At 45.0% G+C, this 144,179-nt stretch overlaps 1 non-coding gene and 1 pseudogene across 1 annotated transcript; one reads left to right on the top strand and one right to left on the bottom strand.

Annotated features, from left to right (window-relative positions):
- Nucleotides 1-10,001: 10,001 nt before the first annotated feature.
- Trnap-cgg (transfer RNA proline (anticodon CGG)) lies at nucleotides 10,002-10,076 on the bottom strand. Its single transcript has one exon. It is a non-coding gene; the product is annotated as a tRNA-Pro (tRNA).
- Nucleotides 10,077-32,097: 22,021 nt separating this feature from the next.
- Nucleotides 32,098-141,815, top strand: LOC119462355 (glutamate receptor ionotropic, kainate 2-like; annotated as a pseudogene).
- The last annotated feature ends 2,364 nt before the right edge of the window (nucleotides 141,816-144,179 follow it).

Raw genomic sequence — 144,179 nt, 5'->3', positions numbered from 1 at the left:
CCCAGCATCCTACCATTCTCCAGAAGGCTTCTAATCTCTATCTTTCTGGTCTGCTTCACGAAAATCGTCCACGTCTGTGTCCTGCATGCTTGAAGCAATATTCTGTGCCAAAGCAGTAAATGCATTCATAGAAATGTAATTGTACCAATTTTCCCCCGACACTGACTTGCATGGGCACTTTTAGTAATAATGGGTTGCTCTACACAGAACATACTGTCAAGCTGTATATAATAAACAATCTTATACTGCTGCTGGGCAGAAATGAGTGTCATTTTATGACTATTCGTGCTTTTTCCACTTTCAACTGCTGACATTTAATTTCATGTATTGTTAAACGTTGCCATTTTCCAACAAGCCCGTTAGAGCTTTTGAAGCTTTAGAAAAGAAAATCTGGAAGTATTAAATATATAGGAATCACGGCAGGGTTGAAAAGTTATTACCTCATACCCTCGTAATATGGAGGGGATACCCAACACTGATTATAAAAGTTTAGATCGATTCCTTCCAATCATTTAGAAAACGGTTTCTTGCATTTATACGCAAAGCGCCTTCTTAAGGTGCGAGGCTACACACTGTGACAATTTTTCCTGTCCGAACTGCCTACAATAACTGTAGACGCGACCTTTTAGTTAGTTTATACGTGTAACACGAGTGGGCGAATTTCATTTTATTTCACGAAAACGCGCCACTTATATGGAGTGAACGGGCGAGGTGAAGTCAACTTCCTGTACGATCTGACCTGCGTGACGTGACGCCGCCGTGTGGGGGCCTTCAGTCTTTTAGGTGGTGTTGGCCGGACGCTAAGCACGGTCACTAAAACGCCTCGTATCAGCGAGATCAGCATTGGCGTCGCTCGAATTATGCTGCTTTGTGCGCTCTCCCGGCGGAGCACAGTTCGAATTCAGTGCGTTTGGACAAAGCTACGACAATTATAGGTGTAAATGCATATCGTAGGGATCGTACTGAAGGACTGAACGAGCTTCACATAATGTCCGGGGTGCTTGCGGCATGCGGCTGACAGCTCAATAATTATTTCATTCATGTGTAACTTCCGTATTTGCCTTCACACAGCACACGTATCCGCAACTTCTCAGGCTTCGACTCTGCCTCAGTGATAGTTGTGGCTTCACGTGTTTTAATTATCTGCAAGAAAAGTGGAAAAAAATCACAGCATATCCACGGGGTGAATGATGATGAGTGGGCGAAGCTCCGGAGGGAATCATCGGATCTCCCGCTTAAGGGGACGCTAGCACAAACGCATTAGAAACGTGCAGTACTCTCTAGTAAGGGGGAGCGTCCACAGCGTCTTACGCAGCCATTTACACATGCCGGAACGTGCACCGCGTTTGCCGACGCCATCACATGACTGCTGAGAGAGTATACCCCCCGTATTCATAAACGCTCCTCGACTTGAACTGGCCACCCGGTGTCCCTGCACTGGATCCCCGCCCACGTAGGGATCCCGGGCAACGAGGCAGCCGACACCCTGGCGAAGGACGCCCACCACATCACTGTGCCCCTCAGTCGGGCCGTGACGGAGGGCGACTTCACAGGACTGAGGCTGCGGCGACACCTGGCGACCCACCACCCAGACAAACGGGTGGCACTGGGATGCCCCCCACGACCACTCCCCCAGCGAGGCCTGGCTCGCAGGGAGACCTCGCTTCTTCTCCGGCTCCGCATCGGCTGCAGCTGGATGGCAGCACGCAGCTACCGACTGGGACGAGCGACGTCCCCGGCCTGCAGCTCCTGCGGGGAGCCGGAGACGATCGAACATCTCCTGCTGGCCTGCCCGGCGTACCTCCAGCAGCGGGGCCCACTCCTGCAGGAGTTCCGCCGCCTGGGCCTCCCCTCTGGCAAGGAGGAAGATCTCCTCTTCCCCGGCCGACACCACCTTTCTGCACTTCGAGGCGTCGTGGAGTTCCTTGACTCGTCAGGGCTCTCCGCACGCCTCTAAGGACATTTCTACAAGCGGGAAGGCCTCACGGCGTCCCACCCCACCCCGGGCCTGACCGGCCTGGCACAACACCCCTGCAGACTCTGCAGCACACCAAGGCCTTCCATCTCGGCCTGATACGTGCCGCCTATGCCTGCCGGTTTTGCTTCGCCCAGCCATGGCGACTCCACTCTATCCCTTCTTTCGCTCCCACTTACCCCTCCCCGTTGGCACTGAGCCGTGCTCCCTCAAGGGCTGCAGAAGATAGCGCCAACCTTTCCCTTTCCCTCAAGAACCACTTATCATCATCATCACTTGAACTTGACTTGCCACCGCCTTGGGCAGCGCGTTCGAAACGCGTTGAAGGCAAGGCGTAGAGGCCACAGCGTCTTACACCAGCGTCTTACACGGGCCGTAACGCGCTAGCACAAACGCGTTAGAAACGCGCTAGAAACGCGGCCTTTCGTTAATGTTGGGTATTTATTGCCATCGTGGTGCGTGTGTCTATGTGCGCTTCGTGGCGTAGTGGTTAGCGCCGCGCGTTCGGAAGCGATGGGTCCCTGGTTCGATTCCGCACTACGGACACAACTTTCGGAATTTTTTGTTTCATAAAACGCCGGAAGCGTTCTCCGGAAGCCGGAAGCTGGCTTCCGGAACCGGAAGCGGAACCGGAAGTGGAAACGGAAGCGGAACCGGAAGTGGAACCGGAAGCGGAAGTCGGCTTCCGGTTATACTATACGTATACATATATATGTATATATGGGTATACATACATATACGGACACACAACGCCATCTATTGAGCAATTCATAAAACTAGACGTGGCTACCTACTACGACGGGGACGAACGGGTCCCGCTATAAGGAGCCTCGCCCCTAAAATGCTCATCGACAAAATGGTCCAGGCAATAAGAGACAACCTCTCCAGTTATATTAATTGAATGCTTAGAAGATGTATTCAAGCTAGTAGACTGGGGACGATCGAGGGCGATGATCAACGGCGAATATGTGAACAACCTTTAGCTTGCCGATGACATTGTCCTGTTCAGCAACGCTGGGGACACATTTCAGCAGTTGATTGAGGACCTTAACCGAGAAAGTGTGAGAGTAGGTTAATAAGGGTAATGTTGAATAACCTGCCAAGTAGACAAGAATCCATGATCGGCCGTCAGGCTCTAGAGCACGTAAAGAAGTAAGAATATGTTAGTCAATTACTCATAGGGAACCCTGATCAATAACCGAAAATTTACAGAGAAATGGAAATGGATCGAAGTCCATACGGCCGCCATTACGAAATCGTGACCGGGAGCTCGCCGCTGTCGTTGAAAAGAAAAGTGTAGAATAATTCCATTTTTACAGTACTAGCAAATTGGCCCCAAAGCTTCGAGGTTAAGAATGAAGTGAGAGAATAAGTTAAAGACCGCTAAAACAAGCGATGAAGACGAAAAACGTTATGCCTATATTCCTCTCTAAGAGAGACGAAGAGGGCACTGTGGATCAGTGAGCAAACGGGGGTATTGTTAGTTGAAATTAAGAAGAGAAATAGGGGCTGGGCAGCCCGCCTAATTTATAGGGCAGATAATCGGTGGTCCATTAGAAGTAGAGTGGGTGCTAATGGAAAGGAAGCGCAGTAGGGGACGACGGAAAATTATGTGGGGTAATAAAATAATAAAATTTGCAGGCATAACTTGAAGTAAGCTAGCGCAAGCCAGGTTAATTAGAGATCGCTGGGAGAGGCATTCGCCCTGCAGTGAACATAAAAGTACGCTGATGACGTTTTAGAACATATACAATTCGTGCAGAAATTTAAGGGACTGTTGCTCTTGAGCCGCATTTCGCTTCGTACTGCGAGGCCGCGTTCGCATGTTTACAGAAGGGAGTCGGGCGCCGCTTGCATACCACCCAAGTGGCACATACCATACCAACTTGGCATCGTAGTACATGTGCAGTGACTGGTCTGAACAAAGTGCGTCAGTGTCGCAAGATCGACGAGTTGAGGCGACTTGATGCGAAACCAGCGAGAATGTTGAACCGCTATGTTTTTCGAGTTCGGTGCTGTGCAGTATTGTGACGCGCATATCAGCGTGTGTTCTTATGAGGCCGTTACATTTATGGCAATGTTGGCGCTGAGCATCGTGGTGATGTTGACTGATTAGCCTTTACTTTTATGAGGGGCCACTTGGGCTACGAGAGACAGTGTAGTTAAACGCTCCAGGCCCTCACATCGCAAACCTATGATTTATTACTGGTCTCCAAAGTTGATTTGTACGCCCCATTGTGCATTTCGCCTCTGTCGAAATGCGGTAGCCTGAACCGGCAAGAACAAACTTGACCTGGAGCGAGGCCTCATTGTGTTTTATCAGCTGAGGAGAAGTTAAGAAGAAGCGATGAACCCTGATACGATGTCAAATGTTATAGGCAAGGAAGCTTGCAGGTGTGGATGTTACGTAGTGAAGTTTTCTGTCGTAATTTCAGTGTCGATAGCCACGTCTTCTTTCTGCATTTCATTTTTTAGGGCTACTCTCATAGCTCTCCATGTCCTCAACAGTGATCCTGTGCGAAGGGAGCGCGCATTTCGTCGTCGGTTGGCGCTTGAGGACGTCGTCGACCAGCTCCTTAGACGTTACGGGCTGTCGAGGCAGCTGATAATAAGTCTATGCGCGGGATTAGAACCACGCCTGCAACTATGTGCCATGCGATCACATACCATCCCGAAGAACTTACGGGTGCAGTGCCCCTTGCCTTGAGGGCATACGAACTATATATTATGTTCTTTTTTCAATTTCCGTAATTAGTATCGAAATAAATATATTTAGTAGCTTTGTAACAGGGTGGTGGTGGTGGTGGTGGTGATGTATAATGGCGGGGTGAGCCTGGCAGAACTGGCCGGCAATTGCTCCGACTGAGCGTCTCTTTCTGTGCCAAATATGTTACTATGAGCCCATCAGTCCTGTCTCTCACTGAAATGTGAGCAGAATACGTAATACTTTCACTGTGACACTTTTGACGGTGGTGCGGTGAACGGGTGAGAGCGGTTGAGCTTGTCGGCAATGTGGCAGACGCCGGAAAAAGGAAGCAGTCGAATAGGGGTGGGCATTGATTTGCCTTATGAATATAGACTCGACTTCATATGCATGATGCGCGATCACGCTATAAGTTCACCGCACTTCTTTCATTTCTTGTCTTTTATTCCGAGCTTTGATTCCTCCTTGCTTTCATACGACACCGTAAGTTAAATGCGCTGCCACTTCTGTCGCACCCTTATCTGAGCGTTAGAACTTTTTCGCTAATATAATGCGTACGAACAGAGCAGATTAGTGAATCCCGACCATGTGTACTAAATATAGCTAGTGTGCGCCCATTCTTCTTGTTCCAGTACGTCATCTTCTTAGCTCCGGAGGTTGTCCTAAATGTTATTTTTCTGGCTTGTACATGTAAGAACAATAACTGAGCGTACCAGCTTCAGCTTCATTGGTCTTCTTCGAGCGCCCGGCATGTTCTAATGCTGCTGGAAGAAGGCCATCACGAGCACTGAACAGGAAGACCACTCCAACGCTTTCCAGAGGGCCCGTGAGATAGCCGAGAGGCATGGCTTCGCGGCTCCAACATGGGATTAGCCAACAGCTAGCCAGCGGTCCTCTCTGGGGTTCCAATGGCTGGCTCCTCAGAACCTTAATAAAGTTCTTTGTCTGTCTGTTTGTCTGGATGGCACGAAAGTGTTATTTTAGTAGCAATGAGTGGCTATGTCCATATTGGTAATAGGAGGAATAAAAGTCTGAGTCTTTTCAGTTCACCACCAATAGGTGCTACTGCAAGGAATACGACTTGCAGCTATTTAACTTCTTGAAAGGAGATTGATTGCTCCTTCCCACCTACGAACGTTCGCTTCAAAAAAAAAAAAAGAAAAAAACTGCATCAAATCAGTCTAACGCTTGGGGCGCAATTTACTATTCCGCCTGCTATGGCGTCCCGGCTTCATATTACAGGCGAAACTAGCCTTTTGTCTGTGCGCACCTTTTCGGAGGCGCCCGGACAGCTGCGCTCGGGAAGATTCTAACCCTACGCCATCAGATGGAAGAGCCTTTCCACTGCTGTGGTTGGGTTGGTAGGATACACCGAGTATTTGATCAAACTGTCCCTGGAGAGTTTTGCGTTTGGGCTTCCCGAATGTGCAAATCCCGTGCTGCGGACGTGTGAGTGGTGGTCTGAGTGCTGTATACTGTACAGGTGCAGATAATTTTGCATTACGGTCTCAGAAGCTTTTTTTTTTTACTAAGACACCATTGTCCTACCCCTCTGCCCACACATCTGTGTCTGTCAAGATGTATGCTTAAGAGGAAGATTTATCTCGGGGCCAACTCCGACTACACTTTTCAAATGTGCGTAAATACAGAAATGCTTTCATGATAGAACAACTCTAGCGATCGGAATAAGGCTTTGTTTTGTAAGAAACCGAGGGGTCGCCGCGGAGCGCCCGACCAAGAGGACCAGCTCAGCAGACTTTTTAGAACGGACTAGCGCGTGCCGTGCTGGCGCCTCTAGCACGCGCTGCCCAACTTAATTCTCATCGCCATCCGCGGCCGGCCCCAAAGCGCCGGCCGAGAACGCCGACCTTAGCGTCCCCGCATAGCAGCGTCGGCTGGCGCTACAGGGCCCTCCGCCCAGACGGAACGGCGAAATGTGCGCGATTCACTGGGGTGGTCTGGCCTGCGAGTGCAGCAGCGGACGAGGTTTTGGTGGCGGCAGCTTGAGGAACGTGGCCCCGATGATCCCTGCATCTCGGAGGGCGCAGGGGCGACGCCATTGGCGCTCTAAGCTGCAGGTGCAGATGTTGCCTGGTCGGTCTGCATGGACGGTCGATCGCAAAACGGTGCGGGGAACACGGCAGCCACGATGGCATCGTACAAGTTTGGGCTGGTCAAGTGGTGAAGCCGGTGGTGGGGTGCGTCGGCGCCGACAGCAACATCGAATCCGACCCCCGCTGATGCTGCGACCGTGGTGACAAGCCCGCGACGACGGGACCCGGTTCGCTCTATCGAAGTTAGCGTGGTGCCAACGTGTGAATGTCAGTCGGACCCGTGAACATAGGTTCAGTGTTGAGGGCGGGCGCTTTCGAAGTGCGCGGTAGCAGCGTCCGGCCTGCCACCTGTGTAAAATCGGGTGGACGCAGCGACGAAAACCAGCGAAACAGCGGGGCTGCCGGCCGCGCTGGGCACGAGTTCTCCGACGCCGAGCACCGCAAGCCGAGGAGGCATCCTTGTGGCCAAACGTCAAAGCAGTGTCGTTCGGGCGTTGAAGCCGAGACACTGAACGTGTGGTGCGAGAGGGGGCAGGCGACAAGGGCTCCACGGGAAAGACGCTGGCGTAGCTGGGAAGTGCAGTGCACGTGATAACTGGCGAACCAGTCTCACCGCAGTGTTGCCGCAGGATTTCACTCGGAACAGGTGGACTGATATGCGTCTCGACAGCCGTCAAGGCACGGCTCGCTGCTGAGTCATCTCCACGGCTTGGACTGGGGACGTCATGTAACTCGGGTGGGGGTGGAGTGCATGCCGACTCTTTAGTATGCTCGGGCGTGGATGCAAGGTGGTCGTTGCTGAGGGCTAGCGGGCTCACCAGTTGTGTAGTTGATGGTGCGGGCAGTGTGGCGGAGAGGTTGTTCGTCGTCGGGGAATGAACGAGACGCGGGAGGCGCAGTTGTCTTGTTGTCTCCGCACAGTGGCTCCTGTGGTGTAGCTGCGGCGCAAGATTCGCGAGCCGTGGCGCAGCGTTCACCCGGCGCCGATGGTGAAGAGGACGACGTAGTTTGAGCCATTCCTTCATCAGCGTCAGCCGTTGAAGGAAACTGTGTCGTGCTGTGTAAGTGATCGGGAACTGGCACGCCAAAGTGTTGAAAGAAGGCGGTCTTGAGGCCCTCGTACATGTTCTGGTCTGATGACGGAAGGTCAAGACGAGAGAAGACGTCGGTGGGAATTTCTCGCTTGAGGAGTAGGTACCGCCAGAGCTGCGACGACACGCCATTTACGTATAGCTGTGCGTCTACCTGCGCGAACCACACGATAGGGCTGTGCGGACGGTAGGGCCACAGTTGCAAACGCCAAGGGTCGTCGAGCGTCGGTGGGCGCCACTCTTCTTCCAGCTGGTCCATGGCCGCGGGCAGGGCTCGGTAGCAGGCGATGCTGAATCGGTCCTTGTTGATACTCTGAGGATCACGTCCGAAGTCACCAATGTAAGAAACCGAGGGGTCGCCGCGGAGCGCCCGACCAAGAGGACCAGCTCAGCAGACTTTTTAGAACGGACTAGCGCGTGCCGTGCTGGCGCCTCTAGCACGCGCTGCCCAACTTTATTCTCATCGCCATCCGCGGCCGGCCCCAAAGCGCCGGCCGAGAACGCCGACCTAAGCGTCCCCGCATAGCAGCGTCGGCTGGCGCTACAGTTTCATTTGTAAAGTTTGTAAGTTATATTGTAAAATTTTTAACCAAAAATGAGTACAAGCGCGAAGTTTAGAAACGCGTAACTATGCGTTAGAATAATACCGTAGTTTTGTAAACTGAATTGCTTAAGAAATCTCAAATAAACAATTGTATTGAATAAATTTACTGTTCACCTGAAATTATTCCAATATTTACGAGGGTGTTGCTAAAGCTTTGCTCACAAATTATTGGTATATTTCAGAGCGGTGTACAACACAAATTTTATCTGCTTTAGGTGCATCATTAAGTGTACTTCACATAATTGTTACATCGTTTGTTTGTTTGTTTATTTATTTATCAGAGGAGCTGTTTAAGGTCGAGTTTGATCCCTACGGAGCGATGGTGTTCGCAGTTTCGAGCGACAGAGAGCGAGAGAAATGAAGAAATGAATAGAACAAAATAAACTTTGTTGGCGAGGCGGGATTCGAACCCGGGTACCCACGGTCTGACGACGAGCGTCATAATTACTAGGCTATACACCAACTTTTTTAACATGGTATTTACTACAATGAATAAAAGTATGTATGTGCAGGAACAATTTACAATAGTATGAGCACAAGGTCTCCATGATCACAGGTCAACGAGCAGTCCACATAAAGAAAACGTCACACAAAGCAACACCTTCCATCACAACAAAAACTTGAAAGGTGAAGTTAAACACCTGATCAAAAGTGAATACCAATCCGGCTTGCCTTCTTGTTCTAGTATGTCACCTTCTTTGTTTCGGAGGTGGTCCTAAATGTTATTTTTCTGCTTGTACATGTAATAACAATACCGTTTGCAGAACATGCATTTATGGGAACCATATGATTGCGTTGTACCGACGATTGCAACACAACTTGCTATGGGCGAGTGAAAGAGAAAATGAGAGCGAGAGAGAGAGAAAGAAAGAAAGAGAGGGAGGGAGGGAGGCGGGTGCTCACGGTCCGAAGGCGAGCGTCATACCCACTACGCTATACACCCACTCTTGCAGAGCTCCGCTGTTTCATCAGATTTGACAGGCGTGGAACTCGCTTCAGTTTTTTTGCCATCAGGACCTAGTTAATAAAGTTCTTTCTCTGTCTGTCTGTCTGTCTGTCTTACCGGGTTGTTAACATGTTACATCAGTGTTTCTTTTTTTAATGTGAACTATAAAGAATGTTCCTTCAACAATTGCGGCACAATTAAAAATGCACTTCTTACTAGATTTTAACATTGCCCTTATAAATACAGGAAATCTCATCAAAGTGAATGTATTGGTTACAGAGAAAGACGGCTTTTTTTGTTCCCATGTAATTAGATAAGAACTCCCGAGCTACACGTTCCGACTATCGCTGGTTGCCAGATTAGACTTTAAGAGTACACTCTAAAGACAGCGCAGGTGAAAACGGGAGTAACTACACGTTTCAAGTTCTAAACAAAGCGCTTAATTTCTCGAACGACTAAGTGCAGAAGTGTCCGCGCCTTGTGCAAATGTCGGAGGGTATGTGAGTATTAGAGCTACAGAAAATTGAACTTAAAGGGAATCTGAGACATCCACCCAAATGTAGCAATTTGCTACAATGGGAACCCAACCGGGTTCCTCGAAAGAAAGCCTCGAGTTGAAGAAAAATTTGTCCTGGTCCGGGACTCGAACCCGGGACCACCGCTTTTCCGGGGCAGCCGCTCTACCATCTGAGCTAACCAGGCGGCTAGCAGATGGCAGGGCGAAGTCGAATTTGCCGACAACTCGAAGCAAAGGCAAGTGTATGATGTAATAGTTCAGCGCAAATCCGCTAGGTGGAGATAAGTAATTAAAGGGAAACTGAGACAACCACCCAAATGTAGCAATTTGCTACAATGGAAACCCAACCGGTTTCCTCGAAAGAAAGCCTCGCAGTTGAAGAAAAATTCGTCCTGGTCCGGGACTCAAACCCGGGACCACCGCCTTTCCGGGGCAGCCGCTATACCATCTGAGCTAACCAGGCGGCTAGCAGATGGCAGGGCGAAGTCGAATTTGTCGACAATTCGAAGCAAAGGCAAGTGTATGACGTAATAGTTCAGCGGAAATGGGAGTAAAACTTCATGTTCGAGCCTATATTCCAAACCCGCGTCGTTGCTTCAAATGTCAGAGATTTGGTCACGCATCCCAGAGCTGCAGAGGGCAGCTTATTTGCGCAAAGTGCGGCACAACCGCTCACTCAGCTGACGACTGCAATAATGATGCGCTACATTGTGCGAACTGCGACGGCAGTCACCCTGCATACTCCAGAGCTTGTCCAGCCTGGAAGAAAGAAAAGCAAATCATTACAGTAAAAGTTAAGGAGAATATAACATTCTGTGAAGCTCGACAACGGATCTCATCATTATTCTCACTGAAAACATCGTTCGCCGAAGCGGTGCAACGGGGGGCGGCACCACAACGGCCTCTGGCGGCAGCCCGGACCACGCCTAGCGTGCCGAGGCCAACGCCACCCGCCCCTAAGGTGGGAGCAGCCAACGCTGCCCTGCCATCTCTCAAAGTCTCCACACCAGTGGCATCTACAAGCTCCAGCAGCAGCCAGGGCACCGCAGAGGCCACAGGGGTCCTGTCGACCTCCGGTCCGGTGGGGACGAAGACTTCGTCGCTCGAGACGAAGTCTACGCGACGCACACATCGCTCTCTGGAGCGGGTGTCCAGTGCCTCGCAAGAGGCTATGGACACCAGTCCAAGCCAAATGGCGCAGTTAGCATCGAAGGAGCGGCGAGGTTCTCTCGACCGCTCCAAAATAGACAAAACACCAATTACAGGGCCTAACAAAGGCCCTGTAAAGTAAAGTCACTCTCCTCCCTTTTGAGACACACAGCACTTTTTATTTTCCTCCAACATGAACACAATAATGCAGTGGAATGGTAGGGGACTAATCCACAACCTAGACAACATCCAAGAACTTATCAATAAATTTAATCCAAAGGTGCTGTGTGTTCAAGAAACCCACCTAAACTCCAGAAACACCAACTTCCTACGTCAGAATATTGTTTTCCGAAGAGATCGCGAGGATTCTGCCGCATCTTCTGGTGGTGTGGCCATCATACTCGACAGAAGTGTAGCCTGTCAGCAACTTCCACTCAATACGGCACTTGAGGCGGTAGCCGTTCGTGCTGTACTTCTGGGTAAACTCGTAACCATTTGCTCACTCTACATATCCCCATATTATCCTTTACACAAGCATGAATTTCAGTCATTTATAGATGAATTACCAGAACCTTACCTCGTTCTTGGCGATTTGAATGCACACAGCAGCTTGTGGGGCGACACGCGTATCGATGCGCGAGGACGCCTAATCCAACAATTTCTTTTCTCCTCTGGTGCGTGTCTCCTGAATAAGAAGGAACCCACCTACTGCAATCTCGCAAACAAAACTGTTTCTTCCATTGATCTCAGTGTAGCTTCCCCGTCTATATTTCCTGAACTTAAATGGGAAGTTATAAAAAATCCTTACGGGAGTGACCACTTCCCCATACTGCTGAGATCACCACTACAAAACGAACCTCCACCACAAGCTCCCCGGTGGAAGTTCGATACGGCAGATTGGGAGAAATTCAAAAGTCTTACAAGTGGTATCTCGTGGCCTGACATATCTTTGCTGGGAATTGATGCTGCGGTTGAGTATCTTGCATCTTTCATAATCAATGCCGCTACTGAATGTATACCAGAAATGAATGGTGCGACCTGCAAACGCCGTGTCCCATGGCGGAACGAGGAATGTCGGAACGCTCGTAGGAAACAGAACAAAGCGTGGGGGTTGCTACGCGACTCCCCAACTGCGGAAAATCTTGTCAATTTTAAGAAAATTAAATCGGAGGGCAGAAGAACGCGCCGACAGGCCAGGAGAGAAGGTTGGAAAAAGTTTTTATCAGGCATAAACTCATATACAGACGAGGGCAGAGTCTGGAAGAAAGTTAATAAGATAAAAGGGCTACAAACCTATTCACTCCCGTTGGTAAACACACAAGGCCACAGTCTGGAAGACCAAGCTAACTGCCTGGGAGCACATTTTGAACATGTGGCCAGCTCATCTCATTATTCCCAAACATTTAAAAGGCACAAGGCTACAATAGAAAAACAGAAACTAGAAAGAAAAGGTACCGGAAACGAGGCATACAACCAGCCATTCTGCATTGCTGAGCTGTATGCATCACTTAGTTGTTTCAATAAGTCTGCGCCAGGCTCTGACCGCATAGCTTATGAAATGCTGAAACACCTTCCTCACGAAACAAAGAAAACTCTCCTGTCCCTACACTATGCTTTATGGACCTCCGGCAAGATCCCCTCTGCCTGGAAAGAGGCCATTGTCGTTCCTATACTGAAGCAGGGCAAGGACCCATCGTCTGCTTCGAGTTACCGCCCTATAGCACTAACAAGCTGCCTCTGCAAACTGGTTGAAAAAATGATTAACCGCCGACTAATACATTTTCTCGAATCAAACAAATTGCTTGACCCGTACCAATGCGGGTTTCGAGAAGGTCGATCCACCGCCGACCATTTGATACGTATTGAGTTGAGACGCAAATTCGTGAAGCTTTCCTCCATAAACAGTTCTTTCTCTCTGTATTCCTTGACATAGAAAAAGCCTACGATACCACGTGGCGGTTTGGAATACTTAGAGACCAGTCGCACGTTGGTATACGTGGTAACATGTTAAATGTCATAGAAAGTTATTTATCTAATCGCACTTTCCGTGTTCGTGTGGGAAATGCTGTATCAAGACCTTTTGTGCAGGAAACTGGAGTGCCACAGGGTGGGGTGCTCAGTTGCACTCTCTTTATCGTAAAAATGAGTTCTTTGCGTCTGTATATCCCAAGAAACATGTTTTATTCTGTATACGTCGATGATGTACAGATAGGTTTCGCCTCGTGCAATCTCGCAGTCTGTGAGCGGCAGATTCAGCTTGGTCTGAACAAGGTGTCTAAGTGGGCAGACGAGAATGGATTTAGCCTTAACCCACAAAAGACCACCAGCGTCCTGTTCTCCGGAAAGAGGGGTCTGCACCCCGATCCTGAGATTGAGTTGCAGGGAGAACGCGTGCACGTAAAAACAGAACATAAATTTTTAGGTATGATTCTAGATACGAAGCTTACATTTGTGGCACACATACGGTATCTAAGAAACAAGTGTATGAAAACAATGAATATTAAGTGCGAATGCACTTCTTAAGCGACCCCGAAAACTCCGCCGGCATCCGCGCTCCTCCTCCTCTCCCCTAGCAACGGCGCGAGGAGCGGAGAGGAGCGTCTGTAGCAACGGCGCAGCGACGTCACGCCCCACGTGACTGCGCGCGCTCCACCCTCCGCTCCGTGGCTGCGCGCGCCCCGCGCCGGCTCCGCACCGCTCTCCGCGCCGTGACGTCACGACGCGTTGTGCAGCTGGCGCCTCCGCGCCGTGGCTGCGCGCGCCGCGCCGGCTCCTCGCACCCTCTCCGCGCCGTGACGTCACGGCGCCATGCAGCTGGTGTGCCTCTCCCCCCGTTAGGTTTGCACTCACCCTCGGCCGCCGCCTCTCCCCTCGCGCTGACAGCTCCCTCCTCGCCCGGTAACAGCCCCTCATGTGCGTACTCTCCCCACCGCTCACCCCCTCTCCAACCGCCTGGCGTGTTTCGCTCCGCCGTCACGTGTTGTGTGTGTGGCGCCGGCGCGTCAGTCGTGCTCTCTCGCTGCCGTCTCCTTCCCTCGGCTCTGCGGTTTAGTCGCGCGCGCCCCCTCATAGCATCACCCCGTGCTTCGCACTTCCTCATACTCCCCTTCGGGGAAATGCGGGTTTTTCTAAAAGTGTTGTCACGCACCGCTTGGGGTAGTGACACACAGTGTCTTTTAAATTTGTACAGGAGCCTCATACTCACAAGATTAGATTACGGCGCCATAGTGTACCATTCCGCTACGCCAAGCGCCTTAAGGATGCTGGATCCTGTACACCATCTAGGCATCCGCCTAGCCACTGGTGCCTTCAGGACAAGTCCTGTGCCAAGCCTGTATGTAGAGGCGGACATGTGGTCGCTTGGTATGCAACGTTCATCCTTAAGCCTCACCTATTTTCTGAAAGTAAATTCGAACCCGGAACATCCGTCCTTCTCAACCGTAAATGATATGACCAGTTCCACACTCTTTAATAACCGGCCGGCAGCAAGAGAACCCTTTTCACTACGTGTAAGAAAAGTTAGTGAAGAAATGGTCATCCCACTACTTGAAAATGCTCTGATGGTCCCAGCAAAGCCAGTGCCCGTGGCAGTGGCAACTCATAGAGTGGGATACTTCGTTTGTAGAGGTCACAAAAGATGCTCCAGAGGCACATATCCGGATGCATTTTCTAGAAATCCAGTTCAAGTACTCGTCCTGCACTCACTTTTACACCGACGCTTCCAAGTAACATGCAGGGGTATCTTGTGCAGTAGTCGGCCCATCGTTCTCCGAGTCCGATGTACTGCACCCGGAAACAAGCATTTTTACGGCTGAGGCCTATACACTTTTATCGGCTGTGAAGATTATAGGCAAATCAAAACTCAAAAGATCAATAATATTTACAGACTCCCTAAGCGTCGTAAAAGCCGTCATGACTCTACATAGACACAAAAACCCTGTACTTATTGAACTGTATTCTGCTCTGTGCAAGGCATACCTGTCTAACCAGCATATTATTATATGCTGGGTGCCTGGCCATAGAGGCATCGAAGGCAATGTTCTAGCTGATGAAATGGCCACATCAACTACATGGCGAGCGCTTAACCCTACCGCTTCAATTCCTGCCAGAGATCTCAAGCCCTATTTGAGAAAGAAACTTCGAAGCCACTGGCAGCGCTTGTGGGATGCCGAAACGAACAATAAGCTCCACTTAGTTAAGCCACAGATAGGTCCCTGGCATCCCGTTACGAAAGTACGAAGAACTAATGTCCTATTCTCTCGTCTGAGAATAGGACATACATACGGCACCCACAATTTTCTCTTAACGGGAAATGACCCGCCAACCTGTGGTAGATGTGGAGAGAGGCTTACCGTGCTCCACGTCCTCGTGGAGTGCAGGGAAGCCGAAAGAGAGAGAAAAAGGCACTTTCCTCTAGCGTACCGGTACCGTCTCCCTCTCCATCCCGCTACGTTTCTTGGCGACAAACCTCTCCTTGACAATAAGGCTGTCCTGGATTTTCTGAGCGATGTAGTATTGCATGTTATTTGCCCAAACGTATCGTAGCGCATCCTTTCTCCCGAGGATGTCGCCGCGATTGTAGTTTTGAATACTACGCGCCTCCAGACCCTTGCGTTTCAAAGGGTCTGTCAAGGCAGTAGTACATTTTGAAAGTTTTATCTGTGATAAATTTTCGTTCATCTTAATTATCTTATAATTTGTTCTTTCGTGTTCATAGTGCACCTCATTAGCCATAGCCATAATTTTACTACATATACATTTTACGCATTTTACAGCGATTGTTTTTAGGCCCTTTTACAGCCACGATACGTCTACCTTTCGCAATTCATTGCTCCATTGTCAACTCACGAACACTGGCCTGGCGCTCTTTGGCCATACCTGGCCCTTGGGCCATGAAACACCATACATCATCATCACTTCTACATCCTGTACTATGCTTCGATTGGCACAGAGTAGGAAATCTATTTCATTCCTTGTTTCTCCATTAAGGCTCTTCCAGGTCCACTTCCTGTTGCTGCGCTTCCTGAAGAAGGTATTCATTATTCGGAGCCTATTCCTTTCCGCGAAGTCTACTAACATCTCTCCTCTTGCATTCCTAGAATCGATGCCGTAGTTGCCAATTGCTTGCTCACCAACCTGCTTTTCCCCCACTTTGGCATTCAAGTCGCCCATGACTACAGTATACTGAGTTTGCACCTTTCTCATTGCTAATTCAACATCTTCATAAAACTGTTCTATTTATTCATCATCGTGACTGAGGTTGGGGCGCAGGCTTGTACTACCTTCATTTTGTACCTCCTATTCAGCCTTATTACGACGACTACTACCCTCTCATTAATGCTGTAGAATTCATCAATGATGCCCACTATGTTGTTATGGACTAGAAATTCTACCCCAGATTCTCTTTAATCTGGAAGACCTCTGTAGCAGAGGACGTGGCCGTTAGTCTGCACTATCTAAGCCTCACCATTTCTTCTATCCTTACTAAGGCCAATAATATCCCAGGCAATGCCTGATAATTCTTCAAATAGTCCTGCTAAGCTAGCCTCACTCGAGAGGGTGCGCGTGTTGAACGTTGCCAGGTTAAGTTTCCATTGGCGGCCTGTCTGGATCCAGAGATTCTTAGCACCCTCTGCCGCGTTGCAGGTCTGACCACCGCCTTGGTCAGGTGCTCCGCAGCCACTGGGAACTGAGGGCCATGGGTTAATTGTCGGAGTCATGAGGGAGGTAGTGGCGGAATACTCCACCAGGCCGGCCAATTCCTGTTCTGGTGAGGGAGTGACTTTGATGAAGCTTAGTGGGCCTTCCTACTTTGGTTGCACCTGTACTAGTATAGCCCCACTAGCTCTCGGCAATATATTTTTTTCTTGCCGGTCTCAGGTACCACTCCATGCCTGAAAATGTAGTGGACTGGAGTAGGATTCGAACTTACCACCTTCATATTTGAAGCCGGGTATTCTACCTCTGCTCGACGCCACCACTTACGCGATTTCTTACTTTCACTTAACTACGTGCCTACGTCTCCTTCCTGTCAATCGCGGACATGTGATAAGTAAAGCCCTTAAAGGTTGTCGGCCTTTTCTGAGTTACCTCCCACAAGTCTTGAGTGCCGACAGCAAAAATAATGTGCTTCGGTACAGAATGTCTGCGGATCGAGGTCGCTGAGTGAATTCATGAGGTTAACGCTGGTTCAGCTCCACAATTTGAGAATTTTAGCATAATTCACCAGTGTTTGATGTGATCCCGACAACAAATTTCCACTAAAGATGCACGTACTGCGCTTGGAAATGGGCTTGAGCTTCACACTGTGGAGCAGCGGGAGGCACTTAAATCTGGAATCCCAGTTCTCAAAGTAATTCTGCTGATGCGACCGAAAAGCGACATCTCCATAAGGAACTCATTAAAACATGTTTTCAATAAAGAAAACAGGGCTAAATATTTCCCCCTGAGTATTTATTTATTATTTATGCCATTCCTGTAACTATATACCCTCAGTAAATGGTAACACTGTAATGAAACAATTTTAATATCAGGAGCTGTCTTCAATAACACCAACAAATACGTCTGCATTCGTATTGCTCCACTCCACGCAGGCGGTTATATCTGCGCTGAGCGAATTCTCGAGTACCACGGTCCTATATAACGAATCTTGAATCCTGCATGCTTACCCTAGATTCTCTACGCTTTGCTTCTGCTGCTCTCGCTTATTTTTATTCATCTCACCTCTTTCCCTCGAGCACAGCTACAGACGAGAACTACATCTCGTTAACCTCACTGCATTGCTATGCGTCCTTTGTTTCTCTCTGTATCATAGATGAGCGCTCAATATCGGACATAGGGATCTCCGCTAAGTGTCCTTTATTTACCATTTTTTTCATTCACTGTTCTTATACGATATTAATGCCGTATCTTTAAAAAAAGATAAGCGTGGCAAAGGCGTCGAAAAGGAGCGTTCTTCCTACTCTTGGCATAGTAATTCTAGAACATTTTTTCTGCCAATATAGCGCACACACACACCAGCACATACAAACGCACGTGCGCCTGTACCCACGCACACCGAAAAACTAAAAAAGAAAACAGAGGCAAGGACCGACGGTGAGCTCGTTCATATTGCGAATGAAGAGAAGGAAACGCCCTATTACTATTCCGGAACCAGCGGATCCACAACCTCTCTTCGCCTGTAGAAAGGGGCTTCGATCAACACAAACATAAATGCAAAAAGAGATTGTGTCTTCGTCCTGGGCTCAAGAAAACAGGTTCATGTGCCCTTAGAAGTGCACCGAGTCGAGGGCGGGCGCAGCAGGGTGGTGGTTCTTCACGCCGCCGGTAAGGCCGCATGGGCTCGCTAACCCTGAGCGACAAAGCGGACAATGCAACTTCGTTGCTCGGCCGAGCATGTTGCGGCGAGAATGTAAAGGTTTATTTCTGTTCTGGGGGCATTGTATCTGGCCACGAGGCCTCGACCAGAGCTTCTTGGTGTGTGCCCATGTCATATATCCCGACCACGCTCATAGCGTTTTCCCTGGGCCTTGATACTCGCAACCACATTATACTTTTTTGTGTGTGGGTACTACGAAGAGGGTACGATAAAATAACGGATACAAAAACTTGACAGGCGAAAGTGTTGCCTTTGTGAAGAAGCAGAAAAAAAAACATGGACGAGTGCAGAAGGCCAAAGCTAGTGGCTCGCAAAAAGAAAGATACCTCCACGAAATGCGTAAGATATGTTCCCGTCATACCGGTTTTCTATTCCCGTCTGTACCGGTTTCTTGCGTCCTCGTTCTCTACTACTTGAAGTATACCAACAGTACAGTGCTTTCTTTATTTATGAAAGCACGTCCATCCCCGCTAGGGTCGGCACAAGTGTTGAAAGCCCGTCCCAATGCTATTGTAGCATTCGGAACCTCGAGTGTTTGCACGAATCTGTCACCTAATGATTTGTGTACCGGAAATATTGCATCGGATAGCTATATTAGGTCACCTGATGCGCTCTCCTATTGCTCTTTTCTTTTAAAGACATAACATTCTTCATGCATGATGTAGGAATAAGGCCAAAACAGAACTCAAAAATATAAGCAACCTCCTCCCGCACCCTACCCTATATGCAGTATCAAAACAGAAAGTTCCACAGAACAAAAGTAGACGAAACATTCACGCATGACTTTTGTATTTGAATATCAACTGTTGGTTATCAATCCATGGATATGTCTTTAAAAAATCAAATAGTTACTCAAGAAAATCATCAGGAGCCAACGAAAGAAGCGAAAGCTGGCCCTGTGCCGAAAAAGAGCCATTGACGCCTTCATTACGGCATGTACGTAAGTATAGAGTAACAGAAGAAAAAAAACGGACAGAAATAAAGCACCGGTGAAGTACTTACTTTCAACCCTGATACATAAACCGCAAGGCAAATATTAACTGAATTCAACTGGTGAACAGAGTACAGAAGGAAACTAACACGCCGAGTAGAAGCACACGCTGTCAAGCTGTGTGTCAATTGTGTTTTTATTCGAGGTTGCGATGGGCGCCCACTTCTTGCTTTGTTCCTTCTCTTCGTTGCTGCTTTACAGCTGTAACATGTACCAACCAGGCGAACTGAGCACTCTCACCATGGGACTGAAAGACACGACATGTGGTTGATAGTTCTTTTTTTTTTACCGTATGTAGAAGAAAAGATGAAGAATCGCAAAGGCCTCTAAATCGACGCAAGAAATAACACGCTGTAAGAGCGTGGCATCTCGTGCAGGCTTGACTTAATAAAAAAGAAACTACGATAACTTGTTAAGGCTTGCTTATACTTTATGTTTATCCAAAGCCCATCGCTACTTGCAATATTTGCGCTTACTTTTTGTGATCATTGATTAGTGACGACATGACGTTTTATTTTTCTTTAGAAAAACATTCGTAATGAACATATCGAAAATCACACCCAAATTTAGTTACAATCAAAGCAGCTATTTGGAATTCCTCAATATACCGAATGAATGCTCGTTATTTTTGTACTATACAGCAAAAGATTGTTGCAGCTTGCACGAGAACAACAAAAGTGCGGGTTTACACAGCGTGTCTTGTTCTACCATATTAGAAACGTGTTTGAAATGGCTTGAACACTGGACATTCAAAAGATTTCAGAATAATGGACCAAACCGTAGGTAACTCAAAGTCCATTGGGCATAATAGTCCTATTTAATAAACAGGTTTATCATAACGTTATCTAACGCCTGAACAGCCACTCTCTCCTTAAGTTCGTTAGGCCGTGCTTTTGAAATAATAATGAAATTAACTGCGTGACTTTAAATGCTTGACGCCTTCAAGACACTCCAACACACGTGGTGAGTCGTGAGTTTAGTAGGAACATGCGTGATACATCCGTGTTAGTACATGAAATGAGTGAGCGACCGCATACTTTGATCCGTTCAATTACGGCACTGGTATATTATTGCGAATGGCATTCTCTGCCTACTTCAGCCGTTTTTGGGCCTATCTATCTATCTATCTATCTATCTATCTATCTATCTATCTATCTATCTATCTATCTATCTATCTATCTATCTATCTATTTATCTATCTATCTATCTATCTATCTATCTATCTCTATCTATCTATCTACCTATCTATCTATCTATCTATCTATCTATCTATCTATCTATTTATCTATCGTCTTACGCCGACAAATCGGCCCAAATTGTCTACTTGCTTGAGTCACTAGGTACGTGTTTCTGGTCGTGATGCGGTCGTGGTCGTTGCATGGTAGTTATTACAGCTTTGTGATCTGACTCTTGTCATGCCTTCTTCCCGCCTTTATCGTCATACGGTCGTCACGCATTCCTTGTCAAAAAAGTGATCGTGACGACGTCGTGTTCATTCCATCATGGTCTTTCCAGCTTCGTGATCTTACTATCGGCATGCTGTAGTCGTCATGTCTTCCACTCCACCGTAGTGGTGCAAGTTGTCTAATTGCACCGGCGAGTAGGTACGCGCTCGTGGTCACGATGCCATCGTGGTTGCTGCAACGTATTCATTCCTACTTTATCATCCGACTGTCATGATGTTGTCGTCATCACGTCATCGTCATCGTTATGACACAGTCGTCGTTATGCCTTTGCCGACACGTTTCTCATTTTATCACTGATATTACTTCAGAAAGGGTATCCGATCGTCGTGATGTGGTCTTCATCATACAGCCTTCATCGTTCCATCGACGTCGGTATTTATTCGTCACTGCATCGTGCATACAACATACAGAACAGCATTCGTTTCAATAAAAAGCGAGAACAAAACAAGCATCTGAACTACACATTTGATGACTAGCCCGCGAGCAAAATCATAAGGGCGTTCTACGCCGCTTCTCGAAGCAGGTGTCCGTGGCGTAATTGTTTCAATATCGGGCCCCTTTACCAGAAGTCCTGTGTTCGAATCTTTTTGTCGAACATTTTTAGTAATGTTTTTTTTTTTTCGTTTATTACACAGTGCTTTGTTGAAAATGACAAGTTTACGAAGTCGCAAAGCCGTTTGAAGCCAGAAGGACGAAATTTAGGCAAATCCAACTACTTCCAATAATTCAATTGGTGTCTTAACAGCCCATATTTCAGCTCACGTAGACACTCCCGTTGCAGCACTGCTATAGGTAGGCCACGCAGAGTTACTGCTACCGAGGAACCAGAGCAACCACAAAGCGACCATCACTACCATTATTCTGAAGTAATAAAACATTTCATACACCCATCAGCACGTGTAGTGGTTTTGGAACAGCTACGCAGGTCATCCACTTTCGCAGGTCCAAGATGGCGAGTCAATTTGTTTTTCGCGTGGATGGTTTAAAAACTCGACGATCACTCCATTGAATTGTTTTGTTCTCGATCTTCCGGTGCTGTGTAACCCCATCCAACAATTTCGAGTTTGAATATTTTGGGAACTACGTTTATGGGGCATGTTGAACCTCAATCTACCTGAAAACCATCAGCTAACTTCAATAATTTTGTCCTGTTACTCCACCTTACCAGTCTTCTTTATTGCGATTACAATTAGTGGAATAATCCGGGCAAATTCCGCCGAACCGTTGCCGTCGTTGTGATGTTCCGCATTAAGTCCAAATGCGAAAAGTCCTATCGCACCACGCTGCTCCGTTCGCTGTAGGCACGGACAAAAAAGTTGAGAGGGCGAGCCGACAGTGATGGTGGCGTGATGGGCGCCGCCTTTCCGCTCGCGAAGTATTTTGCACGAAAGGGGGGAGGTATGGGCACGCTAAGAGGGAGGAAGGGTGACAGGTGAGCGGGCTAGCCCTGCCATTAGTTCGCGCGGCACGGCTGAACGCAGCCGCGTGCTCCCTAAGTTGGGGGAAATCTGTGGCGGTTGCAAAGGCTACAAGAGCTGAGATGGCTTGTGGCTTCGCGTGTGCTGTGTTTTCGCACGCCTAATGTTTGAGGTCACGTTATCTCAAGTTTCCGTGAGGCGTTGAAGCTAAATTTAGGGCAGCACGAAGCGTTCCCATCGCCACTGCTGCCGCTATTCATCACGCCATAATTCTGCTTTATGCTGACATTACGTGATATTTTTTCCGTGGTTGCCTGTGCGCGCATAACACCATGCTCTTTAATTGAGTTAGTGAGCAAGTGTTTACTGTAATTACTGTAATATTTATAGCTGATAAAACGTCTTACCTTTCTTCGTACAGATGTCTAATGATTTGCAATCGCAATCGATGCCTCGTGTTTTGGGCGAAACTGCGTCTTTTTTTCAAGGGACGTGACTACATTAGCACTACGTTGTTCTCTGAGAAAACAGGATTGTTAGCGACAGTGCCACTGACAGATTAGGTGAATAGTTACCACCAACACTATTCTTAAGTAGCCAAAAAGCGATGAACACAGGAGTTTGGCGATAAACCTTTAGAGATGGAAGATTGCAGGCATAGTAGTTTGCAAACCGTTTAAACAAACCCTACATTATTATCAGTATGAGCCCATTGCACTGTTGACTTGTGTAAATAATCGCGAAAGCTATGAGGATTTCAAACCTAACTATATAGGATTATTATCGGACTGTTTGTGAGCGAAAACTGTGGGGATGAGTAGGCACACATGTTGTTATTAAAAAAACAGAAAGCTGTTAAAGTGGTAAGTTGACGCAGTATGAACAAAAAAAAAGTTTACGAAGACTCTTCTCACTCATGCATTCCCTGAGCTATAGGTTCTGTGAGCAATAGCCCGAAAATTGCTCTAAGTACTTAAAATACGTGAAAAGCACCCGCCCGTACTTGAAAACCGCTAAGTCTGTAATCTCCGAAAAATTGCGGCCAGTTAGCTCGCAGCTGTCCGTTCTTGTTGATTTTTTGTGACTGTGCCACAACTCACGGTCATTGCCGATTCAGTGAAGCTGTTCGACTCCTGCAAGTGCCCAGGTGCACAGAGCGTTACTACCACGTATTTGAAATTTGCTACAGTCGTTCCCGAAGGGGTTGTTTTATATATCGTTCAACTATTTATTAATAAATAGGTTTTCTTGAGAGAAAATTTATTATTTGGTTCCACATGCACATTCACTTACGAAGCTCCAAGCATAAAAATACCGTGAGAGGTCGCCAGTCATCGGGCGCGCATCATGTACTGCATTTCTGGCATTGCGCGTTCGTGTTTTCTTAAATAGTAAAGACAGGATGAAGCACGTGTTGCACCTCCCACGGCCATGACAGATGCCAAAAAATTATTAGGTAAAGCGTGATAGAAAAAAAAACTTGTTCTAGATGTTTTAGAAAAATAAAACATGCTCGGTTAATGCAAAAATAACTACGGCGTTCTCGTCACAATAAAAGGTTGAAACTGCAACGCAGCCAACTGTGCCAAGCCTGAATAAACGTCAATCAGCTATCCCAAAACGTTTTAGGTTTCTGGCGCACCGGTCTATCAATTCACTGCCAGTTGTCACTGCCCGTTACCACTGTAGCAGACTCAATATAAATAATTTGCTTCGAAGGCATCAAAATATAAAAAAAAATTAATAAAATGCCGCTATGTGTGGAAACAAACTCTCAATGTTCTCTACTAAAATAAAGTTTAAATATAGAAGCGTAATATCTATGTGTGTGGGAGTAATCGCCTTTATAAATGGTCATTGAACAAGCGATGCTGTTAAGGATGCAGGGAAAGTTGGATTGTTCCTCGCAGCTAAAGTGCGTTGGTCTGACGCGCCTAAATTTTAAAGGCTGAGTGCGAGACCACGAACATAATGCTTCGTCTCAAATCACTATACTGGCAAATACAATGACAAACCAAAGTATCACCAGTGGAAAGTATTGATCTATCATGGTGCTTGGTTGTAAAAGTACTTGACAGCTTGACAGCTGCAGGTAACCTCGAGCTTCCTGTTTGCATAAACACTTTGAAGAAGAAGTATGCGATGAGATAATGAAAGAAATACCATCCGGGTCCAATTTTACGCAAAATTTTCTCAGTCGTTGCAGCCGATGAAAGACTAAATTGTGCACAAAGGAAGGAGGGAAGAAACGACCTGATAATAGAAAAACTATCCCGATAAGATCTTGAAGAACCTGAGCGACAAAGACTGAATAGGCCATCCCACGCTGCTATTTTCTGCGTATTTCACTTCGGTCGCGTTACAGTGACGTGGTTAATCATTAAATTCATATTCCCTCGGACCTTCATGGTGGGAATCCCATGTAAAGAATTCCGAGCTATCGCACTGGTATTCGAATACGAAGCTTACACATTCGGTGAAAAGCTTCCGAAGCTTTCATTACCATTGGCAAAGACGTCGCTGTTGACAACTTTATTTAATTATAGAGCAGGCCACTCGATATTGACTCCTACTCCCCAGACCTTTTCGCTGCAACAAATCACGAAGTTCAGAAAGCTTTATTGTCTGTCTCTTTTTACAACTCTAGAGAAAAATGTTTCAGCCTTTGATCCTCACGCCCCGCGTAAAAGAATTGGAAGTAAACGAGGGCACAGTTATTGGGTTCCTTTGTCTGTCGATGTATGTAGGGAGCCTCTGCCGCGGCGCGGCAACCAAGACTTCTACGACCTGCCCCCCCCCCCCCTCCCTCCCCCTCTATCCTTCCCTATAGGGGGCGTTTTCAACTGCCTCTTCAATGCAGACTGGTACCGACGGCCATTGGTTGCTTGAGGCGTGGCTCACGTATAGATGTTTCTTTTCTCCGCTAATTTATTGCCATTTTTTTTCTCGTTCCCCATAACTCCTCCGCGCTACCCTTTCTCCCTACAATCTTCCCTCACGGGGACTGCTCGTTAGCAAAACACTCTCCATTGTCTTCTCGCTTGTACAGGGCGTGCGGTTCGTTTAGCCGCCTCGAACAACCCTTCACCAGCGCACATGAAACAATGTTTTTGTTTCAATCTGACCTCGGCTCTTCGCCATTGTGTAGTTGGAGCCCCCACTTGCGTTGATCGTCAGTGTAATTAGACTACCAGCCTTCGGCCGAGTTTAGGCACTGGCGGCAAGGATTGACGAAATGGTGCTAGAATAGAACCGTGATTTGCAAATGACGACAAATAAAATAATGCCATCCTTCTGCCGTCCCTGGTTGTTGCAGAAAGAACAAAATGATACGACTCTACCAGCGGTGTGATTCGCTTCCTGATAAAAAGCCCGCCTTTCTTCTTATTTTTTTTTTGTAACATATATTATGCATGCACGTGATGTACTCTATGCAACTTACTCCCTGTGGGTTGTAACAACTTCAAGGAAGAATAGGCTTTTAAGTGAAAGCATATTATTTATGTAAGTTTTTCTGGGCAGAATTGTTTGAACCCGAAACAATTAGCACGAATAGAGAATAGGCACAACATAGCAATATTCATTGCTTTGCCAGGCAACTAATAGCTTCCGGAAAATACTTCATGCAAGCCCTAATTCAAAGACATTGTGTTTGTTTCACGTTGTTTCTGTTTCCCAACAATGGTGCTGACATAACCTGCAGAAGCTACTTTCTTAATAAAACTTATCAACTGAATAATTCAAACCGTATTTATCATAGCCAGGTGAAATATCATCAGGAACGATCGTTTAAGTGCATTCTGCTATATAAGAAATGTAGTGACGCCAGTCCACAAACGTCATAACGACTCTTGAAGTTCATTTGCCAATTAACAATGCATATCTATCTTGGCGTCACATTTTGTACCCATGGGCGTATAATAAGCGCTATAGCTCTTAAGTGCCACTACGTCTGGCTTGCTGCCTGTCCGGTCGTGATGCATCCGAACCGATCCCGTCTTGGAACTTCGAGAGTACTATGCGGGCCGGCGGGTGACATTCAACGTCCTCAGCACGAACTTCAAATTTCAAAACACGAGGAACGGCTGCATCAATTCCCGAGCAAAAACATGCGGCCGCTTGACCTTTAGGTATAGCGCTCAATGTGCGACCGTTGTGGCGATCCGGGCTAAACATTTCATTGGACCACGACTGCCTTCACTTTTGTCTTCAATTTCTCAAAAAGCGTTTCAAAATACTAGTTCGAGTTTGCCACACACAATGTACAAAATAGTTTTCACCACCTCGGCCAATGTTTACACGCACAGGTCACAAAACAACCTCTTTAAAACTAGCCACAGAATTGAGCACTTGACGGAGCGAATGTATTTTGATATAGGCTTCAGAATGTTTAAGACCCTCGGGCTGCCATCTGTATGCCATACAGTGAAAACATTTTTTTATAAACAAATTTTACTCTGAAATGCACAAGTAGGCTGCAGGCATGAGTTCGACACAGGCAGCGTTTTACTTAAATTTCGACACGCAGGGAACATGTATATCTCCAGTCAACTAAAGAACATACTTCTTTGATTGTCAATCAAACCTACAAAAACGCGCGATTGGAAGTTTGGTGAGGTCTCAAACACACTGCCGCAACACACCAGGGCAAAAAGAAGTGCATATTCTACGCAAAAGTATACTCGCAAATATGGCTAAATAAATATACAGGAGCAGCATCAAAGCCGGTCACAGCCCCAGGCAACAAACTGTGGTACGTGTGCCACATGCTGGCACTAAGTGGATCCATCAGTCGTGTGGTTTGGTGTCGAATTCCTGGTGCACCTGCAGTAACGGCCACTCCGGTATCAAACACAAAATACTTTATTGCTGGATGTCGTCATAGCTATGCGATCCCATTTAGATACCTGATAATATTGGGAAATTACGCGCCTAATTATTTAATGCTGAAGACGCGAAAGCCAAAACTTTAAACACTGCGTGAAAAACAAGTTCAGTCATGTCGAAATATAAGAGTCCCGTGTCATGTGCAGGCGGCTTGACAATAAGCTGGCTCTTTTTTTTAATGTCATTTTATAAACTGTTATAAATGAATTCGATAGCACGCACCATAATTATAGCAGCAGCACTCGCGCAATTCTTAGGGCCCATTCACACTTGCCACTAGGCGAGGTCGCGCGACCAAGTTAGTCGCGAAGCGACCAGTCGCAAGTAGTCGCAAATGATCGCTTTTCTCGAAATGCGACCGTTTAGGGCCAGTCGCTCACTGCTCGACTTTTCAGTCGCGCGACCGCAGTCGCAGAACAGTTGAACCAATCAGATGCGAAGGAACAGGACGTCCGAATAGGCTGACGCTTATTTTACGTGGCGATGACATTTCAAGCAGACGTGAACGGCATATCGTGAGACATTTCGGTTTAGCGACTCGTCGGTCGCATTTGTCAGTGTGAACATCGTTAGTCTTGAGTAGCTTTCTGGTCGCCAGTCGCAATCGGTCGCGCGACCTCGCCTAGTCGCAAGTGTGAATGGGCCCTAAGTCACCTGAGTAACGCGCACGACCCATTGCTCCATGCTTAGATGCACGATATGTTCAGATGCGAAGGAACAGGACGTCCGAATACGCTGACGCTTATTTACGAGGCGATGACATTTCAAGCAGACGTGAACGGCATATCGTGAGACATGTCGGTTTAGCGACTCGTCGGTCGCATTTGTCAGTGTGAACATCGTTAGTCTTGAGTAGATTTCTGGTCGCCAGTCGCAATCGGTCGCGCGACCTCGCCTAGTCGCAAGTGTGAATGGGCCCTAAGTCACCTGAGTAACGCGCACGACCCTTTGCTCCATGCTTAGATGCACGATGTGGCTGGTTGCGTGATCAAATTTATGAACAGTAACCCCGCTGCGGAGTCGCTTGATGGCCAAAGCTTAGGTGTGTGGCAATAGACTGCTGTCCTCCCGGGTGGTTTTGACACCACAATAATGCAATTCCCATAGGTATTATTACAAAAAGAAAAGAGCCAGGTAGGAAGGTCATAATGACGCTTAGGATCTTTTAATGTCTTCGTAAAGGGAAATTTTCAGTTAGAACGCCCGACGGCTCGGCAGCCACATAAAGGGGAAAATGAACATAGCGTGCAACACTTCCACATCAGTGAGACAATGCATACTACGTGAGTTGTACTAAATATACATTTTTACCTTTTACAAAATTTCGCCATGCGTTATTTCGCAGAAACGTTTCTCGAAGTTTTAACCTTTATTATTTAGCGTTTTATTCAATGCTATTGGTGTACGTACATACTATAAAAAAATAATGGTTTATTTTGAACTTTAGGTCCAGCATACAAACTTAAAAAGAAAAAAAAACTCAGTGCCATTCCACTCTGTGAAGGGGGATGACCAGAGGAACTGTATATAAGGTGATAAACTATATTGAATTAAATAAAGACACGTAGCACATGATTTGTCATTTTCTACAGCCATTATTAATTTGTCACTGAGGTGAGTATAGCTTAGTGGTCGCTATGGAAGAGGGCCATGGGTTATGTAACGATGCTTGAGCGGTGATGGGCGCGAAGGCGGCGGGAGGCGTTAGCAGACTCGCGGCGCCTTCGCGCCCATTCGCGCTTCTGCTCAAGCCGTCGTTCTCCGTAGGCATGCTGTCCTTCCTTCATCTGCCCAATACGCGGCCAACCCATTACACGGCCGGAAAGCAACTGAGATAACGTGCCTATGCAGTGCGTGACGTCACCAGCCAAAGAGACACACTCATTGGCTATTAAACGCAGCTGGGGCATACCGGCGATACGCTTGTGCTTTGTATCGAGGCTACGGCGTTCTTGGTCTACGCGCTCGGTCTACGCACGCAGCGACCCACTGGAAACTAGCGTACAACACCTCCGCTGTAAAACTGGCTGGCGTTATTTGGCGTTACGGTAATTATACAAAACGAACGATGTTCCGAAAACATCTACACACAAAGGAAGTGACATGGAGCATAATTTGTAAATATGCTACATCAAATGGGGGAGCAGCATTCATATTGCTTTCATGTAATCTTATTGTATCGCTAAATTACAATTTATATGTGGAAGGTATGTCGCTTCTTTCATTGCACACGTTTTCATCTTAAATTTTTTATTGATGTCATCTCAAAAATAAGAAAAAAAAGAAACAGTTGAAATGTAGGTAAATTAACTCTAAAAAGAGATGGAGGTGGTTATATTTACGGTGTTACGGGTTTTTTACTATGTTTAGGACTCACGAGTGCAAAATAAACTACTTGCGGTGGCGCACGTACTCATTTCCAATATGCCAGTGGACCTTGAAAAGAGTAATTGTTAATTGTGCAGACATAAGAAGAAAAGAAAGACCTCGTTGGATGGGGTCATCAGGAGGGGCACAGAGTGTGCCTTCTCGAGTGAACACAATACAGAGAAAAATATTGGTGGACGAAAAATTAGCAGTCGCGAAAACATGTAAACACTATACAAAGGAAAATGAAGCGGCTAGCAATTGTCTCAAGACAGGGACACCGCGCCCTCTCGCAGGAAATTGAATGGATGGGAGGGGAGAGGGGAGGAACAACGAAAAAAAAATTACACAGCACAATACGTCACATACAGATAAAGTATGAACACTGTGGACGGAAATTGTGTCCAACAGTTAACAGTTGTTCTAGTCCAGCGTTGTTAGCGTCAGCGGCAAAATAACAGCTAATAAGTTGATCGCTTTCGGAATGCAGTCAGCATAATCAATCTATATCACTGGGTTGTTGTGTGCAGTTGTTCATCATTATCACCGGCCTACTTATTTAAACTGTTGGACACAGTGGTTAAATACGTGCAACTGACATCTTGTGGGGCAGTCCGACTTGACTCGGGAAATCCGTTGATTCGGGAAAATTTGACAAGATGAGGCCAGAATAATGATTTGAAAGGCGCGGGCGCGATGAGAATTCCCACGAGCTTCGCCAAGAATCCTGTAGATGGCGCCACGGAAGCCACCACGGAAATCTTGCGCGGCGATTTGCACGTGGGAACGCGACAACATCGCCTGTGTTCGTTCCTCAGTCTCTGCCTCGTTCACTTTCTACAGAGGACCTGCGCCACCTCTCTCTCCCTGTCGGTCTCTTTCTCCCTATCTATCTCTCTATCTCTGGCGCTCAGCCGTGCTCCCTAAAGGGCTGCAGAAAATAGCGCCTCTACCTCTCCGGAATCTCTCTCTCACGAGGACGCCTTGTCTGGGAGCTACGCCCGCAAACTTCTCCTTCCTTGCTCCCCTTCTTTCCATATATCCCTCACTCCTCCCGAAAAAGGCGTTCTCTCCCTAACCCTCTCTGCCACTATAAGGGCCGCGGCGCTCAGTCGGCATGCGGCTGCATTTGCGGGACGTCGCTCTTGCTCTCGAGGGCGCGTAAATAGAGAACGGGAAGTTGGGAAAGCCATCTGCTCGGCGGCAGGGGGATTCTTGTACGGAGAAAAAACTTCGCTCCACGCGCTTTGTTTCATGCATCTTGGATTCGCTTTGAGTCATCGGCACACAATATTTGTACTAACCTGAGAGTCGGTATTACGTCGGCCGTCTGCTACGGCTTTGTATGGAACCTGGGCAACCAGAGATAATAGAAAACTGTCGGCCGTTTGACATCTTCGCGGGAGTGGTGACGTGTTGTGACAGTGGCCAGCGCTGATCGCCCATGAAGGAACATTGCCACGGAACTGTGTTGCACGTGATTGGACCGATGTGTGTGTTGCGCGTTCTGGCTAGCGAAAGTGACGTCGAATTTCGCTGGCGGTGCATTTCTTCCGGATCCGGTGTGCACTGATCTCCTGGGACTGCGTGTGGTCTTGTATACATTATCGAAGAGTGCCGTGACATCTCTAATAATGGCCCCCTGAAAACACAAGCTTTTTTAGGGTATCTGCAGACAATGAAGGAGTGAAAATAATTAATCATTCTAAAAATTCTTCTATCGCTCATTGTTTGCGTCAGGAACATCTGTATTGATAGTATAGCTTTGGTAGCTCTGGGTTTTGATATATTTACACCAAGAGGAAGCTTCGCAAGGAAGAATCGCATTCCAGACCTTCATTAGATAATTAAAGCTGCGATAATTTTCTAATATTTTCTTTCCAATTTTATCTAAAGGCGTAGCGGAGCCAGAGAAAAACGATGAAAAACAGCTTAAATCTTGCCGCAAGGTGAGATTTCCCGCAGCTTTTAGAATCGTGTCATATTTCTGCAATCTTCTCAAGTTTGACTGCTACGTCAAAAAATGAGAATGTAGTAAATACCGCTTTGGGGTTAAACTGCATATATCATCAGAAACTTTATGCTTTAAAGTACTGTGTGCAGCTTGGACTCATATAGCTCGAGACAATCGAGAAAGAACGAAATAAACGATTCCAGTTTGAAGCACTTCTCGATTGTCAGACTTGAAGCGCAGCGGGAAGCAATATCGCAAGACGTGAACGTGTACCTGCGCACGGGATTTCCAGGAAAGAAGTTCCCGTTGGCAAGTCTTGGTTTCAAATTTCCTCTCGTTTATGCTTTTCCGCACGCTTCCAAGACCGAGTAGGGACCTTGGCTATAGAGGAGCCGTTGAAAGAGGCCTTGGTCTGTTTCGCTCACAAATGCTAAGCTTGAACATGACGCCCTAGTCACGTCTTTCACCGCCTTATATCTGGGGATATTGGCTGAGGCGGCGATGAAAAGAGGTGCGTGACGTCGGAGGAACAGTTATTTGCACTGACAGTGGGACGAGGCATAGGTACGGCGTCGACTCTGCTTCATCGACGCAAAATGGGCTCGCGGGAACCCTCAACACCATCCGCCAATTGCAGTGAGCGACGGCACCACCTCACGGTTGTCGTCATAGCCATCGCTACAATCGTCGCCAAAGGACGGGGTGCCGGTGGCACGCTACCCAACGTCATTCGAATTGGTGAGTGCAACATTGTTCAATTATGAAATATTCTGTTCGTAACTCTACCCTCCGTTTGAATGCCTAGTTTTTTTTTTTAATTTTTTTTTCTGAGCTGGCAGCTGCGCTAACGAGAGCTCAAAGGGTAACTCGTTGCATTTTTTTGAAAACTCAGTGCACGTCCATTTAATTAGGTGACGCAAAATAAAGAGGTCTCCTTGGAGCTTGTGGGAGTAACTCTAGGCGGACAGCAAGAGAAGACACACGTAATCGTTGAAAGCAGAACGTTAGACGCAATGGTGATATTAGAAAAGCTACTGGTGTTGCACGATCCAGGCATGACGAAGGAAATTGACAGTGGCAGGCTTCCATGAATGGCCGTTCTCCTGAAGAATATCCAGTTAGATTAGTAAACACAATTAACATTTAACCTATTTCTGGTCTTTATTTTATGACCTGTGCAGCACTGCGGAAGGTTAGAGTGAAGACAACAATTCGTTGTACTTCACTGAGTAACGAATGGGAAGGAATGTTGAAGTGGATGAACACTCATAAGCTGGGTAAATTGGGAGAAGCTGGCTACGATGGCATGATATAAGTTTACCCACCCATCTTTTGCTTAATGGTTACCCTGAGGCATAGCTCTTGAAAGACCTGAGACGTCAACATCTTGAACGCGCTTTATTCCTGCAACAATTCGCGTAGGACTGCTGATTCTTGATCACATAATAATAGTCAAAGCGAATTATTAGTTTACGCAGGAAGGCGACATTGCAACGCAGTTCTTGGGTCCTCCTGATTTCGAAGGTAGCGCTATCGACCAGTAAACTGAAGTCATGGTCAGGATATCAAGCGAAACTTGACGTTCTCGCATTTCTTGTTTTTTTCTTTCTTGTTTGCCTGTGACAACTATACAGTGAACTAAGGCCGTAGTTGCAGCAGCGAAGCGCCACTACCAACATGAAAAAAAATTACGTTTCTCTCACTGCGCAGTCACCCTCAATAGTCGCATGTACGTAGATAAGAGTGATCTGAAAAATTCGCAATGCAAGCGGACCTTGTGCCTTGCCTGCTATATAGTCATCAACAGCAACCCGTACCGGAGGGTGCTCTGTGGCACCGATCACAGGGGGTCCTGTCTCTAAAATGGTTGAAGTAGTTCTGGACGCTCGAATGACTGTATGTGAGTGGACGAAACGTTGCTCTGATTATCGTGGTTATCGTCAAAACATACGTTTTAAACGAAAGTTCAAACCTCGGCATTTGCACTTTAAGATACAGTGTGAAATCAGGAGTGATCACCTAAGTACGAATGTAAATAGCCGTCATCAATTAACTACGAATGTTCATGCCGGAAGCACTTTTGTCGATGGGCGCCAAAGATGTCCTTGTCTTTACCTCATCTATACTGTATACGTTCTTCGTTACGCTTTAGCGAAGCTCTGTGCCTATGACCTGGATTATGCCTAATCTCTCTCTCTCTCTCTCTCTATATATATATATATATATATATATATATATATATATATATATATTGGAACTTTGTTGCTATATAGGTACATATTCTCGATATGTACAAATCATAAGAGACTGCTTGTGTGTCAGACTCACGTTTGTAGCTTTCTTGTGTATTTCTGAGTGAGTTTACCTATCAAACGACGTCTTAACCGTTTCGTAAAACTGATGCCAGCTAATGCGTCCTATATATCATAGGCTATTGCAACTTGTGTACCCTCCGTTAAAAGCGAGAAATATGCGGCCATTCTAAAGAGTGAAAACACATGTATATTAGGACCTATGTGTGAGAGTATTCAAGAAGCAATTTTGTTTTTACAGAGGTCCTAATCTGTACATTGTTAAAAAGCACCAAATTGCCCAATTCACCATCTTGACAGCTGTAAGTGGCTGTGGGGCAGCTACCACCTCCCTGATTGCCTGAAAGTTAGAATGAAAGTGTCTGGAATAACACCCGTGGTTTTATTACACCCTCACGGTCTCCGTTTAACTGCTGTTGCAGAGAGCTCATAACTTGACATTACCGTACCCGCGCATTGATCCAGGCCTGCTTTTCGAGACGGTGTGCTGCCGTATCAAGGTGGCCAACGTTAACGACGTGTTCGAACTACTTACTGTTCGTGGAACGGATGAGGCGATTACGGCTGTGAGCCTCTCTAAATATTTCTTCATCTGAACTGTATACGTTCCTCGTTACGCTTCAGCGAAGCTCTGTGCCTAAGACCTGGATTATGCCAAATCTTTTCGGCAGTCGAGATGCAATAAAGAAAATGTATTTGTGGGCCTGCGGCTGAGTTCAACTGACAGGCATTTGTTGTCTTTTTTTTTCTTGTTCATTGCCTTTACGACGTGGAGCAGCAGAGCGGTCTAATATGGAAGACGTAGTCCAACAGCTTGGATTACTATTGACCATCTGGGGAGTTTATTGTGCACCTAAATCTACACACAAAACTGATTTTGCCTTCTGCGCCCATCGGGCCACGATTGTAACAAATTTAACAGGCAACTCGCGCCCAAGCCGCCGTCGTAGCTTAGTGTCTATGCCGTGCTGCCGCTCAGTTCGAGGTCGCGGATTCGATCCCGTGCGCGACGTCCACATTTTGATGTAGGTGCTATGCAAAAACGCCCGCATACCGTGATTTGGGCGTGCATTATAGAACCTCAGATGGTCAACATTACTTCAGGGCCCTGCACTACGACATGCCTCATAATGATATCGTGGTTTTGGCACGTAAAACCGCAGAATTTAGTTAGGTTTAACCCCGCACCTCGTGGCCTAATTTCAGTACGAAACTATAAGTACATATTTTCTTTATTCGAATACGATGTACAGTGGAGAGAAAGGGAGAGAGAACACGTTAAAGCAAACACGGTTTTTCACTTAACCGGGTTTGCTTTAACGTGTTCTCTCTCCCTTTCTCTCCACTGTACATTGTATAATTTCTGCAGCCGCCACTGACAGCGAAACTCTCGGATCCACGCACATTCTATCAGTTTATATTGTGTGCCGCACTTTTTGATACTCGTTTTGTAGAATGTTAATCCTATTGACACGTGTACATGTTTATTTATCTTACATGTTTTAGGCCGTCACTACTACGTGACACTATTTATTGATCTTATCCACAGAGGAGTAAAAAAAGTACAGGATTTGTAGTAACCAAGCTGGCATGCCTTGTGCCATGAAGTAAACTTACTTCGTCCCTTTCAAGATCAACAGAAACTTCACTACATTGTTTTTACGGCCAACAATTCATAGTGGTAGGAACACTCAAGCCCTAGTTCAATGAGCCACTTGTGGCTTAAGCTTACTGCGAGCCGTAATGACGGCCTGCAATGTCTACACCAGTTGTTACGTTTTAAGACATATTTTAGCAGTAACTTTATGGCTGTAAACCAAATAGATTTGTTAGAAATCGTCCATTCATGAGCATCACAGGGAAGTGTCATAATAATAGCAAATAAGCTTTAGTTTATGAAATAGTAGCCGCCTACGGCCTTGTATGCACAAAGAAACAATGTTTCAAGGTTTCCACCTGGCCCGTTTTTCACCGACACAGCCGGTTTTTCACTCATGGCGCCAGCACCCTGTTCTACTCCATGTGGTACCTCATGTTATGGTTTTTATCAGCTCACCGAATGGGCACATTGTAAGCTGCATCGCAAGCGCATTCTCCGGTGTTCATACGTAACATACAACTCAATCGACGCAAGCGAATTCATTTCCAATTCCCTAAAGCTTTAATTGTTTAATAGTTCGTAGTTACTATTTAAGAATCTTTACAAATAAGGTTGCAACACTTAAGCATGAATATTTTTAATTGTTAGATAATGACTTGAAATCAAATTCAATCATTCAGTTTGTACTCGGCATGTCGCCCATTTATTTTGTTTTGTTCTTGTTCGAATTTGTGCCTACATGCAGTAACTTTCACAAAAAGCGCGCCCTCCCTTTTTCATATACGGTGCCTGTTTTTTTTTTTCGGGGCAAAAGTGTTAACTCTAAATGCATTTGCGCGCCAACTTAGACATCTTGCACACAGCAAACTCGAACACTCCGTAATTCCTAACCTGCCGCTTCAAACCTGATACGGGTTAGTGAGCGCTAATCGATACGGAACTGCTGCACGGCACACTGTGTGAAAGCACTGATCACTTCTTAGAGCTAGAGGAGCCGATGTTTGCTCCCAAGATCGATCCTTCCGCTTACCAGTGAGCGTTAGGTCAAGACTGCAGTGGACGCGTCGGACTTGGCAAGTGCATCGCAGTCAGCAATGGCGGTAATCGACTGACATCGTGAAATAATCAATAAACATGAGAGCATGTTCGAAAACGAGCACGACCCTAGTTGAGAACCAATCAATCAACAACTTATGCAATTGTTTATTATACGCGTGATGAAAACAAAGAAAAGGAAAGGAGATAGCGACCACAAAATACTTAGTTTTGGCTAATGTTTCGGTTCCCACACGGGAGCCTTGTTAACAAATGAGAATAAAAGCGACGATAACACAGGTGCTTGAGTATGCCGTATGACGTGTCAGAGGCGCCTAGTGTACAACGGTGGCAAATTTCATCGCTTCTATTAAGAGTGTCCGTCATAGTTTCAGTATGAAGCGACTCTGAATGAAGCCGCATGTTTCAATTCTTTTCTTTGGTAATCACAGGATTCCTCGCTGACTTATCCGTGTGATATTTCTGTTGCATATCTAGTTTCCTTTCAGTCATTTTTCTGTATAATGGTTTGCTATGGGCGTGTAAGAGCACTAAAAAAATCAGTGTGGTAGGTCTGTAGCAGCCACGTGAAGAATACAAATCGGATTTGTCATTTTCAGTCTATTGATGTTATTCACCATGCAGCGCATGAGGGTCTAATTCTAGTTGCCAAAAAATTTCTCCAATTGCTCTACAGTGCTCCGAACACCACTCTCGGCTCCTTTAAATGTCAAATGTGATATGAAAACAGAATCGACAGACCAAACAACTCTTTCTAAACCATTTCCTTTATGCGGAATAATGCCTTCAAAAAGTATATGCGACGAAGCCAAGTGTACACTTTGAGTCGCAGCTTGATTTATCGACCCGGCGGCTTCAATGCACGACACGCCTTTTTAGCATTTTTTGATGCCGACAAACATTTACCCTGTAGAAAAGAGAAGGCAATCCGGATGCTACAAGAAAAACTGTATGGCTCTGGAAAAGGACGCAAGAAGAAAGAGAATCTTAAAGAGCAACCTAAAAAAGAAGTTACCCCGAAAGAAACCCGGAGTGTAAAGGAACAATGTCGGGTTCCCAGTCTGCTAAACCAGGCAAAAAGCAAAAGTTGGCCGCTAGGGCTCCATTGCTTTACCCAGGTACTTTAAAATTCCCCGACCTGGTATACTTCGGTGCCATTTAGATGCTGGTTTTGAATTTGCGAGTTAGTTATATGCGCTGTAGCTTTAAATTCTTTTGTAGTTTTTCATATTTAAATCTGAATGTGTAAGCCCGTGTGAAGATTGCGGCCATACAAGATATTGTAATGCATGCGCATTGATGCTGTCCTTTTTCTCTGCCTGTCTTGACCGTATAAACATAAATAAATAATAACTTACACGAACACGTACAGAGAGAAATGAACCCATCTGTTGTGTTGTGTGAGTGCAGCGTTCTCACGAATAAAGAAGACTAAATGAGCACAAAAAGTCGTCACAGCGGTGCACATGGATTATTACTCGCAAGATTTGAAAGTCGAGGAGTTGGCGTGCAGGCAATAAATAAAGAGAGGTAGCCCGAAACTTCGAATTGTGGAAGCTATCCGGCAACGGAAAGTTGCTTACATGCAACACTTGCCTCCCATGACATCCTCTGAGCAGCGTATATGAACCGCGGTTCAGCCGAAACAACCGAATGGCCCAAGTAACAGCTGAGGAAAACCGCTGTGGTGGCGTAGGGGCTTTGGTGGGGCGGTGCTAAGCCCAAGGCTGTGGGATCAAAACCCTGGCCGTGGTAGCCGCATTTCGATAGAGGCGAAATGCAATAACACCCGTGTATTATGAATTGAATGCACGCTAAAGAACCCGAGCTGTTGAAAATTAAACAGCAGTCCAGCACTACGGCGAGTGTGACAATCATACAGTAGTTTTGGCACGTAAAACCCCAAAATCTTATTTTTTTAACAGCTGAGGAAGCTGAAACGTCCTTGTTGGTAAATTTGCGCGCCTAGAAGGAAGAAAGCTGGGTAGGCTTTTCTCACAAGCTCGCTAAAAAAAAACCGAAATGGTAGTTAGTTCAATACAGATAGAGCGTTGGTTCAATACAGATGTAGCTTTGCGTAGCATATGCGTATATTGTTTTCTTGTTTTTTTTTCTTCTCACGTAAGAGAAACAACATCTTCCGTATATGAAGGCACACACCATCACTCGAGAAATGATTGTTAGTAAGTAGGATGTACATCTTTGACACCGCATTGCGTAGACTTTTGTGTTCAATCTTCCTCTAAGTGATGCGTCATTCTTATGCCTCATAATGGAGATAAGAGCGCACGGAAATATTTCAGCTTCTCATACACATGTAAGAGATGGCGCATGCGTATATTTTGCATCCGCACGGCAGTAGAGAATGTTGGTGTTGCCTTAGCCATTTTTTTAACAATTCTCACAAAGCTGTCCTTTTTTTCTTCTTTGACCCTTGCCACAAGAAAAACCCAAAGACATGCACATTTTTTTAGCGGCGTTGGTTGTGAAGTTCTTAACCACCTGTCTTTTGCGCTGGTGTCGCTAATCCGCAGACAGGTAGCGAAATAACTGCTTCTGGAATACTCGTATTATGTTTCTGCAGCAATCAAATGGAGCAGTTTCGTAAGCTCTTTCGTTTTAGGTCGTCATACGCGTTTTTGTTAAATTTTACATCGGTGTACATACAAGCTGTTACATCAAAGCGTCACAGGCAATTTTAGCTGAAAGAGCTCAGATGAACACGGTTTATTTCGCATTGACTTCTCCAGCTCAAATTCACCTTCTCTTAGGTACTGCATAACGGTCCTTTTCTTTTTCTTTCATATAGCTAAAGAGTCAGCGGTGATTTTAATTTTTCTTCACCACATGTAATCTTGGATGTGCAGCAGGAACCGGGTTACAGCTATTTTTCACTAACCAATGCTACGGTCGATTGCCTACTGTTTCTTACTAGGAACAACAAAATGGATAAGTTTTCCGAACTAGGGAAATGGTCATATATTAATCTAACGAGCGTCTTGAGAGTGGAGAGAGGAGCAGGACATTTGTGGCTGTGGCGCTTCTTAAAAATGACACCCAGAGGCAGTTATGTTGTGCGAATGTACTAAAAGATGTCGAAACTTCTATAGGACTCGTCCCTGGCGAGCAGATACCATTTAAAGCTAATGCGGCCTTATAGATAACTACATCCCAGTGCTATTGAGTAAACTTGAAAAATGTTTAAATAAAAATGTTGGGTGTTCACGCGGGCGATTCCGCAATATGTTTGTATTTGATGAATTTTATTCGATCCACTGTATTTATCTAGTCTTATATATTACTTGCATGCGTTATTAGTGCGCCTTGTATGTAGTGCATGTATTTGCACATCTTGATATGCATAGTATATTGACACGTGTACTTGTTTATCTTTCACCGGTGACCGCTTTCCACCGGCTAACAAATGTCAAACGTTATCGCTCGGCGCAGAACGCGCCTGCATGTATCGGAAGCTTCTCGAACGTTATCGATGCTTCTATCGGTTGTCTGTTGTCAGCGGCGCTAACGTAATCTGATTGTATGAGCGACGCGAATTGTGTGTAGTACTTTCTGGAAGACCAGGGATTATTCTGGAACCTTCGATGATTCATCTATAAAAGCCCACGTGTTTCGCCACTGATCAGTTTTTTGTCGACGACAGACGGTTGTGCTCACCGCTCTTGTTGAAAAGTGAAATATTTTCTTTGCTGGGCACAGGATCGCCCAATAAAGAGTTTGATCTTTAACACTTTGGAATCTGCGTGCTTCCACGGCACGACCACGTGACAATATATAATAATGTATCGCTTATAGTGTAGGTATAGGTATTTATTGTTGTGACTGTGGCTTACATTATAGGTATAGGTTATAGGTGTATAGGTTATATAGGTATATGTAAATGAATCATGTATTGCCGTTTAATAATATTACCAATGCATTGACACTGCTGCCGATAATTGGCTCCCCTGGCCTCCGTAAAGCTGTATGCTTACAGTTTTTTTGCCATGGGAGCCTTCAACACAACGTTGTATGTGTGTTGTGAACAAATTGAATTGAATTAGATTGAATCACGTGCATTCAAATAAAATGGCAGCCTGGAATACCATTATATACGTCAGGCTTCGTGAATAAGGTGGAGTAAGCTGTGAAGGCAGAAGAATTAGGACCTAAGCAAAATGGCTAAGCGTTTTCCGGATATATACCGCAGAGATATGAAACATCAATGAAAATCAAGCGGACAGCACAATAAAGCCTTGCTGACTTTCATATGCGGTAATATCACGAATTGCTGCCCATCTTAGAGGAGGTTGTCCTTTTTTACATTAAAGTTATGAACTTCACCGAACAATGAAGGAGCTCACTGAACGCGGTAAATACCTATGCTTGCTGTCATCACCTCACATTCCTGACATGACGTAATATTCGTCAATTCACGAAATTGTATGCTGTAGGAACCGTCTGTCACACCGCATACACACTGGCTGTTTGGACAAATGCTGTAACCCATGAACACGCAGTGCACTTTTGAATGTACTGCACCATTCTTATTACTAAATAAGTTACAGAGGAAACACGCTGTATTCCTTAGTATGTCATTTCGCCATGAAGGGCCTTTTTTTGAGCTGGTATTTCTGAGCAGCATGGTGTGTTCGACCTATTCTTCGCCTATAAGTGGAGAATTCCGGAACCTAACAAGTACGGCTATGCACGAAGCTTATTTATTTTTGATCATGCTTAGTATTTGCTTCTCGAAGCTGATTTTTGAGTGTAAACTTTAGAAAAGAATGTCGCAAATGACGAATGCAATACCTTGCATGTGCCGTGTAACCTTATAGCGTCGCAAGAAAAGGAATTCAGGTGTACATTAAAAAGTGCGCTTGGCCTAAGTGCATGCTAAAGCGTTTGTTTGTTCTCAATCTACATATGATGATGTTTCTTTGTAGTCTGGCAATATTCTTCTTGCTGGTTCCAAACCTTTTACATACAGCAGCAGGCATAAATGACAATTAGCGATCACATCCACATTATTATTTCTGCCCTCGTTTACTTTCTTGCCACCGAAAACATTAAAAAGCAATTGCAATACAATGACATTCAATAAATAGCGAAGCCTGTCACAGCAAATTCAGATACACAAACGCAATGAGGATATTTCATGAAGCTTTTCTTTTGGAAATAACGATACTCTATGCATGATTATTAACAAATTGCAAACTGAGAGTAAACACAAAGCGTCAAGGCAATGCATATTTCTCGGTGAAAAGAGATGAGCTACGAATTAAACATAAGGCAACTGCACTCAGTAACCAGAGGTGGGCCGCATCTTGCTATTGTTCAGAAACATCTAACAAAACTGTCACCGACCGAATCATATCACAGGTTTACAATGCAGTTAACCGACTGGCATCACAAGGTAGGCCTCCAATATGTTTAGTGTTTCATTCACCATTGAACTGACTGTGGTGTAATTTACTCTTGTAGGCCAGCACCAATTGTAAACTACCACTCATTAATCTTTATCAATTAATGTATAAGCACCGCGTGAGTCAGAGAAAACTACTGCCACAAATACGCCATTAACTACTGAAACCACGTCACACATTATTTCCGTAGTTACACCTCTTAATCAAACAATATTTGCAACCAAATGTTAACTTTGTCAGCAAAATTCGAATAGAGCGTGTATGAAGTTTAATTTGACCCTTCGAAGTAAGCCTTTCTTTACAAACTATAGCATACCTTTGGGGACCTGCATCTGGTTTTACTCGCACGCAGGTCCAGCGTTTCAGCAATAACGGGGACGAATTACAGCAAATGATTGAGGACCTTAACCGAGAAAGTTTAAGAGTGGGGTTGAAGATTAATATGCAGAAGACAAAAATAATGTTCAATAGCCTCGCAAGAGAACAAGAATTCAGGGTCGCCAGTCAGGCTCTAGAGTCTGTAAAGGAGTACGTTATCTAGGTCAATTACTCACAGCGCACCCTGATTATGAGAAAGAAATTTACAGGAGAATAAAATTGGGTTGGAGTGCATACGGCAGGCATGGCCAAATCATGAATGGGAGCTTTCCACTGTCATTGAAAAGAAAAGTGTAGAATCATTGCATTCTACCGGTGCTAACACATGGGGCAGAAACTTGCAGGTTAACAAAGAAGCTCGAGAACAAGTTAAGGACCACACAAAGAGCGATGGAACGGAAAATGTTAGGCCTAACGTTAAGAGACAGGAAGAGAGCGGCGTGGATCAGAGAACAAACGCGGATCGCCGATATTCTAGTTGACATTAAGCGGAATAAATGGAGCTGGGCAGGCCATGTAATGCGTAGGATGGATAACCGGTGGACCATTAGAGTCGCAGAATGGATACCAAGAGAAGGGAAGCGCAGTCGAGGAAGGCACAAAACTAGGTGGAGTGATGAAGTTAGGAAATGTGCAGGCGCTAGTTGGAATCATCTAGCGCAAAAGGGTAAGTGGAGATCACAGGGAGAGGCCTTCGTCCTTCAGTGGACATGAATAGGCTGATGATGATGATGATGATGATGAGGTCCAGCGTGCATTAAAATATACATCATCGTAGCATTTGAAATGTTAAAAACAATGCTTAAAACTTTCACAGCGCAGTTACAGTGAGAAAGGATAATTGGATATTAAACATCAGCACAATGCGGCGAGTGGGTATTCCTTGGGCATTATTGTGTTAATTAATCCTGAAAGGTAATACGATAGCGATGCTTTTTGCGGTATAAATGGCGTTCGTGACTACGGACATCAGTGAAATGTGATATAAATATAATTTTTAGTAATAAAAACTACCCTAAATAATTTTTATCAGCTTATCTCCGCGAAATGTGCTGTATTGTTGTAATCGAAGCCAGTTCAAAGGCGAATGCAATTACTAAGTGCTCCCAAACCAACCGGTTTGAAAACAATGGAATGGATTATGTTTCAGCGTTATTTGTCCATAAAGCTTTTTAAGCATTGCTGTGCGAAAATGTGCAAGATAAAGTGTTTTGCAGCTGTATTTGTGCGCATGTACCTGGCAAGTGGTTGCACTCATGGGATTATAACTCACTTGTGGTGCGTAGAGGCCTGATATGGGGGCTTCGGCTCTGGATTTTTTTATTGCGTTAGTTTGCCTTATGGCATCAAAAGGAAGTGTTACACCTAATTATGAAGCTATGTCTCTTCCATAAAATCTAAAAAGGAGCGGTGATCAGGGCTCTGCATTTATATAGCATGTGCCGTAAGGGTGAACATTAATTTATAGAATTAAAGTTATGTCAGGTAAGTGATTTTTACTTATAAATAACAACGCCTTTAAGCAGATGGGTAAAACGGACGGGAGGACAATGGACAGACGATAGGAGCTAACAAAACTGAGCTATAAGTTTAAAAGCGCACTAAATGACAATTGGAAATTACACCTGATTACGTGCCGCTTCTTGCGTCATGTGACGCAGCGCTTTATACACAATTAACTTTTGCACTCGCAAAAGTCAGCAAGTCTGTAGATCATGCCGAGATGAAATAACAGCACCAAAAAGAGACAACTGCAATTTACACCGCGGTCTTCTAATATGTGCGACTCTAAGGGTTTCTTTCTCTCTCTCTTTTTGCTTTGTGATAGCAAGAACCCATGAAAGGAAAACCAAGCAACGACCGCGCACGTGTTTCCGGATAAACTGTAACACTTTTTTGTATACCAGAAAAATAACACGGTTGTGCGTGTTTCTTTGGGCGACATTTGCACATCATTTCACATAGACCATAACAAGAACAAGAAAATGTGTTCGTTCCATGTAGAACGAAATCGAGAACTATGCCCTGAAATGCTACACAATGGCGGGCGTGACAACCCACACCGACTCTCGGCTGCAAGTACTCTTACACCGCTGCCGACGAAGCTCGGACAATGAAACGTGTTCCCTGTGCCGGGAACACGGGAAAAAAAACGTGTCTCCTCTACGACTCCCTTGTATGTGGCCATGGTTCTTTGTCAAAGCCATTTGCTACCCCAGGCTCATGTATTATGACTGTTGTAATGGCTCTTTTCGTTAGCCTTCAAGGTGATATTTCTTGCTAGCGTCTTGTGTGAGCACAAACATTTCTCGTGCCGAGTCAAGGAACATAAAATGCTTTCTGTGGAAAATACCAGAGAAAAATGATGCAGTGGCACTTTGTTAACGCCAGATTCAAGTGAAATCGCGCCTCCCCCATAAAACGTATGTAGGTAAGGTTTACATCCAGGATGATGCAGTTCACTCTACTAAGACTCCTAGACTGCTTTTGATGAACCATTCTTTAGCCATTTGCCATAGCTAATACCTCGTGCTTAATTTACAAACGCTCGCGTGTCATAATTGTGCCACTATTTGGGAAGAACAAGTTTGTTTATGGTGCCGCTGCGGCCTTTTTTGTACGATGTAAAGGTCTGAAGTGCAAAAACAAAAAATAATCGAATGCTACGTCAGGTTAGAAAGCAACACGTCAGCTCTGTAGCAATTGAAGTGGTAAACATGGTTCGCTTTATCCCCCATTTTTCTTTTTCTTTAATTGAAAGAGCTGTGATTTATTTGTATGCATGAAATCCACCATGAACTAGCTATCAAGGTAAGGATGGATACAAAAAGACAGGGCAAGGAGCTGTATGCATCTGTTTATTACTTCTTTTTAATCTGTTTATCTGTTTATCTGTTTAATTTCTTCGAATTTTTGTTATATGCGTAATCTGAAATATTATGAAGTGGATCAGACTATTCTGCGCCTTTCTTGGTTAACACTTGTTGCGTTACGCTGAGACATTTCGTCAGGCATTTACGGTCATGTTGGCATTTCGCTCGATATATTTGTGGAGACATACAAGTATACATGCACGCCGAATGCGAGTACCTCAAATAGGCTGATATTGTCAAGTTGTCGTGACCGGGAAGCACAGCAGTGGCACAACGGTGAATCACAAAACTAACAGTTTATTCGGCGAAAGGGTGGCCGGAAATCAACTAACACTCAATCGCAACATAAGCGACGAGCACATGTGTAGATTGTCGTAATCGCACCTGCGGGTGAACCGCGTCGGCTTATTATACATGGCTATTAAACTTCCAACGTAATCGCCGGTTCTCTTTAGCCAATAAAAACACCACTATTCACGTCGCGCACGCAATGTCAATACACAAGGCTCAGCGACAACAAAGATAACAGATATAACAAGCGATAACGTTACAGAAGCTTCCGATATACGATGGCGCGCTTTACGCTCAGCGATAACATCTAGCATTTGTTCACCGCTGAAAGAGGGTCGGCGGAAAAAGAATAAAGTGGTCAATAAAGCACGCGTGTCAATGTAAACCCAGGCTTCTGAGTGACATAGCAGTAAGCACACCTCTGTGGTGCGTAATCAAATATTATAGCAGAATTCATCTCACAATGACTGTCGATGGTAATGCGAATAGCAATCGAGCTATGTATCGAAAGACCATATTCCCGAGGCACATTTGTTTGGCACGTCGTCATGCCTCCGGCATGACGACGTGCCATCGACGTGCCAGGACAACAATGACAATGGGATGATGATACTGAAGTGACGAGATTGATAAAACGACGGCGTGACGACGACCGCATGACGACGACTGTGTGTACACGATGGCGCGATGACGAAGGCATGAAGAGACAAAGCTGGAATAACGATGACGCAACGAGAACGATGACTTCACGACTCCAAACACATGCGTAGTGGCCCAAGTTATTAGACAACTTGGACCGCTCTGGTCGGAGTGGTAGATGTGGCGACGATAGCATGACGAGAGTCAGATCACGAAGCTGGAATGACGGTAATTGTACCACCGCGACGGAATCACTATGGTGACGTGACAACGAATGCATGACGTCTGTACGGTGAGAGTGGCGTGACGAGTGTCGGATGAGAAACCTGGCATACCGGCGATGTAGCGACCACGACGTCATAACGACTACGAGCCCATACCTAGTGGCCCAAGCTATTAGACAACTTGGGACACTGGATCGGCGTATAAGAGGCTAGATAGATAGATAGATAGATAGATAGATAGATAGATAGATAGATAGATAGATAGATAGATAGATAGATTATAGATAGATAGATAGATAGATAGATAGATAGATAGATAGATAGATAGATAGATAGATAGGCAGGGTCGAAACGGCTGAAGTAGGCAAAGAGTGCTATTCGCATTAATGTAATTAAATAATGGAGATTTACGTGCAAGGACCACAATCTGATTATGAGGCATGGCGTAGTGGGGGACTCTGGATTATATTCTGACCACCTGAGGTCGGTTATCCTGCGTGAAATGTCCTTATCTCGGTATGACCTTTTTTGCGCATTTTTGAGTTTTAGGAGGAGATTGATAATGTGGCAGCAAAGAAATACCATTGAGAAAATATATTAAAAGGACAACATATGTGACTCGGCTCAGCGTGAGATCGCGACTGTTTATTACTTCCCTTAATAAAAAGAGTCGACTTACGACTCTTTCCCCTAAAACAACTTGGAAATTGTGTTCCTCGAAATGACCTGCGCATAATCGCGTAAAGACTACATCATGAAACTATGGCATTACGTCAACAGTTTACTTCCATTCGAATATCCAGTGACCCCAATGCAGCGACGTTACTGTCAATTCTAGGTGTAACTCAAGAATACTTTTACTGCGAAAGCATTATATGCCCCATTACGCCAAAATCAGTCACAGTCGGCATGCCCGAAATATGGTACCAAAAATGGCCGACCGCTCAGAGTTTTACTCTTTGCACGTAAAGAGGTGCTCGGAATGACGTCAAATTTCTCACGGAAGTAAACAAAGTAAACTGATGGTTTTGAAAATAAATATGATGCACTTCGGACTGGTAAGAATCCAATACGGGCCTCCACGATGCGAAAGTAACACGCTTCCCCAACGCCACGGCGGCTCCACGGTTCTGGCTGAATAAAGGTGTGCCTATAGTGCGTGCGTCATTGCACACGTCAAGTTGCAGCCGTCTGGCTGACTAAAGGTGTGACCTAGTTCGTGCCTCATTGGGCACGTGACAGCGCAGCCAATGAGAAGGAGGTGGCGCCACGTCATGAGTGTATAAAATGACAGCGTTCATGACGTTCAGAGGTCTACAAACGATATAATGGTTTTCGCATTCCCACACGTAAGCAGTCTTAAGTGTTCCTGCCGAAATTTTATTTTGTTGCTTTCCTCATTTGGTTCTAGACAAGATTAGTAAAAAGAACGTCCATGATTCGATAGCCCTCAAATGGGCCCGTTCGCGGAGTCAGTCCAATCGCTCCATTGCCAGAACTATCAGAGTGCCGACGCGGATTTTGCAAAGTTTTACGAACAGTTTAACGCTGGTAAACGGCCAGCTTTATGAATACCTGTTAGACGCGCCAACGGCAAGTGCACAGCAAAAGACTAGCAGCACACGTTTTCTGCTTGGGAAAGAGCCCGCGTTCCCAGAAAATGATACGTATATCGGTTAGATTTTGCGCAGTTTGACGCTACTAATATCAGTAGAACGGAACATTGGGGAGAGTTAGGATTGATTCACGGTAATGGGCAATGTGAACGACGAGTACAAAGAAAGAGCCGCACAGGACGAGCTATTTCTTTGCCCTCGTAGTTCGCACTGCCCGTTACCGTGACTAATTTCATAGGTCTCATCCCCGATGAATGAAACGTAACAAGAAAATTTTATACGGAGAGACCAGCCATTTATTATTGACAACGGCATAGGTTAGAAGCTTTTTCACTTATGCTGCCAACCGTACACGCAGTCTTGAAGCAATAGAGCGAACTACTGCGCGGCGATTCAGTTAAAAGACCTTGGTTATAGATGGCCAACGGATACTGTTTCGCGCACGTAAAGTTCAAGCCTTCATAAATAGCAGCACCTAATTTTTGGAAGTGGTTATAATTTTAATCCTAACGAGGGAAAAATTTATGAGTGGCCCTTACTTTTACTCATCGCAAAGCCCAGACCGGAAATATTACCTACGCTGACAATTTATCTTCCAATCGGGAAGAAAACAAACGAGATATCCTGAATTAAAGATTTGTTAATTTGTGCCACCTTAAATAATCATGCCCGCATTAATGCAGTACCATCGACATAAACCAATCAAGTCCTTTCTTCCACATTTTCTCACTACGCACGTTACCGTGGTTTCACCGGTTGCCCGATGTTTCTGGTTCAATTATTTATTTTCGTGGTTGCGTTGGTAGATAATAAAATTTATTTTCAAACACAAATTGTGAAATGTAGATTTCAAGAAAAAAAATGTTGTAGTCTTCAGTTTTTGTTCTAGCATAACAGATACAAATTAACCGAAAAAGAAATCCAACAAAATGAAACATTATTATCATCGGATTCTACATGACATCCCTGCGTGGAGGCTCACATTGCGAATCCATGTGATCAGGTGTCTCAATTTCCACATGGCTTGTGAATTGAGCAATGCAAATAGCAAAACATTGCATCACACGAGTCTTGTGACATGTGCCGGCACAGCACTACAATATTTCTTCACCGCGGAGTACAACAGGTCGACCTTCATGCCATCAGCGTCACCTTGCTGATGTCATTACGCACACGCTCGAGTTACAAACATAATTCCTCGCTTTACATAACGATGTTAGTTCTGGTAACGTTTTGCAGAGACCCAAAGAATGCTTGATAGCAAGCTAACACCAAAATAACACCAAATGCGTAAGCATTTCTATGCTTACCCAACGAGAAAACTGTCCGAGCGTCCGTCCATCCATCGCGTAAGACGATCGCTTTCAAGATAGAGCCAGCCGCAATGTTTTGGCCACCTGTGGAAGAAGACGACGAACGCGTGAGCAATGGCACGAGTGCGTGTCTGTGACCACGTGACGTGTGCAATCAGGCACGCACTAGGCACACCTGTAGTAAACCAGAACTGTGGAGCAGCCCCGGCTTCAGATCGGAACGTCTTCAGCGCACCTGGCGCCGCCGCCTGCAGTAGTTTGCTTGCCTAATCAGTTCACGTTGCGCCGCCTTCCGCCAGCAGGTCATGTCGCCGCAGCGCTGTCGCACTTACTGTAATGACACCAGGATGACCGCAGCCGCTGAAAAGTGCTAGGATTACCGGAAGTGCTGAGTGTGAGTACTCAATACCACGTCGTTACTACGAAATGCTTCTTTTTAATGAGTGATGCCACGAGTTATTTAGCTATATGTGCTTGCGTTCATCCGTTTGTCTGCAATACTGCAAGCTTTTCTGCGTGCTCGAAGTGTTTTTTATTCACTTTGGAACAGTGCTTGCAAGGGCTGAAATCCACGCTGCCGCCGGTAGCTCACCGGTTGCCGAAATAAGCACAGGCGTCGCCAGTCCCGACACTCGGCATTATTTTCGGGGGAACTGTCTTGGTCAATGGGCACGCGACATGAAAATCCAGTAGAACACTCAAAGAACCATAAATTTAAACCCTGTAAATATTTGTGCGTGCACAGCACAATCAGTAGTGGCTTATTTGTTTTTTTATTGTGTGCAGAACCTTGTTTTTGGCCGATCAAGCCCTTTCTGTTCAATGGTTTTGGTACACTTAGTGAAACTATTCTGTTTTGCCAGCGACGAGTACAACAGCTAGCTCAATCCATAGGCACCATAATTTCTTTTCAAATCATGTCAATGGAGTAAAAATTATCTTAGGGGCTTCTGGGTAGCCTACCGGTACCATAAAAATATCGCGGCGCTTATGATCAGCTCTCGTAAGCGTGATTTAAAGAACACTTTGGGCATCTCCCGCCCGTTTTGGTAGTGTGACATTATGCAAAAAAAAGCAACCACGCACATCGCGCTACCTCCAAAAGTTTTTGAAACTACATTCAGTAGTTAAACTGCAATAAAAACAAGGAAATTGCCCTTTGAGGCTTAACAACCGCACCAGACCAGGCATACTTCGTATAGTTTCTTCAGCATCTTCAGCACTGTTTTTTTTTTTTCGAAGAGATTACTAGGCACGCAATTTGAGCTTCGGCATCGTCGCGCAATTTTAGTTTCCAGGCTAACTTGTTTCGCTCTCCCCCTTCTCTTCTCAAGCAAACTATTTCACCAGCACTAATGAACCCCACGCGGAAAGAGAGCTTTCGTGACGGCCTTCAATTAAAACAGGCGTGCGTTACTGAAGCAGTGCGCCGACCACTGCCGAAAACAAGTGGCTGGCAGCGGTTCTGGCCAAGTCATTTGCGGCACTTACTCGAGCAGAGAGCATGCGACTTGCGCACGAAAAGGCCGTCGTTAATCGTTGTGGTCGCACAGAGGAATGAAGACGTGCCCAGCTTGGATTCAACGAAACTACGCAAATGCCAGTCGAAGGTCTCGGTCGCCCCGAGGGACTCTGTGTGACGGTACCCTAGAGACCTAAGTTTAGTACAAAAAGGAAGCCAATGCACCTAAACTCCGTCTCATTTGTAGAGCTCGTGTGAAAAAAATGTCTGGGTGCGTCGTAAGAACACTAACGTAATAAATAGGTCAGTCTTAGTAATTATATCCCACGTCAGTGTTGTACAGTGTATGCGACTTTGCGCAATACAGTTGGAAACATTTGGGGCGTGATATTTGTATATTGTTCTTTTATTGTCAGTATTCACTGCGTGCCACAAAGCAACGCCGGAGCTATCAGAGAAGCTGTTGTTTAAGGCTCCGGAATAGCTTTGACCATTTGGTGTTCTTTAACATACATTTAAATTTAAGTACACGAAGGTTTCGGCAATTCGCCGCTATCGCAATGCGCCAGCCGTGCCCGGGAACCGAATGGCCAGTGAGCCGCACTGCGGGTCAATAGATTGTCGGAAGGCGTCTGATCCAGTGTTTATGAGTATATAATTGCTTTTACCTTCTTCTGGACGAATTTGCTCTATTAAATGATAAATTCTCTTATAATTACCATTATGAAGCATAAATTTTTTCGCTCAATGGGCCATCTTATGCTATCGCATAAAAAATGTCTGCTGCAGATAAATTCCTTGCTCCTAGACTAGCGTTCCAAACGAGTGGTACCAATTTTTGGTACCAGAATTTGGTAGTACAATTTTTGGTACTAAAAATGTCGAAAAGTGCATGTGACATTTCAAATGTAAAGGTATTGACAATAGCGTACAGATGTGGGGACATTATTGCAAAAATGGAGGATTTAAAAAAATATGCAGTCGATTGGAATGTTTCAGGGCTTTTCGGAATTCGAAAGACTCCGCCTACCGCCTCATGAAACCGCGTGTCTCGAAATTAGCCGGAAGTGCTTATGAAATTTCTGTTTCATAAGACAGTCGCAAAATTCAATCTCTACATTATATATTACACACGTGACTGTAAGGATTACCTGTTCGGCCCGTTCGTGATTCACCAAGTCCGCAGAAAATGGATGAAATATGTTTATAAGGTGAGCATGCATCGGGTGGTTAAAATTTGACACTCGGTGTTCTCTTAATTTCTCGTAATTGTGCTCAATTCACTGAATGGCCTCACATTGTTGCCTACATCACTGCCTGTGTGCCTGGGGAAATCTTGAACATTGTATAACTCATGGCGCGCGGCACGGTGATAGAGCTGCCAAGGGCTATTTCAACGTCAATAACATTTTTGCCAATAATTAACGTTACCTCACCATTCAAGAGCATGATAGTAATAAACACCAAGCGATACTCTAGAAATGAATTGAAAGCAATAACTAACCTCTCGATAATGCTAAGCTCTACTTTACCGTTAAGATATCGATGACATCTTAGAGGAACTCCTCGTCGGCATTGAGAAAATTACATAATGGGAGCTCACGTTTGTTGTTGTTGTTGTTGTTTTTTCACTTGCAGCACTTTTTTCTCGGGGTTGAGTAATGTTGTTCCACTTCGTTGTGATCTACGGAAATTTTACTGCTTAGCGTAAGGCGGATAGAAAAGCTCCGTCCTCATTTTCTTTAACTTGGTCGAGGTGTTTACGTGCTGGAAAAAAAATCGGGACTGTTATAAAGCTGCGCGTGGGCTCGTGGTCGCAATGGAGGGCAAATTTCATATTCACTAGAAGGCGCAAGTTCCTATAAGCTGCAGTATAGTTATGCACTTTTACAATGCAGAAAGTTGAAAAACAGCTCGCACTGACATACCGCCATGCTTTAACGCCGCATAAAGCAAAACGAAGGACCGTTATTAAGAGCGGCGATAGGAACAGGTGGAGAAAGTTAATTCATATAAATCACCCAGCCGCAGTAGCCACGTAGTCCCACATTTCCTGCCTACTGGTGTTCCTGCATAAATGTTGCTAGATTGGACGATGGAAGTACTTTCGCGGAGGGACTGTTTCCGGAGAAGTACGCCCTGTCTTTCCTCTCTTCCCTCTCTCTGTTCAGAAGCCCCCATAAGCCATGAAACTGTGTGGATAAAAGTTTCGCTGTGATATAGATAAAGAGAGAGCAATATTCCGTATTGTGATTTTGGATGCACTATTTTTTGTACCAAAGAATAAGTCCTAGTGGACTGCTTGTTATACCATATGCAGTACTCACAGAATGCAACACGATAGTCGCAGAGTGTGGCCACTGATAAATTCAGTACCAGCCGTTGGCGACAGTGGAAGAAAGGTGTTGCGCGGCTGTACATCGCGGGGATGAGAGCGCTTTTTGAGCACAATTACTCCTTCCGGTCACGGGCGAACAAGTCTTCAGTTCACCACAAACCCGACTTTTGTGACTGCTGCCCCACTTGTGCCACGTTCGCGTTTCATCCTGTCACTACTGTACATCTTTGTGCACAAGGTAAGCTTTCAAGTAAAAATAAAGATCACCACCTACAGATATGCGATAAATATTGGTGTAGGGTTTTCTGCTCGGAATAAGTATGCATAAGCAAAGGTCTCTTTGCACTAGCTGTCGTGTTGATCACGTTAGTAGTTTGGAGCGACGTTCTAGCCGTGTAGTGTATGAGATACCATTATCATGCGGAAGCACTCACGTTTGCCTGGCCGGTAAGAGGATTAGGTTAGGTTTTGGGTATTAAAAATTGTCTTTTATCCATGATAGCAGCACACAGCAAAACGGTGACGCCCAAGAGTAAAAGACGAGACGTCCTCATCTTTTTCTCTTCCATGAATTTTGTTTTGACGTGCGCCGCTATCATTGATAAGTTCCAACTCGTCCGATTTGCTATCCTTCTGCCGTTCATTCTCTTTTAAATAAATAAGCAATGGCCTGGGCCCGAACATTTAAGTATAGTGGAACGAAAGTATTAGTCTCCTTCGTGAAAAAGTCAATCCTGCCAGCCTAATTATGAAAAGCATATTGCCTTTTCTAATCACTAGCTTAGTAAATGCCCAGAATATATTTTATGTTAGTACAGGAAAACGCAAGTGAGAATTTGTTAATGAAAAAAACGAAAAAAAACGTAGACTGGTGACCTCTTATTGTTTAGTACAAAACTTAGTTCGATCGAGAAAAAAATACCTTATTATTGCGTTGTCTACGCTCTAGCCACAAATAATATCATACATGTCTTTTTTTCTTTTTCTTTTTACTGCGAAACGTTTCCATGCTGACATTCTAACTTCTATGCCGGGTTGGCACGTGTGAACATCACTCATAAATCTCACCCACCGAAGAACTATACAAAATTTACCATGTGACCGCTAACTTGGACCGTCTCACGGGTGGATGAATTTGTTCGCTTGCAGACACACGAAGCGAGTGTCTTTCATATATCGTGACAGGCTCCCCACGTGTGCCTGAAGCGCTGCTTTCAGTACACGAGCGCTGACGTACAATGGCTCGGGCACTCCGTGTAGTCAGGGACGACATTTCGAAGAGACCCAAGGACAACAGTCATTAGGATGTGCACAGCGAGGTTCAGCGACGACCACTGTTGCGCATTGGTTGTGTAAGCATTCGTTCGCTTTTATGACAAGGATTGATAGGTGGTGTGAAATCGTGCATGGCAGTGGAGCTGTGGAGTGCCGTCAACAGCTCGTAATCATGGTTGCCATTTTAGGGTTTTTCTCACTAGATTCAGTGATTTTCCTAAAGTGTTACCTTCTTTTAACACGAAAGTGCTCTATGCCGGGGTCCACCATCAACTTCCTGTAACGAATGTGACGTCGGTCCGAATGCTTGAAATATGCTCTCCTTTGGCAGGCATGGCGCCGCCAGCTAGATGCGGTGAAGCGAAGTACTGCATCAAGACACTAACCAGCGCCGACAGCGGGCGCTTCGGTAGTCTCTGCACAGCGGAGGCTATAACGCGGTGTAGCCTGGTGCAGGCGCTGTACGCCTTCTGCTGAGGTGACGACACAGTTTCCGCATAGGATTTGTCTTTCGCGTCCGATTAGCCTTTGACGCCTTCTCGCCTACGGAGTGCAGTCGACGGGCGAATATCGCTTTGGTCCGTCTAGAGACAAACCAGCGTGAAGCAGTCACTTGCATTCCTGAAGCTGAGCGCGTCGCAACTAAACAGGCTGGCCAAGACACTACGGAGCCGGACCAAAATGCTTGTACCTTCACTGAAGCGACTCGGCAGCAGGACGCCACTCGCCAACATGACGCTGGCCGCTAAGCAAATATGCAACACGGTCACCGCCCGCGAATCGTGCGTCTTTCTCTGCAGCGGACCGCGAGTTCACGGAAGAAGCATGCAACAGCTTCTTCCGTGAACAACAGAGACAAACTGGTGAAAAAGGCTACTACTGGAGTCTTGGCCCATTCAGAACACGGCGGTAATATAAACCGCGTGAAGGGCATTCTTCCTTCTTTGTATGTTCATGGCCTTGCAGACGCGACGAAGGGAAGAAAGACCCCCCGCTCTAGGTCAGCAACACCAAAACAACTCGTCCCCCCCCCCCCCCCCCCTGTCCCTCGTCCACGCATTCCCGCGACCAAAGGGTGCCCAGCATCAGTCAACCCAGCCGACCAGCGACGCCGAAGCCCCCCCCCCCCCCCCCCCCCCCGACCCCTCATCACCTATTTTGTCGGTCTAGAGCAGGTGCCCTGCCAAGTGTTTCCGCACCTTACGCTCTCTCCCCCTTCCTCTCCTTTGTTACGACGGACCATTTAAAAGCGGCACACCGCCACCTCCGAAGAATACCCCCTGAAGAAGGAGCCGAATTGGTTCCGAAACGTCGGGCTAGTAAATTTCCTTATTTGGTTGGAGTCAATCTCTAAGTCTTAATCACTTTTCCCAACCAGACAGGTAATTCTGTCGAAATGTTTAGCTTCAACAGCTTCTGTAAAGACACGTTTCATTTTCGACTTCTACCGATTCTTATGAAAGAGGGCTCAACCATGTTTTTTTTTTTTTCAATTTAGCGACCGGCACCATTTTGATCCACGTGAGATATGAATTAGCGACATTTTAGCGACTTCAAAGTTATGAAAGTTGCGTCTAAAATAGCCTTCGCTAACACACTTTAATATTCAAAAGCTAGATGTGAGCGGCTGAAATGGGCTGTAGGTATGACACGCAGTCTTTGTGAATATAACCAAGCAATAATTGCGTTTACAGGTTCCACAGTGTGCTCACGAATTACAGCTTTCTTTCTTTTTCTTTTATTCTTTACGAAACTAAATTGAGTCGAACTTAACGCTCCGGGTATCGCACTTCTGCTAAATCTGTTCAAATCGAATACATTTACAAATTTTATTGTGGGATTTAGAACGCAGTAGGTGGGTTAAGATAGATTGACTGCAGCAAGGCGTAAACATAGGAGCATCTGGGCTTGTTCGCGGGAGATTGAACACACTGCTTCCGTATCACATGGGTTTGCACAAATCAAAGCCTTCTGGTAAGCCAAGTGCCGGAAGCGTATTATTTGACCTGCACAAATGTCGCGTATTTGTCATCGCCCTATGAACATGTCACATGACTGGTAGAATTCTGCTATCCTTGGACTAAGAGCTTTTCTGTGTAAGTAAAATCGCATTCCTTGTGTTCCTTTGATTTGTGCTGCGTTTATAACCTCACAATCTGAGGGTAAACGAGTAATTTGCGTTGCTACCGACCCTTATGTAAGTATAGCCACTTACGTAATAAAGTAATAGCGCACTGAGCACTGATGATAAATTCACGGCTTATTCCTGGCTCATACGGGTCCTAGACGAACGCGAGACGCTTGGGTAAATGATTCACGCAATGTTGTCGTATATTATATATGAAAGCGCTTACGTTACCAAAATAACTCAGAAGGTTTAGCAACACTTTTAGCATCATTGCACCAACATTTTAGCAGAAAGTTAGCGACTTCTTTGTCTCACTTCATCGACACACCTTTAAAATATCGTAATACTCGTAGTAATTTAGGAGTTTTCGTAATTCCGTTAACTTCAACGGTTTATATATAAAAAAGCCTACATTCTGGGACTTAAGTAACCAAATTTATTTTATTCTCCGAAGTGTCGAAATGTTCGGAAATTATTGACAGCTACTATGTGTTATACTCTGGAGAATCAACGAAATCAACCTACTGTGATATCGATTTAGCATAACACAAGATTTCGCTTTGCGATATTGGATTACCTAATACATTGGTGCCAGTGGGCGTGCGGCGAGAGAGGAGATAGGCTTCCAGACGCTAATTTGATTTCAACACTTTTTGTTGCGCATACCGACGTCGACACAGAAAAACACTTTTCGGGCCAGATTCTTAATCTGCTCTAGGTTTGTGTCAAATAAAAAATAAGAACCTTTAGGAAAGCTTTCTAGACTTCGGGTATTGTGAAACTGGTTTATGTTTTGCTGGTTTTCACGCTTGCGCCAAGCTTATGCCGCCAACACGAGAATCTGAATAAGTTAAGGGCGCGTATATCTCACTTTTGGTGCCACCAGTGCTTAAATTTTGGTTCGCGTTCAGCCTCCCTCACATTTTGTATCTTAAGTAGCTCCTGTAGAAGCCGGAAGTTTGTTGGAGCTTATCGTGCAATCATCACTTCAGCCAAATCTGTACTACTTTGGATGTGTTATCGTAATTTTTATGTGCGGTTAAGCCAGAATTTTTCGGCTAACTATGATGAGAAAATATTTGCGATGTCTGTGCTAGCTGCGTTTCTGTCCTGCATGAACGCATTAGTGCGAAGTACTGCATAAACTAACGGCAAAAGCCTTAAAAATTGAATCTCCGACGAAACCTCGAGCGTCAATTAAAATGTGCAATAAATTAATAAGCAGTGTTAGAATTTTTGAAGCTTCTCCGACGACAGCAGGGGTGCCTGTTGGCTATATTAGGGATAATTATCACTTCTTTCAATAAGTAGAACCTCCAGGACTCTATCTAAGACTGGTAAGGGTTACCAGCAGTATCTATACATAAGGTGTCTATATTGTTCCAAAGGTTCACCTCTACCGCCTTCACATCTACCTATGGCAAGTTTGTAGAAATCTGCACGTAACTCGATACGGGGCACACCAGTGTATCCAAACGACTGAGGACTTAAGTCGCTTTACAAAGAGTCAAGGCAATTTTTTCAAAGGGACTTGTCTTCCTCAGTGCGACAACAAAAACAAGTCCCTTTTTCGAAACTTTACCTCCGTCGACATGCCTTGGTCGATCACCACCCTTAGTCACTTAAAATAGTATAATTTTAAACAACGGAAATTAGGGTTTCCTTTAGTTTTGCGGGACCCCCTCTAGGCGATGTAACCTCGTTTACTGGTCACTTGCACGCGTTTCCGAAAAAAAATTGAATTCTGGAGATTTCTCTAACCATGACAGATTGTTACCTCGATTTCTGTGTTCCAACATTTGTTACAAGACAAATGCGATACGAGAATTCATTAAAGTAGTTCCATAAAATCACAGTAGATGTTCGATTTGGCTCTCCAGTGGAATAAAGTGTTCCATTTTAATCATCTAAAGGCTCCCATAAACTGAACGTTCTAATACGAATCCCAGTCTCGGTGTAGGTGCATCATTACTTGGTCAATGACGCGTAAAGTTGCTGCTCCTAAAGAAAAAAAAGTCTGTGATGTAGAGAAATTGCATTCAGTGACGGTCGGTCACAGGTAAACTATAGTGAGCAGGGTCTAGAAATTTCGCAAGGTACGTAACTCGTTTGGAAACATCAAGCTCTTAACAAGCAGTAGGTTAAGAGCTTGATCTTACACCAATGTGGCCTTTATTTTACGTTGCGATATTGCTGAGCATGTGTTGCAGTGAAAATCAAGATCATTTGACACCTCAAATTGTAATAGCACTTCCTCTGTAAGAACGATTTGAAATGAAACGCATCGCTCTTTATCACGTGGGCAGCATTCGAAGACATCCATGGAATTCGAGCCAATAAGAAGTCAATCATTTTTAAAAGGGAAACGCATACAATTGAGGAGAAAAGCTGAAGTCTACTTTGGGCAGCTGCCTCGCGCCCATACCCCTAAAATGTCGATTCATGATGCACTGCTTTAAAATTCTTTCGCACTAGCAAAGCGTTTGCGTTTTCATTCACGAAAGAAATAACGACGTGTAGAAAGAATTGAACGACATTTTGAAATCTGACAGACTGTAAAAAACAAGAAATATATGCTTGCCTGCTTCGTCATTAAAGACGCATCGCAAGTGACACGCTAGGCAGAAGAAAAAAGAAAGTAAAGTAAGCGTTTTTGCTAAACGTATGGAATGCGGCTGTGCATATGGTTAACTGCAGCTATTCGACACTCTCCACGGCAGTATTGGTGATTTCATGCATGAAGAAATCCTGCGTTCCTTCATTTATGCACAACGTTATTGTTGCAAAACGCAGAACGCTGCGCCCCCCTTATAATCCGCCGATGTCAAAAACTAAATTGCTTCTGTTGAGGAACGGAGGCAATCGAAAGGCAATGATCAATGTTAGTTCTGCCACGCCCGAGTTTGGCTCGGCGCCTCGACAAAAACGGTTCCTGTTTTTTATAGGCTGTTTAAACATGGCGGCGTGATTACCCTTGAGATATATATGTATATATATATATATATATATATTAGAAGTACTGCATTATGACACTAACGCGCACCGACAGTGAACGCTTCGGTGGTCTCAGCAATACGACGCCTCGATGCCAGCATTCGAAGGGACGCTGGCATCAAGAAGCACTACCAACGCCACCTAGGTGGCGTTCACCGTACTCAGCACAGCGGAGCGTGGCCTCCGCAATTAGCTCTGAAAATGTTTCTGAAGTTGATCGCGGAGGCTGCAATTACGACGCGCTGTACGCGCTGATTTGACTCGGTGACGATTCAGTTACGTGCTTTGTCTTGCGCGTTGTATTAGTGTGTCAGTTACGTGCTTCGTCTTTCGCGTTGTGCTAGCGTGTGCAGCGTAGTGCAGCTTCCATATGCACGACGGTTGCTCATGGTCATCGACGTTGGTAGTCGTGATGGAGGAGACGTGCCACCAGGCGTCAGCATGGGTGCATCAACGCCTAAGGGCGCTTTAGCCACAAAACACCAATAGACATTATATATCAATGTGCAATAAACATTACACTACTTCTGTGAAGACACGTTTCACTTTCGTGTTCTATACCGATTCCTATATAAGAGGGATCAACCACATTTTTTATAGGCTGTTTAAACATGGCGGCGTGATTACCCTTGATATATATATATATATATATATATATATATATATATATATATATATATAAGTCAGACACTCATCTCGCACCCGAAGGGAGTACGAACCGCCACATGGTGTCGCAACTCATCGCCACCAAAATGTAAAACAGGTACAGAAACAACGGGGGTAAATTGAGCCGGACAGAATTTCTTGCGCAAGACATCTGAATCCCCAATGTGGTGCATGAAAAACATTTTAAAATAACACGCAACCAGTCAGATTGCAGTAAATCAACATCAGCTGAAAAATGCATTTGTCCGGTGACTGACTTCGATTTACCATGCAGACACCCCCAGGATAAACACACTTCTGCAGCAAGTTATAGCTTAAGCTGGCGAATCGAACTGAACAAACACAATTCTAACATCGAAATATTTGCGGATAGTAGTATGTAGCGAAATGGTCTGAATTTTTCAAACCTGTAATTATGGTCCCTTCGGGTACTATGCGGCCCTAGTCTTGATTGCATTCCCGCTGGAGTTAGAGCCAGCAAATCAAAACCGCCTCCAGGACATATAAACGTTGCGATGTGGAAAAAATTCTGCGTTTTTTTAATAATGAAATGTTTTGTTTAATACTCCGGGGCAGGTCATGTTGTTAGCAAAGAAGTTTTACTACAACTTTTGCATCAGAACTGTCGGTTGATTTTTCTGCCTATGTGACCATCTTTCTAATTAAATGTACGAATATTGCCACCCTTTTATTGCATATTTGTCATGTTCGCTACAACCAGTTTTTCGTTGTTTGAAGTTGCTGCCATACAAGATACACATATCCTAATGTCTCTTTTGTACCGAGAGCTTTCTAGGTTTGTCGGAGCGACTCAATAATGCTTAATATTAGATAATATTCTAATTATTTTCATAAATAATTTGGCAGCTATCTCGTCGCAGCATTGCGAATAAAACAGCACCAATAGCTGAGGCTCGTCTACAAGATTTTAAAATTGCCAGACGGCTGTAGTGCTACTGAGCAGCACGCCAAGTTAGGTTCGCTGCATAAACATTCGATTATGCTTTACTTTATGCCAGATATGATATGGAATTGGCTTGAGTATTTATACAACGCAAAAGGTCAAGAAAAAAACACCTGCACAGTAACGTAATCATGCATGATATTTAGGATTGGTCAGATTTTATAATATAAAGTATACGGACATCAAATTTAAAATTTTATACGTGAAGTTCAATTTTCGATGACAGCTTGTCCAGTGTGGCGTCATAAGGTGTAAATGGTCATCTGCGGTGTATACAAAGCGTTCGTACAGGATAATACAGCATGCCACATTAGTTCTGTTCACATTTTCCCTTCTATACCGGATTGGAACAAGTACTTTGCAATAAAGCGCTCAGACGATGTAGTGCTACTTCTGGTCAGTATACCGGTCGCAGATGGGTTTCTTAGGGTGGCACAATCTACAGTTCTACCTGACTTTAATCGCTGTGTAGATGGTAAGGGGAAACACACTTGTGTATGCAGGCTTTTCACGGTATAAGACATCTATGGCCATATATTTACAACGCATACTTGGAAAGATGTTGCGAACCTTCATCTCTTTCTCGATTGCACTGGTTTGGTGTAGAAGAGCGGGTGCAAACAAAGCTCACGAAAAGAACTAAAATAGACAGCGGTAAATTTTAGACTAGCTGGTGTTTTATAACAACGATCTGACAGCGTAACAGTCGCTAACCTTAAAATGCCCACACAACAAAGAAGAGAAGACAGCGTACCGAATTTTGACTTATGGCTTATGCCCGTGCACCTTTCACACACTGTCACAGCCATTAGGATAAGAATATTGCTTCTACAAAGGGAGTGCCTCCTTGCAGTTTGAAACTTCCCAGTGCATCTGCGAGCTCTACAGCGAAAGGGTTCTTCTCTTTAAGTCTTCTTTTTAGTCTGCGGTAACCCTTAGGGTCCCTATGCAATGAAAATAAATGAACTACAATACAAATAAGCAATAGAAACACACCATGCTGTTCTAGCGCCCCAGAGACAGGAATGTAATGAGGGAAGAAGTAACGAGCTTGCAGTAAGGTTAGCAAGCACTTCCTTGCCCAACGTGCGTCATGCGCGGACGACTACTTTTGCAGGATAAAATAACCAAACGTGAAGGAAAGATGACAAAAAGGAATTAGCGAAAAAGGGACGTGCTTTGCATTTCGTGGGTTTCTAAGTTTACCAGAATTACAGAGCACGCATAGCTAGTCAGCCGAATTCAGCGATGTGGCAAAAAGAAATAACAATGACGAGAAATGTAAGCAGCTCTTTGCTGAAGCAAGCTGCATAGAGCTGGTGGCGAAATGACCGCTGTATTTCGTTTCGAAATTTTGTAACTCGTAATTTGACCTGCCCGTGTTACATCGTGTCGTTCACTTGATAAGCCACACGGGAGAGCAAGGAGCGAAAAAAAATGATCCACCACGCAATAACTGTCGCGCAAAAGAGGTCTTGCCCGTAATGTTGGCTTCCATCAGCTTTAGTTTTTTTGATAGCTTCCATGCTCTTGTAGCATTTTTTTTACAATATTGCTTGCGCGCACAGTGGCGTCCGCATAAAAGGGGACATGTCGTATTCATATCAGCCAATTATATAAATATAGCAGTTTTCTCGCACTGGTGTAATAGTAGTATCAATTCAAGAAGGCGATGATGGCGTACAGCAGGGGCCGAATTCACGAAGTTTTTCGTTCGTAGAGGCTCCATTCCATGGGAAGGGCACCTTTGCAACTGGTATGTCAATATAATAAACGGTATGTTCAGAATCACGGCTGGCTGAAATTTACTCTGACGAAAAATTACAGCGTAAGAGGTTTTTTTTTAATATTGGCTTTATTTTATATAGATCAAATTTGACGGGTAGAATAAAAGCGCTCCGGGAACTTCCGAGGTCGCATATGACAATGATGAAGCTCTGCTCAAATATAGAAGGTCTCCGTTATACAAAAAAGAAAAATTGTCCCTTTGGTAAACAGGCTAGTTTTTGTAGTACCTCATTAAAGCCATCATCGGCGAGTTTTTTTTTTTTTTTTCTGGGGGGGACTGCCGGAGAGCTCAGGATCGACCAGACAAACATGCCACAAGCAATCGCAAGTTTTCCCCGTGACCAGAAGCAGCAGTGTCTCATTGCATTACATACAGTATAGGTAAATTTAGGTATAGAATATATATATATATATATATATATATATATATATATATACAGATTTCAAAAGCCAAATGCGGTAAAGGTGAGTGCTCTGCCTAAGTCATACCATAAAAATAAAAATTGTCCGAACTGCTGCTATACAGCCTGGTCAGAAAGGGGTGCCCACCTAAAGGCTACACCCCCCCCCCCCCCCTGAAAAGGAAGAGATCCAAATAATGGCAGCAAATGGCCTACCCATCCCGAAGGTAGACAAGATTCGGGTACTAGGAATGATGATTGAACACAAGGGCGGCAATGGCAAAGCACTTCGCAAGATAACAGCAAAGCCCACCAACATGATGCAGCTCATCCGACGCATCACCAATAAACACGCGGGCATGCGCGAAGGCAACGTCATACGACTTATAAAGCCTTCCTTATTTCTCAAATAACGTACACGGCAGCGTTTCACAACTGGACGGTTGCAGAAAGAAACAAGCTCAACGCCCTCATACGCAAGGCGTACAAATGTGCGTTGGGACTTGCGCCTGGAGTGAGCACCACCAAGCTTCTAGAACTAGGCTTGCACAACACGCTCGAGGAACTCGTGGAGGCGCAACAAGTGTCCCAACTCGAGCGCCTATCCAAGACCCGCCCGGGCAGGCACGTGCTCGAAAAGCTCGGCATTACATACCACACGCAGCACGGCATCAAAATGGAAATGCCAAGAACCATGCGCGAGCAACTATACGTGCCCCCATTGCTTCGCAACATGCACCCCAAACACCACACGGGGAGACGTAAGGCCAGGGCACAACACATGAACCAAAGTTACTCCAACGACAAGCAGGCAGTCTTCACCGACGCAGCCCGTTATCGAGACAGGAAGAGTTTTGTGGCGGCAGTTATACTAGCCACCGAGGTAACTACCTCACGAGCGTCACCGTGAACACGACATATGCCGAAGCGGCAGAGGAAGCGGCCATAGCACTGGCCCTCCCATAAACCAAGGCTACATACGTCATCTGCGTGACGGGAAGCAACAGTGTCTCATTGCATTACGTACAGTATAGGTAAATTTAGGTATAGAATAATATAGATGTAGATTTCAAAAGTCAAAGGCGGTAAAGGCGAGTGCTCTCCCTAAGCCTTACCATAAGAATAAAAATTTTTATCACGAGCGCATATTTGCACATACGTCTTAGTAAATTTTTATTTATTAGTGAAGTTCTTGCAATATGAATCTGGGATGGCAACAGTGTTGAAACATAATCAAATAATAAAAGGTGACTGAGTTCATAGATGAGAAGTACTTTCTTAAACTGTTGTTTAGGAACGTACTTTTACGTGCATTTCAAGATTGAACATTCGAAAACTAAATGGCATAAATCAAACTACCTAATAGTCGCCATAAATGTGCAAAGCAAAAAGAAATAAATAAACAAACAAACAAGTAAACAGAAAAGCTAGTTCAAACGATACGTTTTTGAATTCCGTACATGTGAGTTTGATCTGTGGAAGTTTATTTGAAGTAGTAGATGTAAAATTCGTTGGTTTGTTTTTATACTTCGCATTTCCGACAATGCACCGTAAGTTGTGCGCTCACGTAAGTGGAAAAAAGAAATCCCAATCCTCCACATATATATACGCCAAGGTAACCACATTTAGTGATCAGTGATTGATTCGCTGCTTACTTGAAAAACTCACAGTGGGACTATTCATGTTCCTGACACCGATTGCGCAGTAATGCCACGTTTTATTGAGCTAGCAGATCAATGCACTTAAGTTTGGGCAAACTGTATAAAAAGTGCCGTACACGCAAAATAATGCTCACGTTTATCCAAACTTTCTTTTGAAATGAAACAATTGCTAATTTGATGTGGGACACGTAGTTACTACTGCAACTTCACCGACAGGCGCTTGCCTCTTTGGGGTTAGCGGAGGGTGATACGAGTAATATGCAAGTGACAATTTCGGCACCAGGGGAATTGAAAGTACCTTCTGTCTCCGTAGAACTTGCATAACGGCTACTCCCGCTAATCCATACACTAAGCTCTGCTGTGGGCCCCGGCACGTCTGGTAAAATGTGTATTTTAGCCGAAATCTGGTGATGTTCAGTAACCTATAGGTTCGGCGCTATGCGCCGGCCATGCATATATTGGGATCAGCGTTAATGTACACTTGCTAAAGCACTCGATCCGGTACAACACAACAACGATGCAAGGACCCACAATGATAAGTTTAGCTCCTTCGCGCCTGCAGCTTGCAAGGCGGCCAGCATTGATCCGCTGCCTAATTACCCGCCGCACGAGCGGCCAGCGACGAAGGGTCTCACGAAGCCACAAAGTGAACCCGCGGCCGTCTCCCTTGGGGCTAGGTGGCTCAAGCCAGCAGAACTTCGGAACACACGCGCGTGCAACCCAGCCGGCGCAGCCAGCGCCACCCGCTTGTGACGACCGAAAACACGGGGCAGCAGATTGCACAGCCCCAAGGCCGCGCTGAGACCACGGAATTCGCTTTAATCAGCGGAGTTTTCGAAAGACGACATTAAAAAAAACAAAAAAAAAATACAGAAAGGAAAACTTGAAGTCTTTCAAGTTTTCCTTTCTGTTTTTTTTTTTCTTGCATTTTTTTGCAGTGCTTGCATTTTGAGGGCCCTGCTGGCTTCCTGAAAAAAAACGAAAAAAAACTTACTAGAGCGAATTTTCTAGACAAATAGAAGCGTGTCTGCTACAGAAAAAAAAGTTGGAGATGACTTGGAACAATTTAATCGAATTACAGAACCATTCAGAAGCCCTAAGTTTCAAAGCTGAGAGCTTTTACTAGTCGGTGGTGGAGATAAGCAGAGGAGAATAGAGTGTTAGTGAAAAAAGAAGCAGGGAAGAGATTGTTACAAGCAGAGATAAATGTCTGTTTGATATGTATACGGACATTGCGCCTTGCATCGAGCCTCTGCTCTCCCAAACCTTTACGTGAGTACTGAAGAGCCCCGAAACGCTGGCATGGCTTAGGTCAGACTCTCCGCGTACACCCCTACGCAGCACCAGAATATTCCGATCACACACCTTTATTAATTTAGAGGTGGGCTAATAACGGCACGCTGAGACTGTTGCCTAAATCATCACCTGGAGCTATAAAGATTGTTAAACAAAGGTGCTTCCACGTGCTGTAAGGATTAGTATTGACTATGCAGTTCCTCCACTCTCTAATTTCTAAATGAAGGTTTTTATTCTTTCTTGCTCTCTTAGTTTCATAAACCTCGCCTTCAGCTAAATAAGGTTCCCCTCGGGTGTCTACCGAAGGATTATCTTCAAGCCGCGCGTGAAAAGTTCTTACTCTGAAATCTCATTTAAAGTAAAGGCGCAGCCAAGCGTGGTACTGTGCAGGAGAATTAATATGTTACACGGGGGTCAGTGTATATTATTTTTTTTGGAAAGCAGCAACATTGAGTACTAGATTTTTCGTGAATAATTTTAATATTGCATTGGATGTCGCGACAGAGAATCTGACTTGTGGTTGTTGCCATTGAATAAACCATCATTTACAAGTCAGAGACAAAACATCTGTAACGGCATGTTGCAAAAGAATTAGTCCGGCTGGAACACAAAGATAAACACTCGTCATGATTATGTTGAACATTTCATCGAAAACCAGAATTGGAAGGCCGAGGAAATATTTTTTCCACGACAATGAAAAGCCAGTAACAGATTTTATTTTGGCCTAAGGTGGACGCGTTGCAAGTGAAAAGTGGCGAAAGAGGACTTAAGTGTTGATTGAATAAGTTCGACGATGACGACTGGCCTATCTGACGCGATGGCTTATGACAGCCACAACGCTTTCACGCTAAATACAAGGACATCGGTATCACTCCCAGCGGTGGGGTTCATATTACCTATTGTGGCGCAACACAAAGACACAAACTCAAAGACCTCCCGTGAAGAAAAATTATTTTGAAGGAGTTCGCTACAGCCGGTATAATATTGCTTGTGTGTAGTTGGGGACATAATATCCGATTAGTTAATATAATAGAATTAGGGAAGTGGATAATGTTTAAGCGTTGCTAAAGCACTCGTAACGCTCAAGGGCGTCATCCACACCACGTGGTATTACTGAGCTCTCAGGGGCATTTCTGTTTTGGTCCATGTAGGTAACAGCGCCGAAAAAACAAAACTTGGAAGTCAACATCTCCTGTGCCCTCGTGAATGTCACGAAGTCAGCAGGACAACTCTTTTCTTCCGGTACCTTACTATAAACAGCATGCTCTCGCAGATACGCTGGCGACAGAGAGACCCAGAAAATAGAGCGCGCCCTCGAGTTCACGAAGACCAGACTCTTTCTTTTCCACGTGAGCATTCCACGTCGTCATGATTCTCTGGCAACGCTATTTGCTGCGCCAGCCGTCATATATCACGCCTCCTGTCACGGTGCTATCCACTCGTACTTGCGCTTTTGACGTTGTTGTCAGCTTCAACTTTCCGGCGCAAGTTCACAGTGACTTCCCGGGCGGAGAGAATACAATGTGAAATATTGCCTGAGTGTAGGAAGAAAAGAAACTTATATTAGAAGCATCTGTAATTTCGATTTTGGCCTTAGTAAAATATACAGCACATCCATATCGCATAGGTGCGAACGTAATTTCATTTGCGTTTTGTCGAGTTTCCTTGGGTACCACGTGGCTATTTCTTAGACTTTTGTTCATTTGTTTCTGTGAGCTTGATTTTTTTCCAGAAATGAATAAAAACAATTTAACAGGACGCCTAATAGTGAATATGTCGTTAAGTGCTTGTTACCTTCATGTATGGGCGAGATTCTTTAGTAGCTGAAAAACTTTGCAGGCACATAAAGGGCCTGCAGGGATTTTATCAAGCCTGAAATTGAGGCTACTGTCTGAATTATTTCTTGCGCTTTTTGGTATTTGGTTAAGAATTCACGAATGATTGAACGAACGTACTTTGTTGCGTAATTTCACCAAAGTCTGCGATGCTGCATGTGAGTGCACAGTCTATGAGTTCCAGACTGTCTATTTCATTAGGAAACGTTTTACTGCACTAAATACAAAGGAGCTAGAAAACACTTTTCATAGTTGCAATCGTTTGTAACGTCAGTTACGCCGAGCCGGCCGCGAAAGATATACGCACAAAGGTGGTTCAGATAAAAATGCATTACTGACATTCACAATAGTATTACTGACAGACCTAGCTGTCATTGAAAGACAGTACAACACTGTTTGCTGCCTATACGTTATCACAATTTACGCAACCTGTGTTCGTAAATAATAGACCCCAACCTGTGATATAAAATCGCTTTGACGCTTTCTGACGTCGAATTTACTTCCAACCGCGTTAACTTGTATTATAAAGCTGGCAAAATATTTTTTGCGCAATGATCATAGCCTTCACATAGAATATCTTCCTCTGGATTAGTGATAACTGCCATGCCATTCTGCTGTTCCAACCTATAGAAGTTATAAAGAAGGACCCCGGAAATTAACACGGATATTAAGGAGAAACGATGGCGCACTTATCAAATAACCGGTAAAAGATACTGCATCAGAGTGCAGAGACTTTTCTCTAAGTCTCTCACGACCACCTTCTCTAAGTCATTAGTGGGAGCTAATAGAGCAGGCCGAATACCCCACGCGCGGAAGGAAGGGACGATCGTTAATCGTTAAGGTCTCAGAAAGAGGAAGACGCAGGACGGCGTAGAATCGACGCCGAAGCTGGGTTGGGAGTTAGCCACCTCTAGGGAGGATCTATTATTGCCTGCGATCATATATGTGTGCTCTCATAAGGCAGAATCCGCATAAAGCCATGCATATCTGGCCTTCGTTGCGTCGTAACACGCCTGTAACTCTAACGGATTATGTCAGCACGAGAGCAACTTGTAATCGGCGTTTCGTTTTGTTATTGTTGCTTAAGTGCTTGCTCCTTCGAAAATAATGCAACCATACGTGAATTGATGGTTATCCAAAGAAACTCTGCCATCTATAGCTACGTAGAGTGAAGGCAGTTATCTGGTACAATAGTTGTATGTATTATTTTACTCCAGTTATCGTTACGTTGTGTCGTATTCCATTCGGCGGTCGGCGAAAGGTGGCGGAAAAACGTTGGTAATTTCGTTGCCATAATGCCTAGCACTTGTTAAGATTCCTGAAGCACGGGTATCTTGTTTAGTTCTTTACTTAATTACTTGATCATGCCAAATCACAGGTTGCACTACATACCACCGCAGTTAAGATCCAGCTTTGCATTTGTCTTCGCTTAATGACAGCATTCGTGTTAAAACAACAACGCTGCATCCAGAGTGTATGTAGAAAACAAGGTATTGTGCTGCGGCGACAGTAACGGTCTAGTACTGTGATGCTACAGCGCAGCTTTAGATAACACGCACTGCGCGCCATGCTTTTATCTATGACCTAGTAAAAAAAAGTATCCTATAAATTTCAAACGAGCGCTTGAAGAATCTCTTGCTCGTCCATTTATTTCTACTCGTCAGTTTGTGACTACTCGTTTGTTTCATATTCCATGTAATACTGGATTAAAAAACGAAACAAAAACGAGAATTACCTCGAGCCCTCAGAGCATGTTAACCAAGCTAATATTGTTTTGCACAACAAACATATAGCAGTGATTATTATGTAGATAATAAAAAAATAAAAGATGCCCAGTTGACTCTTTACCATCAAAAAAAATCAACGGAACGCCAACGTTTCAAGCATGTATAATAGAAAGCGAAACACGTCTTCTCAAGTGCCTCAGCTTGAAATGAAACAACGCACTTTGTTTCTCTGCTCAGTGACACGAATAAGCATTTACAAAAGCCACGCAAATGATTGATTGATCCCCAGTGACTCTATAATCGTAGAAGTTGTAAAAAAAGGGATCAAGTGCCTCTCATATACAACTTCTATTCTGCAGCGTGATTCCATCTGTCGCCTGCTATCTTGACTTTGGATGTGCATAATCATAAAGTATCAAAAGATTTGTGCACATAGAGGGACGTTACAGATTGACTGTGGCTAAGAATATACAGAAATCGTTCGATATTGGGCAGCCATGCTCAGGTAGAAACGTTTTATCATATACCTTCTAAAATACTGTGATTGTTGACATGGTTGAAATTCTGTTGCCGACGGCCACTAAAAAATGTAAGCATCAGGCGCAACGTCTTTCGCCATATATTATAAAGACATGTGGATCGTTGCCATTGCTCATTTCTTAACCACAATGTATCCTCTAGGTAGTTAAGAAGGGCTTCTTTAATTTTTCCTCCTTGCACTTCTCAGAACGAGGTGTCTTTTCTACTCGGTGTTTTTTTTTTTCTCTCAAGAGTAGTAACACAGTTGGAAGAAAGGGCGTCATCGTAATGTCATTGTTGAATGCGTCTCCTTTACGATTTTGATGTAAATGATTTGTCACTTATTTCTGTTTCTCATGTAGCCGGCTCCTTTTTGGCGGCCATATACGAGTATATTGATTTTATTCGTGTTAAAGAAGGAGGGGAGGCAAAGGAAGGTTGCCAGGACGTTAAGGGACGTTAATGAATCATTACCGCAGCATGCTACCATAGTTGTCATTACTCTTATTGCTTTAAATCCGGGAAAATGTGTAAGCACTTGTCGTCTCCGCTTCATTGAGTCCCGCAGCACTAGTGACCCGCAGCAAAAGACTCGGACGTCCAATTTCTCTCTTGTGGAGTAGGTAAAAACATTTTCACTAAGATGACAACGTATTAAACAGGATATAGACATCAACCTCAACGTTCCTGCATCGGTAGCGAAAATACATTTCACAATCTCATAATTTCACATGTATTCAGCTTTGCTTCTATATATAAAAATGAAGCATAATTATGCGGAGTCTCTTCGTTATCGTAAAATCAGTAAAAACAATGTGCATACGAACTCATATTTCATGCATTGTTTCCATACAGAGCCCTTTTCCGTATTCTAATGTGTTCGGTGGAGCATTGCATTTCAGGTCCGTCACAAAAGTATTGAAGGCACTGGCTGAAGAAACGAATTATCTGCAAACAACTTTCGCAGCGCTGTAAAGCTCAAAAGATACATTTTCTCCAATCTCGCACAAATTTCGCATATCCAAAAATGCATTTATTCACAGGAGCGACAACCACATTTCGAAACGCGCTATTACAATATACAGAAAGACTTTTGGTTTTAATAAATGTGTCCTTCAGCAACCCCTAGAATTCTGATGTGTCATATTTCTTCTTTTTCGACGCATACCGACAAATTGCAATGCCCGCCTTGGCGTACTGAAGGCGGCGTATTAAAACCTAGAACCGCGCACGCCTGTACAAGCAATCCGGCCAGTAGTCAGCAATAAGATATAAGTGTAATGATTGCAGCAGCATTTTAAAGCAGCGGTTGCCCCCCCCCCCTCCCCCCATTTCTCCCTTCACTTTTTCTATAACGATTCCGACTTCTCCAGATTCCTCCGCATAAAGCGACGCATGCTGCCCCATTATTATCTATGGTGGCGTAACGTGTCGCATCAGGCGACGCGTTGCGCCACTTTGCATTTACAAGGATCGTAAATTTCGCTACTCTGACCAACCTACGGGCGCGTTGGGTTCAGTAATACTCATTACTCAAGACTAAGATTCGCACGCATGTAGCTGCCTCACACCAGCCGTGGATGTCTTGGTATTGTTCGCAAGCAACATCATTTATACTGGCACGGGGCTCTCTAATAAACGGCGAGACGTGCGTATTCTCCCCCAAAATCTTTGCGAGCAACGTTTCTGATTTATGCACCTGTGTCCAGGCACACATTACAACATTGTTTTTGCGGGTACATCACACTCGTGGTTTTAAAGAGAAAATGTTGTGCGAGGTTCCTTGCCAGGCTGCAATTTTGTTGGAAGGATGGCGCACACGGCTTACACGAAACGAGGTCAGTTGCGTCGGACGCGGAACGCCAGCAGTTCATTGCTTTATTTAAGTTTTAGTCTTCTAGGTATTCTCAACAACAAGCTATATCCCGTTCTAAAGGGATATTCACGTGCACAAAGATGAATATACAGGTGTACGAAGACATTTCCGCGCCATAGCACGAGCCATATATGTGCCGCATCCGCCACACACAAACACATGTACTGATTACCAGGCCCGCCTTTTTGGAAGGCTGTAACGGGAATGACATCGGCACATTTTAGCGATGTCGCCTCATTGGTGATTCCTGAACCTGGAACTTCCTTCTCACTGCCAGCTAACATAATTATATATTATAAATTATAAATGCGAATAATATCGTTTCCTGATCCAGGGGTTGTTTAACTTCTTCGCAAACGCTATATTATTGGGTTGTCCACCATAGTCGCGCGACATAATGCAGGGACATGTGCTGCGCTCATGACTTCGCTTGCTTTCGCAGACGACTTTGCTGGGTGCGTTGTTTTATGAAGCGGGGGAAAAGTGAAAGCAAGATTTATGTATGGGAAAGTGAAGGGCGTGTCGTAAGAAATAGCATTTTTGTTATATGCACTTTCATCTGTGAACAATGACTGAATTTGGAACTTTCCCCGTAGAAACCGAAGCTGCTCTAGACGTCGTTTGTCACTCTTATATTGCTGTACAACTTATTTTAAGGTGTTAATAGTATGCACGCTACTTTATAATGCCCGTTGTAGTGTACGTTAAAGAACCCCAGGCGGTCAAAATTAATCCTGGGCCCTCCGCTATACTGCTGGGCGCATAATCAGAACTGGTTTTGGCACGTAAAACCCCAGAAAGAAGAACTTAATCATGCCATATTTACGCGGCCCTGGTTTTCAATCGCGAGGAGAAAACTACAGTACTTGACTTGAAACACCTTTGCGGACATTTTGCACTCGAAGCTCTCCACAAATTAGCCTCAAAGCTTACAATAATTATCGCGAAAGCTTCAATAGACGCTCAGCGTTACGTAATATCCCCAAATACCATTTTATCCGACCGACAATAAACAGGTTTAGAAAATGACCTAGAACATTCTCTACCTATGCAATTAAAAATATAAGGCAGAATCTGGTCAGATGCGTCATTCTCCGTCGAGCACATTCAATAGAATACAGTCACTTTCGCGAGATTTTGCAAGACGAGCATGATGAGCGTTGTCGTCTGTCGACGACGGCACTCCTGTAAGTGTGTTAATATCGCGCTTGGTATAGTGCCGGGATTCCTTCCGCCCATCGACACCGCAACGTTCGGTGCTGTAGAGACGTAAAATCGCGGGAAAGCTTTTGTACTGTTGAATCTGATCGGCCGAAAGTACCTCTCCCAAACGGGTATGGTACTCTCGGTCCTTTTTCCTGTGTGACCCACACCCCATAGGACATGCTATTGTATTGTTAGTGTCCTTTTCGACATATACGATAAATTGAAAGACATGAAAACTTTGTTTTAGCTATGCCTTCACCACACCATAACTACCTACCCCTTTTTATGACACTATTATATTAGGAGTCACTGAAGCCAATAACACTAGCGTTGACTTGAAGTCAGCGTTGGCCAGTGTGTCTAACATGACCACATAACCACAACCTACTGCAGGCGTCTTAGCGTGACACCCACGCTGTCCTTGGCCTTATTGATGGTTCGCTGGTACTACGTCTTCGTGTCGCACTCGTTGTAAACTAAAAGCTGTGTCTGTCGTTGCTGTTCCGCACCCTGCGCCACTGGTGATGCATGCACTTTGCAAATTTGTAATCTATGCACGCCTGGACCGATCTTTCTGACAACGTACCCACCTGGACTATCTATATTCGACAGAAGGATTATAAACAGGGATAAAGTGCCTGAGAAAGGATGGCGAACGTTTCGATAGGAGGACCTATCTTCGCCTTTGACGAAGATAGGTCCTCCTATCGAAACGTTCGCCAGCCTTTCTGAGGCACTTTATCGCTGTTTATAATCCTTATTCCTCGTGTGGTACTCCATCTGTCAGCCACCTCTTTTGATTTTGGATATTCGACAGAAGTGTTCTCTGCCGAATATCGCTTCCTGTTTCATTTACGAAGAGTTTGCTTATGACATCAAAATGACCACGAGTGCTGCCTGTGAGGATTATGGAAGCGAGAGAACCACAGAACAAGTTTTTTGCCACTGTCCTCGCTACAGCGTCCAGAGAGGGCCCCCTCGCGACGGCACTAGCTCGCCACGCTGAGCGACCGCGTTCTGAGATGCCGTTGTTGGAATTCCTGCCTAAGCGGTCATAACACCGGAAGGCGACGAAGGCCTTATAGAGGTCCGTGCATTCAAGTAGCCTAGTTTAAAAACCCTTGCACTTCCGCGCCCTTTTTACGTGCACTGCTGGTATCCTCTGTGTCACTGTAGGAATTCTGCAAGCCATTTAGCTACGGTAAAACACCGATGAAAAAGTTTCTTGTCGAAATATTTGCTTTACTTGTTCTTGTGGTTCTTTTTTATATGCTGCCATGTCAATGACACGAATTATATTCGTTATACGAGCAATACCTATGTTCATCAGAATCGAATACTACTTACTAATGCTACACATCTGTGATATATTTAACAGACGTGAATGATCTCAGGCAAAAAATAAGTTGTGTATACTTTACGCCATACATTGACACGTTTTGAACTATGTAGAAAAGGCTGCCAAAGACAAAGACATCTGGGAGCTGCATAGAGAAAACGCGATCACGCGATGTCTCGAATACCTTTGTGAGAAGGGGCCGCATTTACACTAATATTGCTGTGTTCACAAAATAAGACAGTGGCACCAAATCGCAATTGGAATCAAATGGAAAGCGACTGCCTTTGAGGCGGGAGAGACTAATAGGCTGCGGAACAGATCATTAACAGAAAAGAAATATCCGAAATCGATTATATCGTACATATTTCAACTTACCTTGTCAAAAGCTATAGTTTCGCATTAGAGGCACAGGTTAAATGTATTTTGGAATGCACACATCAAAATAGAAATTGTTAAAGAGGACGCGCAGAAGCTAAAGCCTACGACGAGAACTAGCTTCTGCTCTGAACCAACTTTTAGAATGCCTTTGATCTAACAATGGCGCTTAAACTATATTATGCGCTCGTAGAACAAGAATTTTTTTTCATAAGCTTGACGAACACCCAAGGAGCCGACCCAGCTCAGGGTCATAATTAATTACGTTTCAGTTTGCCAATCTCGTAACTTTTGGCAGTCTGCAGTTCCTGCAGCCATACTTCCTCTAGAAAGCCATTGTGCCTGTCTCAAATTAGGCAGACGAAAGTCGTGAAAAAGCACGTAGTTCAACGTGATTTCGCGGTTGTCCCTTCTTTGTTAAAATCGAGCCGCATATAGCGCTGTACAATGTTGCTAGTGGCAAAAAAACGTATTTCACAAGCATGTTGGCCAAGTCATTAGCGCCAGCTAATAGGCGAGACACCGACCGCGGCGCGGACAAAGAAACGGCGCTCGTTAATCGTGGAGTTCTCGGAAGCAAAGTAAGGCTCGGCCCCCTGTGTATTCACTACACCACTTCGTAGACGCCAAGAGAAGTCAGGGGTATCTGCAGCCCCAGTGGGCATCTTGCGCGAAGGCACCGGTGTAGTGGCCCCCTATTTAAACGCGGTAGCAGACGCCTATCAATTTAACGCGCTAAGTGAACATGCGTGCCGCAACCAAGTAGAATGTCCTTCTTCTGTTTGAGATTACCAGAAAATTTTTGTAGAAAAAGAGCAGGTGCTGTGGAGTCATCTGTTTTCTTAGATTTCACACCGAAAGAAAAAAAATAGCCATGAAATGAAGAAGACTACCGGGATTGAGACAATAAAATCCGCAGTTTTTTCCGTGTCTCTTATTACACTGCAGTTTGCAATTGTATTTTTTTATTTCCCCAAGCCCCGTAACACTGGCCAAACCTACGGTCTTTCCAATGAAGATGTCATTCATGTTTTTCTAATAGACATTATGCAACGGGAGCGGTTTGCGCCTTCTAGGCGGCACCGGCTTCTCATCGTCTCACTTGGCAATATATATATATATATATATAATTTGCAACAAGATGTAGTGGTCATTCCAGTAGAAAAGGATCCATACTTGTCCTTTCTTCTGCTGTCGACATCACAGTGACGCATCACTGAGAAAATGAAGGCGGGCACATATATGTTCACAACGTTTTTTTCTTCTTTTTTTTAAGTACAACTGGTACGCCGGACCGAGGAGGGCAGCTAATAGTATAACAATTATTACTTTTGTGTGTTGCAGGCATTGTGACCAACGACTATTCGCTTATAACAGCTTTATATTTATCAGCTCCAGTTAATAGCACTGTTGCTCAAGAAAAGGAACACGTAATTGCTTTATTTTTTTTTACAGCGTAAGCTCTTATGGACTCACTCTAACCGCCGTTTCGGTTGGCGATGCTGTCCTCCGCCGCCGCTGGTGATGTCTGTAGCAGCCATCGCCAGGATTAGAGAAAAAAAAAAACCCACTTCCTGCCGGGATCGAGCCCAGGCCCGCTGCGTGGGTGTCAGCTACTTTACCACTGCGCCACGCCAGCGCTTGCTAAAAGCGGCGGGAAAATGCCCTACAAACACGCCCCGGCGCGCGAGGACACACGCGAGGAGACATGCGCTCCGCGTGTCGTCGATACGTCAACTCTGTGCATTGCATTCGCATATTATTACACCAGGTGGCACGCCATGTAGCAGATGCACACATAGAGTTAGTATACTATCTCCGGAGGAAAAGCTGGGGGAAAAAAGCGGGAACAAGACACTGCCGCGTTGCTACAACCCAATTTTGTAGCATTAAAAATATTCAAACTCTTACGCAAAAGCAAGCACATACACGAAGCATGTAAGCACGGACAACGTCTGAAGATCATTCCGTATATTTTTCAGAAAGATCGGATGGCTCTTTAGAAAATTTTGATGTGAAATTTACAGTGTTTTAAAGGCTGCGTTTGCAGGCGCCATAACTAGATGGCGCTCCCACACTGAAGGGGGCTCGGGATCGCGTTGATAGCGCGCTCCTCTGAATCGCATCTCGTCGTTTGCGCCTGCGCGCCAGCATATAGGGTAGCAACATGGCAGCGCCCTTGCGGTTCCCCATTTCAATGCATGGGCGCTATCGCGAGCTTATTCTCTAGAGTCGGTTATACTAAATCTATGGATGCACAGGTAGCGGTACAAGGTAGAAGGTTTGAGGAAGGAAAAGTTTAATGATATGTATACAAAAGTCCAGCAACTATATATATTGTGTAACTGATTAAATCAATCTGGCTGGGTGGCATTGCCCCCGCCGCGTTTCAAAGGGGATGTCAATAAATAATAATCATAATCATCATTGGCTGGCTAGGTGACTCTTTCTCACCACTTTGTTTCAAAGCGGATGCCAATAATTCCATCATCATTAGCATTGTAGCGTGCCTCTTGTCATGCGATGTGAGAAACGCGCCGCATAGTGTCGTTACGTGGACAAATAATATCCCAGTTGCATAATAATACACCAGGTGACACGCCATGTAGCAGTTGCATAGGTAGTTGTACAAGGTTGATTGGGAAAGTTTGAGGAAGAAAACAATATTAATGGGATGTATACAAAATGCAAGAATGAAAGACATGTATAGCATACCTGATGAAACATAGCAAGCTAGGTGACTGTCACCGTCCCGTTTCAAACGGAATGGCATTAAATCACCATCGTCATCATTTAGCATCGTATCGTGCCATTTTTATGCGATGTGACATGCGCGCCACGTAGCGTCGATACATGCGAACATTACATTGCAGTTGCGCTATATTTCAGCAGGTGACCCGACATGTAGGAGTTGCATGCTGCATGTAGATGGATCTGGTTAACTCAAGTCGGCTAGGTGACTATTTGTCACCATCCCGTTTCGAAGCTAATGCTAATAAACCATCATCATCATCATCAACAGCATCGCATCGTGCCACGGGTCAAGGGATGTGACATGTTCGCCATGTAGTCTGGATGCGTGTGCTTACTCCTCGGTACACGTAATGGCGCCTCCTCGCAAGATACCTCTGCTGAAGAAGTGAATCAGATAGCTACGCGCGCGGCTGCAACCAGGCAACGTCGGGCTCAGCAGACTGCTGTGCAGAGCCCGATGTGTTGCGGCGCAAGCCACATCCTCGCCTTCGATGCCGGGCAGACAGTTGAAATTGTTCTTGTGAAGAAGACGCGAAGAGACTTCGCCGCGAAGAACCTGTATTGCTTGGTTCAGAAAATTAAGCTCTTATGGAGGCGCTTCTCCAGCTTAGCGCTATGACTTGTGCTGTGGGTGCTACGCAGGCCTGGGACGTTTTTTTTAAGTTTCTTTGACACGGCAAAGTAGATGTGCTCACTTTATTTTCTTGGCAATGTTCACTACGATATATATGTTTGCATATATGTTTCCTCTGGGAAGTGCATATGGTCGCTATAGGGGTTTTATGCACTCTTACTTTATATGTAGTTGAGACCGTAGGTTCGCAACAATAGCCTGAATTTTGGCGTGGTTCTGCAGCCTGCAAGGGTAGTTGTCAAAGGGGCATCTTCATATTTATTTATTTTTTCTTCATTCCACAATAGAGAGCCTACGTGCATGTCAAAGGAGGGTAGACCAAAACGAAAACATTCACACTAATTCGGAAAGGATCCACGATATTGGCATTCAGAGGTAAATTTAAACCACTCCGCTCGGTTACTCAGCTTGAAAGAAACTAGTACTTGAGTTTGTTGCTTCCGGCGAAGTACGTGCCTGAATTTTGTCGTGGTTGTGCAGCCTTCAAGAGTAGTTGTCGAGGGGGCATTTTATTATTTATTTATTTTTTATTATTTCCACACTGGAGAGTCTAGGTGTGTCAAAGAAGTGTAGACCAAAAAGAAAATATTCACAGTCATCCAGAAAGGATCCACGATATTGCCATTCGGCGTTAATCTTCAACCACTCCGCTCGGTTATTAAGCTTGGAAAGAAATGTACTTGAATCTGTCGCTTCCGACCAAGTCCTGTGATATTGACAAAGTTTGAGCGATGTAGTTATCAGAATTTGTCAATATGTTTAGGTTATCCTTCCATGAAAACCTTGACTCTAACATAGTTGGTTAAGCGTGACAGCAAACTTTTGTTGAACCGCACGAAAAAGAGATAAACTTTATTTCACGGTGACTCTTAGTCCGAGTCATCGCTGTTGGAGTCCCTCTGAGTCGCAGGTCTAGATGTTGAGTCAATTTGTGGACATCTAGGAATGTGTTTAATGTCAGCTACCAGCAGTGGCCATAGTGCAGGCAGAGCTGTTGCGATGGAGCAGTTCAGCTCTCCTGTGCCTGAGGAAGGGATAGAGGGATTTTTGAGCGAAATAAAAAGTGCGGATAAGAGAGTACGTCGGTGCATTTTCAGTAAGTATGGAGTCCGTTGGGGTATTCACCCCAAGTGTGCCACCGGGTCACACAAACACAACACAACACTACAATACAGTAGAATACGACACAATACAATGCAATTCAACATAATACAAATACATCAGGCACATCTTACCATCTCGATCACAATCACACACTACAGAGGACGTTGCACTAATCCTCCAGGCACAAACACTTACACTACCCAACGATGGTACCCAACGACACATTAAGAACAGACGTGCACTGCACAGGCAGGGACTATACGGAGATCACGGAAAGGAAAAGATTATGCGAAACACACCGCATAGAGAGCACAAACCACTTAGTTTGTGGTTTGAGCACAAACCACTGGGCCACTTAGTTCTTAACATGTCCTACATGATAACAGATCAGTCTTTCGCGTGCACAAGAAGAAATCAATAAAATGTGCACAATGTGATATGAAAGCATTTATTCTACGACTGACATGTGCGTGCGCCGTTAGTCTCAAGGTGGTCTCAACGATGGCGTGCTCGAGTTGGTACATGATCAACTATGACAAAACTAGGGACGAAAGCACACGCACGACAACAAGCAGTAGACAGAACTAATGCTGCTGCTTTATTATATATCGCTTTTGTAACCAATATATTTACTAGTAGTTGATTTATTGATTTTGTGCTGTTATCACGAATATTCGTACCTCATGATCCACGTGGCCACACGTATGATTGCCAACTGCCTGCAGCCCAAATTTTGCGCAAAATAATTTCGCTTTGGCTTAACCGTGCCACCTACTGCTTGCATCGTTCTGGTGTTATCCACTGGGCGCGGGGATAATCAGTTGAAACCAATGGATCAAGTAAAATAAATCTTAAGAGCTAATATTTTGATCACACAATTTCTCTGCAACTATGCAACTATCTCAGCTTCTGGTTCCAAGCGGAATCGACGTGTCCGCCGTGTGCTGTCTGCTGCTACAGTGAAAAGCGCTTAAAAATGGGGACAATATGGAGGACATGACACAAAGTCCCTGCCTTTTCAAGTGCATTATAAATGCTACAGTGTTTTACCAACAAGAGCGAACTTCATCCTTTGTCAAGTACTGCTGCTAGCAACCTTACTGCTTGCTGCGTGCAATTGGGGATGCGCATGCAGTGAAAGCGAAATTTCGGGAAGCGGTAACCGTGGATCCAACAGGGACACATCAAAGATTGGCGTTACTTAGCAAAGGCGACGTTCGCGCATGGATCGAAGGGCTTTAGACGAGGCCAGATGCGCTGTGAGTTCATACGCTGTATGTTTGAGAGCGCTGCGATTGCGGCATCAAGCGGGCATGTCACGTGCTCTTTTTTTTCATTTCGCGGTCTTTACCGGACGCAGGAGAATCCTAACACCACATGTGGGAAGTTAGAGGCTCTTGAGGTAGTTGCTTCCTCGAACACTCTACAACATCCTCATTTGAAGTTTGCTCCGTATTTCATACATACGAAATTTGTAAATCATTCTTGACTAATTGTAAAATTAGTAAAATGAATTGACATCGCGTCCAGTAACCAGTGTATATAGTGTCCGTACACAGTTTTAAAAAGAGACTACGCAGATAAAAAATTTTACATTTAAAATTTTCTACTCGCTTTCCAGAGAAACCGCTGCACTTTTAGACCCCTCAAATGGTAGGTTTTCTCTTGCGCTATAAAATAGAAGGTCATTGAAAAACGATAGAAAGTCCTTTTAAACCATGGCTGATGTTATCTAGGGCACTCTGTGTATCTTTCCCATACTAGCTGGGCCAACATTCAGAGCTTCCGGTGAAAGCCCACACTATGTGGTGTGTTGTGTGACTCCTCAGCCTATATCAAGCTAGAAGACGACAAATTTAAGTTCTTAACATTGTAATAGCAATTATTGTAATATTGTAATAGCAATTTGTTGCTTCAGCTTTGGCCATCTGCGAAATTAAAACGCTAAATCAGCAACATTGCAAGCAGTAACTTGTACTGAGCGTTCGCGAATGCTGCGTAATCAGCGAGTGCCATTACCGTGCTGAAGCCCATGCCCTATATCCTCAGAACGCATGATACAAAAGAACGCATGCATGCTACGTTTAAACAACCCAATGGACTTTTCCAGAAATACTGGCGCACCGTTAGCGGTGGCCGCAAGGCATTATGGGAAGTTGCAAAGCCGGTCACCGTAGGTTGCCGGAGACTAGTCTGTTCACATTGCCAGCATCGTGCCAGCAGCTCGCGGTCCGGCGCTCCTTTCTCCCACAATGCCTCGCGTCTAACCACCAGCGGAAAGAGCGCTTGCAGCGGCCGCCGCTGACGGTTCGCGCGCATTTCTGGAATCGCCTATTGTGTAGCATGTGACGCCTCCAAAATATAATAATGAAAACATGCACTTACGGAAGATTTGTATAATAAAATTCGTACAACATTTGCCGAAAACAAGCTTCAGCTCTCTGTTGAGCTACCAAATGTACTTCACGTCCTGTCTCCCATAATCGTTTGGTGTAAAAACAAGGCTGCCACACTTTTTCTCTATATTTTTGAAAATTAACTTGTTCCTGTTACACAAACGAAGTGCAAACTTCTGCGGGAGAATTGCTGTGCACGCGTAAAATGTATGAGCAGTGCAGCAGCACCTTTGACTCAGCTCGCTGTCCTTGGTTGTGCGCACACTTTCACTGCAACTGAACGTAAATAAATAAAGAAATAGTTGAGAAATTATACTGTTACGTTCATACTGAGTGTATGAAACAATTAAACGTTCCTTACCTCATTGCAACAAGGACAATTTTTCTCTGAGAACCTTCTCGCACAAGAAAAACAATCTTTTTATGCTGCTGACGCACCCAAAGAGCGGAGCACTTTCGGCGATATCTCCAGGCCACATTGACCTACTGTACTATACGTTTGATGTCTCAATTTTTCCAGCGCTCACTGTGCTTCGCTAAAGGACTGCGAAGACACCAATATTTGCAGAGAAATTTTGATGCTCTTTTCAAAAAACTCTCCGGACACTCACCAACTCTGCCCACTTTCGACGTATCCGTATTATTGTTGAGCGCACGGGTAGGCAGAAAGTAACACATTTGATTTCTTTTTGACGCTAGACTTGGTTAAATTGTTCGAACGAAGTACCACATTAAAAAGAGGACAAATGAAATATTGTAACGCTGTGTGAAATCACATCATACCAGGCCACGTGTACTCCAAAACACGAGCGAATGGTTTCAAATGGTGTTTTCCTAGCGCCGTTCAAAATGAGAGTAATAGCGCGTGCGCGGACGCGCGAATACCTACACATCAACGAAACCGTTCGCCGACTGAGCGAAGATTGAGAACTGTTTCTGCTCGCAAGCCGTCGGCAGCAGCTGCTGCTGCTTGGCTGTGAGTCCGGAGAGTGAAAACTGGGACCGGATTGACGGCAGAAGCTGATGGCCTTTATCGACTTCGTGTCTTTATAGCATGGAATTATGAAGGAGGGACAAGTGAACAAATAAACGAGGATTCAAGTCGTGCCTGAAGTCTCTTTAAATCACGCATTCTAAAATGTAAACATACGAACTTTCTAAAGATATTTCCGCTTGGCCCGAGCTTGTATACAATAAATTCATCTTCATACATGTTCAGTGTTCGGAGCAAGGAAGAAAGAAATGGGTAGCCTTTTGCCGAGATCGCATTTATATAAACAACGGCAGGCAGTGTACCCAGCTTCCGAAGGCTGAAAAACGCTTTAGTGTAGGAATACTTGAGATTGAGTACATACCTGCATGTAGTATTTCGGAAGTTGGCGAACTTTTTAATGTGAGCTTTGTCAGATAAGAACCATAGTTATTACAAACGTTCCGGCTCTTTATTCCTGTCTTAAATTTTAAAGTGAGCAAAACGAAGATAAACGACAATCAACAATTTTCAACCTGCTCTATACCATCCTGCTTGAAACTACTCAACCTGTAAAACCAGTGCTTCTGAAAAAAAAAGCTACAACCTATTGCGCCGCTTTGAGTTGGTTTCGTGCCTAGAATAATACGCGGAATCGTTACGCTTAGAGCACTTAAAGAGGGCACCCACATTGTCGCTATCACTAGCTAGCACTAAGATTTGAAGCAGACACAGATGCAGCAACGTACTATTGCAGCAGCTTATTTAACAAAGCAATCAGATAGACAGGTCGATAGACTGTATAGCCACATTAGTGGCTATACAGGTCAAAATCTGGATGTTTAACGAAACTTGCACTCACTTCTATGAAAGCCGCCCATCGCTCTGGTTTCCCGATTTCCTAGGCGGGCGATCTATTTCGCTCTCATTTTCCAGTGTTTCTGACGTCGGGACTCCTATTTTTTATTGCAATAGCAATTATAGGGACACTGCAGGCGCATTCCCACCGTCGGCGTCGCCGTGACGTTCCGTGTAAGGTCCAAGCGCGATGGCCTTGCAACCGCGCGCCGTGTGCTGTAGGTGCGAGCGCAAGCGTGCGAGGGTGCGCCGATGAGGATGGTGGGTAGATCTCGAGTGCACAAGAAACGAAGGCGTGGACGATACGCCCCGTCATGGTGGAAGAATATGAGAGGTGTTTGAACTGCGCGGCGGCGCCGTGGAGAGAGCGTCTCTGCAAATTGTTATAGTTTCTGCTGCTCAGGCCGTAGATGACGCTAGTAGTTAGGGGCTCACGCAAAAAAAAGAAAAAAAGGAATAGATTGATATGACCGCATCCGTTACAGGCGTAGCTAGCGCTACAGGGTCGATAGACAAGTTTTGATAAAGAGAAAAAAGATTAAGGAGATGTATACAAAAATGCTCGAATGAAAAGCATGTATAGCATACCTGAATAACTCAAGCAAGCTAGGTGACTATTTGTCACTGCCCCGTTTCAAAGGGAATGCCGATAAATCATCATCTTCATCATTATCACCACGGGCGCGGGGGGGGGGGGGGGGAGGGCATCATTTATACTGAGCTAATGGGAAAATGAGAGCGCGTGGTCATTTTCGCTTGCTTGCCCAGCATGGTGTCGATTTATTTAACGCCTTAGAAAAAGTATTCAAGCTATTAGAGCAGGAAGTATTAGGAGTGAGAATCAGCGGCGAATATCTCAGCTACCTTCCATTAGCAGATGACATTGTCCTATTCAGCAACAATGGTCGAATTACAACAAATGATTGAGGACCTTAACCGCGAAAGTGTAAGAGTGGGGTTGAAGAATAATATGCAGAAGACAAAGATCATGCTAAATAGCCGGGCAAGGGAACAAAAATTCAGGATCGCCAGTCAGCCTGTAGAGTCTGTAAAGGAGTATGTTTATCTAGGTCAATTACTCATAGGGGACCCTGACCATGGGAAGGAAACTTACAGAAGAATAAAAGTGGGTTGAAGTGCAAACGACAGGCATTGCCAAATCCTGACTGGGAGCTTACCACTGTCGTTGAAAAGAAAGGTGTACAACCATTGCATACTACCGGTGCTAACACATGGTGCAGAAACTTGGAGGTTAACAAAGAATCTCGAGAACAAGTTAAAGACCGCATAAAGAGCAATGCAACGAAAAATGCTAGGCCTAATGTTAAGAGACAGGAAAATAGCGGTGTGGATCAGAGAGCAAGCGGGTATAGCCGATATTCTTATTGACATTAGGAGAAAAAAAATGGAGCTAGGGAAGGCCATGTACTCGTATACCAAGATTGGATACTAAGAGAAGGAAAGCGGAGTCGAGGACGGCAGAAAACTAGGTGGGTTGATGAAGTTAGGAAATTTGCAGGCGCAAGTTGAAATTGGCTAGCGCAAACCAGGGGTAATTCGAGATCGCAGGGAGAGGCCTTCGTGCCGCAGCGGACATAAATATAGGCTGATGATGATGATTTAGCACCTAATGGGGATTAAGTCTTTGCCTGCGTTTTAATATGGGGGGCAGGTCATCCAAATAACAGTCGATGATCCACTCAACAGTGCGTGTGCTCCCGAGGAACACAGATGGTCTGCTAAAAACACTTCGAACACCAAGGCGTGTGTAATGAATTAACAGTGCAGCACAATCTAGTATACTGTTACAATATTTAAAGCTGTTGTCCTATGTTTTATCGCACCAAATAAGTGCTCTTTTTGTACATAATCCACAGCTCTTTCTGTAGTGTCCGCACGCTGGGTGCATCTGCAAACAATCATGTTACGTCTATTCTATAAACACCGGTGCTCTCATTAGTCACCCCTAAACAATAATGGGATGTAATAGTTCAGGTCGTCACATGGAAGCACCTAAATTCAAGTCGAACACTATTGATACTACTTCTGCTATCGTGAATACACACTCTTTGGCAAGTATGAGCAATATAAGAATTACCTGGCTAATTTCATTGCAAAGTGTGAGCAACTTCGTAACGACAGGCTTACATTCTTAGTAACTGCGTGAGTAACCATGCATGATTGCATCTACGTGTTACACTGATATGTGCAAGTATCTCTTTTTACGCGGTTCCCCGCACTGTCATTTCACTAACGGTCTAGCATAGGCGTTTTAGCTATTTCGAATTTGTGCTTCGAGCTTCATTTCGCGGTTGTCGCTTTCACATGAGGGGCTAACTTAGCGTAGTACAATCCCTCGAGTGGAGCAGCCGCCTGGATGCCTACATGTGTTACAGTGAAGCTGTCTATGGCCAGGGTTCTATGCATTGTTCCTGTCCGTCAGCAGAACTGCGTGTGCAAAAACTCAGCTCCCGAATTCGATGCAAAATCGCTTCATTATACACAAAAGCTTATACGTCTCAACACTGGGATATACATTTTCAGTAGATTAGCTATCTATAGGCACCATTTTCAAGATCAGTAGACTCTCAGGTATAGATAATAAGGATTTCTCCAAGATTTGCCGCTCTGCGACCTGCATAGGCCACGTGTACGCTCTCCCCGCCATCTCTTTGTCCTTGTTCCAAGCGCTTGCATGCCTAGTCTCCTTCCGCTCTCCCAGCGTGGCCGTCCTGCCACGTGTGTGTACTTTCCGCCGGGTGGCGCTCCCTTCGTGCGTGTCTAGTTTCCTGCGGGCAAATCTATCGCCGCCGATCAAGACCGCCGATTAAAATAAAAGTGTGTGTGCGTGTCTGTCTTCGGAATGACCACCGTCGCCGCTCAAGATAAATAAAAATTGTTCATACCTTTCATTTAAATTCTGTGTCACCTATATGCCGTGTGCTAAACTGCATCACTGGTAATCCACCTTCACAGCAGTGGAATGGCGTGTGATTTTCTTGTTTTTTATGTTCTTGCGCCTGTTTAAACGTGCCTACACTCGCTTCAACGTATTTGTCAGCGTAATGCAGTGCATACCCAGTACTCTGAAAAAGAAGGAAACAAATGCAGGAAAGTAAGCTTCGGAACTGCGTTTTATCATTTGTAATACTTGGCCGGGCTTTCCTAATGCACACATGCAGAGCCGGCGGGACCCACACGGATGGCCCTCGCTCTCCCGCGCCATCCGTCCTAGACAGCGCGCAACGTTAGCAATTCTTTCCTCTCGCTTGCTGGTCAGTTCATACACATCTCATATTGTTCGACCCAGTACAGGTATAGCTAGGGGGCGTTCTACACTTGCGACGACTGCGTATGGCACTATATTTAGCGCGGCCATGCGGGCCCTATCTTGAAAGCAATCTGCGGTGAGTACAGAGTCTAGGCGCACCAAGGCAACCGAGGGCTGACGGTTTCGTGGGCGCTTTGTTCGCGCCGCTCAGCTGACATAGTTCAAGCTGAAGCGAGAGGCAGCAAGAATGGCAATTCGCTCGCTGTTGCCGCCGCTCTTGCTCACGCCAGCGTTTTGACAGCGAGTGCCCGCGGATATCGAGTTAGATGTGTTCCAGTTTGCCTGGGCGCGCGTGGCACCCTGCTTGTTATTTAGGCAGTAAGCTAATGTTTACAAGTTTACACGGCCGATAAAACTACTGTCCTTGCTTCGTAAAGATCTCTAAACCTTTTTAATGGAACGGATGCTTTGCCTTTCGGGCGAAACTGCGGCACTTTTTTCAAGATTACTGAGAACGGACTATTCTGCTTACAATATTTTCACGCGCGTTTGGAAGTAACCACTGCTGTTATAAAGATTTCAAAGGATAAGCATTTCCTTGCGCCGTGAAATCTTGGTCCGCGAACATCGCTTGTCGGTCCGGGGGGGGCGAGATTAGGAGTGCGTTGCAACACTTTATATTGACATTTATACTGTGTGTTAGCGCTTTTTCCCGTCGAAAACTGGCTACGCCGGTACACCATAATCCCCAGTGGATACAACCAGGTACCCAGCTTTCCTGTTTCACTAACATTTGCTTTTATAAGACTGTCCTGTCGCATTGTAAAGGACTTTGTTTTTTTTTCGTCTTGTGTGACTCACCTAGTTTGTAACTTCTCACCAAACCACGCCGAACCTTGGAGCCAGAATTTTCATGCCACTGCATATATCTATGTTGCTTTATTACATTGCTGTTGTCACTTGGACGTACCCGCTCTATTTCCTCTTTTCCGTTACATTGCTTTCATCAGGTGTGGAGACGCTTTGAACTTAGAGTACTTCTTGTCATTCTTGCCGTGTATATACGGAATAAGGAAATGGTCGTGTAAATAAACGTTACTTCTAAACAAGCAATAAACAGGGATGTTAGGTTGTTGGATAAATATATTAAAGTTCAGAAATCCCGAAATATGTCCATTTAGCATTTGGTGGAGGCATGGTAAGTCAGAAATAACTGAAAAAAAAATGTGGTTGATCCCTCTTATATAGGAATCGGTATAGAACACGAAAGTGAAACGTGTCTTCACAGAAGTAGTGTAATGTTTATTGCACATTGATATATAATGTCTATTGGTGTTTTGTGGCTAAAGCGCCCTTAGGCGTTGATGCACCCACGCTGACGCCTGGTGGCACGTCTCCTCCATCACGACTACCAACGTCGATGACCATGAGCAACCGTCGTGCATATGGAAACTGCACTACGCTGCACACGCTAGCACAACGCGAAAGACGAAGCACGTAACTGACACACTAATACAACGCGCAAGACAAAGCACGTAACTGAATCGTCACCGAGTCAAATCAGCGCGTACAGCGCGTCGTAATTGCAGCCTCCGCGATCAACTTCAGAAACATTTTCAGAGCTAATTGCGGAGGCCACGCTCCGCTGTGCTGAGTACGGTGAACGCCACCTAGGTGGCGTTGGTAGTGCTTCTTGATGCCAGCGTCCCTTCGAATGCTGGCATCGAGGCGTCGTAGTACTGAGACCACCGAAGCGTTCACTGTCGGTGCGCGTTAAGGCCGGAATACATGGAGCGAATAACCGGCGTCCGAGCGAAGAACTTCGTCGGGCGGCGAACGTCCGACGGCCGGCGTCAAGAAATTTGCCGTCCGCAGCCGATCTGCCTGTCCAAACATTTTCGTCGGGCGAACGCCGCCGCCGGAAGCGTCTAGCGCGCAGCGGTGGACGACAGCCAATCAGGAGGCACTAGTTCCGGTCGCAATGCATGCTGGTGTTTCGCGCGCGCGCGCCTTTTCGCGTCGTCTGCAATCGCGTTGGTGTTGCCGTGTCTGCATGTCTCTGCACCGATTGAGTAGTTCCTAGTATGATCTCTCAGGAATCGCGTTGTATTTGTACATCCCATATCCGCTGATCTGCGAGGAAACAGACAAGCAGTGCAAGCTCTCTACAACAACCTTCAACAGAAATCTTCTGATCTCAGAGGCCACATGCTGTCGTCATGCCTATCTCCCGACTTCCCCGATAGATGGCGTTGGCATCGGATATTTCTTTCGCTAGGCTTAGACGCGTTCGAAACGAGAAGCGATCTCGAAAACTACTCAAGGTTATCCATAATACTCTGTCGTCGAAGCGGCCTGAGACTAAGCGAAAGCCGTTTACGCAGTCATTTGCTTCCAACTAAGTGAATTCTACAAGGACAACGCCAAATTCAGTTCGAAGCGGGCGGCCGGGACCGCCGCCAACACGGCGGCCAACGCGCGGCGGCGTTCGCCGCATGTATTGCAACACAGCAAACATCCTGCGTCGTGTCGCCGCGTCGTTACTTGACGCGTGAAGTTCGTCGAGAAAGTTCGCTCCATGTATCCCGGGCTTTAGTGTCATAATGCAGTACTTCTCTTTTCTGCTCATAGGCGGCGGCACCGCCCCGAGCAAGAGCGCGGGTACACGGAGGAGTGTTAGATATATAAGGCGCGTCTGTGTAGCTCTCTGCGAATGCGTTTGTGGCGCAATGGGTTAAACGCTCGGCGATCTATCGTCGCGGACCGAGAGGTCGTGGGTTCGATTCCCAAATTTTGCATGTTTGTGGAACTTTTTCTTCTGGTTTCTTTCTTTGTATTATGTTCTATGACGTATTTCCGTGACGGAAATACGTCAGTGAAGTCTTGGTGGACCCCGGAATAAAACACTTTCGTGTTAAAAAAATCTCTTGGCACCTCTCGTTTCGTCATTAGAGTTGCACAGAGTCTACAATGGACTAGTTAGGAGTTCTTCATTTAGCAAAGAATAAGTTGCTCATTAAATGTGACGCAATGACTCACCTGAACAGGTTTTGAGAAATTTTGCGAGGACTGCCCGAACATGCGAACGCACTTTGGAAGTGATGTCATCATATTGACGTACCGGTACTTATTGGAAATTCGAAGGAAAGGAAATTAAAAAAAAGGAAACAAGATCGGTCGTTTATTTGCTTCGCAGTGAAATAAATATTTTATTGCGATAGCAATTATATGGACACTCAAAAGCAGATTTCTGCCGTCGGCGTCGCCGTCGCCGTCGGCGTCGCCGTCGCCGTCGCCGTCGCCGTGAGGTTCCGTATGACGTCATTTGGAGATGAAATCGTCGCCGCGCGCCGAACGCTGTATGTGCGAGTGAAAGGGCGCGAGGGGCGCGTCTTTCACGGGGAGTGAACGCACGGCGGAGAACAAACGCGCGTTCTGCGCCGTGCTCGCTTAAGGGCTGCAGAAGTAGGCGTCTCTTTTCTCCTTTACAATCACCATATATGTAGAGCAAACGCGCCTTCTTCGGACGCGCGAGAGGCCGTGGGGGAGGGGGAGGGAAGGGAGGCGACGTTTAGCTGCGGCACCAAGTGCCTATTTATATCAGAGGCTCCAGCAACAGTCACCAACGCCGCACGCATTTTGAGCTAACGCGGGCAAAACGCCGATGGCGTCGACAACAGTTCTGCGTGTTGTTGCTACCAAAGCCGCTCACCTTACTTCGTATGACATTGCTGTGTTGCTATCGCATTCATTGCTTCGCCCTTAGGGCGAAACTGTGACATTTTTTTTGAATTGGGCAACTTCTTCAGGTTAAATAAAAGCTATCATGTGCCGGAAAAATACTTCGCCTGTGCTAACGCAGTGTAATGTTCTGTTTAGTGTGTCTTTCAGCACGTAGATATACTAGCACATAATAATATTTTGTCAAATATTTGTGAACCTGAATCACCACTTATTATTCTATCTTCTACGGTGTCACATTTTTTTTGCAATGTACATTGTCGTCACGTTCTTGTAAACAAAGATATCTGCGTGTGGTAACTATAAGCAAATTTTAAATGCTTTTTTCCTTCCCGTGACAAACAATGACGCTGTTTTTTTCGTGAACAGGTGTCGTGTATGATCATGCGGGCTCATCCGAGGAAGAGAAGATGCTGTGGCAAGCGCTCGACCGAGCCAACCTAAACGCGAGCGACGACGGAGAGGCGCTGACGGCAATGGGCGGCGGCCCAGGCACCCATGAGGCGGCACCTACTTCAAGCAGGGCACCGCACCTCAGTCTGGCCATTGAAAGGTTGGATCCGGAAGACACCTTCCGATCGGCAAAGAAAGGTGACTGCCACCATTACACTACGCTCGCTACTTTATATTTGCCATTGTTTAAAAATACGCGTAGAACGAGGGACAACGCGAAGCCGGTGAGCAGGACGCATGGGAGGGTGTCGTGTCTTCGTTCTTCGCCCTGTCAATTGTTCGACGAGCCTTTTGAAAAATCAGCAGTACCAAGTCACCACGTTTTCTGCCGTTCTAAACTTTATATTTTCTTTAGGCATAATTTGCCGGATGTCTTGTACTTACTCGAGCTGTATTATATATAGATCATTTATCAAGTGAGGTAAATTATAAGGTTATTTAGTTACTCAAAGTTCTTCAGATATCGCTCTACAGCATGCCAGTGTCGGCGGGGTTTCGCGGCCACTTATGTTCACGTTCTTTTCTTCAGTTCTCATCGACAGTTTTTACTTTGGAACACTTGTTCGCACGTATTTCGTGGAAAATGAACATATCCGCTGTGGAAAAATAAATCGCAAGTTGAAAATAACAAACTGTCTATAGAGTCGCGAAACTTACGCTTAGCTATGAAGTGATTACAAAATACACTATAATATTTGCTCGTGTAATTCGTTGACGGTTTCAACATGCTACGCCTTTTTATACAATCAGAAGTATATCTAAATATCTAAACAGGGAAAGAAAGCAATCGTGCCCCTTCAGCTTGATTATGTGAAACGCACGGGCTTCTGTAAAGACACATCACAATTAATGATTCGGTAATTAACTAAAGCATCATAATAAATTACCTCAAATATGCTCCGAGGCATATCTTTCAATTTCTAAATTTGGGTTTCAAGATGTCTATGCATAAATAGAGTCCACCCTTCACTTCCATACAACAGCAAATAAACAAAGTAATTTTTCGGGAAAGATGCAACTGCAGATTAAAATATTTACGTATGAAGCAACAATTTCAATGCGCGTGCGCATAAGTTTCATAAATTTCTGACGAACTACCATAATTGGCTTGCTTGCCATGCCGAATTTTTCCCTCGATGCATCTTGACCTATGAAGTGTTTATTGTGCAAATAATGTACGGGGGGTTAGATTGTGGAACATATATACGCTGGGGCTGTCAATGCTGCATTACTTGTCTATAGTTCAAAGTTTGGCCCAAAGAAATGAAGCTATAGCTGCAGGAAACTTGCAAGGTCGAGGAAAAAAAAAGAAAATAATGAAATTTGGGATCCGTGCGCATCTGCAGCATTGTGTAAATGGCCATTGCTTTTGCGAATCAAAGATCACATTTTTTTGTCACAAATATCCAATTTCCTGGCGCCATTTGGCAGAGGTTCCCTTCTAAGAGAAAACTTTATGAATGATATGGCCGTTGGAATACGATATGTGATTAGTATTGCAACAAATAAAAAAAGAATTTCAGCGTACTGTTCGCGCCAATTAACGCAACACGCCAGTGGTTTCACAGGGTGCTCTTTCTGCTTCTTACTAAATTGTTGCCGACAGCTTTACGCTCTGCCCAAATACCGCTTCATTTTTACCTTGTGCTGTAATATGGCGCACGAACACAACGAGAGTCAGTTGGGCCGCAGTCATTGACGTGACTTTAACAGTCAGCAACAAAATCAATCAAAATGTTAGAACTTTACTCTAATCAAATATAATCTCTTGCCGGGCAGGTTTAATAACTTCGCATTCTCAGACTATCGACCGCTACGCAGAAAATGCGGGACGTTGGAACAATATTTACCCTTTTGTTAAAACAGCAAGCTCTCCCTTTTAAGGACATCTGAGCGTCGAGAGAGGTTTCTGGTTTGCTCCTCAGAAACCGAAGAGGCCCCTGACTTCGAACGGAAGAAAACGCCGCTACTAGACGTAATCTGAGACACGCCAGCTCTTGCGACACGGTTTATTGCAAGAGATAGTGTTCGAACTTTATTCTAATCAAATATAATCTCTTGCCGGGCAGGTTTAATAACTTCGCATTCTCAGACTATCAACCGCTACGCAGAAAATGCGGGACGTTGGAACAATATTTACCCTTTTGTTTAAACAGCAAGCTCTCCCTTTTAAGGACATCTGAGCGTCGAGAGAGGTTCCTGGTTTGTTCCTAAGAAACCTAAGAGGGCCCCTGACTTCGAACGAAAGAAAACGCCGCTACTAGACGTAATCTGAGACACGTCAGCTCTTGCGACACGGTTTATTGCAAGAGATAGTTGTTTGGAGAAGTCAAGTGGTCGCTAAAGGAATGTTTCGTTTAGTTGTTTTTGTTTATCTGTCAACCATGGCCCTTCCTATTAGTTTCCATGGACGCGCGATGCTTAGGGTGTCTTTCGGCCGAGTGCTTAGCAGAGCGTAAGTGATACAAGAGGGCAGTTGCGCGAGCACTACTCGAAACAGTTCCACTCGGATGCTCTGACCTGACAGGGAGGGAGAGCGCTGAGGGTGGGAAGGCGCTGTAGCACCTGACACCCCTGTCTCTTCGAGAGCGTGTTCTGTGCCAGATGCCGACAAGTCTGTTTCCTCCGTGGAACACGTAGAGTGTCTCTGCTATAAGTATCCGCTAGAAGGTCTCCGGGTAACAGAGACCTGGGGACAGCACCGGAAATCTGATACAGTTCTCTCACTGGAATTTGCAAGTGTTGCTACCGTTTTTTTATTGACCTCTGGAAAAGCAAGCTAAAAAATAATAACGGAAGAACATTGCAGTCCCATTGACATTGAATGCTAAAGTAGGACATACATGAGCATATAAGTGAGTTTAGCTCAGTCTGAGCAAAGTAGGATTCGGTTGAGTTGCGATCCGCCCCCCTCCACCAATAGAGTTTCTTACAAAACATTACTTCAGGTAACTATTAGGTTAGCGTCTACAGGATTTGGAAGCTTGGAAGATTAGCCAATAGGATAATGGCAGGCCGTGCATAACTTTGCTTAAGGATTGTTTATCTGCAAAGACCTTCTAAATTCGGCAAATTATTTATTTTCAACAAAATGTCGCGGCTATAAATGCAGGAATTCGCAATAATTTCGCACATGCGCGTATATCTATGATCCTGCCGTATTTAGAAGCATGTGATTGCTCGGAAACGTTGCAAGATTAAGCAGAAAAATTAACTCCAAAGAACGTCTTAAGCGACAAGCAGGAAGATTAGATAAATCAATTTACTAACCATCGCTTTCTTAGGAATTGAACGATCGCACCGCTAGAGTTTTGTGCAGTAATTTTAGTACGAAACTCAGAGCTGCGCATGAGGGACAGAAATGAATATCCGTCACGAAAAAAAAAAACTATTTGTGAATATTTACTTAAGGGTTAAATTAAGACATTTCGTTCCTGTTCTGGCGAAGAAAAAGAACGGAAGTAGCTTTGAATTCGAAGTTGTATGATGCGCTGTAAGCTCTGCCTACCAGCCAAATATTCCCCTGTAATATAAAAAGGCGTTCTTTAGATCATACAGAATATTGAAAAATCGCCAATGGCAGATAGCGGAATTTCAGTCCTTGCGCAAGATTGCTCCACGTGGCTAACGTTACCCGCATTAGAAATGAAATTGCATAAATGAATAAGTAACACAATTCACTAAATAACTCTAATAATTTACTACACTGAACATATTGGAAATTGTGAATTGTAGCCGGTGAGTTATAAAAGTATATGTACAGAGTAATGAATAAAAAATAATTATTGCTGTTTGCTGTACAAATTCATTCCCTACGTGTATAAGCTCATAGGTGCTGTTTATTTTTTCTCGATAATGTCAAACAGGTTGTGCATTGCTGCAATTAACTGCATAGAGATGGATAGCATTTTGTGTTTCCACGAAGCCGTAAAGCACCATTTTCCAGCTTGTCCATTTCATTGTGCTCACTGTTGACTAGGTTGCTGAGCTTGTGTGCGAAAGGATGTTTGTGCGTTTATGTTTTTATTTTCCCTTCTTCTCCAGTCCATGGTGATATTCAAAGCCTACAACTACGTGCCATGCCTTTCACTCAGCTGTCTTCTCCAGTTATCATTTAAGGTTATCGTTCCAGGGTGCGAATATTTTGGCGTATGGGTTTATGTACAGAATTTTTTTTCTCATACACCCGTTGAATAAGCAAGATGTGTGCACGATGGGTGGGATATGAGATGCGAATGGGACATAACGCGCCAATGTATGTTCAAGAGGTCATAAGCCCAGTCTAACGATCTGACATATTCTCGCGCCAATTTCCGAGCAGTTTTGCTCACGGGATCGAAACTATCATGTCTTTGCGTTCACTGCTGTATATACGAAAAACACGCAACCGTGTCCGTGTCATTTACTCGCAACCACGAGGAACAATTACGATGCTCTCGTTTCCATGAGCAGCACAGATATAATGCATTGTTTGTTTATCCGAATTGTAATTTCGCAAGCAACGTGGCCTTTAGATAGACGCTGCTGTGCGCATTATTATCGCGTTCGGCTTAATGTAGCATTCACTAAAATCCCCCATATAAAGGTCCGCAGTTCATTCGGCAGTCCAAAGAGCCACACGTGCAGATTTCGCGAGGACTTAGTCAAATATTCTGGACTTGATCCTTAGGGCAGTAGCGCTGATCCGCTTAACTTTTGGGTAAGAAAATAGAGTTGGCCGAGGAATGATGCGACGCTTAGAGGAAAATTAAAAACAAACATTTGTGTACCAGTAAATATGCCCTTCCAACATGCCAAAGCGGATGTAGAGAACGAGAATATGAGCCCGTGTAACAATGGAAATCTTTGCGCCTATCTATACAGAGGAATAAACGACATAACAAAAGATTAGCGTCTGTTCGCTCGTCCGTGAGATTGCAGTTTCGCATTTCATTCTACGCAAGGGCGAATGTCAAAACGAACAATGATTACAAGCGGCTGCACTCAATGAAATCAAAGCGACGACATGTTGCATTGCGGCCCTTTCATCGGTCTTTCTTGACGCGTTCACGTAAGCTTAAACGTATAAAAAGCGATACTATCTATGAAAAACAGCTTGAGTGGTACCTGATATACATATATGATTATGTGTACTTTGTGACAAAATTTTCAACAGCAAAAAAAAAAAAAATGTTGGACACCACAGGTACTAGATGTAGTTGGTTTCAAATGAATGAAATTTTACGGCCAGTTTTGCGTAACGCTTTTGACGGCACACATCGCCGATGGTATGTCATATATAGTATGCGATAAAGCAGTTTCATTACTAAGGATGAGCCATGTTTGCGGAGGCAAAGTACCATACAAATGTGGAAGGCGAGGCCTTATATTAACAATGATCGTCTTGAGCGTGAGTACCTTTAGTGCAGCCACATACCTCTGGCGAAAACATTCACCGTGTGCAGACTCCGCTTCTTGCTACCATTCTCTCTTATCACATCCCAGCGCCTTACCGCGCATCTCCGCGAGTGTTTACTGCCACGCCATAAACAATCTCTACTACGCTCGCTCTATTGTCATTAAAATGTTTGTCAAAATGAGTGCTTTTTGTTGTTGGCTAACAAAATCACTTAGAACGTATTTTTAATTATGTATTCCTTTCTGACTTTCTCCTTTTAGCACTCACTTCCGGCATGACGGAAGCAATAACTTTGATCTCATCCTGGACCATGGTAAATGCAACATTAAAAACAGTTTCTAGAACAAAAGATTGACTCGGACGGGAGAAAAGAACACACACGAGATGCGTCTTTACTGTCAATTGAACATTCAATATTAGCAGCAAAGCGAAAAAAAAGCAGTGCTAAATTTCTCGCTTGTCCCACCAATAGTCCATTCCTGAAGCTGACAGATTTCTTTTTGATAATGAAGCCTTTTCCTGTGCCTTTTTTAGTTTACAAAACTGACGTTGCACTGATATACGACAGCGATCTCTCTTATACTTTTAATTGTTAGCTGAGAAGTATCTCACGTGTCTTCGTCCCAGCAGTCCATGCCAGAGTTTTCTGCTGGAAACATTTTTGCAATAACGTCGTAGTTAAGAGATTTTTCATAAGACTGAAAATGTGGCAGCAGTGAAATATTATTATTACTATAGGATGTTTTAATTCCTCTGTTTTGCAAGTACGTGATGGCATTTCTTCAGAAAATCGAAGATTCAGCTTTTCTCCATGTATGTTTTTGTTTGATTTTCTTTCTCTGCTCCCTAAAATTGAGAAACACAGAGAACAGGTGCTGTGTGGCGTGTTTTATTCCAATTTTGTACAAGTGGTAAGTTATACACAGTACTTAGACTGGGTAAGTACTGTAAGCATGTACGCTTCTTCAAGTAAGAAGGTGCTTCTTCATAAGAAGGTACTCATAAAAGCTTTAATTTTCACTGCATTCGCTGACATAATTTATTTATGTATGCTACTCTCCTGGTAAGAAGGTGCTACAGAATGCAGCGGTTACACAGCATTGTAACTAGTAAACTTTTCTAAATATTGAGAAAGTCGCAGTTTTGTTCGAAAGCCCATTCATAGACAGCGACAGTATAGCATTGCAGAATTACATGAAGTAAGTTTCACGTCGTAGACGTTCCCTTGCTAAACAAACAGGAATGGTGTCACACTTGCAGAAAGAAAAGTCAAGAGAAAGTACTCGACGACCGCGAGCACTCGCTGACATAATGCTAGCGTGATTACGAGTACCGGCAGCGAGTAGCGTGCGTGCTTGTTACAAAGCGACCGTATTATGCTGCTGCTCTCTTCACCATTTCAATTGCGCTGCATCCCCAAAACTCTCATTAGGCTACTTTGTATACACCAGGAACGCGAGAAGACAGCGCGCGTGAATTAAGCCACCAGCCATCTCGGCTCATCCTTGCGCGCTAGCCCTTCGCCCTGCCACCCTCAGGAGAAGACGTCTAACACAAAAGTGCGCCGGGTGCGAATGCGCTTGGCTGCGCGGGCTGTCACAGCACGCCTTAAGGAGTGGAAGTGTGCTCTCTTCCCCTACCTAGGTCGTACGGCAGCGAAGGGCTCTATTACGTCACCTCCATCACTGAGTGCCCAGATACACGGCCCGCATAAGAGAATGGCCTCCGAGATCGAATGGATCGTGCTGTCTTCTGCGAGCTAACCATGAATGAGGGAGCAGCGATAAATATAACAATTCCACGCGTGAAGCTGCACTGCTTCTCGGGCCGCCCTCGCACCTTGCCCTCACACCCTCAGCCACCACGCGGTCCACTCATTTTTCTCACACTTGGACTTTATTCGGCACAGCACGGCGGTCACGACGGCGACGACGAAAATGCGCCAGGAGGATTAGTATATTTTCAAACCCAATTAGATATTTCGGTTGAGGACAATGAGATTTACTGAAGAAGAAAATGGAAACGTAACGCGAAGCGCACACGTAAAGTTTAAAATTTGCAATAAAATGTTTTATAATGAATGTGCAGCAAGATATGCTCCAGGCTAGCATAAAGATCAAAGGGCTGCTATAGACAACATCCCTCTGCACTGCTTGGTGGTTTGTTGCAATGCTTTTGAACGTTGGCCTTACTGCAAATATGAACCCTCTTCTGCTTCACAATATTTTTCTCGGGACAGTGTGCAGACTCCTTGAGCGGGGCGTCCTAGTGGTGCTGGGACCTCAGCACCGAGACGCGGCATCACTGGTTGGCAGCGCTTGCACACGACACCGAGTCCCGCACGTCCACTTATCCCAGGAAGTTGGGGCTCATTCGGGCGTCCATGCGGGTTCGGCGTCCCTTAGCCTGGCACCTTCCCCCCACGAACTGGACCAAGCTCTCAGGGATTTGGTGGAAGCTCAGCGGTGGAAGGACTTGACGATTGTGTACGAAAAACCCGAAGGTGAGTGCGGCGAAGCAGGCGTTTATTATCTAGTTTAGCTGCCGGTGATTTTAGATGAAAGGACTTCGAAGCCGCTATGCTTCGAAGTCCTATGCCACATTAAAATGACCGCATAGTTTTGTAAAGGTAATAACGATCCTAATTTCCTAACTCGGCAATTTCCTCATTAAACTGTTAGCAACTACAGCTCACTTATCTATGAAGCCGCATTGTGTTTTACCCAAATAACTGTTTCCCTTCTGCGTCACATTGTTCTTTTGGGCCCATGAATTTGACGTCATTTTGACGTCGGTGACACAACCTGTAGGGCAACTTAATATCAATTTCTTTAGCAAATAATAGTTATTGTCACCTTAAAAACAAAATCTATGGCTTTCTGGGTTGCGCTAAGAGAGCGCAGAGAAAGCACCCAACTTCGTCAGCGAAGGACACGCGACGAAAAGAACACAAAAGCAACTTTTCGGTAGAGCTGTTATGAATATTGTCGCAGATGTTCTGTTCGGCAGAATTCAGTGACTTTATTCATAGCTCTGGGGCGCTATAACCTGAAGTAATTTTATTCTGAGTTCAATCGAATCTAGTGACGTCGAATTTACGTAACTGCTAAAGCAATTGCATGGGAGGTTACCCAGAATATTCTTTTAAACCCAAATAAAACGCTCTCATTGTTTATAGAGGCGAATGTCGTTTTCTTTTGAAGCGAATAGCATTTCCTACTGCGATACGTTTTCTTTATATAGTTACTTTACGTTAGCTAGCGAGAGGCGAGAAACGCAGAAGAGGAGAGTGTTTCGGTGGGGCCAAGCTATACTGTAGTGAAAGTAGATGACAGGGAGATGAGAGTGGTGCCAGCGTCTCCGATTGGTCTGCATTTCCTTGCTTTGCTTGAGGTGGCTCGCCGACGATAGCGGCGGCGTACAACACAGCGCTAAAACGCCGAGAAAACAGATGCTCGGTGAAGAAACTTTGGTCGAGCGGTACCGTATAGGCGCCGAAAGAGTTCGGCAACGTTATGCACCAATGCAAAATATTTATTATACGCAAATAAATCCATTCTCACTGGCAGCTTATAGTACATAGTGCCGGCGCGATCAATGAACAACCATCTTCTATTCCTTCCAGACCGGGGCCAGTCGCCGGCTATTAAAAAAAATCAGTTTTGTTCCGCATAAATGCATCTTTAGTGCGTACACGTAAATTTGTCGTGATACTTTTTCTCAGTTTTTTTACTTCGCGTAACGGAAGGCACACCAAGCGGGTCCCGAAAACATCTTTGCCAACCGTGGACGGCTAATGGTGACAGAGGAGTACATTCGGAAAGAAATGTATTTATTTTGTTTGGCCTTATCATGCTTAATCAGTGTGTACACGTCAGCTTCAGAGAGGAAGTTTTCGTGATTTTTGTGACGCCTTGTCATAGACAGGCGAAGTGGGCGTGGTTCTGAAAGTGTTTGAGCAACTGCGGAGAGCTAACGCACGCAATGTAATAAAACAAGATTGGAAAATGTTCCCGGTAAGGTGCCCCTGCAATTGAATCTTGGTTGTTCGCACCCTCAAATGCCACTTACAGGCCTTCATAAGCAACTCTAATAAAGTCCTAAAGCCACTAAGACACTCTCAACCGCCTAGTGCATAATCATCATCGTCATCAGCAGCAGCCTGTTTTATGTTCAGTGTAGAACCAAAGCCTATGCCAGTGACGTCCAAATACCCACAAATTGCGTCGGCCGGCATCGTGCTATGTCTGGAAATTTCATAATCCAATCAAACCGCGTTATCTGCCGTCGTCTTCGGTAGCCGCTTTCTACCTCGGAAGCCCAGTTCATTACTCTACTGGTCCATGGTTACCTTATCGAGGCCATAAACGACTTGCTGAACTCATCTCTTGCTTTAATCTCAACTGAAGCATGCCCTCTTCACAAGCCCTCTCCTGCATCAGCACCGTCATAGTCCCGGCTCCTAATGTTACGCGGACCAATTTCTATATCATAGCTCGTTGCGCCGTCCTCAACTTTGTGGCCTGTTATCCTACGAGTTGGTGTTTAATATATACGCGGTATTTTTTAATACCATACATATTTATTATTTTGGCAATCTATAAACTCTGCGAACGTGACGTTCTTGAAAGGAGCTCCCAGGCGAGGCCGACGGACTTTACGGCTAAAACGTGTGCTTCGGGTGAATAATACACAGAAAGATCACTTATGTACTTTTTTCTTGGTGCCTTGAGGACTTGCTTAAATAGAAATTCTAGAGGCAGTGACGTTTTAGTTCGCCCCCATTTTATTTTTTAATCCTAAAGATCGTTTCTTGTTCAAGATATTCAACATCGAATTTCAAAGCTGCATTGAGTCAATATGGACACCGAGTGCGTCCCGCTTCTCCATCTGATGGAAACGCCCCGTAAATAAGTGTGCGACGATATTTCAATAATGGCATCTTGCGGCAAATCCAGACACAGCACTTGCCTCAAATGCTTACCGGGCAAAGCGTGTGCTATCAGTACTAATACGCCGTGATTGGTCTAGACGTTCACTTTCAAACTGCCCTCGCATTTCCTCGTGGGGTGTTTCCTTGTGACATGATACCGGGGCTACTTTTTCTGTGCTCCCAGCACGTTTGGTACCGATATCTCCGGGTTTATTGTAGATATTTGGTGATGAATATTTCCAATCAGGTGCGACTTTACATTGTGCAAAACATTAGGCTGCAATAAAATGTGAATGCCTCCAAATTAGCAATTTAAACAACGGCTACCAAAGCACTGTCAGAAAAGTTAATTATTGATTTTTGTTTATTAGTCTTTTAACCGTTCCGTTATTAGCGCCAAAGTAAGTATTCCTTATCTAGGAACCAATGTGCATAAACGCCACGTTCTCTGCGCCAAAAGATTTGATTAAAAATTGTATAGTCTGAAAAATACTTTGTACGCTCTATTGGTAGAACGCAGTGAATGTAAACTTTACAAGGATTCCGGTAAGCTGCTGGTGGTTAGTTGGAAGGGCGTGATTTTGAACTTATTTACCGAGCATTTATCTAAGACATGCCAACTCAATCGGGCATTCCAGATGTTTTTTTTTTTGTTTTTTTTTTGTTCATCATATTCTCAGCGCTGATCCGGCTGCGTGGTCTCCTACACTTGCCTCAGCCTGACGGTCTTCCACTTCCGGTGTCGCTGCGGCTACTTCCGGACAAAACGGACCCCCGAATTGTTCTGCGGGAGATCGCTAAGGCCGGGGAGAGCAACATCGTTCTCGACGTGGCTACGCACAGGCTTGGCGATCTCTTGAAATATGTACGGGAAGCTTTTCGTGATTTTATATAGAAACTTAGTGTTTAGTGTTTGTTATTTCTACTATTGTGCGCCACATTACACCCACCAGCCGTTTATAAATGAAATGGCTGCATTCCTGCAACGCATGACGATACAAACCAGGGGCCGAATTCACAAAACTTTACTTTCGTAAGTACTAGTACTCTCTGCCCTTTACCAACCGCCTTCGCTAATAATATGTGCAGCATCAGGATTGGCTAAAATCTCGTCTTACGAACAATTTTAGCGGCAATAAGGTGTTGTGAATTCGGGTTCAAAAGATTAGGATTAGGACGCTTTAAGGTGATGATTCGGTTAACGGGCTGAGTAAAACAGAGTAATTTTTTCTAAATTCACTGTGGTGAAGAACCCTATCTGATCCAAACGAAACGCTTTTTCGTAGGGCCTTGTTTTGTCTCTATAATGTTTCATTCTCATGTTTACACAGATCACAATAGCTGGCGCGGTAGCTTGCACTCACTCAGTGTAAAGTACCGCCACTCCATAAAGTGGCGGTACTTGCGGTGCTTGCTACAATGTCACATGCATATGTCCGTAATTATCATCCTTTGTCAATGACTTCCTGATCCTACTTTCGCAAAAATGTAAAGTAAAATATGGCTACTGCAATTTTGTACCTGATGGGGTATTTTTCTTTTTGTTTGCGTATTAAGGTTAAAGATGCAAATTCTCGTTATATTTTGGCGCAATAAATCGCATTTGTTTATGAGCCAAGTTTGAGTGTGGGTTATGATGATCTACTTCGAAACTATTGCGCACAGAATTGAAAAACAATATTCCAGCCAGAATTGCGAACTTGTTTTTGTTATTGTGATTATTGAAACGAGAGCTCCTAAGTGTAAACCATGCGCCAACCTATTTTCAGGCCCAAAGAATTGGAATCGTCAACGAGTATCACAACTTCATTGTCACTACACTGGTAAGCACGTACGTCTGTGCCTTGGTTGAGACAGTATAGACCTTTTGATAAGTACTTCGAATTGTGTTTGCGTTTATATGCCTTTCGGCTTTCAGCAGCGGCAGATTTTATGCACATTTCTTACCTATTTCCTGTAGATTTACGTTTCAAGCGCCAAGGTCTCTTTTGAAAAAAGAAAGCTGTTCTTTAGGAGTCGTCCAAAAGATTTCTTTTTCCAGTGCGGCAGTATAGATCCTAACAAAATTTCTTACTTTCTACTTCAATGTAACTTGAGAACTTCGTGGTACCCGTTGACGTTCTTATTGAAAGACACAGTGTTCTAACTGTCAACGTTTTATCCGCACTGACTGCAGCGATGCAGGTTTCTGAATAGACTCTTCGCCCGCCCCACCCTTTCTTATGTGCCACAAATGTCTTTCGTAGATGCTTCCCTTTGGACTGAGGCACGTCAAATAGTGGCGATCAAATGACTCCTTGGATTCATTCATTCGTCATGCGGCAATGCACGCCTAAAGGCGCGATGACACGCACGCGATGCTCCAGCGACGGGAACACGTGACAACGACGAGCGACAGGCTAGGCCGTCACGGAGGGGTATCTGTCACCGCCCCGGTTTATGGCCAGCCAGAAAATTTCACTCGTCGCCGGAAAGTTCGTTCGGCGGCTTCAGCCAGTTACGCGGGTTTGCGTAACAACATGGGTGCCCCCACGCTATCCAGGCTGTGCGTTTCCACCTGATTTCGCTCTTATTGCTACTGCCTGTGCGTCGTGACAGCTGACAAACAAACGCTGAAATTAGCTTTCGCTTTGCCTCATCTAATGCTGAAAACAAAAAAGAAGTGTTGACGACGCTTTGTCTTCATTATTGTGATCGGCTGTATGTTTACGCACTCTTAGGCCTGAGACTCCACCGAGAGCCGTAAAAAATTCGCTTGCACTTAGCAGATCCCGCGACACCATTTGACGCTGGAGATGTGGAGCGATTTTCTGCTGGCGATGATAACATATAAAAACTATATCTAGCCCACACTGATTAAAATATTGGCCTCGCCGCAGGTTTGCAATTTTCTCTACTGGCGTCAGGTTATGTAACCGATTGTATTTATTTTTGCAAAAGAACTTTATCGCTACTTCTTTTCGCGATGTCGCGTGCATGTGGTTGTCTCTTACAGCAGGGTGGAACACAAGAGCCGCAGGCAGCGTTGGCAGCGTCTCAACCAGAGCAGCCCAGGCAATCTCGAGCTCGCGCCACCTGCTGTACACATTACATACATATATATACGTGCATACGTACATACATACATACATACATACATGCATGCATGCATACATACATACATACATACATACATACATACATACATACATACATACATACATACATACATACATACATACATACATACATACATACATACATACATACATACATACATACATACATACATACATACATACATACATACATACATACATACATACATACATACATACATACATACATACATACATACATACATACATACATACATACATACATACATACATACATACATACATACATACATACATACATACATACATACATACATACATACATACATACATACATACATACATACATACATACATACATACATACATACATACATACATACATACATACATACATACATACATACATACATACATACATACATACATACATACATACATACGTGCTCCTTTATTGCAGCAGCAGCATTTCGTGCCCGCATAAGCGAAAGACGCCTGTGGGCGGGGCACGATAAGCAGGAAGTGCTGGCTCACTGCTACAGAGATCGGAGTACGAACGCAGCAAAAGTAGCAGAGGGTTCAAGAAAACACCGCGCATAACAAATGTTTTACTGCATTAGTAACTAAAAAGCAACCATTATTTACTTCCCTCGCGAGTGCACGGGATGAAACCCGGGCCGTTTCGATGGGGGCGCAATGGGGGCGCATTTCGATGGGGGCGCATTTCGATGGGGGCGCATTTCGATGGGGGCGCAATGCAAGAACGCCGGTGTATCGGGTATTGGGTGCACAGTAAAGAACTACTATTCTGGAGTCCCACACTATACAGCCTGCCTCGTAATCATAGTGTGATTTTCGCGCGTAAAACTCCAGAAATAAACAAGTATTTTATTTAATACTTAGTCATCATTTTGCGAATGAATTAACATGATCTCTTTGGGCAACTTGTAAAAAGGTAATCACAATATTCCCGACATTTTTTATCGTAGTTAGTAGAATTAAGCGGAAACTAATAAAATTGCGTTTTTTTTTCAACGCTTTTGGCCTGGTATCTGACGTTTTGTGGCAATTGAAGTGAAATTACGAGGAAGTATAAGCTGTGAAAATAGGCGCTAACAAAAATAAACATCTGGAATGAAGGCGTTATTGCATGAGCAATCACGAGCAGTACTGTTTAGTAGGGTTGCATATATCCTGTTTAACAGCTTATCTACTATATCGTTTGGGCGCAGGAGCCGCAAACTGAAATTTCATATTGGAGCACAGACTGTCCCAGAGCCTTTAAAAACTAACCTATGCAATTTAATAGCTGTATTGAATTTAGGCGCACATAACTACGCTGCTAGTATGCCTAAACGTTTCATGATATTGTCAATCTGAGGAAACCGTAACGTTATATGGTCGTCATGATAAATTCAAATCTACTTAACCGAAAAGGAGAACGGTAGAAATACACGTGAACATCCTGAACACTCACTACTGCATAATTGTACGGACTAGCCCAAGTAATGAATAGTATGAGGATTTCTAAACTAACCAGGAAAGTTTTTCTTTTCTTCTTTTGTTTAATCCGTAGTTCGGCACAATAGACGTATACTCACTTATACTAACCACCCAATATGTTCGCAGGCTCTCCACTCAATCAAGCTCATTTGTTCTCACACTTAACTCGCATTTTTATGGCCGCCCACTTATAATCCCTGTTCCTCACTCGAGCTCATAATCTCTTCCATTAACACTTACCTGTACCCACTCACCTTCATACTTGCATCCACTCCCACTCACCGGCAGTCAGTCACGTTCATATATACTCACGCGACCTAAGAAAATGGTCAGTGACTTTCGTTCGTACTGACGTGGACCGGCCCTAGCTACTACTGATACTCGCAGTCGTTGATACTGACGTCCATTAATATCTTTTTTTTTTCACTCACGGGCGGTCTATGTCAAGCCTGTATAATGAGTTTGAAGTGAGTACGAGTCAGAGGAGGGCGGTTCTCGTGAGTGAGTATGCCGACAAATTGTTTAAATGTCTTTGAATGGCATTTAACCAATCAAGTCTAGAATTCGCATTTATTTATAAAGTATTTCTACTGCCAGAAAATATGATTACAATTAGTGCAGTGTCATCAGCATATTGAAATAATGTATCATTCGGTCGTAAGTGTGGTCAATATCACAACTGCTAGAAAGAAGGGGCACCAGAAGCGACATTTCATTCACTCCATATCCAAATGGCATAAGTTCACCATATATGTTACCTTGGAGACTACGTGCGAATAGTAAGGAACGTTATTGGAAAAATAGTTTCAGTAAGAAACATCGGACTCTAACACTTTCTCATTTGTGCAACGTGACGTTGTGTTCTGCGGTTTCATAAGCTCTTGTCCAATCAAGGAAAACCCCAAGCACAGTATGTTTTTGTTCAATATTTATCCATAAATAATCAATAATTCTTCAAGTAAATCATTCGTACTAAGATGATGGCTAAAACCATATTGGGTGGATCCTATCACAGCAAATCTATCGCAAATACGTATCATGTATTGCAAAAAAATTTCGTCACTATGTGCGTTAAGACTTTCCTTATTTTAATTCGTCTTAAATTAATTTTATGTACTGCGTCGGCTTAGTTATGCTTAGATCTTCCAAGCCATGTGAGATTACGCCAGTTTCGAAACATTGATTTCATATGAGCATAAGCGCCTTCAGCTGAAACCAAACTGTATACAGTGTCTCGTGGTCTTATTCGGTCATAACCTGCCGGTTTGTTAATGGAATTGCATTATTCTAATGCCACAGCTCACCTCCATTATTCGGTGGTACAATGACCGAATTTAGAAGTGTTGGGCTTATGTAATATACATCCGGAGTACCGGAAAATGCTGTTTTCGATTGGCTAGCGATAGCTGAAAGTTATCGTTGAAGTAGTTCGCCACCCGAAGGACCAATGCAGGCGCTAATATTTTCAGCAAACTGTCATCAAAATTTCCGCAAGGCTTTCCTGTCAACTCGCCTAGCAATCCACAGGTCATTCTTGCACTGCTATGACAGAAGATTTTTCAGCATAGCATTTTACTTTAGTTTTTTCCTATCTGTGCCGCAAGTGTAATGCGTGCAGCTCGATATTCTTGTTGTAGACCTGAAATCATCGTGGTACGTTCACAAAACCTCCATAGATGACCGTTTTCAATAAATATTTCACAATTGAATCATTTTTTCTGGAATGTCTAGGCTTTGATTTAATTTTCTACGTGACCAGTAAAAAGAACGTATTAAACTGATTTACCAATTGATTATATGTACTGAAGTGGTTAGTATTGTATATTGCGACCCATTCAAACTTATTAAATTTCTCATCTACACTTCTGTCAGCTCTAATGTGTCCCATGCAATTTAGTCTATTTTCAGTAGATGTAGCATATGCGACAAAGTCGTAGAATGAGGATCCGTCACATTTTTGTGCATTACTACTGCATATGTTTCAGAGTGTAAACATCTAGATGCTATTTGACCAATACAGGACAACGTGAGCCTCGAGGCTACATTTTCCTCACGGGTGAAATTTTGTTGGACAATATGCCTTCCATTTATTTCAAGTACATAATTGTTGTTTTATTCAAGACGAACCCCTAAATTTCCGTACTAAGCAGGAGTGGCAAAGATTTCCAAGGAAGAGCTGGAGGCATCCTGACAGATTTAACCATGCCTATATATAATGGAAAACTTAGACGAAATACTGTCACGAAGTGCTGAGCGAGCTCTCTATCGAATGTTCCGCATAAGCTAGACTTTATCGAATAAACAGAGACGTTAAGAAAGCTTCCGCCATTGACGTTCCGACGAGAGAAAACAAAAACGGTTTTTCGCTGTCCGGAAGTTTTGGCTGCCTTCGGATTTGCTACGCTAAGTTATCGAACTGCGCAGGACTTGCACACGGTGGACCTTTCGGATCTGCAGAACTCGGGAACCAACTTGACTGGTTTCCTGCTTCTGAAAACAGATCTCTGGCAGCAGGACATCGGTGCCGTACGTGAGAAGTACACTCAATCTGGCGTATACCCATTATTTCTCGCGCATCGGGTCTTCTGGAAGCAATTAAGGGTGAGTTCCTTAAGGCGCATTTTTTGTCTTAACTAGGGCTTGCTCACTCGTTTGCCCATTCAACAGGTAAAAATTAATGTTGCAAACAAAGCGGAGGAGATTTAAAATTAATTGTGCTCATTCGTATTTTTCTCCGTCATTCGTGTTAGTGAGAACAAAAAAAAATGTTGGAAGCAAGGCAATATTGGCCTCATGAAAAAAACAGGAAAATCGATGTGGTATGGGAGTATAAGCGATAAAAATTTTGTGCTGACTGCTCTACTCATTGATTAAAGTGATTAGACGAATTTGTTATTAAAAGCTAAACATTTAAAAGCGAGAAAGTACTGTATACTTAAGTCACCGCTCTGAAAGATTCAGTGTTAATGTGGCTAATTTTATTTATTAGGTGGGTATCTAAAGCTTGGTATAATTGAGCTGTTCTATTTAGCCTCCATTTTGATGACATGTCACCTGCACTGAGCCGCCGTTATAATTCCAGGTTAGAAGCAAACTGCTGCACAACCAGACACTCGAGACATGCGTGCGTTAAACTAATTTCAAATAGTAAATGAGCGCATGCTAGGTGCTTCGTCACCGGTGCACTACTTCATAAACCCCGCGTTTTCGTCCAGACAGACGCGGCTCTCACTCAAGACGCACTGAACATACTCGTGCGAGCCATCCAGAGCCTAGCGAAGGCCCGTACGCTGGATACGCCCCCCAGAGTCAGCTGCCGTGCCAACTCCGCGCCGAGCAACTGGCCGCACTCCGACAGGCTCAGTCGATGCTGTCAAGAAGGTAAGCTACAACCGGCACCCGCATTACTGTCAACAACGGTGACTATCAGCGAATGCAGCCGTGCTCATTGAAAAAGATAACAGCAGTGCCGACTTGCCTGATATGGCCACCCAGCTAAGAACCTGCAGACCCAAGAATTCGGGATGTGGAATTGGCATGTTTTTCACTATTTTTGATTATAGCTTTACATTAAGAAGGGCTAATATAAGCTTAATTGGTGCCATAACGAGCCCATGCTGCTATCTAAATGCTATACATTTTAACCCACTTAAGAGTGCTAAAAAAGACATTTGGCGTCTCTAAGCACTCGATTCTACCTTTTTACAGCCCATGTATCCTCATTACAAGCCATAATCTATGAGTGCACGAAAACAACACCTGTAGGCCAGACATTGTCTCCGCATGCAGCGATGATTGGGATACTAATAGTCGCACCGCCCGGCGTCTATGCACTTTCCTATCCGCTCTCTTTGCACATCCAATCATTAAAGACACACTGAGTCGTCGTCTTTTCAAAACTAAATTAGGCACATTCACATCCCTGTCAGAAAGTTTCCTCAATATTTGAAGTATACAGTGCGCATTTACTCTAACGGTGAAACAATTATTCCAGCTTCAGGGCTTTCTTCGGCGCTCGGAAGCGTACCAAATTTTCTGAAGCATATTTTTTTACACACTAAAACTTGATATCGCTCTACGTGTACAGCACGTACACTCGTCGCCTGTCACCTATTCGGCCGGAGATGTCTGCAGAAATAAACCACTTGCTTGTCTCAGTGCGCCGTTGTCCTTTCCACGACGTCATATGACGCGACACGTCGCAAGCTCTGTAGGAACCTTTTCTCGGGTCCAAGTCGCGGCCACTTACGCGTGCGTTGCCTCGCAGCAGCCGACACGGCCATTCGCCGCTGCCAGGCTTCGATATTGAACTCTTAGGCACGCAAATACCAGCATCAAGGAAAAGGCGGATGCTTTAGGACAAGCATTTCTGTAAACTAGGTACATTTGTCCTGACCCTCGTAGGCGCCTTATTATTAATTTTCTTGGAGGATCCTGGTATTAGTAGAAGTAATCAAGGCTGGTTCTTCCAGTGAATTAGGTGGGTGTTAGTATCATATATCCATGATCAGATGGGCCTCGCAAACCAGGACATGGCAGTTTGTGCGTATTCATTGCAATGTATTCTGATGTCCTTGCACATAATTGTTCAATTACTATTTTTATACTGGGATGCTATTAGGTTGAGCAGACTACAGTTTTTTACCAGGAATATTAGCGCGCAACTCCAACAGAAGTATACGTCGACATCCTTTCTTTCATCTTACCTTTGCAATATGTTCCATACTTGGTAAGCCGCGTGCTGCCCTGCTGCTTGACCAAGATACAAAGTGCAAGGAAAACACGGCGCCTGAAGAGTGGCCTCCATTCAAGCGACGAATTGTAATTAAATGCGAAAGCATCGTACATGCGCTATCGCGGTGGAAATGTGGAAATAGGTGAGAAGTTTCCTTCCTTGGACATGTAGAAAATGTTCATAGCGACATCACACATGGTACACGTATCACCAAAGAAAAAAAGATAAATCTGCTTCGCAGCACCTCTTTCGAATCTGCATAGTGAACGGGATCCTTGTCAATAAGGAGCTACGGAACGTATTCTTCATTATTACATGACTAAAAATAACAACTATTTTAAAGCTTCAGATTTTCTTACCTCGATGCTCAGTTTCGCGCAGATGGCGCCGTTCGCAGGCACAGAGCTTGGTGGCACATCTGAAGGTGCTTACATTGGTTGAAGCGCAAGTGATGACGCAACCGCTTCCAGAAATCAGACATAACCATTCGATGGCGGTGACTCAAAGCTTCGTTAACTGGTTCCCTGGAGCACCACCAGATGTTGCTGCTCCGTCAATCACGGCTGGCAAAATCCACCAATGGTGGCCAACGTCCTTCCATCGAACTCATTCCTTTTTTTTTCAATGCATCGTAACCATGCTGTCATCATTCAGTTGAGAACAGGTCGCCATTGCGATGACCATCGTCGTCATTTCGTTTCGTCGTTTTCATATAGTCGCCGTCATGCATTTCTTGTCATACCGTCGCCGTGATGTCGTCGTATCATTCCATCATCGTCATTACAGCTTCATCACTCGATTCTCGTCATGCTTTCAGCGTCACGCGATTTTTGTCACGTACGTCATCGTCGTTATACAACCGTCACCACGCCATCATTGTAATCTCAAGTCCTTGTGCCGTCTTCGTCATGCTACGATCGGTGTACCATCATCATAACTAGAGAATTGTCACTGCACCGGTGTCGTGCACTCCTCATTCGGCTCTCGTCTTGCCGTCGTCATCAAGTTTTCGACATCATACAGTAGTTGTCATACACTCGTCATCATCCCTTTGTCCTCGTGCCGTCGTCGTCACGCGATAGCCTTTGTGCCATAGTCATCGGTTCAGTATTGTCATTGCACCGTCCTTCTACACTCGTACTCATTCAGTTGTCATCACGCCATTTCACGCCGCCGTATTCATATAGTCGACGTCATACAGTCAACGTCCCGCCACCGTCCGCATGCATTCGTCGTCATCTCATTGTTTTCATATCCATCGTCGTCACGCTGTCATCTTTATACAATTGTCGTCAGTTCAGAGTATTCTTCTCATTGCCACGCCATGCCGTCATTGTGATGCAGCATTTTTCTGCGCCAGTCTATGCAGAGAAAGCCGGCGAGCACTAGATCATCGGAGAAGAGCACATCACTGTAAGCAGGGACGTTAAAGAACGTCCTTTATGTGGTCACGTAGTAGTGGCGGTGAAGAAAACAGTGACAACACCGTGAATGACGAAACGGACTTTTTATCGGGCGAACGTCGGCGATCGTCGAAATCTGATAAGCGGCGAAACGCGTCGGCTTTTACGTATAAGTCATCGAAGGTTCCAGAGTTGTCCCTGGTGCCCGCGTGTCTTCCAGAAAGTACTAGACAATTCCCGTCGCTCATACAGTCAGATTACATAAGCCTCGGTGACAACAGACAACGGATAGAAGCATCGATAACGTTCGAGAAACTTCCAAGCGCTCGGGCCGCTGCCGCGAAACCATCTCCCGATCAAGCTAACCATCTCCCCGCTGCTTCGCATCCACACATGGTTCCCTTTAGCGGGAGAAGGAGTAATTTTTTTGAATAAATATTTTTCGTGCTCCTTCTCCTACTTGCTCATAATTTTCATAAGAAAAAAGGACAGTTGGATAAAAAGCACAAAAACATTACCGCACACAAAGTTCGCTTAAAATAGCATGAATATTCACACTAAAGCACAAATATAAGTTTTTGCGTACTTGCAATTGAGGTTTCTCTTAAGTGCAGCATTCCAAGCACAAAACTCGCGTATTCGAACGCAAAGTCAGAGAGACATGGGAATACAGGTAAACATTGAAGACGGATATCTGTTATTAAAGAAAACGTCAAACCCAACAAGAATAAGAATAAACAAATGAAGGGAATCGCTATGACTTTGTAACATTTTGGTATTTATGATTCAATCAATAGTGTAGCTATTGTGCGTGCAATGATGTGTTACATTTTTTATGACCGACATGTTTTCTAAATGACTGTCGTCACCTATCCAAAGGCTGTAGCTTTGCCAAAATGCCTCGTACGGGGAGCGTCCAAATTTGTACTTCCGTGGAAAATTTTGCATAATAAACTTACTGCCTGGCTATCAAAAACTATGATTTACTCTCCTTTTAGCTACGCCGCACTAAGCACTTTATTGTGAATGATAAATTTCAATGAAGCCAGAGTAGGGCTTCGAACACGGTGACATGGTGAAGTCGTTTATTTTTATTATATGGCACATGAACCCGATAAAAACATAGAAGTAGTATATGTTGCATTAAAGGGACACCGTTCACCTCATATTACACTTACTTACAGAGCTTGTCAGAGAATAATAATAATCCTATCGAATAATAATCCTATCTTATTTTGTCTTCATTCATGCAAGAAATTGGTTCAAACTGTAAAAAGGAAAATTAGAGTTAGCAATTAATAAGAAATTGTTATGCACTTGGAACCTGCATATTACACAGCAAAAAATTTTCAGTAGTTAAATCAGTGATCGCACATCGCTTTGCTCGCTTCCTTGGCTACAGCACCTTCTTCAATCAAAATATAGTTGGCGCACACTTTAGGCAATTCCACAAAATGATCAACCCGGCGAAAACGGAACAATGCCTACAAAGCAAAAGTATAACATGCTTTCACTGCCTTCAAATGGTTCTGTAGCTCAGCCGGGCTATAGCCGCCAGGAGGGCGCATGCTATAAACAGAACACTGAATAGCCGAGCTGAATCCATAGCACTGTAAAATCCGCAGGCTAATGCGTCCCCTTCCCCGATAAGGCACAATTGAATTGCTGTGAGCGTAAACACAACAGGCTAATTTCCCGGAAGTGCAAACAAGCTCCGATTTAATCATTGCACTAAGCGTGCACCAGAACATCCGATAACCAAACGGATGACGAGTAAAATACTTGGTCAAAGTTTGTTTTTGATGCGACAGCGGATCAGATTCACCGACCAGCATATTAAGCAGGATCAACAGAGACAGCGAGAGAAGGTTATCCTGCACAGGCGCCCTAATAAGCACCCCGTACTTTTTCCTCTGCGCAACCAATTAACGATGGCGTGTACGTGGAACCAACTAACGATGTTATCTCAAGCTACACTTGCATTTGTGGAAGCTACACATGGTAGTGCGTGCGTTGACAAGAAACTCCGATGGCATAGAAACGCTGCCGGAGTATAATATCGGTTAATTTTATGCTGCCTGTCTTTCAGAGGACATGTTCTCGGACCGGAAGATTTTAAGCTCGCGCGCAGGTGATTAGGCAAAGTCATCTGCATATGTTAATGCTCATGAACTTTAATAGGACGACGCTGATGAGATGAGATAGCTTTAAAAATAAATACAGCATGCAAATATGGTAGCTCACTGGAAATTCGTAGCCCCCTATAGTAGATAGAGAAAAGAAGAGATTTAGTCGGCACTTCCGCATGGGAACCTTGCTGTAAGCGTCATTGTTCAGCACATTAGGACTATAATGAAATTTGGTTTTTCGATTTCTTCCGCGTGGGCTAATGTTATGCGTATGCATCATTCCACTTAAAATGAGGCCAATACAGGTTGGTGATTTCGCTATCATGCTCACTTTTATGACAGGCGCGCTTTTCGGGCCTGACTGGACCAATTTGGCTGGATGCTACGGGTCATCGAAGAAACCTGTCCCTGTACGTAGTGCAACTAAAGCGTGTGGGGCTGACGTCGGTAAGTGTGATGCTCGACTTCGAACACTGACATGGCTGATTTTAGACAGTGCATGCCAACAACGTGCAGGTATTGTCTTTGTCACAATAGTATAGAAGTATACCCGTCAATTGGCTTTTACTACAAGAAAAGATATGAGTGTAAGATAAATGCGAAAATACGTGTCATCGTTATTCGTGTATAGCCGCAATGTGCTGCTAGTATACGAGTACATGAATGTTGCCTGCTTTTCCAGAGGGATAATATCGCAACAATGAATACAAGACGAATGTTTCTTCATGTCATGAACATTTACCGCAATTTTTCTGGCAGTTATCTGCGCCACTGGGACACTAGGCAACGACAATCTGCATTGTTTGCTTGTGTACGTGTGCGGGTGTGTGCTTGTGGGGTTTGTGTGCGTTACGAGAATTTAGCATGCGTGCGTCCGCGCGCGCATGCATTGATATGAAGGTATAGCTTCCTTGTTATCAATAAGAAAAAATCAGGCAAGTTTGCACTCAGTCGCGCCAAGCTTAGGCATAGCGAAGCTTACTGGCTGCTACTGCTAGGTATGAACTTGGTTGCTGCTAGGTCTTAAATTGGTTTAACTTAACTACGCATGTAGGAAGGTATTCTCGAGCGATCATTTTCGGAGGTATCTTCCCTTTCGCGACATTTCGTGTGACTCGCGCTGGACGCGTGGGCGCCTACGAGCGACAGCGCTCCTGGCATGCCACAAACGCAGGCAGGCTAACCAAGTTTGGTACAGTGGCAATAACCCTGTCGCTTGCGACGCCGAACGCGTTGGCGACATTTCGCGTGACTAGCGCTGGACGCGTCGGCGCCTATACGAGCTACTGAGTTCCTGGCATGCCGCAAACGCAGGCAGGTTAACCAAGGTTGGCACAGTGCCAAGAACGCTGCTGCTTGCCGACGCTGAACGCGTTGGAGGCTAGCCGCTTGATATCAATCAGCCGGCTTCGCTGTGTCTTTAGCTTTGCGCGGCCTAGTGCAAGCTTTCGCTTTCTTTTTCTCAAGGCTCAGCGCGCAGCGGAGAGAAGAGAGGCAGGGGTCAGGAAAGCAGGGAGCTGGCGAGGAGGAGACCGTGTGCGCATGCACGCGGTCTCCTCCTTCTCTGGGGTGCTATGGTTACCACGGCTACGCACCACAAATTACGGCCAGCTTAAACAGTTTCCTTGTTAAAAGCAACCACGTTTCCTTTACTGCTTACGGTTGCAAGCGCACTCTATCACGCAATCGGAGCTTTGTTGCTCAATTGCGTTGCTCAATTGCAAAGAGTGCATCAATTCTCCTGGACGCAACAGTGTGGGTAAGTTCTTTGCTTAGTGGATGCTTTGACTTGAGGTGGGCTTAGTTGCATGTATGTATTGCTTATATCTATGCAATGTGGGAAGACTCTCTAAAATGACAAATCACTTCTCAAATATCCTAGACTCTTTCAAATGCATCCAAACATAAATACACTTACGCTCTGTATTCGAAAAACCATCACACAAAGGCTGCTATACCTAGACTTCAATTGAAACCATCCTACGATGACACAACGCGTCAGTTGAAAATAAATTATTAACTGGGTGGAGGGTTACTGCACGTTTGAATTGAAAAAGAAAAAAAAACGTTTTTGATGAACCAATTAAGCCCGGTCTCTGTCAAACGATTGCGTTTTTAGCATGCTTTGGGCGTGGTTATTTGTGCCACTAAATGTTGCACTATCTGTTGGGGGTGACCATACGTTGCAACCGGTACGTCGAGCTCAATTTCGTTAAGGACCAGTTGGAAACTGCTTGGAGCGCTGTGACCACATCTGGCGCTGCGACCACTGGTGCAACATCTCAAATGACAATGTCTGTGCATTATACCAGGGACACAACGTTTGAAAATGCTAGCTATCACGAAGGAAGAATGCAAGAATGCACCCTCTACTACAGTGCTACCGGACGGTATTGCATGGTACCACCGCTATCAATATACGACAGGTACCGGTGTTACCAAGGTGTTGGCTACTGTGTTAGATTGCAAATCTTCGGCATCAGCCCATGAAAATGGTTAATGCTCACGAGAGGTCGGGGTTATTTCTAAAAGTATGCAAAACGACTTTAAAAGTGATCCTGCATGAGCTGGGAAAAATATGCTTGATCCCTCTTTCATATAAATTGGTAGAACACCAAGTAAAACGTGTCTTCAAGGAAGCTGTCGCATGATTGCTTGGTAAAATCACGATCTGCTGTAGCGAAAGGCATCGGATTTGCGGGCCGACGACCGTGTTGCAGGTTTTCTTGGCGAGCGGCATCCAGCTGCCGAGTCGCTTCGGCGACGGTACCAGCATTTGGTCCGTATAGTTTCTTGGGCAGCCAGTTGAGTGGCTATGCGCTCGGCTTTAGGAAAGCGAGTGGAAGATTTCACAGCGTGTGCCACGAGCGAGCGAAGGCGTTTTGCTTCACGCTGGCGTGTCTCTCGTCGTGCCAAAGCGACATTCGCACGTCGACGCCGCTGATTTTCTGCGCCGCTCAGCGCAGCAGTTTTCTTAGTTGCTGGCATCGCAAGCGAAGCAGTAGGCGGTGTGTAAGCAATGCTGATGCATGTTTCAGCTGCATTCCGTAGGCGACGAGGGGCCACAGGCTAATACGACGCGCAAGACAAAGCATGTGCGGAAAGTGCCAACACCAAGCTATGCCACGTTGGATCCTCCGTTGCGCTGTGATTACCGTAGCGCTCCCTGTCGGTGCTCGTTAGTGCTACGATGCAGCACTTAGCTTCACCGCTCCTAGATGACAGCGCCATCGCTGTCAACAAAAGTCCCAGGTGTCCTTAGCTATCGCCTTAGAGACGCGAAGGCGAAATCCTTGTAAAGCCAACTGTAATTCACATGAATCAGCCTTATTCCTCCTTAATCCACCCTAATCCACCCTAATCCACGTAATTCTCCTTTATACACCTTAAACGACCTTAATTTACCCTAATGGTCCTTAATACACCTTAATCCATCTTAATCGACGTTATTCTCCCTAACCCACACTAATCCACCTTAATTTACCTTAATCCACCCTTATGCACCCTAATCTTCGTTCATACACCTTAATGCACCATAATCCACTTCAATCCTCCTTAATACAACTTAATTCACCTTAATCGAGCTTAATTCAGCCTAATCCCCCTAATAAGCTCTAATGCACCTTAATCCAATCACTAATAAATCATTAATTACTTGGTTCAGCATTAAGCATCTATTATACACATGATCTGCACATGATCAAAGGCTTTCACCTTAAAACAGATTTTACTCGTTGGAGCCGAACGTCACATCCGCTACATCTTGTAATGGGAAGTTCATCCCGGACCCCGGCATAAAACACTTTCGTGTGAAAAAAAAAGACATTCTAAAGTGGCTTCATTGGCAAAACCATCTTAAACACTAATGAAACGTCAAACTACAGAAGTTTCGGTTCACTGCGTCCCTAAATATGCCGACTCTTAAAGAAGAAAGGTCACGAACATACAGACTTTTTAAATAACCTCTTCCTGCCAATGAAAGACTCTCCCGCACGAATTTAAAATGTTTAAGACTAACGGTCCGTCAATGTACACTGGGGAAACAAAAAAATGTTAACGATAGAATATGACATTAGAGAACCATGGCAAAACTTACGGTGCCGTCGCCGACAATTGTGAAAATGACTACCACGAAATTGCTTTCAATGAAACAGAAATATCGCGAACAGACCGCAGCCCTCAAACATGGCTCCTACTACATGCCACACGACATCAATCGTTTGAACAGCTACGTTTCCATTGTGCATTCGCTTACGTTCTGCACAAACGCGAGAAAGAGTAGAGAAATATGTGATGCATAGCACTAGTCTTCCCTTCAGCTTCCCGCCGCTTTTAATCCACGCAATTATTCAAAGCTTTCGCTTTCCCTGCCCCTGAAACATAACAGCAAAAGTACCGTACCAGACGATATTCTTTGCTGCATTCAACGCCAAAATAGCACTCCAGGAACTAAGGTGCAAATTATCCAATAATGCAAGAATGTGTGGCTCGATGGGAAGAAAAATCGTAGTTAATGTACAAGGGAAGACGCGAGCGCGGGGCTCATCTGGGGGAAATGGCGAAAACCAAGCGCATTTGTGAAACAGTGCAGGGGCGGTGCATGTCACGTGTCCTTTGCTGCTAAACTACCACGGCCACCACTTTGCTTTGCCTGCAGCCGGTATACGCCCATTTGGCTGGGCGACCACACGTCTTGAGCCTCGGATGCAATTCACGTGATTTAAAGCAGAAAAGTTGCACTTGACTTGCGAGCCATCCTATTCCTAAGAGCATGAAATTGATCAAACTTGCAGAACATTCTAGGTGACATCAAGCCCTGGTTTCCAGCCGGAAACATCGCGCTCGGATGTTATCGCACGACAGACCGAAACACATTGATTTCGTAGATGGACCGTGGGGTATGACTCAACGAAACGAGTACAAGTCACGCCACAGTTTGTTTTCGGCACAGCTGTGCACCGTAGAATTAGTGATGTTTGTCTACATCACACTCAGTCTGTCGAGTTGCCGGAAGATACGATACACCGTGTAAAGGTACCACTCGTGAATCAAAAACGTGAACATTTATGTTTATATACCCTAAATCATTCGAAGTTATCGCTCCTTTCTTCCGAACTACCAGTGAGGGAGTGACATTAGCATATATAAGCATGCAAAGACAGAACATTTTGCAGTTGCCGTTCCGAGTTGGAATGCGCGCGCGAGACGCAGCACGGCGACATTGTTTGGCGTGTCCAAGAATACCGTCTCCTAAAGAAAATAGCTCTGCTACTGCTTATTTCCATTCTACGCCACCGCGGTAGAAGTGAGTGCAAGGTCGATCCACATAGGTCGCGAAGCTTCGGACGCAAAGCGGTTCAGAACCAATTGTCACCAACATCAGCAAGGTTGGTTATTGGAGCATCGACTGAAGTGCGACTAAGCTAGGAGGGAACAAACACTGAAAATAAAAAAGCATTTTTATTATTATTTAGGCGAAGCACAATGTGATTAATTCATCGAAAAAAATCCTAATCAATTTTATATGTGCTTGGCGAAGAAAGAAAATACATCTCTATTTTCCTCTATCCTTAACAATAAATACCTCTTCTATAAGAGCCCACTAAGAAAAGGAGTCAATGGCACCGTTATCGCTTGCAATACTATGCAGCCCTTGAATTGTGCAGAAAGGCGCGCTCGCAAGTTCACCTGTTACAAAACGCCCGCTCATACGTTGTGATGTTTTGATTGCAACGGTTGCCTGAATTCTGCTGGTGAGGGAGGTTTCACCGTTTCTTAGTAGTTGGTTAAGCGTGCCATACAATTGTTTACTTTGACTGTTTTCGTGCGGCTACGCTGGCTTGGCGTCTGATGATACAACTAGTACTCTACACCGAAAGCTTTCGTCGGCCTGCAAAGAAACGATGTTCGTGCAGGCAGCTTCGTGTGCAGATTCCGAGATCTGTACGACTGACCTTTTACGGCATCGCTTTCCACGCTGAATGCTCGAAACGCCCATCGAGTGCCAATTGCGGGGCTTCTGAAAATAAAACTCTAAAGGCCGGCCACCGAAACAAATTTCGCGCCTTTGAGAACAAAAATGACGTCATTTCCGATTTTAACGGATATTGCATCACATTATTTTTTCTTCCGCCGGAAGCGTATCCTCGTCACACAAATGGCGCTAAGCCCCGTGAACCGCCGATGAACCATGGCATGTTTTGACCGTACGGGCTTCTATAGAGCTTCGCTACTAGGTACCTTAACCTCGGTGTGTGTACTGAAGTGATTTTTAAATCTCACGAGTGACCGTGGACGAAATTAAGTGTTTCTCCGATGGATGGTGGGGGGGGGGGGGGTAGGGGCAGGTTATTGACGTGGTATTAAACGGCACGATTCCACTCCTCCACTCCTCACCTTCCACTGGGGAGGAGGACATCGGGGGGTAGCCAGGGGACGAGAACATTGAGGCACCCTACATGAGCCACGCGTTCGCGTGTTCCTTCTAACAGTGGACACACCTGTACATTTACACCTGTTAGGCTTCTATCCAAACCTGGAGATAGAACAAGCGCTTCCATTGCCTAGCCTAAATCTCGAAGCCACGTACAGTCAACCACAAAAGTATGCGGACCACGCGAGCGCGTGGCCAAGAGCCTCTTCGCGACACTTCCGCTACGTCACCAGCGATTGACAGCAGCGCTACGTTGAAGACGCATCCCTCCTTAAATCTATGGCCTGTCTATTTTCGCACTGTGCGCAAATATTTTCTACCTATCTCTTTCAACGTGACGCGCTCTTTGTTAGCCAGGGCTACTTGCTTATATTTTGAGAGCAGAATATCAGTACAAGTAATCAGACAGCGTATTCTTCGGCTGTTATCAGTTCTATTTTCGCGTAGCCACGCTGTTTTTTTTTTTCGTGAGTGCGTGAGTGAGCGGTGAAGCAGCCATGGGACACAGATGCTTAGTCAGTAGGCAGAATTTTCCCGCTCCTCCCCCATCGCTAAGTGACAGTAGCGGCCGGGATTTGATCGCCTGCGCCCAGGTTTTGCTGCGCAAAGCCCGGACCACCGCGCTGCTATAGTGGTTACATTTAGAAAAATAAGAAATAATCGGGTGCGATGACTCTTTTTATAACCCTTTGCGACACGGCGTCCTCGTTTGGGGACTCGAACTTCGGAGGCGCGTCCCACGCCACGTGTTTCTTCAAATGACCTAAAACTCAGTGTGCACATTCGTGTCCGCTTCCTGATGGGACAACTAGCGGTCAGTTAACTTCATTGTCCTGCGTATTGCTGCAGATGATCACTTTGCTGGAGACACTACCATGTTAGACAATCGTTCGACGTGCCGCGTTCCAAGACCAACGTCAAGAGTATTTTTTTTCTCCGGTCGACACGAATACAACCGAAAAAGCAAGTGTGCATGCGTTTCGGGCCTAATAGTTGATTCTTTTTATGCAAGCATTGAAGCTGACGGATTTCAGAATAATTAGATAATGAGTTATACGCTAATAAATTTTTTTTTACTGAAACTCGCACAAAACAGCACATTGCTTCGTCTTCTTTCTTGGAATGTAATAGTGAGCGTCTTGAAATGATGCCATGCGCATTTGACGCATTTGCAGACAGTGCATCATAATTCGTGTCTGAAGGGGATGAAATGTCACAAGACATTTACAGAAGTGTCATGAAACATAGGTCTCTCAATGATCTAGTAGGAAGTGATCTAGTAGTAGTAGTAGTAGTAGGAAGTGAAATGTCACTTCTGTAAATGTCACAAGACATTTACAGAAGTGTCATGAAACATAGGTCTCTCAATGATCTAGTAGGAAGTGAAATGTCCGCCGTTTTCTAGCACCTTATTGATGCGTGTGGGCATCGACTCGTACAAAGATTCAGTAATCTCCGGTCGACCACGCAGGCTTTCCCATTCTTGTGCGATCGCTTGCCACAGCGTATCGGCCGTGCGGCCGCGGTTGGCTCGTGTGGACAGCCGTTTCTTCAACATGCCCCAGACATTTTCTATGGGATTCAAGTCGGCGCCACATGGAGGACACTCAAGCTGGCAAACAGCATGTTCTTCTAGCAATGACTGGACGATACGTGCTTTATGGATCGGGCTGCGGTCATGTTGAAAAAAATAGCAGCCGTCGCTGAAGGGACCGTCCAGCGCATACGGAACGAGGTGTCTAGTGATGACGTCGCAGTACCGTGACGCAGTGAAGGGCCCTTCCAGACGCACAAGGGGACCAAGGCCATCTTTGCTGATTGCTCCCCACACGCTCACGGAACACCGTCCACTGGATAGAACACTCTGTGTGTAATTAGGCAGATATCTGCAAGAAATAGCATACAATTGGGTTCCAGCGGCGCGTCTAAAAATGTTGTGATTCCTCTTGCGTATGAACTTTATAATGCTGTTATAGAGTTGCAATAGAAAACGTGCAAACATCATTAGATAGTACTGAAAGACCCACTGGCAGCTTTTAATTAGCTTCAGAGTAAGTAGTACTATGAAACAATCGTTAATGTTTTCAACATAATACCACTACAGAAAAATCTTGTAATGTCCAAAAGCTCATTTTACGTGAAACATGTTGTGATGCAGAATTAGCTTCGTGAATTAACTGCCAATACACTGTAAACACACCTGCAGTTTAGTGGACGCCAAACCCGCTTCCGTTGGTCCCAGCGCGTGGAAAAAGTTGACTCGTCGCTAAAGATGACATCGCCCCATTTCTCTGTTGCCCAATCTTTCATTGCTGTAGCGAACATGAGTCGTTCTTGTAGCTGGCTGTCTGAGAGGCAGGGCTTCTGTGCTGCTACGAAAGACTGCAGGCCAAGCTCACTCAGCCTTCTTCTTACAGTCTCAGACGATACCGTGAGCGAGAGCGCTTCTCGGATATCCTCTGCACTTTGAAAAGGATCAGCCACGATGGCGGCCGTAATCAGGCGGTCCTCTTCCTCAGTCGTGGCCCTTGGACGCCCACTGCGCTCCATATCTGTGAATCTGTCATCGTCGCGGAAAGCTTGAATAATCCTATTCACGGCAGTCCGGCTCCTGTTGGTTCGGCGGCAGATTTCGCGCTGAGGTATTCCCTCTATAAATAAACGCACAATGTGCCTTCTTTCGTCAAGTGGAACACGCAGCGGCATCTTTCCAAATAGGCAATCACCATGTGGCCTGAAGCAAGTCTACTACGTTTTCAGCGACTGATGCGAAGATGCGCCTATGTGTGAAAGAAAATTTTCTATGCATCCGCTTTTTCTTTATTTTTGATGACAGTGAAACACCTCCCTACCCTTTCTCTCAAGACGCAGAAGCAGCAACACTCATTGGACCAAGATGCTGCCAACCAAAGTGCACCAGTAAACGTCGCGTAAAAAAATTGTCGCAGCGCTTCGTGAAACTTATCTACCCACTGGCACACCAGTCGACAAAGGTTGCAGTGATTGCTCCGATACTGCTATCAAGCCAGATATGTGGCGGTCTTATCGCAGACAGCGCTCTGCGTCAACACAACGAACTAACAATGTCATGCACGGGAATAAAAAATTAACAGGCAGGCGAGTACCAAGAGGGCTCATATCCGGGAGAGCGCCCCTGTCGCCGCTAGGTGGCGTACCGCTAGGTGGCGCGGATAGGCAGTCTGGCACGCGCTCGCGTGGTCCGCAAACTTTTGTGGTTGACTGTACATACCCTGCTTTCGATATCAGATACAAAAAAGGCCCTCTTCAGGATATGTACACCCGTGAGCAAAAGTATACGGACCAGGGGTTGCGCGAAAAAGCTGAATTTTTCCTCTGCCTATGAACGCAACTTGAAATTGAGGACTGCAGTCCAAACTTGGCATTGCGATCTTTTTAGTGTACTCATCAATTCCAGTTTATGCTTGTTAATAATGAATAAATTCACTTTTTTCGCCGACCCTATGGTCCGTATGCTTTTGCTCACGGGTGTACTTTGTGGCGCGCCGGAACATCCTTATCAATTGTCCACAATTTGACACAACCTGGGCGGGCACGCCGTGCCTATCTTGGCTTCCTAAATGGGCGCACCTATCTGCAAAAAAATTACTCGAACCCAAGTGCTGTTCTTGTAAGCAAAGAGAAGCTGTTAAAATCTTGCGCGATTTTCTTACCGACAGAGTTGTCATTAGTTCTTTGCGAAGAGTGCTATTTTTCTGACGTAATTTGTATGACACGGTAGTTCAACGCAATCTTCCAAAACAACCTTCAAAAACTTCAAAACAATCTTCCAGGTTCATTGACGTTTTTCTTGCTTTGGTGTGACGTTATCTTTTGTAGCAATAGCTACATTACGCCAGGTTTTCGCCTCTTCACCGTCGCCGCACTTGGAGCCGTGGCCGCACTGTGACGTCACACCACGGTCCTCTATTCTCAAGCAGCTAGGCTCGTCGCGGTCGCCGCGCGGCCACCGCTGCCACCGGTCCTGCCGTTGGTTGACCACAACGTCTCTCCTTTCTTAGTCTAGTGGGAAACCACTAAGTTTAATACTTAGTGGTTTCCCACTAGACAACATGTAACTACAATGTTACTATAACTACAATGTAACTATAACAACATGTCCAACTACAAGCCTAAGCGCAGCCGGGGGTCTGTAGCTATCGCTACTCGACTAGGTTTAACCAGAGCTTAACCACAGCCAATTTTTTTTATAATATCAGGATAACGCTTTTCTGCGTTAGCGACAAGTGATACGTCTTGCTGTGATCTTAACCATTTTAGCATGAGTAGAAACGAATCATGCTGGCCACAGGAAAAGTGCTCACTATGGTATACGCATTACACATATATATTCGCACATTGCTGCCATGTTCTCAGTGCATATTGAGCCTTTAATGTTAAGGGATTGTGAAAGGTTTTGACTATAATTTCCGCATTGATAATTTCCTGCCGTTGAGTGTTTAATTTTCTTCATCAACAGGGTTTTCAGTTTTAAGCTTTACAGAATTTTTAAAAATCGCCTGTGGCAGATAGCATAGTTCTTATTGTTGAGCTGGGTTATTCGAAGAGGTGGACATTTGTAGCACGGAAAATCGAAACACATATTCAACTAATTAAAAAAATTCACTAATTAACATCTCACTCAATTACTTTACGACACATATTGCAATTTACAAATTCATAAATTCAATATGTAAATTGTAAATTGTAATATGTGTCGTAAACTGATTAACTAAGATGTTCATTAGTAAATTTTTGTTAATTTGTTTTGATTCTTCGCTCTACTAATGTCCGCCTCTTTGAATAACCCAGCTCAATGATAAGAATTATGCTACCTGCCACAAGCGATTTTTGAAAATTCCGTACAGCTTCATTTTGAACACCCGGTAAGGCCGTTTCACCTGGCGCGATTTTCACACAGCGACACAGCGAATTCCGTCGCTCAGCGACCGCCGCGACTTCGCAGGCCCTCCGCAACGGGGTTCCAACATGGTGGTAACTCCGTCGCTGAGTCGCAGCGATCGGCGCGATGTGGGCGGAGCAACGTGAGGTAACAGCAAGCGCCGTCTAAATAGGCACTTTCCTGTTTTACCGCGTGTTGGAAGCTCAGCGGAGCAATGTCGCGCACCAGTTTCAATGATGTTTTAACAGAGCGTACCCACCAGCGCCGGTGGCTCAGGAGCTTCATGAAGAATTTTTTTTAACACGAAAGTGTTTTATGCCGGGGTTCACCAAGACTTCACTGACGTATTTCCGTCACGGAAATACGTCATAGAACATAATACAAAGAAAGAAACCAGAAGAAAAAGTTCCACAAACATGCAAAATTTGGAAATCGAACCCACGACCTCTCGGTCCGCGACGATAGATCGCCGAGCGTTTAACCCATTGCGCCACAAACGCATTTGCAGAGAGCTACACAGACGCGCCTTATATATCTAACACTCCTCCGTGTACCCGCGCTCTTGCTCGGGGCGGTGCCGCCGCCTACGAGCAGAAAAAGTTGTCGCAGTTTCACCTGAAAGGCGTAGCATCAATTGCGATAGCAAATTTGTAGAGAGCTATATGGAGTAATGATATTAGCTTTATCAGCTGTATAAACTTGGACATGCAGCAGCACCGGCAACACGCAGAACTGTTGTCGACGCCGTCGGCGTTTTGTCCGCGTTCGGTCAAAATGCGTGCGGCGTTGGTGACTGTTGCCGGAGCCTCTGATATAAATAGGCACTTGGTGCCGCAGCTAAACGTCGCCTCCCCTCCCCCCCCCCTCCCCCCCCCTCCCCCACGGCTTCTCGCGCGTCGGTAGAAGGCGCGTTTGCTCTACATATATGGTGATTGTAAAGGAGGAAAGAGACGCCTACTTCTGCAGCCCTTAAGGGAGCACGGCGCAGAACGCGCGTTTGTTCTCCGCCGTGCGTTCATTCCCCGTAAAAGCGCGCGCCCCTCGAACTCTTTCACTCGCACATACAGCGTTCGGCGCGCGGCGCCGATTTCATCTCCATTGACGTCATACGGAACCTCACGGCGACGGCGACGGAGACGGCTACGGCGACGGCGACGGCGACGGCAGAAATCTGCTTTTGAGTGTCCATATAATTGCTATCGCAATAAAAGAGAAGTACTGCATTATGACACTAACGCGCACCGACAGTGAACGCTTCGGTGGTCTCAGCACTACGACGCCTCGATGCCAGCATTCGAAGGGACGCTGGCATCAAGAAGCACTACCAACGCCACCTAGGTGGCGTTCACCGTACTCAGCACAGCGGAGCGTGGCCTCCGCAATTAGCTCTGAAAATGTTTCTGAAGTTGATCGCGGAGGCTGCAATTACGACGCGCTGTACGCGCTGATTTGACTCGGTGACGTTTCAGTTACGTGCTTTGTCTTGCGCGTTGTATTAGTGTGTCAGTTACGTGCTTCGTCTTTCGCGTTGTGCTAGCGTGTGCAGCGTAGTGCAGCTTCCATGTGCACGACGGTTGCTCATGGTCATCGACGTTGGTAGTCGTGATGGAGGAGACGTGCCACCAGGCGTCAGCGTGGGTGCATCAACGCCTAAGGGCGCTTTAGCCACAAAACACCAATAGACATTATATATCAATGTGCAATAAACATTACACTACTTCTGTGAAGACACGTTTCACTTTCGTGTTCTATACCGATTCCTATATAAGAGGGATCAACCACAATTTTCTGTCCTTCCCCTCATGCACAGCGTGAACGCCCCTGGCGTTTTTTCTCCAGCTCGCAAAATTCATTTAAAAGGAGAAGCTGCATGCTATCCAGGTCGGGAGCTGACGCCGCCTTCAACATACGGCACGTACCCTCACGATCGTCGCCGTCGTCAACGTCTTCATTGCTACAAATTGTGCCAGGCACTTGCACACTTAATAGTAGCTTCTTCTTTCGGAGAGGCCAATACTCCTGCAGGAGAATAGTTGTGGCTTCCATCGTACCGCAACAACACAACTAGAGTGTACAAAACAAAACCACCCCACCACGCCGCACGCTTATGCGGTTTGTGCAGCATTTTCACTAGCCGCAACTGCGGACTAAGCGATCGCAGTCTCAACGCGTTTAAAGGCTAAAAAATTGTGTGCTATTCTATATTCAAAGAAATAATATGAAATTGTAATATTTGACTAGTTTCCATGTTGTTTTATTTAACGATGCAGGCATGGATACTTTGTGAGCAGGGAGAAACCTTGGGCGTCGCTGCGACGGAAATCGAGCGGTCAAAGACGCATGTGAAAGCTGCCAGCGAAAATCGCTCTGCGACGTGCGCGGACAGAACGATTTTTTTTTTCGCCCCAATCGCGCCATGTGAAACAGCCTATATACGGAGTTTTGGGATCGCGCATCGCCAGTCATTTCAACCCTGAGGAATTAGCTACATCGTCTCTTGAATGTCCAGCTAGTAAACCTTACTTGTCTTATTTGCTTTAGTTTGCTTGTCATTCAACTCTCCAGGTTGTGATTTCAGACTGGAGCTATCGGAAACGATTTAAAAATGGCTAGATGCATGAATACTTTTTAACTTAAGCTTCTTAGTCAGTTTTGCATGGTTGCGGCGTAAAGAAAAAAATTTGTTTTGGATTCCGTTGTGCTCCTTAGTCGCTCATTCTTCGGCGTTATAAATTCATTTCTACACTTTGCAACGTGGCAATTACGCAGATAAAAAAAATTCTCGCCTATGTTGTTACCCTAACAAAGAATACATTTGCGCATTTTCATCGTTGTTGAATAAAAGAATTTTGCTTGCCTTAAATGCGCAGATAAAGTACGCATTTTTCCTATCGTTCACTTGTGCACGTTTATTTGTCTTTGTCTTATGCATGTTTTGCCAGGTCGGAACCTGGAGTGCGTCGTCTGGGCTCAACATCACTCACGCGGAAAAGATGTTCCAGGAAGAAATACTTAATGTATTGAAGAACAAGACGTTGAGAATTACGACAATATTGGTGAGCCTTTTTCCGATATTCAATGACAGATGAGCATCTCTTGAATTACTTGTACTCCGGCCGTCATAGTTGTATAACTTTCTGCGAAGTCATGTTTTGCATGACATGTTGCGCGATCACCTTATTAAAACTTACGCAAGCAATCTGAACTGATCTAAACTGGCAAATAAGACACTCGAACTCAAACGAGCGCAAATAAATAACGTAACTTCCTTGGCACTTTGTGTGCGACAAGAAACAAAGGCGCACATATAAATTTTTGATGTCTGGTTTTCGTTTCGGTTTATTTGACCCTCTCAGATCGTAATGAAACGCACCATTGTGGTGAGAATAATGGGGTAAAGCTGTCTCCGCTGCTTGACTAGGATTGCCACTGACAGGGGGGTCTGATACAGGGATGCAGTAGGGGTGGAGGTTGGGGAGGGGTATCATCGCAAGAAATAAAATACCACCGCAAGGAGGGGGGAGGGGCTCAATGCGCACTCAATATGGGGTCAGCACAGAAGGGCCTGCACGTTTGCAAGGAGAGGGGATCCTATGGACGCCTCTGGATAATGTAGTGCTCCCAGGTCACAAAGGAAGCCACAAAAGAGACGGTGCAGGATAATTGGTACTATAGATAACACAAACTATACAACTACGAATATAAATGCTTCTGATCACTAAGTCCCAAGGGAAAGATCACAAACCTCACTCGATATGGAGATGCGGAAACGATTCGCCATGTTCTTTGTCAGTGCCCACAATACAGTGTGCAGAGACAATCGCTCTCCGTCATGCTGAAACAGTTGGACGACCAGCCGTTATCCCAAGAAAGAATTCTGCAACATCGACGCGACTCAACATCGTATCAGAAGGCCGTGCAAGCGCTCCTGCGGTTCCTGAAGTCCACTGGCTTGTGTGAACGCCTGTGATTGGAACGCCTCCTTTGTTACCTATGCCTGTGTTTTTTTGTGTGTGTGTGTTTTTTCGCTCTCTCTTTCTCTTTGCACTCTCTCCAAGTCCTTTATCCCCCACCCCAGTGTGGGGTAGCAACCCGAAACTGACTTCTGGTTAACCTCCCCGCCTTTTCTCTCTCGCTTGCTCTCTCTCTCTCTCTCACTCGAGACACAATTTCATAGAAATATTTCTACTGTAAGACACACAAATTCTGATCCATTAGTTCGATCTTATTGAAAACGCTGGGTAGCGAATATTGCATCAGTTATCGCTATTCTTTATTTTAGAGCATAAAACACGTGAATACAATGTTTAATAAGCCTGCAAAAGCATTCATATATTTGAGTGGGACTGGGCAATTGGATGACTGCAATGACGTAAGTCATTTTCGCGCTGCTACTAGCAATAGGAACAGCACGGAATGTAGGAACACAAAATAGTTTTCGCGACAACAAAAAGCAAACTGATATCCGTGGAAGCATCGCCGCTTCTAAGCAGATATCTTCATAATCTCACGATATCACGGTGCAATGCTTTCCCGTTTACCGTAATAGCGCTAAAGGCCCCGTGTCGCAAAAAAAAAAAAAAATCGGGTGTCGGCGTAGGTGTAGGCGTCACCGAAAAATCATCGCGAACCACTCCGACCACGCAGGCTCTCCGCGTAGGGCGGACTCGTTAGTGAACTAATTGAATTTTTAAAAGCAAATGCATCAGAAAAATCGTAAAGTGCGACTTACCCACGACCTACAGACATGATGGCGTCGGAGTGTAATCTAAACATTGTGGGCGTTTATTACGCACGTCTTCTTCATTTGTATATCATCATCATCATCCTATGTTGCTCGATCCTCATCTTCAGTTCTGTGTGCTCATCATCATCGGGTGTGTGCCTTCGCTGGTTCGCTGCCGAGTACTCGGGCCGAATAAACGTCGTGCCAACAGAGACGTCATAAGCGGTGGAGGTGCGGGGTACTTGATGGCAAGGGCATTAAAGTGACTGATCTAATGCCTTTCAGAATTTGGCGTACTTTTTCGGACTCTGACATAGATGAACTAACACGGCGGCAAAGCGCAAGCGGCGGCCTCAACGTAGCTCTAGGCGCTATAGACTGAACGGGCAGAGGACTGAGGATCGAAGGAGCTACCTCTTCGAAGACGGAGGGTTGCACGCGCGCAGAGCAGGTCAAGACGCCAGTTCATCCCTGATGATGTCACGCAAGGCCGTGCTAGAAGGTGCACTGGGGCACACCGACGGTGACGGCAAGCCCATAGATTGTAATTCTTCGCGTATCATAGCTCGTATCATGACACGCAGATGTGTGTCCGCCGTAAAACAATAGTGGCCAACGTCCGGCTGAAGGCGAACAAACTCAAGTTCATCCAGGCGCTTTGACATTATACGAGAAAACATAATTCGCTTACGCGGAAACGCAAACACAGACGCTTTTTCCAGCATTTCTTCCATTCATACAGCGGAGCGCGCCGGTTGGTCCCTTGAATAAACACCATCCAGATGGCGCTCGCCTCTTCGGCAGCCGCACGCTGACTCGAAGTTGGAGAAAAAATAAAGCATCAGTTGGCCGGGAAGCCTGACAAGCAGTCAGGAATCTTTGAATGCTATCGCGTTGCGCTCTTGAAGGCAAAGCTTAAGCGTCCTTCGAATTTTCTTGTGTTCGTTTCAATTCGCTGTTCCTCTTTTGCATACCATGTGCTCCAAACTAGTAGAAATTTCATGTGTGTCCAATTCAATTATTCCGGCAGAATGCACCTTATGTCATGCTCAAGAAATTCCGCGCACAAGCTTCAAGGAAACGACCGTTTCGAAGGATTCTGCATGGACTTGCTCCGAGAAATATCTGTGTTTCTGGGCTTCCGCTACCAGCTGAGGCTTGTCAGGGATGGTGCTTACGGAGCCCAAGACTCCCAAGGGCACTGGAATGGCATGATGCGCGAGCTCATCGACAAGGTAAGTTGGGTGACGAAGCATGACCAAAGTTGCAAATGAAATGTGCGTCATTACGTCATACCGCCCAATGTCACAAACCTGTCGACGTTCAGAAGCCTCGTTGAGATAACTTAATGAGTACGTGCTCGAAAGTATTAATGTGACACAGAAAATGGCGGAATTTTGCTTTCCGCTTTAGGAGAAGCTGCCTACCAATTTTGTGCAGCGAAACTTTTCCTGTTTTAGAAGCGCCGCAAGAAAACCCTTGGCGGTCAAGAAAGTTCCTCCAGTTACAGGTTGCTTTTATTGAATAAACTTTGGATGATATGCAACACAAATACCACGTGCAGAACAAGCCACAAGATTTAAGCGTAAGAGGAGCTTGCTAGTATGAGAGATCCCCTGGCTAGCTGTAGTTGGTGATTTCCATCCTTTCGTTCACTGGAAAAATTTATCAAAAACTTCTTCGTTGCTGCTTTGAAATCTTAATGACAGCCCGTAACACATAATTTTATCAGCGTTAAGAACTGTTTGACGTGATAGTGCTTGCATGGAATGTTATACAGACGATTCTTTCTGCCAGGATCTGAAAAAAAAATGCTGCTGCATTTTACTGTCTCAGCGTTATGAATCCCTAGTGCTGTCTTTTCTGAAGGAAGAGAAAGAGAATATTTTGTTCCTGCTGCTTCTAGATTCCGCGCAATGTTCTACAGCATACAATGCCTACGTGAATTTTCGACCTGCGGTTTCATTCTAGGAGGCTGACCTGGCGATCGGCGACTTGACCATCACATCACAGCGCGAGCAGGCCGTTGACTTTACTATGCCATTCATGACCTTAGGCGTCAGCATACTTTACAAGAATACAGAGCAGAAACGTTCGCTTCTGTTCTTCCTGTCTCCGCTCTCATCGGATGTGTGGCTGTGTGTGGCAGCAGCGTGCATTCTCGTCAGTGTCGTGCTGTGTTGCGTTGCGCATGCTCAGAGTGCGGAGTGGACTAGAAGTCGTGCCGTTTCGCGGTTTTCTAGCTGCTGCTGCCAGAAGAACATAACGCGCAGCGGCGACAAATGGTACCGTAGAACGGAGAGGGGCCATGCTGCGCTCGACATCATCAAGGGACAGGAAAGAATGGATTTCTCAGAACACCAAGAAGAGAGGATGTTTTGGGACGGAAAGGGAAGTAGCGGCCTACACACAGTGAAAAGTGACTTCACTCTGCTAAACAGCTTGTGGTTCACAATAAGCGCCATCATGCGCCAGGGGTGCGATAAGTCGCCAAGGTGAGTCGAGGAACGTTTATTTGTTTTTGCACCTTCTCTGCATGCTTTTTCTTATAGCTTTAGACTTTGTTTATTTTTCTCCTAATCTAACTTATTGCCTTTTTGCAAGAAATATAAAAACAAAATTGGAGGAGAGGCAGCGAGGTCAACCAGATGCAAGTCCGGTTTGCTGCCTTACGCTGAGGAAAGGGGTTAAGGGATGAAAAGGAAAGAAATAAAGAACGAATAAAGGAAGAACGCTGAGGGTGTGGCTCCGTCCGGAGGTGCACATCGAAATAACAGTCGCTAACTGAAATAGGACACGTATCGCTTTGTGGACTTGTGATGCAAGTGGTCATGGTCCAAGTATTTTTGTCACCGGGAGTGGCCTTGAATAAAGGTGATCAAAGGTGCCCAGTAGAATACACTGGTCGTCACAGTGGAGACAGATGAAGAGGACATGTTCGATAGCGTTTTCACACTCGCAGCTGCCGCACGAACGTGCGCCTTTCATCCCAGTCAGTAAAATCAAGCTCTCTGTAAATGCCAGACCCAGCCAGACAAGTAACACAGAAATGTTGCATCGCAGTGAGAGGCTTTGCGGTAGCTGGAGCGTCATGCAAGAGTCGACAATACGTAGGTGACAGTTCGAGGGATGGGGAGAGTTGCAGAGAGCCAGAGTGGCATTACATGCCCGTGATTCGAATTCGCTAGAAAGGTTCATTGTGTGGCAGCTTTGGGTGAAGCACTTTTCTCTATAATTTTTTAATGAACGGCACAACGCAACAAAAGAAAGAAAATCATGAAGTCTTCCTAATTGATCATTTCAGAGCAAGAAGAAGAAACACTTCATCGATGAAAGGTTGAATTGATGCGCAGTCGGACATCTTTCCTCTATACATGCCTAGTGGATGTATCCAAGACAGGTGTCAGATAGTCTCCAGTATAAACATTAACCATGTAGGGACTGTCATATGTTCAGCCCGCAAACACCGATACTCCACGCCGTAAGTCATTGTACTCGCATGTGCTACTGTAACGCTTGGAAAGTTGATCTTTGTGATCAGCTTCGTGTATGCCTAGTTCAAAACTGTGTGCACCGAAGAGGAGTTACATGTTTTTGTTTCTGCTTTCTTGCATAGTACACTTAAACGAATATTTCTTTATTTAGTTTCGCAACGTACACTGACGTATAAGAAAATGAAGGTGATGGAAACTACGGTGTGGCCTGCTATTGAACAACATATTGTTCGGTGACCAAAGTGTAGCGTCATAATTTTCATCAGGCATCACCAGCAGTCATCATCGCGCCGCGCATCTCGTGGAACTCAAGTCAGGAGCAGTACACGCGCTTTCGTTCTCGATCCGGCTGCTCGCCGCAGTCCGCCATTCAGCTGGCCACTCCGCCTTCAAAAATAAATGCACGGACGGTGGCGTGCCTCGTCGGCTGCCGTCGTGTCATCTTCGTACACAGAGAATCGCGATGTGAGTAAAAGGAAACGCATTGCTAAATCTGTCAGCTTAACAAAGAACAAATGCGAGGAAAAAGAGGGCTGCCATAATTATTTATTCCACCGAAAATCATTCAATATACTCAGCATTATTCAATGACCTTAGCTTTGGCTAGGTTATGGTTATACTTACAGAAGCTATGCATGAACACCAACGCCAACACGCCGTTGTGAAGTGGCACCAAAGTGACGTTGCTGTTGAAATATGCAACACCCAAGAGTTCTTTTTTAAATATCAACCACTTACACCGAAGAAAGGGGAAGCAGAGAGTATTTAGCTATAATTAACGACTTGTGTAAAGGCATATTTACGCTGTTCCACAATAGTATTATTCCTGCGATTATGCATATTCCACAAATTTTCACTCATTCTATGCCCTATTCTCATGACTTGGCTTCGTTGGGATAATGTTCAATAACATAGCAAATACTGCAGGTCGCCGTCAACACGCATCATCACGGCGACTTGGTGGATGTTCTCGTTCGTGCTGGTATCTTCGTACACGGCGAACCTGGCGTCATTCCTGACTCGAGAGAGGCTTCAGTCGCCCATCGAGAGCGCCGAAGACTTGGCTAAGCAGTCCGCTGTGCGCTACGGTTGCGTTCGATCTGGATCGACGCACACTTTATTCAAGGTATGGCACAGACATTACTGAGTTGACTAAATATGTGTTGGGCCTGAGGTGGCATTTTCGCTGAAACTGTGCGCAACCTACTTAAAGCAGCCGCAGCCACGGTTATCGTGACTACCATCACCAAAGCCATTATCATTTGTCATACTATTTCATGCTCACTGTATCACACATATGCGTCTCCCTGCGAACCCCTATTGTCATTGTTTCAACTTCGCCAGCCGTACCGCAAATTTTCCATAGAAAAGAGTGATGTGGCCTTTTCATGAATATCTGGAGTTGTTTGTCTGGCTAAAATCCTCGAATGCTACGGCACGGGTTGCGTGAAAAAGATGATATGCACAGTAATGACGCGTAGGCATGAATGATACATACATCCACAGCCATCTGCACACACTCGCCTGTCTATAAAATCTTACTAGCACCCTGAAGCAGGGGAATCTTTAGGGCACAACTGCACATCTTAAAAACAGTGAGGTCCAATATCATATTCTCAGGGAGCCCCACATGCCACATTTTAGTGGGAAATGTAGAACGTTTGGCTTGCGGAAAGCTAGTCTGTATTTGGCAACATCGCATTCAGAGCTATCAGCAACGTGTCTTGTAATGTAATGCATTAGGTCGCCTCCCGCATGCGGCCCGAGGAGCTTATGTGGTTCAGTCCTACTTGATGGCACAGAGAGAACTGGAAATCTTAACGCCCACAGATGCAGATTAAAACGACAAATATGACAAAGTAATTGACTTCTCTGTACGAAGTTCAGCTAGAACAATTTTAAGCATATGTAGCGTAGGTGCATTTCATGACAAAAGAAAACATCAAATTTTACTGCCTTCAATCTTAACGCGTCCTGGAATAGCTTGCACAATAGCGTTAAAGCGATGTGGACTTTACCAAGGTGCAAATGCGTTAGAGGTGAATGAAAGCCTGAAGATATTCTGGTTTCTTATTTAATAAGAAAAAAAGGTACTCGATTGTATTCAGGGAATATTTTATTTATTTTCTTGTGTTCTCCCGCAACCTTGCGCCTCAGGAGTCGAGACACGAGACGTACGAGATGATGTGGCACGCCATGAAGGATGACTTGGTGTCTTCTAACGACGAGGGCATTGAGCGCGTTGAAAGCGGTGGCTACGCCTTCCTCATGGAGTCTACCAGCGTCGAGTACGTCGTACGGAGACGATGCAAGCTCAAGCAGATTGGGGGTCTGCTGGAATCCAAAGGCTATGGCATTGCCACACCGACCGGTCAGTCTTGTGCACCAATCTCACCGTCTCTCTGTAATGCTATACTTTATTATAAAATGGAAGTGGCTAGCGACACACAGGAGTCGCAAAAAAGTTATTGCACCTTGCCTGGAGATCTCGACGCATAATATTTGTGTGTAATGTTAACTGTCATACCTGTGAAATCCAACACTTTTGCACGGCTCTAAATTACGCATTATATGAACCATTCGCGTCCTTTAGAGCTCAACTAGCTCGCCAACAATAATTGCCATCTATCTTGCCTGCTTTTGCCTTTTTTTTAAAGCCGAACTTCCGGTGCATTCAGCCCAATAACGATACGTAGACATCAGCGTGACACGCGTGCTTGAGAGAAAGGTTCTATAGGCGCGCGGCACTCAACAAAGGAAGTGCACTAAAGACAGATGACTAATGTACAAGATAGTCCCTAACGGCTGTTAGTTTTTTTTTATTTGAAGTGTAATTGTAAAAATTGTTGTTGAATCCGACGCATGACCAATAACGGGCACAATAGCAGGCACATTAACAGGAATTCTCCTGCAGAGGAAAATTATAATGTGCACAGATTTTAAGTCAGCTATACATAAAGAACCTGTTCTAACTTGCAGGAAACAGCTAAATTTTAATTCAAGCGAAATAGATATCTGTTTTGTACAGCGGCAGGTCCTCATCAACGGAATGTTCTTGAGCTACTTAAAAAACCTACTTTAAGATAATTAGGATATAGAGCAACCTCCATGAAGTATTTCAGATTTGAAATGAAACTGGCAGCGTCACAAAAGGCTCCCAACAGCAGACGTTCTTGATACGAAAACTTACAGACAACGACGTTGATATTAGTGCTGCTCGCGGGAGGCTACACGTGACTGAGAAATTGCAGGTCATCTGCATGACATCTTTGAAGCTGCGGTGTCAGCAGTTATCCGCAGCGTGCTGAAAAATTTTGCAGAGGGCGTGCTCGAGTTGCGTCAAAATTTCAGACCGCCATGCGCATGTTCCGTCTGTTTAAGTACTTTCACGGCGAAGCTGTTAAGGGCTCACTCTTCGATGGTCGCGTCCGGATGTAGAAAAAAAAAGCTCTCATTGGCCGCATGCTGTATGTGCGAGTGAAAGCATGCGAGGGCGAGGAACGCGAGCTTTCACGGGGAGCGAACGCACGGCGGAGAGCAAACGCGAACTTCCCAGTGGAAGGGGAGCGGTGGGCGAGGAGGGCATCGAGGCACCCTAGACTATGCGTGTGCGTTCCCACTCTCCCATGGTGGCGCATGCGCGCAGCCCTGCCGCCTGTGCCGCCGACTCTCTCTGGGCTCTCGCCCGCCTCTCCCCTAACAGTGTCGACAACGGCGTTTTGCCGTTCCGTCACGTAGACATCGCGCTAGCGCTCTTATCAGTTGCCCATGGCCCGGCCGCGTGCCGTTCGTTCGGAGGAACAACGCAACGCGTGACGAGGAACTGACGACTCAATCTCCCACGTGAAAGGAGGACAGTGGGAAGGCAACGCAGGAGGGAGGGGTTGCGGCTTCTGCTCTGCTAGCAACTTGTACTTTGCTAGGCGCCGGGCGGTCGTGCGCACCGTATCTTCAAAGCGATCTGCAACACGGCTCCTACCTTTGTTTGCGCTGTGCTTTCGCCGCTCAGTTTCTGTTGAAGCCATGACCGCATGAACTTTCGCCTGCTGCTGCTGGCGCGCTTGCTCACGCCAGCGTTTTGACAGCGGTTGTGTGCGGTCACACAAACAATGCGCAGAACTGTTGTCGACGGCGGCGGCGTTTTGCCCGCGTTTGCACCGAACGCGCGCGGCGTTGTGACGTGTTTATGAACAACGTGCCAACTTTTGCCGTACACCCAATGGCGGTGTACCGTAGCGATCATAAGGCCATGAATCATGTGGTCGCTACATAAATGAAAACTACCGCATCGTATGTATTTCTCATTCTTTATTAGTTCAAATAACCAATTACAGCATCACATCTAAGTAGTCATAATTGGAAATGCATAATTCCCACCATAGTACAGCTTCGCTGGTCTTCCATCTCCACCCCAGTGGAAGGGCTGACAGTTTTTAAAAGCTGCGAACCAGAAAATTATACAAGTAACAGCCCTGCAGTTTTGCTGAAACTGCTTCTGTAGTATATTATACTAATCGTTTTGCCATTGTTAGCGAAATAAAAATGTCTTTAGTGTCGACGATTACCCTATAATATGTTTAGTTACATGCCAGAGGAAAGCTGCGAATCGCATTATGTCCCTTAAGTACACAAACAAAACGCTACTGAATATATATATATATATATATATATATATATATATATATACGTATTGTTAGCTATTGTAATAACTCTAAGGCGATATCTCCCGCTAGAATTTTGTACAGTGCTCTAGTATCTAGGAAACATCACCTTCAGCATCTTTCAACTTCCTACTGGTTAGGTAGTCAGTTTGATACATCCCCATGTACGCAATTCATGTGGTATACGGATGCCCACCAAATAACTCGGAACGCCGGACCGGTGGCCTTTCGCCGGCGGAGTCCGCCGGTGAAAAAGTAGTGCCAGGGTCCGCGCTTGCGCGGTCTCCCTAGCCAGCTCGCCTCGCTCCCGAGTGCATCTAAATAGGTGTTGCCTTGCTCCAAAAGAATAGTGTTGACTGCATTTAGCGTTGTCACAGGGGGGTTGTCCGGATGCGGTCTCTGAAACGCTGTGTGCGCGCGTGTGCACGCGATGGAGCATAAGCGCTCGTGCGTCCGCGTTAATGGGCATCGACACCTTTTAAAGCGAAAGGCTTAACTATATTCGTCGCTGAATGTCACCATCGTCGACAACACTTGCGGTAGCAAAAATCAGAAAGCGGCATACACCTCTACCGTTAAATAAAGCATGTTAAAGGCAATTTAGCACCAAGCAGCTAAAGCAATTAAGATTAATTCAAGAGTCCCAAATACTAAATAAAAGTAATTAGGGTAATTAACAAGACCAATACACAGACATCATACGACACCTTTATTAAAGCGTGCCAAAGTGAATTACTAAGTAACTAAGAATAATTACGAGAAATTAAAGGTAATTAAGGCTTGCGAACAGCAACAGAGATTACTTATCATTTCGAGACTCCGTGACAAGACAGGTCACGTAAAATTACAACTAATTAAGAGTTCCAAAGAGCAGCAGGTACTAATTAGGATCAATTAAAGACTTCGTAACAGCAAGTAAGAAAGCAATTAAACCTAATTACCAATATTATTTATTATTGCGATAGCAATTATATGGACACTCCAAAGCAGATTTCTGCCGTCGGCGTCGCCGTCGCCGTCGCCGTCGCCGTCGCCGTGAGGTTCCGTATGACGTCAATGGAGATGAAATCGTCGCCGCGCGCCGCCGAACGCTGTAGGTGCGAGTGAAAGGGCGCGAGGGACGCGCGCTTTCACGGGGAGTGAACGCACGGCGGAGAACAAACGCGCGTTCTGTGCCGTGCTCCCTTAAGGGCTGCAGAAGTAGGCGTCTCTTTCCTCCTTTACAATCACCATATATGTAGAGCAAACGCGCCTTCTTCTGACGCACGAAAGGCCGTGGGGGGGGGGGGGGGAGGGAAGGGAGGGAAGGGACGTTTAGCTGCGGCACCAAGTACCTATTTATATCAGAGGCTCCGGCAACAGTCACCAACGCCGCACGCATTTTGTGCGAACGTGGGCAAAACGCCGATGGCGTCGACAACAGTTCTGCGTGTTGCCGGTGCTGCTGCATGTCCAAGTTTATACAGCTGATAAAGCTACTATCATTACTCCGTATGGCTCTCTACATATTTGCTATCGCAATTGATGCTTCGCCTTTCAGGTGAAACTGCGACAACTTTTTTAATTAATTAACCAACATAAATAAGCAAGCAATCGCAAATGAACTCTGCACTAAATGCCGGGCGAACTAAAGCTTTCGCCGTCAAAGTCGCCTTATCAATCGACGTGGGACCCCACCGAACTTTTTTTTTTCATACGAATTGAACTCACATAGCTGGACAACCCCTTCATTAGCAACGTATCACCACATTGAACAAAAAATTGAATGTTTGCGCCAACCAACGCAGACACGCGATCAAATGTTAGAGTACTCCCTACTAAAACTGCAGCGAAGCGGCCAGATTTCGTAAATGAATAGAGCACTATGCTATCTTCATTGTGACTGCGAAGCATGGAATAGACTTTCATTATAGTGCCGCATGCATAAAATTAATTCCTGTGCATGAAATTGGCGTGTTGGAATACGTCGCATGATGTCATTTTGGAAACTTTTATTACTGCACGCAGTCATCCTTGTTAAATGAGCCGTCGTGTTACAGTCGAAGTTATGATCGTATTCCCAAGTAGTAAATGCGGCTTGTAATATAATTGCACAAGTACTAAAATACTACAGAGCACATCTCGCCCACATGAAAAATAAGCTATGAATTCAGGGTTGCTTTAGGCGAAATAATTGACACAGATATGCAAGACTTTAGGTATAATTAAAAGTGGCGCATGGAGAGCTTACTGGTCACCACTCAGTTATGAACACTCACAGATTCCATCCACACAAGCTATCCAGAAACCATGACTCTCTCTTAGAATGAATACACATTCCGACTAGAATACGCCGCAAGGATTACGCGTGCGTTTAGTGATTATGCAGCATAGCGTGTTAGCACGCTGTAGCCTACAGGCCCCGATCCCCCCCACCTCCCCCCCAGATGTGTTGTTGCAGCGCTAAGAGGGACAAACCGCAAGTTTCTTGACGCAAGGCAACGCCTTTCTAGATGCACTAGGGAGCCAGGCTTGCTTGCTAGGGATGCCGCGCACGCGCAGACCAAGGCTGTAGTTTTCCGCGGGTGTGCTCCGCCCACGAGCGGCCACCGGTCTGGCGTTCCGAGTTACTTTGTGGGCACCTGTACTTTTCCAGTGTTCAGCGTGTGAAAATGCTAGGCTGATAGTAGACGTTGGTCCTAAGATTTTATTATATTCACTTCAATAAAAAAAAAACATGTATTGTTTCATTCTCGCAGGATCTCCGTACCGCAACCTTCTTTCGTCGACCATACTGCGGCTGCAAGAGCGTGGTACCCTTCAGAAACTCAAGGACCGTTGGTGGAGAGTACGGGACCCGATGAAGCGCTGTCCAGAGGAGACGGGCGAGTCTAGGACAGGTTCAGCTAGCGAACTGGGTCTGCCAAAAGTCGGTGGCGTGTTCGTAGTTCTTCTAGCAGGTCTCGGTCTGGCCTGCCTCATCGCTTTCGCAGAGTTATTCTGCAAGGCACGATGGGGACGCAGTTCATGGAGTGCATGAGCCTTATAGACTGCTACCCTTGGCTATAGGCAAGCAAAAAAAAACAGGTGATTCGTCAGCGCTTCGATTGGCTTGTATACCGGTTCCTGTGTAATCGCTGGTTGTATGGCGAATAAAGTGTGTTTTATAATAAGATTATGTATTTATGTTTTTATTCTAACTTTGTACCATGTTTGCGTGGCCGACGGCGTGTGTTGAGAATTTGGGTCAAGTTAACCTTGGTGTGGCAATATTCTTAATAATGGAAACATACAAATGTCACATCGCTCCGCCCTAATTAATTTTTTTATTTGCTTGGGTGGATTTGTGTTTTTAATGCTTTAACATTTTATTTTGTACGCCTATTGTTCGCAATAGGTTTTGACATAGGAGAGAGTTATATATAGCGTGTACGGTATTCCGCTAAGCGCAATCAGATCAGGCGGCAATAGTGGGTGAGCGGGGCGCAAAAGTTAGTCGCCTGCACTGTGCCCCCCAGCCACCTGTTGGCGCAGAACTCAACCAGACAAACCCGGACGTTTTTCTGCAGTTATCAAGTGTATTATACTTCGCTGATGGTGTAAGTTTTCGGCAGCGGCCTAATCGTTAACACGATTACGCCGCTGCCGAAAATTTACACTTTTACGAACGCGCCTTGACATGACACACCCATTCAGACCTTAATACCGGATGGACAATTACACTGGCCTGCTTTGAAATGGTGAGGAGTTACGTACCTTGATAGCATTCACATAGACTCAGGTATAATAATTATCCCGGAAAACAGTTTTTTTTTCTTGCTATATAGGGTGTCCCTTTTAACGTTAGCCAAGGTATTCAAAGGAAAAAAAGAAGGATCAAGAAATTCTGGTGCAATACACCATTGCAAAACCTATAGTGTTCAGTCGTCAGAGTTGTACGACCAAAAATCGTAGGTCTTAAAATCGAATCTTGCACTGTGATTTCTTGATCTTTTTAAAAACCTTTAATATATTGGCTAACGCTAGCTGGGAAACGAGGTATAGTGCACGTCAGTGCGACCCACGCCGGAAACTGTTATTGTTTTTCGGTAACGCTCTTCATTCAATCCTGCAACGTTGAGCTGCTGTGTTTATGGATTTTTCTTTGTGTTACTGTGTGCCGTTGAACAGTGCAATACGTACCATGCGACTTCGTCTCCCTAAATACTGAACTGTATATTCCACGAAAGGCTGATCTATCTGGCTGCAAAACATACATACCCTGCAACCTTTCCTGTACTTTATTTTTTTCAGGTCTATAGCACACTTTCCACACAAGTGAGGTAAAAATTTAACAAAAATAAAAGTTTGATCACCCAGTGCTTTCGACAGCCATGCCTAGCGCACTTCTATTGAAGGTATGGTCCAATGGTGTTGCTGAAGAAAGCTACAGTTTTACGGCTGAATCTGTTACAAGCAATGCAATGTAAGTAAAGTAAGCTTCAGGGCTTTAACTTTACTGAAAGTTCTGGTTGACCTTCGAAGCGCAATGCCTCGCCGAAGGCTCTACAATACATGATCATCGCTATAAACCCCTTATGACCATTGCGAAAGCCACTGAATCTACGTGTGTGCCTATGCACAGCCCAACTTCCCTGCCTCCAAGTTACTCTCCAACAACCTCTGCAACAGCGACTTTATCAAAGGAGCCGCACAACAGCGCAGAAGCGCCGAGCACACAGGTTCCAGACAAGCCTTACGTCACGCCGCGACCAAGTCCTCGCGTGCGCCGTCCACTCGATGGGTTTCGACATAAGGGGCAGAATTCACAAAGCTTTTCAAACCTAAGTGCTCCTTGGCATTGGCCTTAGATAATAACCCGCCCACATTCAGGATCAGCTGAAGTTTGCTCTTAGTAATGACAGTAGCATGAGTGCTTTTTGCGAATTCGGGGCAAACACTTAAAGAAGTGGGGCGAGACTTATTCTAAGTGGGAAATGGATTTCGTGGTGCAAGGCTTTCCTGTGACGTTGATAACTGGGGATGCAGTTATATGGTGATGCTGAAATAGCACATGGCACTATGTGAAGTCACCGTCTTCAGCGTATCAGAGCAGGTTGTTCTTGTCGATAAACGCTGTTACCTTTCTGCTTCTTGAACCGTTACTGCTTGCCTATGTTCTGTGAGGCTCAAACATGCGGTGTTTTTGGGTGATCCGTATTATCCCAAAAAGCCTTTATGATTTATGATTCGAGATTCATTTTATTTCTCCAAAAGCAAGAGGCCCAGGACAAAAGCTGCCATGAAGCTGCTTGACGTGGCTCGAGGCCCGTTTACGAAATGGCTGCAGGGAGCGAAAAAAGCAAGCTTGCACAATTTTCGCGTGCCTAATAATGTATCAGCGTACAGTAGACAATCTAACATCACAATAAAATAGAATTGTGAAAAAAAATCAAAAATTAAATTATACAACACATTGAGAAGTAAAAGCAACGCTTTAGTCATTAATGTGTTGCTTTTAAAGTATTTA

The sequence above is a fragment of the Dermacentor silvarum genome, chromosome 8 (genome assembly GCF_013339745.2).
Source record: "Dermacentor silvarum isolate Dsil-2018 chromosome 8, BIME_Dsil_1.4, whole genome shotgun sequence".
NCBI lineage: Eukaryota > Metazoa > Arthropoda > Arachnida > Ixodida > Ixodidae > Dermacentor > Dermacentor silvarum.
Note: the sequence above shows the minus strand (reverse complement) of the source record. Positions and strands in the feature narration are given on the sequence as shown.